The 128697-nt window shown below is 52.0% G+C and overlaps 2 protein-coding genes across 5 annotated transcripts; one reads left to right on the forward strand and one right to left on the reverse strand.

Moving 5' to 3' along the window:
* Positions 1 to 7779: 7779 nt before the first annotated feature.
* Positions 7780 to 88517, forward strand: ARRB1 (arrestin beta 1). Of its 4 annotated transcripts, none has more exons than XM_082627891.1 (15): positions 7780 to 7901; positions 61421 to 61451; positions 63203 to 63263; positions 66504 to 66548; positions 67304 to 67500; positions 68865 to 68924; positions 69718 to 69785; positions 71954 to 72089; positions 72957 to 73041; positions 73471 to 73543; positions 74540 to 74677; positions 75917 to 76000; positions 79960 to 80030; positions 80809 to 80860; positions 82213 to 88517. In XM_082627891.1, exons 1-15 carry the CDS (start codon positions 7882 to 7884, stop codon positions 82322 to 82324), a joined length of 1233 nt encoding a protein of 410 aa, XP_082484017.1. In that variant the 5' UTR covers positions 7780 to 7881; the 3' UTR covers positions 82325 to 88517. The 4 variants fall into 4 exon arrangements, with proteins under 4 accessions (XP_082484017.1, XP_082484018.1, XP_082484016.1 ...); XM_082627892.1 differs by lacking the exon at positions 7780 to 7901 and adding an exon at positions 45508 to 45841; XM_082627890.1 differs by lacking the exon at positions 7780 to 7901 and adding an exon at positions 57786 to 58214.
* Positions 88518 to 99571: 11054 nt separating this feature from the next.
* TPBGL (trophoblast glycoprotein like) lies at positions 99572 to 100866 on the reverse strand (the record flags this gene model as incomplete). The annotated part of the gene is made up of 1 exon (XM_082628192.1): positions 99572 to 100866. Exon 1 carries the CDS (start codon positions 100748 to 100750, stop codon positions 99572 to 99574), a length of 1179 nt encoding a protein of 392 aa, XP_082484318.1. The 5' UTR covers positions 100751 to 100866.
* Positions 100867 to 128697: the final 27831 nt, after the last annotated feature.

A 128697-nucleotide genomic window follows, 5' to 3' on the forward strand; every position in this document is an offset into this window, starting at 1 on the left:
GCAGACTCTGGGAGGGCTCACGCCAAGGAGTGCTTCCCAGAATTTCTGCTGCCAGTGTCCGTGTTCTGACAGTGAGACAGAGCCACCCCCCACTTCTGCAGGAGACCCTCCAACACTAGCAGGTAGGTCTGGTTCAGTCTCCCCTGGGGTCACTGCTCCTTCCCCTGGGTCCCGATGTGCACACTACTTTGTGTGTGCCCTCCAAGAGTGGAGTCTCTGTTTCCCCCAGTCCTTTCGAAGTCCTGCAATCAAATCCCACTAGGCTTCAAAGTCTGATTCTCTAGGAATTCCTCCTCCCATTGCCGGACCCCCAGGTTGGGAAGCCTGACGTGGGTCTCAGAACCTTCACTCCAGTGGGTGGACTTCTGTGGTATAAGTGTTCTCCAGTCTGTGAGTCACCCACCCAGCAGTTATGGGATTTGATTTTATTGTGGTTGCGCCCCTCCTACCTTCTCACTGAGGCTTCTCCTTTGTCTTTGGATGTGGGGTATCTGTTTTGGTGAGTTCCAGTGTCTTCCTGTTGATGATTGTTCAGCAGTTAGTTGTGATTCTGGTGTTCTCACAGGAGGGAGTGAGAGCACGTCCTTCTACTCTGCCATCTTTGTCTTTTTCTCTCCTGTTTTCTGATTGATTCTTTTTACTAGGAGCCCTTTCTTGTTGTATGGATCCAATATAATGTCAAATTAGAATTTATTTCTAATCATAAGGTTGTAAATTCTGTTTATTGGATTTAAATGATCAGAATTACTCTCTGAATAAACCACAAAAGACTTAATTACGGTTACAGAGTATATGTAAATATTAGAACTCTTGGCAATGTAAAAGTAACAGTATAGCTGTCAGAGTCAGAAGACGGGTGGAGGAGAGATGGAACAGAGTACAGGGGCTAAATTCTTCATTTTATACAGTAGAAATCACAAGATATTGCTAAAGTGGATGAAAGTGGAAATAAAGGTTCACTGAGCTTGAAGTAGTAATGAACAGAATAAGCTAACACTATAACTGCCACAATGTGGAAGAAATTGGAAGATGAGCAGTAGTGTAAGTGTGCAGATGTCTTCATTTTCTTCATGAGGGGAGTCACTAAATATTAATCCAGTTGATAAATCAAGAAATGGAGGTATATGCATATTAGCCAGATTTGATCAATCTGATGATGGTAAAAGCCATCACATCTCAAGTCAGAAAAGCTTACTGGCTTCCTTTAAAGAGGGGGCGTAGAGCAGGGTGGGATGGGGTGGGGTAAGACTGAATTTTTCCTTAGTAACATTCTGTATTAAAGCATTTAAAAATATATATTATGTTTTTAAGGTAATATTTTATAAAAATAATTTAAATGTATGTAAATGTTGAACACTGGTTCAAAAGCTAGTGCTTGATAGAATGTGCAAGGTGAGAATGGCAATGATGGGGCTGGATGAGGCTGAGGGTGTGTAAGCTTGTGGCTGCAGAACACAGCCCTGCTTGGGTAGAGGTGTTCCCAGTGGCAGGGCCCCTTCCCTCTGTTCCTTTTGCAAGTTCATTCATCCAACAGCTTACCTAGCACTTGCTGAGTTTCAGATTCTGTTTTGGAGCTGGGGATAGGGAGCCATCTTTGTCCTTGAAATTGAAATCAATCCCTTACAAAAGACTGCTCACCTTAGAGTTGGCACTCCCCACCATGGGAAGGGTCTAGTCCATTTGACTTTCCTTTTCAGGACAAAGGAGGTGGAGGTAGGATGCCTGGGAGGTATGGTGATCAACCCTCCTGGTTTGCCCACCATTATCCTGGTTTTATAACTGAAAGTCCTTTATCTCAGGAAACCCCTCTGTCCTGGGCAAACCTGGGCACTTGGTCACCCTTTCCAAGGGAACAATTGCTAGCTCCATCTGTCACTTCTCCTTAGTCTTTGTTCTGCTGGAGGAGATCAAGAAACCCACGGCTCGTGGGAGTCATCTCTAGAGTTGACAGCATGCTCTGCTTTCTGAATTTTGGAGGGTCTGCAGTAGTAGGGTAGGCAGGGAGAAGATCAGGGAGCTGGTGATTCTGATTTCATGCATGTCTTTCGTTAAATTTATTCCTAAGGATTTTATGTTTTTTGATGCTCTTGTAAACAGAATTTTTAATTTCATTTTCAGTTCTTTCCTGCTAGTATTATATATGGAAATGCAACTGATTTTTATATATTGACTTCATTTATTAATTCTAGTAGTTGTTTGTACATTCCTTAGTATTATCTGTGTTAACAATCATGTCATCTGCAAATATAGACAGCTCCACTTATTTTTTTCCAATCTTTGTGCCTTTTATTTCTTATTGCAATTTGTATCAAATTAAATATAAGTGGTGGGGCTTCCCTGGTGGCACAGTGGTTAGGAATCCACCTGCCATTGCAGGGGACACAGGTTCGATCCCTGGTCCGGGAAGATCCCACATGCCATGGAGCAACTAAGCCCATGTGCCACAGCTACTGAGCCTGCGCTCAAGAGCCTGCAAGCCACAACTACTGAGCCCGTGCTCAAGAGCCTGCAAGCCACAACTACTGAGCCCACGTGCCACAACTACTGAAGCCTGCGTGCCTAGAGCCCGTGCTCCGCAACAAGAGAAGCCACCGCAATGAGAAGCCCACGCACCGCAGTGAAGAGTAACCCCTGCTCACCGCAACTAGAGAAAGCCCACGCACAGCAACGATGACCCAACACAGCCAAAAAACAAAACAAATAAATAAATGTATTTAAAAAAATAAATAAAATAAATATAAGTGGTGAGGACTGAAAGCCTGGCCTTATTCCTGATCTTACGGGGAAATCACTCAGTACTTTAACTTTAAGTGTCATGTTAGCTGTAGTCTTTTTATAGTTTCTCTTTATTAAGTTGAGGAAGTTCCCTTCTACTGCATTTCACAGTAAAGGGTATATTTGCCTTTTTTTTTTTTTTTTTGCTACTCAGCCTTTAAACTCCTTACTCTTGTTTGGGGAATCCTCCACCCTTTGAGTCTTGGAGTAAGTTAAAGCCTGCCTTGCAGTATGGAATCACAAATGCCAACCACACAGATTCTCAGTGTCCTTGCAGCACAGGTAGGATCACATGACCTAGTGCAAGGGCACATGACTAGGGTCAGCCAATCAGATGCATAGGGGACTTTGACTGAAAGATGTAGGGCCAGCAAAGAATCCATTCTAGTGACAGAGGTGACAGTGGCCATATCTTGTTTCTGGGGCAGCAATAGGGCTAGGTTTGGTTCTGGCAATAGTGGGGGTATGAGTTGTGGTATCCATCGTTCAGCAGTAGTAGCTGCATGACTATCTTGCCAATACGTTCTTTGTATGATTAAGTCCGCCAGAATTGGTTTCTTTTGATTACAAATAAGAACCTTAAACTGTCCAAGTAGTTAAATACCAGTAAGCCCACCATAAAGAAATCTTGTTAGACAAACTGGAGATTTGTTAGATTTGTTTACATTCATTAGACAAATGTAAAACAGCCCCTGCCATACTGGGGAGCTGACCCATCTGTGAGCCTTCTTCCTCAGGATATGGCCCTCATCCTCCTTTCCAGCTCCTCCCCTCCCCTTTCTGTGCTTTGGCCACAGATCCATCTGAATCCTTCCAAAGTGTCATGCCCTTTCCTTCCTCCCTGGCTTTGCAGCTGTTGAGTATCTTCTCCCTGGAATGCAGTTATCATCTCTCCCTAAACTGCTGACACTGCCTCCTAATTGGTCTCCCCCTCCACATCCCCTCAGGCCCATGTCCAGTCCATATTTCATACAACGGCCAGAGCCATCTTCTCAAAACTTATGTCTGAGCATGTCACCACTCTGTTTAAAATCTTTCAAAGCTTCTTTATTGATCTTTGGATAAAGACTAAATTCCTTAACACGACCCTCTAGACTCAGCATGGTCTGGCTCCTACCTACCTCTCCAGCTTACTGGAAGACACTTAGAGGTAGAAGCAGGGGACTGGATTGATATGGAATGAGGGGGGCAAAGGAGGAGTCAAGGATGACACCCAGATTTCTGGTTGGGGCAGAGGTAGGGAAGCTCCTTAATTTATTCACCTTTAAGACCTCAAAGGTATGTACTAGTCAGCCTCACATCTTTTGCTGAACAGGGAGCTGAAAACCCATCCACCCACCCACCCACTCACTCAGACTTCAGTCTGACAGTCAACTACCTGACCAGCCAAGCAGAGGCTTTAGGAGTGAGCTGCAGCTCTTTTATTTTTCTGTCTTTGGCTTAGGCACTTTCCCTCCCAGTGTCTTCGTTTTCTCATCTATAAAGCAGGAATAATATCAATATTTTCTCTCTTCCTTTCCCTTCCCTTTTCTTCTCTCTCCCTCCCTCCCTGTCTCCTTGATAAAAAATTATTGTAAGTGGTAAATTGCAGGCATGTGACTGGCCCAAGTTGAGACATAGCTGGAGATGACCATCTCCTATGAGCCTCGGTAATAGAATCTATTTGCCTTTTAGAAAAATCACTCTGGTTTTCAGGTGGAGGATGTATTGCAAATAAGTTGAGACAGGAAAGAAGAGGTCTCCAGTCTTCTCAACCCCTGGAGAAATGTGTGGGGAGGTGGGCTACATGGAGGGTGGAACAAACAGACCTGCCCCCAAACTCAGGGTAATCCTGGATCCTCCACTGTCCACAGTCCGTCCCTCAGCACGTGCTGTTGACTCTACCTCCAAATATAGATGAACCCCTTTACTTGTTTTTTTTTTGTGGGGGGGCATGCTACATGGCTCGTGGGATCTTAGTTCCCCGACCAGGGATCGAACCTGGGCCTCCCGCAGTGGAAGTGTGGAATCCTAACCACTGGACCACCAGGGAAGTCCCACCCCTTTACTTCTCTTCATTTCTGCTGCCATCACCTTAGTCCAACCACCATCCGTTCTCTCTGACCTACTCCAATAACGGGATGCCCCGCCTTTGCTCCTGTCTCGCTCCAAAACATCTCCATCCAAAAGCCAGTGACCTCTAAAAATGTAAAGCAGGTACTGTTACTCATTTCCTAAGTCCTCCGCCGGCTCCCCAAACTCCTCAGCCCTAGCCACAAGCCTGCACGGTCTGCACCACTCCTTCCCTGTTCACCCAAACCCAGGCACCCAGTCCGTCCTTGCTCCTGTGCTTCAGGAAGGCCCAGCTTCTGTTCCTTGCCACCCCCTCTGCCTGGGGGGCTCTTCCCCTGGCTCTCCCCACACACCGCACATCGCTGAGTCCTCCCCTGCAGGTCTCTGCCCAGAGGTCGTCTCTTTGAAGAGCCTCTTTCTAAGTACACTTGCCCCCAGCACTCTTTGTTCCATCACTTTTATTTCCTTCATAACACTGCCTGAAATTAGACTTTTTATATTTATAGAGGTCTCCTCAACATTCCTACTTTTACTTTTTTATGAATTTTAATTCTACTAGGAATACATAACTATGTTGTCCAAAGAGCCTGACAGGTGAACTCCTCTTCTCCCAGTGAGATCCCTCACTGAAATGACAGCTCCGTTTGTCCTACTGACCATGATTTGTAAGTTCCCAGAACCATGCATGCATGGCACATTCCACAAACAGTTAATGAATGAAGAGTGAATCAAGGGCCACACTCTGGCTCTACCACATATTAGCTTCCCTTTGGGGAGGGCTGGAGGAGGAGGAATCAGAGGCCAAAGTCCAGAGGAGGCAACGGATTTGGGCAAACTACTTAGTTTCTCCAACTATCAGTTTGCTCATTTATTTTTAAAAAAAGGGAAAAGAGCATTTATCTCATAGAACTGTGAGCATCAAGTAGTGCCAGGCACACCATACACCCCCTCATGAAGTTTATAGTCTAGTGGGGGGGGCAGTGGGGATGTACTTGAAACGCTGCATGTTGATTCCATAGTTTACCAACCTGTTCAGTGGTCCTAGAATGTTAGAGCCACGCTTTCCAAACTGGGCTGGAAAGAGCTATGTGGGAAAAGGGGTTACCCTGAAACCATCCGATGCATCTTCCTGGACTGTTTGTTTTACCTGGAAGTAATTTTTAGCATTATGTTTTATAATAAAATAACACAAAGACTTATTGAGTCAAATGCAGAATTTGCCTGAATTTTAAAATCCAGGTGCTTTGGGCATCATCATGAGGAGAGGCGCTGGAGATCATGTGGGAGGGTTGAGGCCGTGTTTCCTAGGTGGGGAAATAGGTGCAGAGAGTGGCCAGACCTGGCCTCTCCATCCTGGTTAGGGTCTTCTCTGGCTCACTTGGTAAGCCTCCTGTCATCATGCAGGACTCTGGTGTGCTCCTCTCAAGTCCCTGACCTCAGCAGAAACAGCAGGTAGCTTCCTCTCCTTCCCCTGTGGGAGTGAGGGTGAAGCCCAGAGGCCAAGGCCAGGAGGAAGGTTCTAGGCCCTAATCCAACTCTCCTAATTCCTAACATTGCCCAGACCCTGGACCACCCTGCCTGCCCATCAACACTTCCTCTTCTCAACCATCCACCGATCTGGACATAATTATAGTAATTATACTGGGATATCCTTTCCCAATTATGTAAAACCAGCATAGGTAACTGCTTCTGAGCATAATTACAGGAGATGTTTACAGACTCACAATCACATCAGAGTAAATGATAGCTTCCTTTCCTCCCATTAATACACCAATATTAGGGCCCTATCAGGGCCAATTAGTCAAATCCCAGCAGTGAGGGGGTGGGAAAGACCTCACACTCTCCCACCACCTGCAAAGCAGGAAGGGATCTCAGGGTCCCAGCCAGGATTTTACAGGACACCCAGAAACCTGCAGAAGTATGGGCTAACATTCACTGGACACCTACTGTGTGTCAGGCACTCAGGGTAGGCCAGCAAACACCTAGGAACAATTCTGCACGCTGGTGTTAATATCCCACTTTACATGTTTGTAGACTGGTTCTGAGAGGGCTGGTGTCCAGGGTCACCCACAACAGACCATGAAGCTAGGAGGGGGCTTTTCCATTATGCAACTCAACCGGCCAGACTCCCAGGCCACAGCGCCGCCAGCTCTATGCCCTCTTCCTTATCTCCTCTTTTCAATGCTTCCTCTTCCGTGGCAGTCACCAAAGCTACCCCTGCTCGCCTCCGGTCCCCCTCCCACCCCCATCAGTTCCCCAGCGTTGACACTGCCTTCTCTGGCTCCCTCCGCCCCTTCTTCCTGTCCCCGTGGGGTTGTAGGGTGTTATCTCTCCAGAAGGGCGGGAGGTGGGGTGGGGATAGGGTGGGGCATAGGGCGAAAGCCACCGCAGGCACCCGAAGTTTCCCACCAACCCCCACCAGGGGCTCCGCCCGGAGCTCGGCCCTGGGGTCGCGGGCACACCTTCGGCGTCCACGCTCCCGCACACGCAAAGGCCGCCCCCCGGCGTGCGCAGGGGAGCGCGCCTGCACACACGCACACAGCACAAAGACGTGCACCCCGCTCCATCCAGGCAAACGCACCCCCAATCGGTAGAGCACGCATTGGTGCACACGCACCCGCACCCTCGCGTGCACACACGCGCACGTATACCCACCCCAGCGTGCGCCCTCACGTACACACACACGCACGCACACACACACACAAGCCGGACAGCATCCTTGTGGACCCCTAATGCCGACCTCAGGGCCCTGACGCGTCCGGGCCCTGCCCAGCGACTGGCTCGGCGGCGCGCACACACGCGCACACGGGCCCCCGCGCGCCCTCCCAGCTCGGCTGCTCGGCTCCCCAGCTCCCCGGCTCCCCGCCCCGGCCGCGGCGGTCGCTGTGCGGCGGGCGCTGTGCGGCGCGGCGGGACCGGGCGGGGGCGGCGGCCGGGAGCGCGGAGGAGGCGGAGCAGGAGCCGGGAACCGGCTGGCCTGCGCCCCTCCTGCCGGCCGGGGATTTTCCAGCCTGGGCGCTGACGCCGCGGACCTCCCTGCGGCTGCCGCGGACCATGGGCGACAAAGGGACGCGGTGAGTGCGGGCGGCGGCCGGTCCGGGGCGCGTGGGGCGACCCGGGCGAGGGCGCGGGCAGGGGTTCTAGTCCGTGTCCCGGCTGTGCGTTCGCAGCCACCCCGGCACCGCCGGCGCCTGCTCCGCGGCGGCTCTCGGCTCTCCTCCACCCGAGGTCTCCCGTGTGGTCGCCAGCAGGGCCAGGGGCGCGGGGACGGAGCGACGAGGACCTGGCCGCGGAGACACACTCATGCACTCACTCGCTGACACCCAGCACTGGCCAGCCGGCGCAGGGGGCAGGTTGACGCACAAAGGCACACGCTTATGTGGACACACGGGCACACTCATGCATGGGCGCGCTCATGCTGGCACACACACTGACATTCACTGCCACATGTCAGCACATCTAGTGACACACTGTCACACACTCACTGGTACACACTCATCAACACGTTCTTGCTGACAGTCATGTTGGCATACACAGGTCACACTTCAAGACATACCAATGCTAAGACACCTTCATGCTGGCGCACACATGTTGGCTGACCCTGATACATACACTATCACTTGCACTGACCTTAACAAACACTCTCACTGAGACACACACGTTCTTACCCTTACCAACAGGAACACTTATGTTGGCATGTCTCTCACCAACACAGTGTTCAACAGGCTACGCCAATGCTGACCCCCACAGACACACATCAGACTAATGCCCACACAGGCACCCCAGGTCACATGCCAACAGCCCCTGGCTGCTGATACACTCCAGGTCCCTGCAGGTGGAGAAGTGGAAACACACGCACCACACAGGATGGGAGGCCCCCTGGAGCCTGGGAAAATGCCTCCCATCCACATTTCCTTTCCCTCTGACCTCCCCAAGGCCTGCGGTGGTGGCCAGGATCTGCTTGAGCTGGGGGTGGGGAGGGCCCTCCTGTCTCCTTAGGAGCCTGCCCTGCTCAGAAAGGGAGAGGGATGCCTCTGAAATGGGAAACTGGGACAGAAAGGGGAGGGGGCTGGGGCCTAAGATGAGTCCCGGTCAGGCACTCAGCTTTGTCACCCTAGTTCTACTCCTTCCCTCAGCCAACTCCCCTTAAGTTCCGATACAAGCTTCTCCCTTAGCTGCTCTTACCCCTTCTGCAACCCCCTTATTCATTCTTTTCTTTCTTTACCTTCTTCTGTCCTGTGCCCCACTACTCCCTCCTCTCTCCCCTCTCTCCACCCTCCCTTACTCTCTCCTTGCTTCCAGTAATTATCTCTTGAGTGCCTGGGGTGTACAAGGTGTAATGTGGGGATCAAAGATGTCCAAAACCTGTTCCTTCCCCAAAGGAGCTAACAGACTAGAGAGAAATGGCCCCCGTGGTCATCATGTTTCGGGACCATTGACAAAGCAATGTACCACTCACTGCCATCTGACACTGTCTCTCAACAACCTGAGAGAAGTATTTTTTTAACACATTTAAAAAATGTATTTATTTATTTTTGGCTGCGTTGGGCTGTGTTGCTGCGTGCGGGCTTTCTTTAGTTGTGGCTAGTGGGGGCTACTCTTCGTTGCGGTGCGTGGGCTTCTCATGGCGGTGGCTTCTTTTGTTGCAGAACACGGGCTCTAGGCGCTTCAGTAGTTGTGGCACATGGGCTCAGTAGTTGTGGCTCATGGGCTCTAGAGTGCAGGCTCAGTAGTTGTGGCACGTGGGCTTAGTTGCTCCGCGGCATGTGGGATCTTCCCGGACCAGGGCTTGAACCCGTGTCCCCTGCATTGGCAGTGGATTCTTAGCCACTGTGCCACCAGGGAAGCCCCAAACTGAGAATAGTCTTTCGGAGATTATTTCCATTTTCCAGAAGAAGAAACTGAGACTCAGAGATAACTTGTGCTCCTAAGTTTTAGAAACTGCTTCCCAGCCATCCTCCTGACGGCCCTGCAAGGAGGTTAGCTTTCCTCTTCCTGTTTTCCAGAGGAGGAACCAGAGCTTAGAGAGGTTACCTGACTTGCTTAAGGTCAAGAGGGGTCAGAGACAGGACAGAGGCTGGAGTCTACTTGGTCCATTTCTCTGTGGCTCACCCCTGGGCACTGTCAAGCCCCTCGTGGGCCCTGGTTTGAGGCCCAGGAGGGATGGCCTGCTCTGTGTGTGGAGGCCCAGCTGGTGGTGGAGGCTGCAGAAGATCGTGAGGCATCTGCATTCACCTTGATGGCTAGTCCCCATTGCTGAACTGGTGACTCATGTCTCTGTCCTCAGCAGGAGCATGTGTGACCCTCTCCTCCACCACATCCATGTCCCCCATTTCCAAGATCCTCCTGACCGCTGAGGCCAGACTTTCCTCCCTGCAGGGGGTCAGGAGCCCTTCTTCCTCTCTCGTTCCTCATGTGCTACTTCACCATCAGGGTGACTCAGCCCCTCCTGGGCCTTGGTTAGCCTCACTGTGACTTGGGGGAAAGTGTCATTGTTCTCCTGCTGGCATAGGTTGTCAGCAGGATGGGAACACCATGAGCAACCAGGCACCTGTTGGAGACGCAATCTTTGGGGCCAAACATTTTCCACGACTCCCCCTTCTCTGCCTCTAACTCACTGGGGGAGCTTGAGGACCTTGGACAATGGTCCTTACCTCTCTGGACCTTAGTGTTCCTGTCTGTAAATTGTAGCTATCAATACCTAACATTTTCAGGGCTCTCCCTGTGTTTTCTGAATATACTGGACAGGGGAGGAGGTGCTGCCAGAAGCCTGGTGCCCAGGCCTGGCTATGGTCCATGTGACGGTGGCCCTGCTCTCTCTTCCGGTCTCCCCTGTAGTCCCAGGAGGCTTCCCTCTCCCTTCCAGACAGGTTTCCTGAGTAATTTGGAAGAGAAAGACAAAATCAATAATGGGCTGTACCTTGCCTTGTTCTGTAAACCACGGGATTCTACTTTATCTCTGACTTAGAAGAAGAGGCTTGCAAGTATCCAATACTCCAAGGATCAGAAGTCGTTGCATCCATCCTGCACCTGGATTTTCAACCCGCACGTGAAAGTGACAATGAGAATTAATCAGAAACTGTCACTGCCCTCTAGGGAGTCCCAGGGTCAAGGGGGAAAGAGGGCATGAGGCGAATACCTGGATATTTTTTTTACAGGTCGTGTGATGACTGCTCTAACAAGTGCTCTAGGAGCAATCATACAGCCATTCAACAAATGTTGACTGAGTGCCGGGGCTGGCAGTTCAGAGGTGAATGGCTCTACTCTGTTTCCAAAAGACTGAGAGCAGAACAGATGATTATAATGAGGGTGACATGTGCTGTGGGAGGCTGAAGGAGGAGTCCCCCGCCCAGTCTTGGCAGGGGGCATGGTGAGGGAAGCTTTCCTGGGAAGGAGGTAGCATTGGAGCAAGGGGGTGGGACTGGGGATGTCATTCCTGGCCGGGGATGCAGAATGTGACAAGGCTTGGAGGCATGAAGCAGCCTGCTGGTTGGGCTGGGATGAGGGGTGAGAGTGAACACGGGCCAGTTATCAACAGGCTGGGATGTCAAGCTAAGGAGAGGAGATTTTCTCCCGAAGTCCCTGGTGACTCAGAGAGGACTATGGGGAGGGGAGGGATGGGAGCAGATCTTTGTTTTAGATGGATGCCTTTGGCAGTGGCAAGGAGGGGCAGGCCTGGATGCAGGGAGACCGGTGAGGAGGCTGAGGAGGAGCCTGAGAGAAGGCGAGATCTGAACTAAGGCTTTGGCAAGGATGGAACTGAGAAAGCTGAACAAGGAGCTGGAGTCCATTAGCCTTACTGCCTGGATGCCTGGTATGTGTCAGGTTTACATGCATGATCTCATTTGGTTCTCCCTATGATCCTATTAGCGTAAGGACTGTTGTTCCCATTTTACAGACCAGGAAACAGACTAGGAGAGATTAAGTAATTTGTCCACTGCCATTCAGCCAACGAGCTTCTGAACCCAGGCCCCTCTGTCCTGCTGCTCCTTGCTTTCACCCAGAGGGACGGGGTTGTCTGGCTCATAGGTGGCCTGCCCCGTCTCCCTGGCGGCCTCATTCTCAAGTTGTGCATCCCTTCTGGTTCTTGCTGTTCCCACTAATTCAACTGGCAATATACAGGATCAAAGTTGAACAACAGGAGGGATTTCCTGAGAGGTGATGGGATGGAGTGGCATTTCGTTTCCCACAGATGTTTATGAACTCTTCTTTTTTGGCAGAGCAGGAGGGTGGGTGTGATGGGGACACGTAATCACCAGCTCTCTGTGAACCTTGGCTGTTGTCTCTCTTGGTGGTTAAGCTCTGTGTGATCCATCTTGGCTGGAACATGGGGGAAGTCCTGTGGCTTTGGCCAGGGGCACTTATGGGGCTGCTGGGAATGGAAGCATTGAGCTTGACCCATCTTCTCTGATCCTTGACTCCGGGCTGGCCTCTGGGCTTCACACGTCTCCCCAGCTCTCTTACTTCTGAGTTTGGGCCTCCGTGCCCAGGGTTGAAACCTCCCACTGGCATGGGTTCAGGGGTCCTGAGTCATGGGTGTGCCATACCTCGGGGCTGTGGCAATGGAAGAACAATAGCCTGGGAGTCAGCACGCCCCAAGTGGCCTCCTGGCCTCTGCCACAGTGGCCATGCTGACCATCTATTGAGGCCTGCAGGGGGTGGCAGCTTGACAGGGAGTCAGGCTGGAAGTTGAGGAAGATGTAGGGAGGCTTCTGCATAGATGGGTCCGGATCTTGGGGCAGGGATGGACGTGGGAGGCAGGGATTTGAAAGTCTTCGGGTTAGAGGTGGTGTTTGACTTGGGCATTATGGGCGACATGGTACAGGGAGAGGGAGAAGATAGAACGTATGAAGAGAGGATGGCTGGGGGCATTTGAGGCTTTGGAGAGCACCCATGCCTGGGGGTGGAGAGAGGAGGAGGGAGAGAGTAGGGGAGGCTGTGTCCTGGGAGCCAAAGGTCAGGGAAGGACCAACAGAGGATGAGCTTCAGAAAGACCCCTGGGATTTAGGCAGAAGGCAGTGGCTGGTGACTTGGTGAGAGGGGTTTTGATGGAGCCATGAGGGCAAAGCTGGGCTACAGCGGGCAGAGGAGAGAACAGAAGGACCTTGCTTTTCTCCGTGCCTGGAGCTGGTGGGGAGCCTCTCGGAAGAAGGGTATGAGGCCACGGGCGGGGGGTGATGGGGTTTCCAGGTGTGGGGACCTGGGAGGTGAGGCTCAGCTGGGGACTGGGGGGAACATTGCAGAGGTGTCAGCTGGTCACAGGGGGGCATGTCTGTGCTGGCTCCTGAAAGAGGGGCCACTGACTCAGGCAGGGGGTCTTGAGAAAGTCTTCCTGGAGAAGGTGACCCCCTGAGCTGGGTCCTGGGGCACAAGGAAGGCTTGTGTTCTAGACAGAAGGAAGAACCTAGACCAACGTGCAGGTGCGGGAGTGTGAGGGGTGAGGCTGCCGAGGGAGGTGGCAGCCCTGGCGAGCAGGCTTTGGGTGCTGGGGTGGGTGGGTTTCGAGGTACTTTCTACCCAGGTATTCACACCTCAGGTGTCTTTTTTCCCCAGGTGGTGAGCTCCTTGTGATTTGGGGCTCTTTCTGTTTCCTGTTTGCTGGTCCATTATCCAGCTCTGGGTCTGGTTCACAGGAGATGCCTGGCAGGGATTTGTTGACGGGACTGAACGCCTTCCTCCCTTCTTGCCTCTGCTGTCAGTCCAGGGGCCCCCTGAGTGCTGAAATTAGCTCTTTCCCATTAGGGAATCCTAAGGACGGAAGCCATGCCTCCCACATTAGACCGGCTGTTGGGGGGTCTCCTCCATCAGACTGGGAAATCGTGAGGGAGAAGATTACCACCCCTATCAGAACGGGCTTCCTGCAAGTGAAGCCTGTTTCTCCCCCATCAGATAGGCTTCTGCAGGTGGGAGCCATGTCTCCTACATCAGGCGGGGGGCTCCTGGGGGTGGGGCATGTCTCCAGGACAAGCCCTGGAATTAGAACAGGGCACCCTTATGGTTCCTGGGTACCCGTCTTCCCTCCTGTGTGCAGGATGGGTCCTGCCCCAGGGGTGGCTTGAGTCCTAGTAGGGGGATATAGATCGGAGGGAGTGGGACAGGACAGGGTGGCTGCTTTTGAGAGGGGAACAAAGGACACCGTTGTCCCAGCCCCCTCCCTCCCTCCCTCCCTCCCAAGGGGCCCTGGCAGGGTCATCTCTCTGGAGACACACCTCCTCCTTCCTGGTCCTGGCCCCATCTTTAGTCCCACTTGAGAGGAACTGCTTGTTCCTTCCCAAGAGACCCGGTGCCAGATGAGGCCCCCAGGAGGCCAGACCCCAGGGACCGGGCCAGGCAGGTCCCTGGAGTTCTGTGTGATTGAAGTCACCACAGCCACTGAGCTGCTTTCCCTCTGCCTGGGGCTGGGCCTGGCCTGGCTGAGACCATAGCCAGTGGGTCCTTCTGTAACTGGAGAGGGATCTGGAGGAGGTAGGGTGTGGTGGTCCATGTCAGGCCAGCGGGAGGCAGGACTCCTCACTCAAGGTCGGAGGGGTTCAGTGGCTGTGCAGGGTGCAGCCTGTCTCCAGGGTGTACTCAGAGGTCCAGAAGCTGAATGAGTATGGAACTGCACAAGACAGGGCCTTCCTCTCATCCTGGCCCTGGGCCTCTGGCGCCACAACTGGTCCTCCTGGTCCTTTTGCAGCCTTACCCCCTTCCCCGAGCCTGTGCAGTCAGTGGGCATGGATGCATTTTGGCAGAGGACCAGGGAGGGGGTGGGGAGTGGACTGCTGGGATGTGCCATCCCAGGAGAGTCCCAGAGATACGCTCTACTGCTTGCTCAGTGCTGGAGGGAAGAAATGGGGGATTGGGCAGCTCAGGCCTCTGCCACACACCAGTGGGACTGAGACTGCTGGGTGGCTGAGGGTTGTGTTCTTTGCTGTGAGACCAGGTCCTCGCCTGAGCAGCCTTCTGCCTCTCAAAGCACCTGCAGGAACCGGCAGGCAGGCAGGCAGGTCCTGGAAAGTTTCATTTTCTCTGCCCAGGCTGTGCCCCCCTTTAGGTGCTCACAGTCCCCTCTGTGATCTGATTAGCATGTATTAGAGGCTGATTAGTATGGTGGTTAGGCTCTAGGAAGAACCAGGTTTCCTGGTTTCAAATGCCAGTTCTGCCACTTACCAGCCTGGCAACCTCTGCTGATTATTTAACCCATTCTCTGCTGCAGCTCCCTCATCTGTAAAATGGGAGAGCAATAGTGCCTGCATGATACGTTGTTTTGAGGATTAAATGAGTTAAAATAGGTACAGCTCACGGACAAGTCCCAGGAACAAGTGCCGTGTTATATGCGGTTAGTTCACAGCACCCTTCCTGTCCTTCAAGGCCTGGATCACACATGGCCTCCTTCTCTGGGAAGCCCTCACTGATTTCCAAGTGCCTTGTGACTTTTTTTTTTTTTTTTTTTTTTTGCCATATATTCATTCTCTCTCTCTTCTCTTTCTGTTAGCACTCATCCCTCCGTCTCTTCGTGGGTCCTGGTTATTTGCACACTCGTGATGTCCTCTGTGTGAGGCCAAGGGCACCTGTCCTGTATCTGTTGTCCCTTTGCACCCGTGCAGACCTGGCACGGCACTGAGCTCCATAAATATTTGTTCAGTGAAGGAGGCTAATGTAGGTGTTTCACTGGGAAAAAATATACTTGGGGATGGGCAGCATGGTGGGTGAGGACAATGGGACACCATTGCTGATTCTGAAACGTCTAGAAGTGACCTGAGCCACAGGCATTAGATTATTCTCTGTGACCAAAGGGCGGAGGTCACAGGATGACTCGCTTTACCTTTGCTAGGAGAATGTGTTTTCAGACAACCAGAGCTACCTGGCTAGGGGCTTGGTGGTTCATTCCAGCCTCTGTGCCTTTGTTTTTCCTGCTCTCACCATCCAGAATGCCATCCTTTCTTCTCTCTGCTTGTCCAAATTCTACATCCTAAATACGTGCCCAGCCATGGTGCCATCACTTCCTGGCCCCCAGAGGGTGGGCTCCATTCATCCCGCCCATCCTCAGACATTTACTGAGCCTTTCCTGGGTCTGGGCGGTGACATGGGAAAGTAGGGAGTTCCCCTTTGGGATGGACATCTGGATCTGGCTATAGTATATCCAGTGTGGTTTGACCTGACCCGAGGAGGGGACCATGGCTTCTGATGATCCACCGGTGATCAGGGAGCCCTTTATGCAGCTGGAGAACCCTCCCTTGGCCTGCTGGCAGAGCACAGAACTCCCCAGTGGCTTCCCACTGGGCAAGTACTCAGAACCCACCTAATTACTGGGGACAGAGTTCTGGGCACTGGATCCAGCAGGCTGCGGTCCAGTAATAATCAGCTAATTAAACCACCCAAGAATTGCTCCTTGGCCCAGAGGAGTGGAGGGAAGGGGGTGGTGAGGCTCAGAAGAGTCGTGGGAAGGAGAGGGCTGCTCTGTGCAGGGAGAGTTCAGACACTGGGCCTGCTGAGCAGAGCTGGGAAAGGGAAGCAGGAAATGGGGAGGGGGGGCAGGGCAGGGAGAGAGACAGCTGGATGAGAGAGGGTGTTATCTGGGGACAGCACTCAAGTGAGATGAATCAGGGCAGGGATCTGGTCTGGGAGGCAGGGACCCCATTTGTTCACTGTCCCTGTGACATCATGGATGAACTGTTTTTCCTCTGTGGACCTCAGTTTCTCCACATGTCAAGCAGCACGGGGCAAAGGGGTTGGTCTGGGAGGTCTCTAGGACCCTTTGCTTTGGTTCAGCAGCTAGCAGGGGAGGGGGGCGTGAACAGCAGGCTGTGTTTCTGCCCGATAGCTTGGTGTCTAGCAGCCCTGTCTTCTGGAAGCGGCAGACGGTGCTCGGGTCTGATCCAGCCTGAGATTGAGCTGCCGTAGGTTAATCAGAGGGAAGACTGTAGGTGGCAGCAGACACGCCCTCGGCCTCTGGTGTGCCCTTAGCCCTGCCCTGTCCTCGTGACTGTCCTGTGGTTCCCAAACCAAGTGTCCTCAGCGAGAGTGACTGCTTAAGGCTCTGCAGTGTCTTTTCCACCAGTCTAGAAATTTCCCAAGTAGCACCCCCAGGTGTGTGGAGATGGGGTTCCCTGAAGGTAAAGCCACAAGGTTTGGAGTTTGGATTTCAGAATCACACAGACTCGGCTTTGCTGTCCAGCAATATTGCACACTAGCTCCATGCCCTTGGCTGAGGGTCTTAAACTCTCTGGGCATCAGTTTTTGCATTTATGAACTAAGGATAATAATATCCTCTATTGCGTGTGGTTGCTATGGGCAGAGAGGGTAGGGATTTTTTTTTTTCTTTTTTTTTTTGCGGTACACGGGCCTCTCACTGTTGTGGCCTCTCCCATTGCAGAGCACAGGTTCCGGACGCGCAGGAACAGCGGCCATGGCTCACGGGCCCAGCCGCTCCGTGGCATGTGGGGTCTTCCCGGACAAGGGCATGAACCCGTGTCCCCTGCATCGGCAGGCGGACTCTCAACCACTGCGCCACCAGGGAAGCCCGAGGGTAGGGATTTGATAACAGTCTTTGTTACTCTTCAGGACTGGCAGTGGACCTCAGCTTTTCTCTCTGCCCCCTCTCTCCTGCATCCCCTCCCTCCTCCCGTCCTGCCCAGGACCGTGTGCCCCGCTGGGTGTGTTGGGGTGGGAGCTGTGCTGGGCTGGAGGAGAAGGTCAGATGGTGGCTGGAAAGGGAAGTGAGATTGCCCGGGGAGGGGTGGGGCAGTTGGGGCTGGAGCAGCCGTGGCCCCCTCCCTTTGGGCCCCGCACTTATGGTGGGTTCTCTAGGAGGAAGTGGGGAGAGAGTGGGGGGCAGGAAGCTGGGGATGGGGTGGGCTTTATGGAGCGTCCCAGGCCTCTCTCCTTTAGCCCCCGCCCCCAGGTGCCAGGTGCGGAGCCCAGAGCCTGGTTTTCTGCCAGGGAAGCCAGCAGGCCGCTGTTTCACACACTCAGACAACAAACAGCCCTTCCTGGTTCTCAACCCCTACTGGGAGGTGCCTGCTTGAAGCTGGGGCACTTGGAAGGCAGCGCCTGCCTGCCGCGGAGGTTGGCCGAGGTCTGGAGGAGAGGCCGCAAAGGAGGGGACAAAAGCCGCCTCCCCCTCCCCCAGCCTCTCCCCGCAGTGCTGGGCTGTGGCATGCCAGGGCCTCTGACTCCAAGGAAGCTGATTACATAACGCAGCTGGACTCCCTGTTGGCTTCTTCCATTCCTCCCCAGAGCGGCCTCGAAGGAGGTGCCGCTGTGCTTTGATTCCCGGGCCCAAGAGGTCATTGTGACCATCCCCCTGTCTAGGGCGCTGGTATGTGCTGCCCACACCATCTCGGGAGGAGAGCTGCATGCCCTGCCCTGCCTTCGTGCAGGCACTGGGGTTGCCTCTGCGCCCTGCCTCCCTTCCCACGCTCCTGGGAGCAGGGCTTCAAAGGGGAGAAGCCTCATTAGAGGAAACAGGCTATGTCCTGAGATAATTTGCCTGCACAGTGCCCCAGAGGGAAGCTGGCCTCTCTGCAGCCAGAGGGATGGATAACCAGCATCTTCCAGTTTGTTCAACTCAGTTCCACAAACGTTTCTCGAGCACCTGCTGAGTGCCAGGCCCAGACCTCCACTCAAGGCACGTCGCCGAAGCCGGCTGGCTGACCCCCGTGGCATCTCTCTCCTGGTGGGAAGCTGACTTAAGGAGCAGCTCTGCGCCCCCGTCTCCCACCTAAGGCAATAGCCTTTCTCACAGGCCGGGGCCTGGCTGTCCTGTGTTCTGGGGTGGCAGGGACATCACGACAAGGAAGCATGGGGGTTCCTCTGGGCTAGGCTTTTTCAGGGTTGGCTTATACCCTTTCTATTCAGCCACCCTGCCCTCCCAAGGAGGTTCCCGTGAACAAACCCGTGAGTGTCTGCCCCATCGCAGGCCCTGGGCCGGGCACTTGAGGTATGAAGAGGAAACAGGCAAGTCTCGGCCCTCGTGCTGCTTGTATCTTCTGGGAGAGAGGAAACAGATCATCCCAACATGCTATAAGAAGGTGGGTAGTGGGAATTCATTTATACGGGGCACAGAGCAAGCCCAGTAGATAAGTGTCACAGGCACACCCCCAGAAGCGGGGGGCAGGGGGGTCATTGCAGCAAGCTTTGGAAGGTGAGTTTGACATGAACCAGAGGTGACGCTTGTCTTGGCGGTGCCTGTGACCGATGTTCTCAGCGGGGACTGACCTCCTTCATCAGATACTTGAGAACCCACTATGTGCCAGGCACAGAGTCAGACACTCACTTCATCTGCTGTGAGTAAGGTGTGTCCTGGGACTGTTGGAGGACATAAAATCTAGGGTGAAAAGTGAAGGCTCTGCCACCTGGCATCACAGTGAGTGTTTGGGCCTGAACAGAAGAAATGGAGCAGCAGGTATAAGAGGAAACACCGGGCTCAGCAGCCACTCCATGGAAACCAGGGGCTGCCTGGGTCTCCCCTGGTGGAGGGCAGCGGGAGCAAAGGCTTCCCTCCAGCCGGGAAGACCTTGCAGAGGTCTGATGACTGTTCCCAGAAAAGTGATGGACGTGAAAGAGCTGGGAAACCACATCTTACGAGAAACAGCTCTAGGCTTGGGGCCGTGGGGCGGGGGTGGGATGAGGGCACACGTCTGCAGCTCCGAGGGCTGGGAACACAGAGGCCAGGCAGTGGCGTGGTAGAAAGAGGGAGCTCATCTGGGGTTCTCACCTCCCCTCTATCAGTAGTTTTGTATCTGTGGGCTGAGTTTTTCAGCCTCTGGGCATAAAGTTTCCATCCTTTCTGTGTTGTATCTGTGCTAATGAAAGCACTCAGCACATTAGCAGGTTGATTTTATTATAGGACTCTATAGCTCCAGGGCAGTGGAAGAAACCTGGAAACATTTTTAAACTCAGTAAGGAGAACTTTCTTTTTTCGCAACAGATTTTAATATCCTAAAAAGGGCAAAGATGATCCCACGGCATAATGGAGTGGTTAATATGCACGTATTCATTTCTCATATTATTTAGAGCGATCACTTCAGCAGCAGCAAATCCCTATGCATACTCGAAACAATCCAGCCATCTCTGATGTTCGCAACTTTGCAGAGTCAGCTCTGCCAAAAAACTAAAAAGAAAGAAAGAAAGAAAAATTTTTTAGTAGAACTTTCAAACAAAAAACCACGACCCAGTCTTAGGCTGAGCCCTGACCCTGATCAGCTTCCGTCGGATTGTAGAGCTGGGATGGGGGTGGGAGAGGTCCCAAACTCCAGGGAGAAAAGAAACCCTCACCTAACACTCGGGAGGGGGGGCATTTAACCTGATGGTGATGGATACATGTCCCCATCACCAAAGTGCTTTTCTTCTCCCTATTCCACAGCCACCAGCTCAGTCCAGGCCCCACTTCTGGCCTGGACTTATTGCAGTAGTCTTCTGGCTGCTCAGTCTAAACCCCCCAAATCCTCCTCTTACTCTGAAATTCGCATCTGACCCTGTCCTTCTGCAGCTTAAAAGCTGATCAGTTTCCCCTGTTTCCTATGAGACAGTTCACATTCTTCTGGTGGCACTGGAGGCCCTTCCCTCCCATGCTCCTTTCCCAGTTCTCCCCACCACACAGCCAATATTCTGGCTCCACTGACTTTTTTGGATGTTCCTCCACAGTCTTTGTACTTTCCACATGTCTGTGTCTGTTCAAGCCGGTCTCTTTGTCTGGAATGCCTTCCTCCTCTGCCTGGTGAAATCTCCCTTGTATTTTAAGGTTGAACCTAAGCTCAGTGCAGTTCAACTGAACGCCATGCAATTGAACTGCATTAGGCACGTACTATGTGCTTGGCATGACGCCTTCCCTTGACTCTGTGTTTCCTGCCCAGGCAGAGTCGATGCCCTCCTCCATGCTCCCTTGGCGCCTTGCAGGCTTCCACGATGGCACGTTGTATCAGAATTGGCTGCTGTCATGTCAGTTTCCCGTGCTAGAGGGCAGGCTTGTGTTGGATCCCCAGTTCCTGATAGGGGCTGGCCGAGCTGGGCGAGGTCCAGGTTTGCAGAAGTGCACTGAAGCAGGAGTACAAGCAGCGCACACACACACACACACACACACACACACACACAGCTGTTGTACTCAAATAAGCGGGGGCCAGAATTGGGTATTGTGTTGGGGAGTAAGTCAGGGAAGGTTCTCTGGAGGAAGTGAGGCCTGAGCTGCTGACCCAAAGGAGAAGCACTCTTTCCTTCTTCTTACTTGCTTCCTGGCCCTGGCTGAAAGAAAACAGCTGAAACTGACTGTGAAAAGGGAAATGTATACATTTTGAACTGGGGGTTGAGATCTTCTAGCCTGGAGATGATTAAATAAGGCATATACGAGTCTGCCTGCCGATGCAGGGGACACAGGTTTGTGCCCCGGTCCGGGAAGATCCCACGTGCCATGGAGCGGCTAGGCCCGTGAGCCATGGCCGCTGAGCCTGCGCATCCGGAGCCTGTGCTCCTCAACGGGAGAGGCCACAGCAGTGAGAGGCCCGCGTACCGCAAAAAAATAAAAAATAAGGCGTATACCTCCTCCCTCCCTTCCTTCCACACACATTTTCTGGACCTCTAGGACATGCCAAACACTGGGGCTACAAAAATTGATTAAATAAAACAGGGCTTAACATATTTTTCTGTCTTAATGTTCATGCTGGAACCTGCCCTTTCCTTTCTTTGTCTCATTGGAGTCTAAGTCTTGGCATGTCACTTACAGCTCTGTGACTCGGGACGGGTCATATAGACCATGGAGGTGATAATATGCCCCTCATAAGTTTGTGCTTGATAATGTGTATGAGGTGCTGCGTAGGTGCCTTTGGCAGTGGGTCCCTCATGGAGTGAGAGCTCCTCTCAGACTACAAGCTTCCTGAGGGGGCGGGTGGGGACCGTGTTCAGTGTGTCCTCAGTGCCCAATGCAGGCCAGGCACACAGTACACTAGGGTGGTCAAGCATCCCAGTTTTCCTGGTCTATCTAAGTCCCACGTTTTGGGAGAACCCTCCGTCCTGGGTGAATGGGGACAGTTAGTTGGTCACCCTATACCATGTTCTCCATAAGGGTTTATAGAATGGATATATGGATGGATGAATCATGAGGGACAGACAGCAGTGGGACTTGGACGACCAAGAGCCAGCACTGGGCGGCTGGCTTGTGGGGTGAGAAGTGATCTTGTGAAGGGTCTGGAAGGCCCAGCAGGTAGAAGAGGCTGGAGGCAGGCATGGGGCCCTCTGCTCCTCAGCAGGGAAGACATGAGGCCCTGAGTCTTTAAGACTGTTGCTTTCAAGCAGATTTCAGCCTCCCAAGGCCCACGTGCTCTTCCTCAGACTCATCCAGAGAGAAGGCGCTCATTGAGGTCCACTTTTGCTGGGAGGGCCTGTAATGAGCCCCCAGTTGCTCCTCTGCCTTGGAAGTTGAAGGCCTCTGGCCCCTCCACCTGCTATGTTCCGGCAAGCCTGCCCACTGCCTTCTGAGCTGTCCACTCCAGATGTGGTGGAGGCCTGGGCCGCGAGGTGGGAGAGCAGGGCTGCAGCCCCATTCTTCAGCCCAGGCCCAGAGACTGAGTGGAGCCTGTGTTTCCCCACCTGTTCCGTGGGGATACGGCCCCTTCTGCCAGGGCGTCTGTGAGATGCCACTTGGGGAAGTCTCCTTGGCATGTCTAGCACGAGTATGTACATAACTAGTGTCACTTGTTGTCTGCTTCTATAAATGGGGACAATAAAACTTGCTCTGCATACCTCCAGGGGCTGTTGTATGGGCCCAATGGGGTGTGGGATGTGGGAACACATGGTCAGCCACGTCATAAGCCTTCAAATATTTGGGAACAGGGGCCTCAGAAGAGCAGCTCAGGCTGGCCCAGGGTTCCAGGCACAGGTAGGGGTGGACCCTGCCCACCAGGCGTGAAGGATCCTGTGGGGTGGGCTCCAGCACTACTGTCCGTGAGAGCACTCAGACCCTGTGAGCAGGCCTTGTGCTCAGATGAGCTCTGCTGCTTCTGAAACCATGGCAAGAGAGAGACGTGGGAGGGTTTAGTAGCAGCAGGACACGTGACAAGAAGAAGGAATGTTCCAGAGCCTCGTCTGTCTGTTGGGCCGGAGGCAGGGCCTTTGTGAAGGCGGGTTGTGCTCAGATCGCCTCTGGGCCCTTCCTCCAGCCCAGAGGCGGATTCACCTGGAGGCTGGTGCCGCTTCAGCTTCAGGCCTTCACACTCCAGGGCCGTTTCCAAGGCCTAGCAGTGTGTCCACTGGCTCAGGGGGTTTGTGAAACACGCAAAAGGAAGAAGATATTTTTGTACTCTTTTTTTTTTTTTTTAAAAGAGGGCTTCCAAACTACATGAGTTTCAGGCCATGCAAGCCTGGATCTGCCCCTGCTCTAACCAGGAATCCTTTGTGCCAAGAGGTTGGTGCCACGTCACTGCATGTCCTCAGGGAGTTCTCATCCCATCATGGATCTGGTCATCAGTTAGAACCCTCCCTCCTGAGGCAGGACCTGAAAGCCATCTAGGGGAGCGAGTTCTGGGCCAGGCCAAGCCCACAGTTCCTGCTTGCTGTGTCAGTAAGAGACTGGAAAGGCATCTCTGCCCTCAATTTTACTCATCCGTGAAAGGGACATAAAACCTACCTTAAAGGCTGTGGAAAGGTTTAAAAAATGTACCACTGCCTGGTGCTGCAGGTACCCAGTACCTGATGAAACTGCCTGGGAGAGCCCAAGGCTTGTCATGGGAGCTCAGTAAAGGGTGGTGGAAGCTGGATGGATGTGGCGCAGGGAGCCCACCCCTTCTTTTTCTTTTTTTAAAAATTAATTAATTAATTAATTTTGGGCTGTGTTGGGTCTTTGTTGCTGCGCGTGGGCTTTCTCTAGTTCCGGTGAGCCGGGGCTACTGTTCGTTGCGGTGCGTGGGCTTTTTATTGAGGCGGCTTCTCTTGTTGCAGAGCACGGGCTCTAGGCACGTGGGCTTCAGTAGTTGTGGCTCACAGGCTCTAGAGCGCAGGCTCAGTAGTTGTGGCGCACAGGCTTAGCTGCTCCGCGGCATGTGGGACCTTCCCAGACCAGGGCTCGATCCCGTGTCCCCTGCATTGGCAGGCAGATTCTTAACCACTGCGCCACCAGGGAAGTCCGGGGCCGCACCCCTTTTGTTGGGCTGGAGCCAGTTCTGCTGACTGTGCTTCACCTGCACTGTGCTGTCCCTGGTGCTGGGTGCTAGGGATGCGGGCTGCTGGGGTGGGGTGGTGGCGGTCGGATGAGCTAAGAGGGTGAAAGTGTTTATCAGCTGTCAGTTACAGCTCCCCGGGAAGGGGCTGTTGTCAACGGAGTAGCCCTTTTGTGAGGAGGGGCAGGGTGGAAGTCTGGACTGTCCTTTCCTGCTCGTGGAGGGGAGGTGGTGGTGGTGGTGAGGCGCCTGGCCGGCTTTGTGTCTGAGAAGAGCTCCCTGTGTGGGTTAGGCTGACCTTTCCTGCTCAGAAAGAAAGCCAGGCCGGCAGGCTGCGCTGCTTCCTCCTGCACCTTCGGGGAAGGGTGACTTAGTGGTGGTTGCCTCCTGTGCCTCCCAACTTCAAACCACAGTGCCCTCTTCAGGGAGGGGAGGGAGGAGGAGACTAGGGCGGGGGCTATGAGGAAAGAACATGGCTTTTGTGTCAGGTCAGGTTTCAGATCCCACCTCTATTGCTTGTTAATGTCTATGACCTTGAGGCAGTTATACCTAATCTATCTTTTGTTTTTTTTTTTTTGTTTGGTTTTTTTTTTTGGCCTCAGCAGTGAAAGCGCGGAGTCCTAACCACTGGACCTCCATGGAATTCCTTTTTTATATATATACATACATATACATTATATATATATGTGTGTATATATAGTCTCTCTGAACCTCAGTTTTCTCATCTTCAAAATGGGGGTTTATCCAGGGAATTCCCTGGAGGTCCAGTGGTTGGGACTCTGTACTTTCACTGCTGGGGGCCGGGTTCAATCCCTGATTGGCGAACTAAGATCCTGCAAGTGACGCGGTGCGGCCAAAAAAAGAAAATGGGGGTGATAATATCTTCCCCCAACACCCCAGTGTTGTGGTAAGGCTCAAATGAGATAAGGTAGGGCTTAGCATAGTTCCTGGCACACAGTAGGTGCTCAATAAATGCTGATTGTCCCTCTCTCGTGCCTCATGACCCTCATCAACCTGTCTTCCACTCCATCCTTTACCTATTTCTGAGTGCCCTCAGTGGGACTGCAAGCTCCCTGGCGGCAGGGGTTGTGTTTTGTTTGTCCATCGTTATACTCCAGCCCTGGCACAGTACTTTCAATACACCTTGAATTGGTTGGCGAGAAGTTGCACTGGTCCAAAGAAAAGGGCACTATGTTTTAGCCAGAAACTCACTGCAAACCTACTATGTGCTCCTGCCCGAGGCCTACTGTGTGGTCTCTGCCCTGCAGAGCTTGAGTAGCCACTTATAACTTGCTGGGACCCTCTGCACCAGCAGCTTTGTTTTCTTTTCTTCTGAGCACTTAGCACCCATGTAATCAAATCACTCTTTGCTCAGCCTTTAAGATCCACCTCTCCCCACTGGAACGCAAGAGCCCAGGTCCCAGTGCCTGGCACAGGGGACACGCATACATTTTTGTTGGCTGTCCTTTTTTTCCCCCTTCTCTGAGGTCAGGCCTTGTGTCCCTTCCAGCTCAGCCCCTTTCTAGCTGGGACAAATCACCCTGCCTCCGTCATGTTCAGTTTCCTCATCTTTAAAGTGGGCATAATGTTGGTCCCAAATAATCAAGTGCTTAGCTGTGCCTGGAGCAAGGTAAGCAGCCCATCATGTCAGCTCCTGTTTTTTAAATGATCTTCAGGGGTCCTTCTGGTTCTGACCTTCAGTTCCCTCACTGCCTCTGGCTGGGAGGAGACTGCGGAGAACATTCCATTCCTCGCAGACCCTCTCTGCTGGTCTCACAATGGATTTGGAGCTCTGTGCAAAGTGTTTATGTTTCCTGGCAGAGTTTATTACCCAACTGGGCCTTCTGCAATTAATTACAAGCAGAGCAAATAATTTGTCCCTGGGAGGCTGGGCTCAGGCATAAACATTTACATCCAGCCAGGGGCTGGCCCAGGGGCTAGGCTCTTTCCTCCAGACTTTGGAACAGAGAAGGATTAGAGGATTAGGGCTGGGAGAGGTGGGATGGGGTGGGGGCCCAAAGAGAGAACTTTGCTTCAACATCTTTTCCTGGACCCCTCCTTAGCCCCTGAGATGCTGGGCGTATCCTTTCTCTTTTACTCGTCCTTGGTACCCTGCCAGTAGAGTCCCTGTTTGCAGATGAGGAAATTGAGGCTCATCTAAATTAAGGAATTTGCCCAAGGACACACAGCTTGCAGGAGTGACAGGATCTTAGGGTTCACATGGCAGCTGTGTAGAACAATAGACTAGAAAAGAGAGGACAGACATTAAGAAATCACCGAGGGAGTGTTTGTTTGATCGTTCATTCATTCATCACGTATGTGTCAGGCCCCTGTTGTGTGAAGGGATGGTGAGGAGACAGTGATGACTGTTAGTGGCTGGGCTGAGACTGTTTGTCTCCACACTGAATGCTGGAAACTCCCTCAGGATAGTCCCATTTACAGGCTAACGCTGGCTGAAAGAAGTTTCCTGGAGGGTTAGGAAGGGGGCGGCTTTCTCTGGGTCTCTAGTGGTCATAACCATCTCATCTTACACAAAGAGATGGCTCCAGTGGAAGTAGTCTTCAACAGGAAGGGGCCTCTACGGTCAGCCTACTCATCCCAACCTAGAATCTGGAATTCTAGGTCCTCGGGCCCCTGCCTTTGCGCTGAGAAAGCCTCAGAGAAGGTTTGGCTCCAGGCTATGCAGCAGGAGGGCATAGGGGGGCCCCTGGCAAAGTGCTTCTTCTAATGCATTTATGTCTGAGAGGGAGACGACTGGCAGGGGGAACCCTCACTGCTGTCCTGATGCCCCACCCCTGCCCCACTGCGGGGCTGTGAGTTTTCTGAAGGCCCTTCCAGCCCAGCAGTTCCTGCTCCCCTCCACAGTCCCGCTGTGCAGATCTCTGGAGCCTTCTGCTGGGGGCCATCTTCTGTCTTTGCAGAGAGAAAAGCTGAGACCAGGGAGGAAAGGGTACCTGTTCTGGACATGGTGTGCCTGGATCCTGGAACACTTGGGCGAGGCAGGAGCTCAGGCTTGAAGCTTCAGACCTTCTGGCTTCAGGCCTCAGGAGACTGGGGCTCAGCCTGAGCTGTCCACTCTGTGTTGCCAGCTCCCAGCCCAGAGCCTGGAGTGTGATAACTGATGCCCGGGAGAAGTGTGACCTGGGGGGTAGAGTAACTGGCTGATGGGACACATAGAAAGGACACTATAGTCTGGGAGGCAGGGGGCTTCAGTCCAAGTCACTGTCTCTACCATGAGTGGACCTTAGTGTTGCCTTCTGGGAATCGAGACAGAACAGTAGTCCTCACCCACGGGGTCATGGTGAGGATCAAAAGGCAGCAAGTGACTATTCACAATGGACAAAAAGTGGAAACAAATGGCCCAAATGTCCATCAATGGATGCATGGGTAAACAAATTGTGGTCTCTCTATGCCATGGAGTATTATTCAGTCATAAAAAGGAATGAAGTACTGACGCATGCTATGACATGGATGAACCTTAGGAACATTGTGTTAAAGTGAAAGAAGCCAGACACACAGGTCATGTATTGTATGATTCCATTTATATGAAATGTCCAGAATAGATAACGTCCATAGACCCAGAAAGCTGACCCAGGTGGTTGCTGGGGGCTGGAAGGGAGGGGAGGGTGGGAGAAGAAACTGCTTAGGAGGGATGGATTTTATTTTATTTTATTATTTTTTAAATTTAAATTTTATTTATTTATTTATTTATTTGGTTGCGTTGGGTCTTCATTGCTACACGCGGGCTTTCTCTAGTTGCATCCAGCGGGGGCTACTCTTCGTTGTGGTGCGCAGGCTTCTCATTGCAGTTGTTTCTCTTGTTGCAGAGCTCAGGCTTTAGGCATGCGGGCTCAGTAGTTGTGGCTCGTGGGCTCTAGAGTGCAGGCTCAGTAGTTGTGGTGCACAGGCTTAGTTGCTCCGCGGCATGTGGGATCTTCCCAGACCAGGGCTTGAACCTGTGTCCCCTGCATTGGCAGGCGGATCCTTAACCATTGCGCCACCAGGGAAGTCCCGAGGGACAGATTTTACTGTGGAGGGAGTGATGGAACTGTTTCGGATCTAGATAGATGTGGTGGTTTTGCGCAACACTGTGAATGTAATAAATGCTAATTGTTCACTTTAAACTGGTAAATTTTATGCTATGTGAATTTCACCTCAATAAATTATTTTTTAATTGCTAACAAAAGAAGGCAGCATCATGAGGAGGAGGTACTGGAAATGAGATACAGGTGTTGGGGTGAGGCTACTGGAGAAAGAACGAGCGGAGCGAGCAGCTCTGACAGGGTAAAGGTGTCCAGTGGGTGGCACTTTGGGAGCCTGGTTAAGACCAGGGGTTCTAGAACAATAATGCCTAGGGAGCAAAGCTGTGTGGCCATGGGTAGATTATTCAACCCCTCTTTGTTTCAGTTTCCCCATCTGTAAAATGGGAACAGTAAAGTTTTTTATTATGGGAACCTAAATCTTTTGTGATGGAAATCTTAAAAGTTTTCTTGAGGATTAAGCGAGTTAATATTTGTAAAGGGCTTAGAATAGTGCTTGGCACAAAGTAAGTACTGCGTAAGTGTTAGCTACTGTTATTATCGCTCATTCACATTTTTATTTATTTGTTCATTTACTGAGCACCTCCGCTGAGCCAGGCCGCGGGCTGCATTCTGGGGACACAGCTGTGAGCGTGAGTCAGGGCCAGCTCTCAGGAGCTCCCTCACATCCTGGTACCCCCCTCCCCTTGCGGCCCCTGCAGCTTCAGCTGTTAATGAAAATTGTTCATTACCTCCTGCTTCTCCAGAGCTGCCGGAGCAGGCACCGTCTCCCTTGGGATCAGACAGGCCTCCTTTTGAAAACTCCCTGGGTTTGTGGGCTGGTGCCTTGGGCTTGGAGGGAGGGCATGCCTGGGTCTCAGTTTCCCTACCTGTCAAGGGAGAGGGCAGGCTGGCTGTGCCCTGGGATCCTTCTCAGCCTTTTCTGGCCTCCAGACCTCTGAGCCACATAGTTCACTAGCCTATGTTTGGGATGGGCCTGAGGAGTCACATCTGCTGAGATTTAATTTATAAAGAGTAGGCAGTTGGGCTTCCCTGGTGGCGCAGTGGTTAAGAATCCACCTGCCAATGCAGGGGACACGGGTTCGATCCCTGGCCCTGGAGGATCCCACATGCCGCGGAGCACCTAAGTCCATGCGCCACAACTACTGAGCCTATGCTCTAGATCCCACGAGCCACAGCTACTGAGCCTGCGCTCTAGAGCCCGTGTTCTGCAGCAAGAGAAGCCACCACAATGAGAAGCCTGCGTACGGCAACGAAGAGTAGCCCCCGTTCGCCACAACTAGAGAAAGCCCACACACGGCAATGAAGACCCAACACAGCAGGGGGAAAAAAAAGAAAGTAGGCAGTCTTTTGGGGGCTGGCATTTGGGACAGTAGGGGTTGGGGGGATCCTGCCTGGGCTCCAGCCTTCAAAGACTGGGCTTCTTCCCTCTTTCGAGCACGGCCCTCCCCTGTCAGTCTCCCCGCCGACCAATAATCATTCAGGCTGAGTCTGACCGCAGTTCTCCTAGACTGATACAGTCGGATTCTAGCTGCTGCCCCTGCCCACTCTGTAACCCCCTCCATGTGAGCACCTCTTCCACTGCCATCCTCAGTCCGTCACCTCTGCACGGTCATATGCCCCACCCTCTCACTGTGACAACCAGCACACACACACACTATCACCTGGCCACTTTCACTCCCATCCACACCCTAGCGAAGTCTTGCTGAGCTCTTGTATGCTCTTCCCACCCTCCAACACCTGCATTCCCCACGTCACACTCCAGCCACCTGCCCAGCCCCCTGCCCTGCTCCCCGACCCTGACACCCGCCCCCCATCCCAGCTCGGTCTCCACCTGCTGGCTTCCCTCCCAGGTGCTTGTCACAGAGGTTGTCCCAGGGCGAAAGGGCAGAAAAGTCCTTCCAGGAAGGAGCTTGCTCTCTCTCGTCTCCTTTTAAAAACAAACCTACGTCTTGAGTAGCTTGAGTCAGGCCTTCCAGAACTCCTCCCCAGTGGTGGTGGAAGGAGGGACCAAAGGGGCAGCTGAACAAGGAGGGCCTGAGGAGGCAGGGAGGGGCAGAGTCAGGCCAGGCCAGGCTCTCTGGGTTCTCAGAAAACCCCGCTATATTCACATCCCCCTTCTTTCTCACCTACACAGGCATCTCGTTCTCACAGACACGGAGGTTTCTTTGCCAGATATTCATTTATTCAGCCCTTCATTCATTCATCGGTCTTGGCTCTGTGCCAGGCCTTGTGCTGAACCCTGGGGACACAGAGTGGGGCAGGACCTGGTCCCTGCACGAGGACTGATGAGGGAGGTTGCTGTGTATTCACAGGGACGCAGTACATCTGATATGCGCCATTCATTCATTCCCTCGTTCAGCGCATGCTGGCTGAGCACCTGCCTTGTCCCAGACACCATTCTAGCATCGGGGCACTAGCTGTGACCAAAGCAGGTGACAAACCTTACCCTCGCCGGGCTGAATTCTAGTGCTGTCATCCTAGAGACGGGCGTGACCAAGGTTCTGAGGGGACATTTGAAAGAACTGACATTTATCGTTCAATAATTATTTTAAAAACACAAAACCCTTCACATTTGGACAGGAGAAGATAGCAATCATCCATAATCTTATCACTTAGAAAGAAAATTAAAAAAAATTTTTTTTTGGTCTTTGCGCTTCTTGCTATTTTGTGTGGCTGTGGATGTGTGTGCATGCATGTGCCTGTGTATTCAAACACAATTGTGCTTAAACTGTTCGTGACATTTGGTTAACTGCTTTTTTTCCTTCAGCATTTCCCATGTCATTAACTTATCCTAGTTTCCGTGTTTGTTAATGACACATAAGAGTTCCTCGTGTGACTGCTCGGCAGTTTATTGAACCATCCCCCTATTTGGCATTTACATTATTTCCAGTTTTTTGCTATTGTAAATAATGCTGGAATGATTAGCTTTGAAGCCATCTGATCACTTCTGGAGGGCAGAATCCCAGAGGTCGCAGAGGTCCCAGGCTCGTACACCCCCCACACACACACCCCTTTCTTGCCCCTCAGGGGCACCTTCTTCCCTGTGGAGGAGAGGAGATTCCCTCCAGGTAACTCTCAATATGAGCTGTTCCGGTTACCTTTTGGTGCATAACCAATCACCTGATAACTTAGTAGCTCAAAACAACAAACATTCATCTCCTTACCTCCCAGTTCCATGGGTCAGGAATGTGGGAAGAGGTCAGCTGGGCAGTTCTGGCTCAGGGCCTCTCCTGTGGTTGCAGCTGGCATGGGGCTGCAGCAGCTGGGTGCTTCCAACAAGCCCTGGTGATATCATCCCTGGCATCCCTCGTCCCTCTCTTTCTCTCTCATGGCTACCTCTCTAACCTGGACCACCTTCATTTCTCAACCTGGGTGAATAATATCAGCCAAGCACACCGCACTCTCCAGGGGCCAGGTATCGTCCCAGGCTCTTTACACACAAGACGTTGCTCATTTAATCCTCACAACAACCCAAGAAGGCAGGTGCCGTCATGATTTCTCTTCTAGCAAATAAATGGCAGATCCTGGATCTGAACCCCAGGCAGCCTTGTTGTTAATCCTGCCCCTAACTGGTCTCCCTGTGTCCGCTGTAGCCTCTCTGCCCACCCATTCTCCAGCCAGCGGCCGAAGTGAGCGTATTAAAGTACAGCTACAGGGCTTCCCTGGTGGCGCAGTGGTTAAGGGTCCGCCTGCCAATGCAGAGGACACGGGTTTGAGCCCTCGTCCGGGAAGATCCCACATGCCACGGAGCAACTAAGCCCGTGTGCCACAACTACTGAAGCCCGTGTGCCACAGCTACTGAAGCCCACGCGCCTAGAGCCCGTGCTCCGCAACAAGAGAAGCCACCGCAATGAGGAGCCCACGCACTGCAACAAAGAGCAGCCCCCGCTCGCCACAACTAGAGAAAATCCCACGTGCAGCAACGAAGACCCAATGCAGCCAAAAATTAAATAAATGAATAAGTAAATTTAAAAATTAAAAAAAATTAAAAATATATAAAGTACAGCAACATCTCATCCATTCCCCACCGTAACCCTGCCACCATCTCATCATGGCGACAGTAAAATCTCATCACAGTGACAGTAAAATCCAACTCCTGACCAAGGCTGCCTGGTGACCGGCCCCTGCTGGCCTCACCTACCCATCTCCCTCAGCACCTTCCTCCCCCAGAGCCTTCCCACTGCAGGTTTTGTTTCATTTTGCTTCAGTGCAGCATCCCCATCCCAGCCCCCTTCAGAGTCACATTACTACCTCTTCTTCAGCTCCTAGCTCAGATGTCACTTCCTGGGGAAGCCTTGACTTTCTCAGGCTGGTCAGTTACCCATCCTGTGCTCGTGGAGCACTGCCCTTGACAGCCTGTAGCCTGAGAGTCACTGGGTACTGTTTGCTCACTGTCTTGCAGGGCTGTTGTGTTGCACACGTGCAGGGGACATGGTGGTGCCAGTGGGCACTGTGGTCTGTGCCATGCACCTGCCAGAGTTGGGCAATGCAAGGCCCTGCTGTCTTCCCCGCCGGAAGGGAAACTTCAGACAGGCAGGGGCCATCGCATGGATCTGCTCTGGTCACCGTGTGTCCCTGGTGGCCAACAGCATCTGACACACGATAGGCACTTGATAAATATTTGTTGACTATGATAGAGCTAATATGTATTCCTGGGTGGCCAGCACCACACACATTTATCCCTCAGAACAACCCTTTGGGGTAGGCTCTATTGTGGTCCCCTCTTTTTAGAAAAGGAAACAGGCTGAGGGAGGGAGAGTCCCTTGACTGGTGTCCTCTAGCGAGTGGAGGTTTCATCTGAGGCAGACTGGTTCGCTGTGATAAAAAAAAAATGAATGAAAGAAGGACCCCTGTATTGCAGCAGCTTAGAGCCAATCATATGAGGGGAAGCTCAGACACAGGTCATCGCAGTGCTGGCAAGGATGTGTGTGGGGAGGGGGTTTTCCCTCCAGTCGGGAGAGAGCAAGGAGAGAAAAGGCCCCCAGACAGGAAGTGCATCTGCTCTAGGGCCACTCTCCCCCTTGGGTGCCAGGGCTGGCTGCCTTCTCTCCTGACTGCAGCTTCTGTCTCCCAGGCTCTGTACCGTGATGGAGGCCTGAGGAAAGAGGGTTCCTGCGGGGCAGGGATGGGGTGGGCATGGGAGTGGCGGTGAGATTCTCTTCTGTGTGCAGAAGTCATACCAGAGGACTCCGTTCTCACCTACTTGGAGGTCTGTCCTTCCTGTCATGCCTCCCCTGGGAGGAAGGTGGGTACAGGAGAGCCCCCACTGTACAGGTGAGGGAGTGGAGAAACCAGGAGACATCAAGGGATTTGTCCAAGTCCCAGAGCCCAGGTCCCTGGAAGCCCCTCAGCCCCCGGCGCTGAGTGTGTGTGTGTGTGTGTGTGTGTGTGTGTGTGTGTAATGGGGGTGGGGATGCCTCCAGGAGAAGATGCCTCCCTCTTCCTCAATCCTGACTCCTATCCCAGCAACATGTCCTGTTGAAACTGTGCACCTCAGATTGGGACTCGAACCCATGTGCCGGGACTCAAACCCGGCCAAAATCCACAGTCTTCCAACTGAGATCACACACCTAGTTTCAGGACTTATTGAAGCTCAGGTTCTTGATGTCTCATCTCAGAAAGAATTCAGAGAGAGACAAAGTGATAGATAAGAAGTGGAGTTCTTTAGAGACAAACACTCCACAGACAGAGTGTGGGCCATCTCAGAAGGTGAGAGTGGCCTTGGGAGAAACACACTCCACAGACAGAGTGTGGGCCATCTCAGAAGGTGAGAAAGGCACCAGGGTATGGGGTTGTCAGTTTTTATAGGGGTGGGTAATTTCATAGGCTGATGAGTGGGAGGAGTATTCCAGTTATTTGGGGGAGGGGTGGGGATTTCCAGGAATTGGGCCACTGCCCACTTTGTGATCCTTATGGTCGGTCTTGGAACTGTCATGGCGCCTGTAGGTATGTCATTTAGCTCGCTTATGTGTTACAGTGAGCATGTCCTGAGGCTCAAGGTCTAGTGGAAGTTGACTTGTCTGCCGTGTCTTGGACACGGTTGGTTCTAATCAGTTTATGTTGTGTCCTTGGGCTATGTCATTCTTTCAGAAGTTGTGACCTGCCCCCTTCCCTCCTGTTTCACTATCAGAGGAAAAGGCCTCCCATAAGGCTTTGTGGACTGGCCCCAAGTGCCTGCCAGTCCCTGGTTGTTGGGGAGTCCAGAGCCACCTCAGTGCCCGTGCTGCCTCCTTTGAATTCCTTGGGTTTCCCACCAGCCTGTGGGCTTTCTAAGGGCTAGGCCTGGACTCCCCCATCAGATCAGTTTTGCTGCACAGTGTTTTCTGAGTTTGTGCTAACTCTGGTGTTGGAGCCCAGCCCAGAGGTTGGGCCCAGCAGCTTAGGGAAGTGTTGGTACCTGAGTGGGTCTTGGAGGAGCTGTAGGAGTGACCATATGGAGTCCACATCCCCTTCCTCCCTGAGCCTCGAGCCCCATGGGACAGAGCTGGGCAGGCCCCAGTGATGGATGGGGCCTCCCCACCACCCCCATGCCTGGCAGGGCTACCCAGCTTCCAGAGGCTCCAGCCCTGGGCTCCTTCCCAGCCACCCGCCCCTCTGAGGCCCCGGCTTCGTTCCCTGTCTCCTTCCCCACAGGTCTTAGTCTGCTGGGGATTCTGTTTTGGTTGGAAAGAGGAGGCGGAGGTGTTTGCGTGTCTGGCTGTTTCCTCTTTTCTCATTCCTCCTCCCTGCCTCCCTCCTGCCTCTCAAGATGTTTCCTCTGCCAGCCTGGCTCCACTCCAGCCTCTCCCCTCCCAGGGCAGACAGCAGCCATCCTCTCCCGCCTGGGGCTTCTGCGGACTGTGGCTTTCCAGAGTGCGCTCTTAATGCCTTCCACCCCGAGGAGGGGTCCACAGGGCATGTACTTCAGGGTAGGGGCACACTGCCTCCTCCTTCCTCCACTGTTTAAATCTCCTGGGAGAGGAGGCCAAGGGCCCACTCCAGGGCTGCCTCTGCTTGGGGCTCATCCCTTTCCCCCTCTGGGCCTCAGTTTGCTGGGGAGCCTACAGCCAACATGGCCCCTTGGCACAGAGACACATAGCGTGTCTTGTGTTCATTTGGTAGTAGTTTTGTGTTGCTTTGCCAAAGGCATTGGGGGGCTGCTCCCCACAACTTGGCACAGCCCTGGTATGTAGAATTTGTACTACTCCTCCTCACATCCCCACCTTCTCAAATATCCAGCTGAGGTCTCATCACTTCCTGGGGACCCTCCCTGGCCCCCCTCTCTGTCTACCCTCCTGGCAGAGGCTCATAGGGTGAAGCAGACCCATACCCTGGCCTGATGGAGCTCGGTCTGAGCTTTGCCTCCCCATCACCTGCACTGTGCCTGCAGCAGGGCAGATGCTCAGTAAATATTTGTAGAATGAATGGCTGGAGAGCAGCTAGGGAAGCAGAGGTTGGCATGATGGAGCAGTGAGGACAGACAAGGTGCTGAGGGAGGACTTCTCAGAGGAGGTAGAGCTGACCTGAGGTTTTGAAGGATGGAAAAGAGTTGGACAAATAGGCAGGGTAGGAAGGGCATTCCAGGAAGGAGGAACAGCCTGTGCAAACCCTGAAACAGATGGTGTGTGATCTGGGGCTTAGGGTATGTGTGAGTAAGTGGCTGGAGGGGAGGCTGTAGAGAAGGGCCAGGATATGGGAGGAACCTCCATACCGGGTGGGCACCCTGGCCTGCTGGAATCATGCCAGCAGTTAGCCCCTTCAGTTGGGTCCCAGGTCTTTGTGCTGCAGGCCTGGCCTTGGAGGGCAGGCAGGCGGTGTGGGGAGGGCCCTGGAGGTTCGCCAAGGCTTGTCAGCGCTTGTCAGGGTTTGGGACTGTGTGAATCCAACCCAAGGCTATGTCTCTGCTCCCCTGGGCCGAGCAGGTCGTGGGATTAGAACCTATCAGGGCCAGCTGGTTGAAGCAGGCTTTGTGACAACACGTAAGATAGAACCAGGTTCCGTTGTGGTCTCCATAATTTCCTGGCTGTGATCCTGGGCAAATCATTGATTTTTTTATGCTGTGTTTTCCTTTACAGTAAAGATAGCAGAAGCTACCTCTCAAGATTGTTACAAAAATTAACAAGGTAACTTGTTGTAAAGTTGTCCTTTTTCCTCCTTGCTTCTTCTCCCTGTCCTCCCCCACCCTCCTTTCCTTCTTAGCAGAGCTGGCCTTTTGGACTGAGGCCTGAGTATGATTTGAAGAATGCTGGGCATCCTCAGCCCTGATAGCCCACCTGAAATCTCGCCTTCCTGGAGGCCCTGGATTCAGAATGCCCCTGTTACATCTGCGTTCCTTAGGGCAGTGGTTGTGAGTCTCAGCCCACAGCACCGGTGTCAGCATCACCTCTAGAAATGCAGCAGTTAGAAATGCAAATTCCCAGGCCCACCTCTCACCTACTGAGTGGGAATTCTGGGGGTGGGTGCCCAGCATGCTGGGTTTTAACAGGCCTCCCAGGTGATTCTGACCTAGGCTTAAGTGTGAAAACCACTGCCTGAGGGGACCGATGCTCAAGGGCCTCTCAGTGGGAGAAGCCTGGCTTTGGGCCTGGAGTCAGAGCACATGGGTGCCCAGGGGGCCGGCTTCAGGGGTGCGTAACCTGTGCAGTCACTCAGGGCCCCAAGTTCAGAAGGATCTGGTTTAATGCACGTCTGTCTCTGTCTTGAAATCTGAACAAGGGGCCCCACGTTTTCATTTTGCACTTGGGTGCACAGATTATTATAGCTGGTCCTGGGTGCTAGTCCCAGCGTGTTCCCGGTTAGCTGGGTATCCTTGGGGAAGTCGCTTTCTCCTTGAGTTTCACTGTCCTCATCTGTGCAGGGGATGATAATCCCCACCTCCTAGAGGGATCGTGAAGATTAAATGTGGTGAGTGAGTTCAGCAGTTGGAGTGGGGCCCGGCCCAGGCAAGTGTGTAATGGCTTCCAGAGGCCACGTGCCAGCACTGGGCACACCTCTGGGGATGCCATGGCAGCAAACAGACACTGTCCTTGGCTTAATGGAGCTTCTGGTCTGGAACAGGGACACAGCTGGCAAGAGATGCACACTGTGAGAAATGCTCTGAGGGTGCCTAATGGAGGGGTCTGCCCTAGTTGGGGGTCACCAAAGGCTTTCTGAGAAAGTGCCAAATGAGCAAAAATCTGAGCTTGAGTAGATGTGAACTTGGTGTGGGGCTGGACAGCATTGTCCAGGGGGAGGTAACAGCATTACGGGTGGTATTTTCATAGTTAGTTATTTATTTTTTTAAATAAATTTATTTATTTTATTTATTTATTTTATTTTTGGCTGTGTTGGGTCTTTGTTGTTGCGTGAGGGCTTTCTCTAGTTGCGGTGAGCAGGGGCTACTCTTCGTGGCAGTGCACAGGGTTCTCATTGTGGCTTCTCTTGTTGTGGAGCATTGGCTCTAGGCACGTGGGCTCAGTAGTTGTGGCTCACGGGCTCTAGAGCGCAGGCTCAGTAGTTGTGGCGCACGGGCTTAGTTGCTCCGTGGCCTGTGGGATCTTCCCAGACCAGGGCTCGAACCTATGTCCCCTGCATTGGCAAGCAGATTCTTAACCGCTGCACCACCAGGGAAGTCCCTTCATAGTTATTAATAACAGACCTCTGGGAAGGCTGAGGTGAGGTGAGGTGAGAGGGCCTGGAGGGAGGAAATGGGCCACAGTGGCCGCAGGCGGGTCAGGAGGCTGCGTTGGGGCCTCAGCGTCCAGTCTGGGTTCCTTCCCTTCAAAAAGGCCTTAGACCTCAATAATTTGGAATAGGAACGGACCCTTGCCCAGAGGCCTTCTGGAGCAGGATAGGAACATGGCTTTGCCAGCTGGTGCCACAGGCAAGTTCTTCACCCTCTGGAAACCTTGGACTTCTCTTCAGCAGATGGGCCTCCTAATCCCCTATGGGTGGGCCGTGGTGACGTTCAAGTGAGATGAGTGCACGGAAGCCTCAGCACAGCGCCACCTGCAGGAAGTGCTCGGTGCGAAGGGTCGATTCCTGTTTCCCTCTGTTGATGTGGAAGTGAGAGCTCAGGTTTTGATCAGGAGTCCCTCTAGCCCAGGCTAGCTCCCTTGGGGGAATCCTTTCTTTAACTGTAAGACAAATGAGGCTGAGAAGCCCTTTCCTAGAGATGATCAAGGACTGACCAGCATTGGGGGCCCAGAAGCAGTGGCTTTGGAGACAGCTGAGTGCCCACCTCTCCAGGGCTTCCCCAGGTTAAATTAAACCCACCAGCTATGTCACAGAGAGGGGGTGAACTCCCCCATGGGCGTCCTGAGTCCAGCCCCTGCTCTCTCAATGGTGAGAACAACTTTCAGTTATCGCAGGCCTCACTGTACCGGGTGCTTCTCATGCATTCATGGAGAAAGGCATTGTGATTCCCATTTTAGAGGTGACGATCAGAACAGCTCTCTCCTTGCCCAAGGTCACCCAGCCAGTGAGTGGCAGACCCCAAAGCCTTACCTACTACCCCAAATTGGCTCCCATAGTGACACACTGTGGAGCCAGGGGCAAGTCCAGACCTTTCTGGGCCTCAGTATCACCATGTGTGCCCTGAGGGGTGGGACCTGACATTCTTCAAGGCCCCTTCAGCTCCAGTGTCCTCGAGTCTGTGTATCTGGGAGGGCCCGTCCCCTGGGGAGTTCGGCCACCACACCTCCAGGCTGCTGTTGTCTTTACTGTGTAGAAAATGACCAGCTTACCCAGGCCCTCTCAGCTCCAGCCTCCCAGGCCTGCCATCTAGAGCTGACCCCTGGCCCTGCTCCCTCTCTCTTAACCCCCAAGTAGGAGCAGGAATGGCCAGGACCCATGGTTTCTGCACCACAAGTGGCCTGGGGCTGGGGTGGGGGGCAGTGGGGGCAGAGCCCTGTGGGAGATTCCAAAGTGGGAAAGAGTTTGATGGCTCCAGGGAACTGACCAAGGTCAGTGTGGCTGGAAGATATGGAGGTGCAGGAGGCTGTGGTGGAGGGGAGGTTGGAGGGGTGAGTAGGAGCCAGATTGCGAAGGGCTTGTGGGCAGCAGTTAAAGAGCTTGAGGCAGAGAAAGGACTTGATCGGGTCTGTCTAGAATGACTGAGAAAATGCCAGCGACGGTTGACACAGTGTCAGGCACGTAGCATTCAAAGCCGTTCACTATGGTTTGATGCTTTTCATTATATCGATCATTATGAATACCCAGATTCCACTCTTACCAGCTGTGAGAACTTGGGCCAGTCACTAACCCCTGGGACCTCATTTTTCGCACCAGTAATGCAGGAAGAAGGATAAGGAGCCTTCCTCCCAGGGATTTTATCAGGATCAAAGAGAGAGAATGGGGGGATTTCATCTCATCTCCTTTAATCCTGAAAACACTGAGCCCCATGAGCCCAGCTGTACAGCCAGTCAGTGCCCTTTCTCTGTGTCACATGCATCCCTGCTTCCCAGTTTTGGGCAGAATAGGACTCTGCCACTGGCTCCAGAAGCCCCCAGCCACAATACAGCCCCTTTCAGGCAGGACTTTACCTTCCCCAGATCCCTTCTCTGTCCTCGACCTCAGTCCTTCAAGCAGCAGACCTCTTCCTCCTCCTCAGACCCTCCCCTAGCCTTGAAGCCCTGGCCAAGGGGCTCCCAGCCTTAAGAGCTCGTGGAGATTCCCAGAAGGCCAGTGTGGTGTGGAGGGGAGTGTGCAGAACCTGAGAACATCACGTGCCTTCTCTGAGCCTCACTTTGCTCATCTGCAAAATGGGAATGGGAATACCTACTTTATTAGTCTCCTATTGCTCCTGTAACAAATTACCACAAATTTAGTGACCGAATACAACACACAATAAATTCTCTTATAGTTCAGGGTGTCAGAGTCTTAACATAGGTTGACAAGGCTGCATTCCTTCTGGAGGCTCTAAGGAAGAATCCGTTCCTTTGCCTTTTCTAGCTTCTGGAAGTTGCCTGCATTTCTTGGCTCCTGGCCCCATCCTCCATCTTAAAGCCGTCAGCACAGCATCTTCCAATTTCTCTCTCAGTGCTTCCGTCGTCCTCACATTGCCTTTTCTCTCTCTGACCCTCCTGCCTCCTGCTTATAAGGACCTTCGTGATTGCACTGGGTCCACCCAGATAATGCAGGGTTATCTCCCCATCTCCAGATCCTTAACTAACATCGCATCTGCAAAGTTCCTTTTACCACGTAACATAACAGATTCACCGTTCCAGGGATTAGGATGTGAGCATCTCAGGGGGTCGTGATTCAGCCTGTCACACACTCCTTGCAGGGTGGTTGTGAGGATTAAATGAGACAAGAAATGTGAAAGGCTCAGACAGTACCTGGGACGTGGCAGTCTGTCCCTCGGCACGTTTTCTTTTTGTCCTCTCTCTGGGCCTTTGTCTCCCCATCCATAAAAAGAGGCCTATTCTAGCTCTAGCAGTTGGATCCCACCTTATCTAGAGCGTGTCATATGGTCAGGCAGACCATGCCCTTAGCACGGAATTCATAGGAAGCAGCAGAATTAAGCCCAGGATGCCCCCAGCGGCCCTCGGAAAAGCCCCCCTTCTCCTCCTCCCTCTTGGGGGTAGGCCTCCTGTTAGTTCCTGGCCAGCCGAGCATTTCCCATCATTCCCAGGGATGGCTGATGGGAAAGGCTGAGCTCACTGCTCCCTGGGGAGGGCGAGGGGTGGAGGGAGGAGAGGGAGAGGCTGGCGGCAGCTGCTTCAAGAGACGAGAGGCAGGGAGAGGAGAGGCCAGGAGAGATTTACAGTGGGAGAGGTGGAGGTTATCAGCGCTCAGGATGAGTGGGAGAGGGTGGGGCAGGGCCTCTAAGCTGGGCCTTGGAGAATGGTCAGCTCTTCCTTGGCCTCCTCAGCCCAGCCCTGGCTGTGCTGCTCTGTCCCCCTGTCCCTCCTGAGAGGCCCTGGGGTCTGGAGGAGTGTGTATGTGTGCTGGGGATGGGAGGAGGGTGTCACAGGCCAGCAGGGGCTGGAAGTGAGAGATTGCTGCCAGAGAGGAATACCGTCCCCTCCGTGAGAAGAGGGTCATCTCAGCAAGCATACATGGCCTGCCCAGAAATCAGTCACCATGTGCCCTTTGGCTCATCATCTGCCTTCACTGTACCCTACTTTTCTTTGTTTTTTTTAGGTTTTTTTTTTTTTTTTTGCGGTATGCGGGCCTCTCACTGTTGTGGCCTTCCCGTTGCAGAGCACAGGCTCCGGACGCGCAGGCTCAGCGGCCATGGCTCACGGGCCCAGCCACTCCGCGGCATGTGGGATCTTCCCGGGCCGGGGCACGAACCTGTGTCCCCTGCATCGGCAGGCGGACTCTCAACCACTGAGCCACCAGGGAAGCCCTACCCTACTTTTCTTATTTGCATGTGTGGTGGGGGGAGGGAGGGGGAGGTAATAACACCATTACCAGATTTGAGAGAATCAAGTGAGAGAGTGACTTTGCAGTGTATACTCTGCTATATAAGGATGTCCATGCTTATGCACATCACTTTGACGTTCTCTCTTCTGCACCTTGACTACCTGGCAAACTTAATCACCCTTCAAGTCCCAGCTCAGATGTCGCCTGCTCTGTGTCACTTCCTCAGCAGCCCATTGTCCATCTGGGAAGAATGGAGCCACTCCTGTCCCCGAGTTATCCTCTTTATAACCCTCTCTCGGTGCCTTTTGCAGGATAGCGGTTGGTTTGTGCATCTGCCTCCCCAGCCAGATGTGGGCAGTGCATTCACCTCAGACTCCTCTGCATCTCAAGGTCCCAGTGATTGTGGTAGAACAGAGGCAGGATGATAAAGGCCTGGGAGAGCTGGCCTCCTGGCCTGGGCAAGGCCCCCACTTGGCAGTCCAGTCCTTAGAACCGAGCAGACCCCCATGATGGACGCAGTCAGATTCAGAGACCCCACTCAAAGCAGGTGGGCAGTCATCCAGGTACAAGAACCCTTCACTTTCTGTGATGCAAATGCTCATGCCCGCTGCCCAGGACCTCCTGGGCATAATCAGGACACCAAGGGGGACACGTTGGTAATGAGGTTTCCTGATGAGGGTGAAACCTGAGCCAAGGGACGGGGGGAGTGTTTTGGGAGAGGCTGTCTAGGCCCTAAAGAGTGTATTCCATAAGCTCATCCACCACACTCCAGGGACCACCAGGAGGCCCATATCCCAGTGCCTCAGGCCCACTAGATACACAGAGAGGGCCAAATAAATGTTGGGGGATTTGGCCTCCCGCTCCTCGCAGTGTGTTCTCACCTGTGATTATTTGTCTCTGCCGCATCTCTCCAGAGTCCTGTGTAGCCTTGTTCATCCTGGCACTTCCGGTGTCTCTCAGTGCCCTAATCCTACCGTATATTGAACTTGGATTATGTTCCAGGCCTAGGCAGACATCAGCCCATTCATTCCCCTCCACAGCCTGGAGGTGGTCATAGGATCCCACTATCCAGGTGAGGACAGGTGAGGTGAGCAGCCGCTAAGTGCCAGGGTAGAGATCTGGACCCTGTTCCCAGTTGCTCTTTTCCATTTCCTTCACCGTTTGCATGGTCTCCCTGAGCTTCGAGGAAAGATGGCCTGAGTGTCTAGGTTGGGGCAGGTGGAGCTGGTACTGAGTTGTCACTTCAGACGGTTTGGTAGCTAAGGCCCAGCGCTTGTGCCTCCTGGCAGGTTTCTCACACCCCACCCCCGCCCCCAAATCCGTGTGAGGAGCAGGTGGAAGGTAGATTGCCAAGCCCCAGGGTGTGCTCTGGCGAGAGGTTCAGAGATGCCCTGGAATGCCCTTCCCTGCTCGCTGTCTCACGGAAGGCAGCTGCTCTTGGCTGGCTTCCCTGTGCTCACCTCATCTGCCAGCCTGTATGTTTTTGGAAGTAATGGAAATACATTTCTTAAAAATGCTTGATAATTCAGCCTTGTGCTGATAACAAGACTTGGCCTCTGCCCAGCACTCTGGCCTCCCAGGAACTGCTCATACCCATCACCTCCTCTCAGCAGCCCAGGCCCGTACGAGGTGACGTGACCCTCACGGAACGCTGGTCAACCAGCTGAACCCTGTTCATCAGGGACCTGCCCAGGGCCACCCAGCGAGTCTGTTTCTTGTGGGGATGGTGGTGCTCGTTAGTATTTTCACCACTTACAGAGTTCTAACTGTGTGCCAGGGCCTCACTTAACACTCTAGAGGGCTGAAGTGCAGGCTGATGAAGCAGCAGGCCTGCCTCACCCCAGCCCTGAACTCCTTTATGTTGCACCTTGTCTGAGCCGGAGCACAGTCCCTGCCCTGAAGCAGCTCCCATCCTGGGGGGCAACCCCCCTCTGGATTACACCCACCAAAGGGGTGTATGAGATAGGTACCCTCAGCCTGGGGGCTCAGTAAAGGCCCCTGAGGGAATAATGCCTCTTTTTCCCCCTTCAGTTCTCAAGATTAAACAGGAGGAATAGGTCAAATACTTAGCATATGACAAATGATAAATCTTAAAATAATTGTTATTGTGGTTTGGGGGCTTTGTTTTCTAAAGTTTAATGAAACTACTCAAAGTTTCAGAAGAAAACTATGATTTTGAGGTGACTGACAAGCACATATTGTACATTTGTAATATTTCTCTTTCAGAGAACCTTTTACGTTGGAACTATACCACCGGATGTCCAATAACGAAAGTATTTGGTTTGGAACACACTTAGGATAAATTGTATCTTTCAACAGTATCTCATTCTTTTAAAACCCAGAAACGTTGTTACTATATTTTTACTTCCTAATTTATCAAGCGTTTGGTTTGAACTGCTTACGTTTCTTATTTCTACTCTGTGACTTTAATCAAGTTACTTAATTTCTCTGTGTTTCCTCATATATAGAGTGGCGATAATAAGAGTATCTACCTTACAGGGTTCTTGTGAGGATTAAATGAGTTAAATACAGTGTTTAGAATAATGCCTGACACTTAATAAACATCAGTTATAATAATAATAATTATTATTATTTCTTAATAAGGAAATACGCCCAGATTTAGTTACCAAATCCGGTCAGGTTGCCTTTCAGTGACCATGCATTCAGGTAACATTTACTGAGTGCTGGTCTTGGGCTTGTCTGGGTCTTGATCTTGGGGCTCAGCTGCCCCCTGGCTCTGCCCAGGGGCCTGGGCTTCCTGCTCGGTTTCTGCCTCTTGCGACTAGCCCCCAGGGCCCCGGGTGAGGCTGAGCTCATAAAAAGTGTTGGCAAAGCACTTTGTGGACCAATGCTAACTAATAGCAGCTCCCTGGAGCTGGCGCATATAGGGAAGACTATCGTGGAGGCAGCTTGAACCAGGCTCAGGGGCAGCCCCTGGGGAAGGCCAGTGATGTCCTCAAGGTGGGACCTGGGAAGGGCCCTGCCGTCCCTCCTCCCTGTTGCCTCCTGCCACTTTAACCAGCAGTGGGTGCTGACAAAGTTTGGAGATGGGTGGGGGGTGTTAGTGGCCACACGGGGAAGAGGTTTGCCCATTTAGTGACAGAGTCAGGAGCAGAGACCCATCTAGCCCACACACCTGGTCACTTCCAGGCCAGAGCTGGGTGCACGGCCTGTCCTGGGCATCCTCTTGTCAGGGATCTCCCAGTCATCCCCATTGCTGTCTCTCAAGAGGTCAACATTCCTGGCTGAAATAGACAGCTACTGGCCTTTGCCCAGACACATGTCTGTCTTAAGGATGGCAAAGCAGCTTCTGTTCAGTTGCGGGCATGAATGGGAAGTTGGCATGGGACCTTGTGCAAGGGAAGTTGTGGGCAAGACTTCCCCTGGTTCTGCCCCAGGGGGAAGTCCTTCTCTGAGTCTCAGACGGAACTGAAGTCTGTTTTGGGAACTGCTGAGGAGGCAGCTGACAGGAATGTGCCCTCTGGGAACTCATGGTCTGATGGAGGGGGCATGGTCCTGTTCTCCAGGAGAGAGACTCCAGTCTGCTGGTGGGGGCAGGGAGGGGGGATGTGGCTCCTGTTTCCTGGGACTTCCGATCCAATGGAGGGGACATAGCCTTCTTGTCCTCTAGTAGCTCCTTGTCTGAGGAAGGAAGCATGAACTTTGTCTGCAACAGCCTCCTATCTGTTGGAGGAGTCATGGCCACTTCCCTCAGGGGATTCTTATCTGATAGAGGAGATATGACCTCTGCCCTCAGGAAGGCCCCCTGTCTCCCTGTTTGATGGGGGAGGCTCATCTCTTTCTCTCACTTAAGAAGCCCCATTTGATGGCCTCTGCCTTTGCTCCCTGCCTCCCTGGCCTGATTCATGGGGAGCTCTGGTCTACAGGCAATAGCCACAGAGAGCTGGGCAGAGTAAGGGGCTAGGCTGCTGTGGGGCAGGGCGGAAGGGAAGAAGGGGGTGCTTTAGAGGGGCTCCCGTAGCGAGTAAGGGTGACAGGAAAGGCTTCCCAGTCGAGATGCCTTTATGGAACAGTCTGACGGAAGGAGGTGCCTGGCTGTGATGAGTACCCACTGGGGATCACGGGGTGCTCCTCCAGGCTGGGAAGGGTAACTTGAGGGTCACTCAGGAGCCTGTCTCCGCGCAGGCCAAACTGCTGGAGTGGAAAGGGCCCCTGGAGACGCTCACCTTCTGCCTGTCCGTGCACAGGCCGAGTACTGCCAGCCCAGAGACCTCCGCCCTCCAAGGCCTGAGAAGCCCAGAGGAGGAGAGGAAACAGGACACGTATCAGGAACGCCTTTTCCTTTTGTTTGTAACTAACCCCCTCACTCGGGGCTGGGGAGAGCTGATTCTGCAGGGCCTGCCCTGGCCTGACTCCTGCTGCCTGCAGCCCCCAGCACTGGGTCTTCCACGGCCTCCCTCCTTCCCACACAGCCCCCCCTTGCCTCAGCTACTGCTCCTGGGCTGGTCCCTTAATTTCACCGAGACTCAGGGCTCTCATCTGTAAAATGGGGTAAGACTTCCTATCTGCCTCATAAGGAAGTTTGTGTTTTCCTTTCTTTATAGGATTTACATAATTTATTCCTTTATCCATGAGATGTGCCTGGAGTATTTCCTGTGTGCTGACCTCTGGGGTGGGCAGGGGCAGAGAGTGTAGGCGAGGAACAGGTGCGGGCAGACAGGAAGTCTGTTTGGGACTTGTGTGAGGAGTCTGGGGACATCCGAGTACACATGTCCCAAGGCTAGTGGGTATGGGGTCAGAGAGGGTCTGGCTGGAGATGGAGGTTTGGCTTACCAGCATCTGGTGGCAGCTAAAGGGGCCAGGTGGGTGGGGTCACCAAGGGAACTGCTTGCCATGGGTCCTGGGAAGGGGTGGAGGCCAGGCCCTGGAGGCCACAGGCAGCCGGGCTCTGCTCTGAAGCCTACAGACAGCTGGGCACAGGGCAGGGATCGGGGACCACTGACTGAGTCAGGGCTCCAGTGGCTAAGAGGAATGGGCCTGGGATGGGGGTCACAGGATGGTGCTCCTGGGGGGGGTGTCGAGACCTTTGCTTTGGCAAGCTGGGTGCGGGGGTGTGTGGGAAGGATGGCCTTTGGGTTGAGGAGACAGTAAATTATGGCAGGGGTGGTCAGACATCAAAAGAAGGTGGTCAGGCAGATTGGCATTCTCTTTTTGTTTTGGCTGCACCGTGTGGCATGCAGGATCTTAGTTCCCCAACCAGGGACTGAACCTATGACCCCTGCGGTGGAAGCGTGGAGTCTTAACCACTGGACCGCCAGGGAAGTCCCGGATCAGCATTCTCTTATTCTCATGATTTCAGTTAGTCTTCTGCTGGCTAGAGGGCTGCTGTGGGAGCACGTGTGTTTACGTGGTGTGTGTATGGTGTACATCGGGGGAGTTGTAGGTGAGATGTGTGTGGGGTGTGTGATGCAGGTGTGTGCATGGAGTGTGCTTAGTATTTGTGTGTGTGGTCTGTGTATGTGGTGTGTATAAGTGTAAGTGGTATATATGTGGTGTGAGATGTGAAGCATATGTGGTATGTGTGTGGTGCAAGTGTGCACGATGTGTGTGGTGTGGTATGTCGTGTGTTTTGTACATGTGTGGTGTGCGTTGTGCCTGTAGGTACATGTGTAGGGCATGTAGGGTATGTGTGGTGTGTGGTGTTTGTGGGTATGTGTCTCTGTGTGTATGCATGGTGTGTGTGTGTGTGTGTGTGTGTGAGGTGTGTAGAGTTTGTGACTGCATACAGCAGGCTGGTGCTGAGCCATTTGCCTGGGCTGGAAACTTAGAAGCATCCACCAGGCTTCTGAATTTCCCTTCTCTATTTAGGGTCACATCCAATGGTCCACTGGTAACAGCTGGCTATCCAGAAAAAAAGGGGGGGTTGGGTTGTAGTATTTGCTGCTTTCTGTGGTGTGAATTCTTCCACCAAGGATTTCACCCTACTAATGTCATGTCATTGAACGTGGAGTTGGAAAGAGATGCACAGTAGGGCACCACCTTTATAGTGAAATTTAGTAAAAAAATAGTGACAAGTTTTGAGTATGTATTCCCTTTGTTTTTTTTTTAAATGAGTGTTGATAGTTTTTTTTAAATAAATTTATTTATTTATTTTATTTTTGACTGCATTGGGTCTTCGTTGCTGCACGCAGGCTTTCTCTAGTTGTGGCGAGTGGGAGCTACTCTTCGTTGCGGTGTGCGGGCTTCTCATTGCGGTGGCTTCTCTTGTTGCGGAGCATGGGCTGTAGGCACACAGGCTTCAGTAGTTGTGGCGCTGGGCTCAGTAGTTGTGGCTTGCGGGCTCTTGAGTATGGGCTCAGTAGTTGTGGTGCATGGGCTTAGTTGCTCCACGGCATGTGGGATTTTCCTGGACCAGGGCTCACACCCATGTCCCCTGCATTGGCAGGCGGATTCTTAACCACTGCACCACCAGGGAAGCCCTCCCTTTGTTGTCTTTTTTTTTAACTTAAAAAATTTATTTATTTATTTATTTATTTTTGGCTGCGTTGGGTCTTTTTTGCTACATGAGGGCTTTCTCTAGTTGCGGCGAGTGGTGGCTACTCTTTATTGCGGTGGCTTCTCTTGTTGCGGAGCACAAACTCTAGGCATGTGGGCTTCAGTAGTTGTGGCACGAGGGCTCAGTAGTTGTGGCTCTCAGGCTCTAGAGCACAGGCTCAGTAGTTGCGGCGCATGGGCTTAGTTGCTCCATGACATGTGGGATCTTCCTGGACCAGGGGTCGAACCTGTGTTCCCTGCATTGGCAGGTGGATTCTTGACCGCTGTGCCACCAGGGAAGTCTCTCTCCCTTTGTTTTTTTTTTTTTTTTTTTTTTTTTTTTTGCTGTACGCGGGCCTCTCACTGTTGTGGCCTCTCCCGTTGCGGAGCACAGGCTCCGGACGCACAGGCTCAGCGGCCATGGCTCACGGGCCCAGCCGCTCCGCGGCATATGGGATCCTCCCAGACCGGGGCACGAACCCGTATCCCCTGCATCGGCAGGCGGACTCTCAACCACTGCGCCACCAGGGAGGCCCTCTCCCTTTGTTTTTAATATAATTTATTTAATTGTAATTTTGGATCAGGATTTCTCACCATCAGCACTGTTAACATTTGGGCTCGAGGTTTTTTGTTAGGAGCAGGGAAGGGGCAGGCCTACACATTGTGCAGGCAGCACCCGTGACCTCCGCCTACTAGATGCCAGTAGCACCCCTCCCCCAAGTCGTGATCATCCAGATGTCTCTAGACATTGCCAAGTGTCCCCCAGGGGGCTGATTTACCCCAGTAGACAGCCATTTCACCCCCAGTAGAGAGACATTGGCAATGGCTGTGTTTAGCAACTAGCTCACAAAATTCCTACAAGTGTGACAGTCAGCTCTATGAGCCTGTACAAGCCAGCTCCAGCCCATCATGTGCACTGTATCTAGCTAAATATAAGATGTGGGTTTTTCTCCCCAAAATTCTTTCTCAAGAAAGAGCCATTACTGTAGGCCATACCTTTCAATCTGGACAGAGCTCCTGACCACAGAGGGCTCTCAGCCCCTGACTGGCCCCCAGAGTGGTTGAAGCAAAGTTGGAGATGCACTGCCCTACTGATCTGTTCTTATATTTTATGAAATGTGACAATGGAGAAAAAAGTAACACTTCTGAATTAATATCTTATTTTATTATATGTTCTTCTGTATCCCTAAAAGTTTATATGTGCAAATTGGCAAAAACAAAAACAAAAAAACCACACACACACACACACACACACACACACACACACACACACACACAAGCAAGTAGAACTTTAAATAAAGTCTTCCCACTGGGAAACCCATGGCTGCCGTGTGTCTGGGGCTGCCCTGTATGTAACATGCTCCTGCTGAGGCTACACACACCCGTGTCTTATCCTGGCGGCCAGGCAGCCCACCTCTGAATCGCCTCTTGGCCCAAGTCCTATTTTTCCCATCTTCAAGCTCAGGGTTTGGCCCTTGTTTATTCATTTATTCATTCATTCAAAATATTTACTAAGGGCCTCCCTGGTGGCGCAGTGGTTGAGAGTCCGCCTGCCGATGCAGGGGATACGGGTTCGTGCCCCGGTCTGGGAGGATCCCATATGCCGCGGAGCGGCTGGGCCCGTGAGCCATGGCCGCTGGGCCTGCGCATCCGGAGCCTGTGCTCCGCAACGGGAGAGGCCACAACAGTGAGAGGCCCGCATACCGCAAAAAGAAAAAAAAAAAAATTTACTAAGCACCCACTATATACCAAGGAAGATGACTGAAGGAAGACAGGGTTCCTGCTCTCTGGAGCTTGTCAGTATTTCACTCCATGCCATCCACTGGGGAGCAGAGATGTGCAGGCTCGTGTGGATGCTATGGGGACATGGGGCAGAATAGAGGTGAGGAAGGGAGAAGTGCATGTGTGGGTGGCTATTGTGTGCCTGAAGCTAAGCTGGGCACATCATACATCGTATCATCCCACCCTCCTGCTGTGCTTCTGAGGGAGGGTTTTGTTTATTTATGGAGTATCTCTCTCTCTCCCTGCTCCAGAGTGCAGGTGTCCTGGTGACAGGGCACAGGGGCCTGTATCTTCTGGAGGTAAGAACAGTGTCAAGCCCAGAGATTGGAAAAAAAGGAAGAAAAGCAAGGAGGGGAGTAGCAAAGATGGATGGAGAGAGGGAAGGAGGAAGGGGTCAGGGCAAGGACACTTTAAGCTGAAGCAGTCAGGGAAGGCTTCTTGGATGAGTTGACATTGGGAAGGAAGGATGGGAGGGATTGCAGTGGGAGAACCGATAGAAAGGCTATTACAGAAAGAGGGACTAACAGGGCATGTCCCTGGAGATTTCTGGAATGTGAGGGTCTAAACTAGGAAGAGAATATCATAAACTGCTGTTTTCTACCCAAGACTGAGAGAGAGACAGACAGCTAAAAAAACTTGTTTTTCTCCAGTGGAGTTAATATAACCATCCCCTCCCACCTGAGGGACAGCTGGGCAAGAACTCTCCCCTGGGCGCTGGAGGGAAGGCAGAGTGTTGGCTCAGGAAATGAGGTTAATAGCAATAATAATTACAGTACCAATGATGTCCGCTTCCCTTTGTCATTCCCTACTAGGTACCAAGGCTTTATATATGCCTTCACCTATGGGGTAGATATCAACCCCACTTTCCAGATGATGGAAAGTATGCCTCAGAGAGGAAGCAAAACTCAAGGTCACACAGGACTCAAGCGGGGTCTGCTTGCTTCAGCGTCTGCACTGTTTCCTCTGCCAGCACCCTTCCCTTCCTGCCTCTCAACCCTCGAGAAGGCTAGAGAGCATTCAGGTGCAGTCTGTGGGCTCTTTGGGATCCAGCTGCCAGCCTGCTTGGTGAAATGATAGCTTTCGATTTCAGATCTCCAGTTTTGTGGGTTACTAGAAAATGGGCCAGGCTCCTTTAAGAAACTCTCCCCTCTGTCCATGGCCACCTGGTGGCTCCCCTCTTCCCTCACTCTGCACCCCCTGGAAATCTTCACATATATGGATCATGGCTAGCAAAGTGAACACATGAATGTGGACAAGAGGCTGGAGCCATTGCTGTCTGCCTAGACGCCTGTGAGAAGTCTGCAGCCCTGCAGCTTGACTTGGCCAGACCCCCATCCACCACCCCTCACCCCTCAGGCCTGTGCCCAAGGAAGCCATGCAGGATTCTGAGCAGGGATGTGACAGGAGCACCAGAAGCCTGGGGCTCTCCTCCCAGTCTGTGACTGGACACACCCCAGAGTCTCTTTGGGCCTTAGTTTCCTGGCCCGGGTGCAAGATTCTTCTCTCCCTTGGGCGTTGATTTCTCTGTCTGGGAAATAAAGCAGGCTGCACTGTGATCCCTCGTGCTCCCCAAATCTGTGAAACAGGGGTGACATCTCCTGTCTTCTTGCCTCCTGCCCCTGTCCTGGGCTGTCCTGAGAAGCAGGTGCACCAATGGTGGGTAAACAGGCAGGCAATGTTCTGACACAGGGAGGGCCGTTCAGTTCTGGCAGAGCAGCCAAGCCTGCACACAAATAACTCTGCTACCAGGGAGGGTGTGATAAGGGCTCTAGAAACCTCTTTGCTGCCACAGCTACCTGCTCCTCACACCTCCCGGCTCCCTGATGGCTGTTCTCACACCCAGGAAAGTGGGTCAGAATGTAGGGCGGGTGTACCTGAGGGTGAATGCCCCCTTGCAGGTCCCCACCCTACGCAGCTGAGCTATGACTGCTATCAGGCGCAGGGATGGGGGAAAGGTATGGGGTGACAGCGTCTCTGTGTCCAAGGTACAGTCCTGGCCATCCTCCTTCCCCCTCAGTGCCTATGGCCCCCCATTGCCTTCTGGATATGGTCTGAGGTCCTAGTCTGGCATTCAAGACCCTTTAGACCTAGCCCAGGGCCTGGGGCATGGAGGTGCTCCGTGACTATCAGGGAAGTGAGTGGACCCTTCTCTGGCCCATCCTCCTCCCTGGTGCTCCTCCCAGGCACGTGGGACATACTGCAGATTGCCGACCGTGTCCCAGACGCACAGGGGACTCAGTTGTGAGGCCCCCACCTGCCGTGCTGTCACCTCTTCCGCACCTCTGTGTGTTCTTCAAGATCCCCCTCGTTGCTACTTCCTCCCTTGAAGCCTTTCCTGACCCCCTCAGACAGAACCGCACAATCCTACCTATAAGGTAATATTGTGAGTGGTGAAAAGTGTCATCCCTGCAGCTAGACTGCCTGGGTTCCAGTATCAAGCTGAGCACCTTACTAGCTGTGTGACCTTGGGCAAATGACTTAGACTCTCTGTGCCTCAGTTTCCTCATCTGCGAAAGTGGGATAGTAGTACCTCCTCATATGTTGTTGGAGGAACAAATGAGTTAATATTTATGACACACTTAGAGCAGTAACTGGCACCTGGTTTCTCTCCTGGATGAGTTTTCTGTTGTTGATTGAGCTTAACATCTGAAGGTCTCCCCACATTCACTGTATTCATGGCATTTTTATCTAACATGAATTTTCTGATGCTCACAAAGGATTGAATTGTCACCAGTGCTCTCTCAATTCACTGGTAGTGAATCTACGTTTGTGGACAAGCTCTACAAGATGAGTTTTCTGATGCTGAGTAAGACATGTTTGGCTAAATGATTTCCCATGGGCAGCCCATTCATGGGCTTCCTCTCCTATATGAGTTTTCTGATGCTGGCTTTGAGACTTTGATTAAGTTATTCACGGTCTCTGAATCTCAGGTTTCTCCTTTGAAAAATGGGAATGTTTAGATGGCATAATATACTATCTTAATGTGTGTGAAGTTCTTAGCACAGCACCTGGATTACAGGGAAAGCTTAATGCACAGTGGCCGACGTGATTGGTGGGTTTATCTCACTTGGCTATACCGTGTTTTTTTGTCAGCAGGAACTATGAATTATTCATCTTAGTGCCTGCAGAGCCTGGCAGTGGTAGGAGTGTGTGAATGTTCACTGGGTAAGTGAATGATAAATGAGAGAGTCATTGGTCAAAGCTGAGCAGAGACAGGCTTCCCTGGTGGCGCAGTGGTTGGGAGTCCGCCTGCCGATGCAGGGGACACGGGTTCATGCCCTGGTCCGGGAGGATCCCGCATGCCGTGGAGCGGCTGGGCCCGTGAGCCATGGCCGCTGAGCCTGCGCGTCCGGAGCCTGTGCTCCGCAACGGGAGAGGCCACAACAGTGAGAGGCCCGCGTACTGCAAAAAAAAAAAAAAAAGCTGAGCAGAGACCCGTGTGGGTGTATCAGTTTTATACCTGGCTCAGCCTGATGGTGTCTGGGACCCTGCCCCTATGAAGTATTTTCTAAGCCCAGTGCCTATTGATCCTGACAGCCGAAGAGAAGCATAGATAGAAGAAGAAATCCCTGGAGTCCACTCACCCAGAGCAAAGGACCATCCCCACCATCTTTTTAAATTTCATCCATCCTCACTATTGACTAATTCTCTCTTAGGGCATTCATTCAACAGCATTCCACCTGTTTTTATTTACTGAGCACCTACTGTGGCCCAGGTACTGTACTGTGCCCCAGGGATCCAGTGTCAAAAATACAAATAAGATCTCTACTCTCATATAAGTTATGAAAGAGAAGCAGAGGGTGAGTAAACAGACTTTTACAAAGTGTGGTAAATGTTGTGACGGAGACACACTGTGTGTGGGAGTTGGGGGGCATCTAATCCAGACTTTGGGGGAGTCAGGGAAAGCTTCCTGGAGAAAGAGAGTGCTGAGCAGAAGACACAGCACGCAGTTCTAGCAGTTGACACAGCAGGCTTGGGGAAGGGTCTGAGGAATCGCAGAGATGTGGACTCTGGATTGTAAAATTGCAGTATCAGAGATTCTAGCATCAGAGGATCCGAATGACAGGATCCATATTTTCTCTACTGTGCTTACAATGTTTTTTTCACTAAGACTTGAGACATACCTTGTTAGGGAAGCCCTGGCATCTTTATGAAGTAATTTGTGCTCATTGTACAACATGGAAAAATAAGGGATATAAAGGAATGAGTGGGTGGGTGGACGGAGTTTCCTTCAACCCCTGTTAACATTTAGGCACATTTCCTTTCCTTTCATTCATTTTTTGGGGTTGTTTTTAGTTTTAGTTTTTAAAACTGAGATATCTTTTACATACCATAATATTAGCAGTTTTAGTGTTTTTTAGTATTTTCACAAGGTTGTATAACCATCACCACTATCTAGTTCCAGAATATTTTCATCACCCCATTAGCAATCACTTCCCATTTCCCCCTCCCACCAGCCCCGGGCAACCACTGATCTGCTTTCTGTTTCTATGTAGTTGCCTATTCTGGACATTTCGTATAAGTGGAATCACACAATATATGGCTTTTTGTGTCTGGCTTCTTTCACTTAATATAATACTTTCGAGGTTCATCCATGTTGTAGCATGAATCAGTGCTTCATCCCTTTTTATGGTTGGATAATATTCCATTGAATGTATATGCCACATTTAAAAAAATAGATTCATCAATTGATGGACTTTTTTTCACTTTTTGTGACGGTTATGAATAATGCCTCTATGAACATTTATGTACAAGTTTTTGTGTGGACATCGTTTTCAGTTCTCTTGGGTATCTATCTAGGAATGGAATTGCTGGGTCATATGTTAACTCTATGTTTGATGTTTAGAGGGACAGCCAGACTGTTTGCCAAAGTGACTGCACTGCTTTACATTACCACCAGCAATGTACGAGGGTTCTTGTTTCTCCACATCCTTGATAACACTTGTTATTGTTCTTCTTTTTCTTTTTTAAAATTTTATTTACTTATTTGTTTATTTTTGGCTGTGTGGGATCTTTGTTGCTGCGCGTGGGCTTTCTCTAGTTGTGGCGAATGGGGGCTACTGTTCGTTGTGGCGCGCAGGCTTCTCATTGCGGTGGCTTCTCTTGTTGCGGAGCACGGGCTCTAGGCGCATGGGCTTCAGTAGTTGTGGCTCGCAGGCTCTAGAGTGCAGGCTCAGTAGCTGTGGCACGGGCTCCAGTTGTGGCTCGCGGGCTCTAGCGCGCAGGCGCAGTAGTTGTGGTGCACGGGCTTAGTTGCTCCAGGGCATGTGAGATCTTGTGGACCACAGCTCTAACCCGTGTCCTCTGCATTGGCAGGCAGATTCTTAACCACTGCGCCACCAGGGAAGTCCCTGTCCTTCTTTTTCACTATAGCTATCGTAGTGGGTATGAAATATCTCACTGTGGCTCCCCCCACCCCGCCACACCAAGTGGCTTGTGGGATCTTAGTTCCCCGACCAGGGATTGACCCCAGGCCCTTGGCAGTGAAGGCAGAGTCCTAACCACTGGACAGCCAGGAAATTACCCTCATTGTGGCTTTAATTTGCATTTCCCTCATGACTAGTGATCTTTTCATGTGCTTATTGGCCACTTGTGTATCTTCTTTGAAGAAATGGCTATTCAAATTCATTGCTTTTTTTTTTTAATTAATTAATTTATTTAGTTTTGGCTGTGTTGGGTCTTCATTTCTGTGCGAGGGCTTTCTCTAGTTGTGGCGAGAAGGGGCCACTCTTCATCGTGGTGCGCAGGCCTCTCACTGTCGCGGCCTCTCTTGTTGCGGAGCACAAGCTCCAGACACGCAGGCTCAGTAGTTGTGGCTCACAGGCCCAGTTGCTCCGCGGCATGTGGGATCTTCCCAGACCAGGGCTCGAACCCATGTCCCCTGCATTGGCAGACAGATTCTCAACTACTGCGCCACCAGGGAAGCCCCCATTGCTTGCTTTTAATTGAGTTATTTGCCTGTTGTTGAATCGTAATAGGGTCTTTATATATCCTGGATACTAGACTCTTATTAGATACATGATTTGAAAATATTTGCTCCATTTTGTAGATTGTCTTTTTACTTTCTTGATAGTGACTTTTGAAGCTCCAAAGTTTTTAATTTTGATAAAGTGCAATTTATCTACTTCTTCCTTTAGTTGCCTGTGCTTTTGGTGTCATATCTAAGAAACCATTGCCTTATCCAAGGTCATGTAGATTTACACTTATGTTTTCTTCCAAGAGTTTTATAGTTGTAGCTCTTACATTTAGATCTTTGGTACATTTTGAGTTAATTTTTGTATATGGTGTGAGGTGGAGGGGCTCTGACTTCATTCTTTTGCATATGGATATCCAGGTGTCCAAGATTCATTTGCTGAAAAGACTATTTCCAAAGACTTGTCTTGGTTCCCTTGCTAAAAATCAATTGACCGTAAATATATGAGTTTATTTCTGGACTCTCAATTTTGTTCCATTGATCTCTATGTCTATCTTTATGCCAAGATCACACATTCTTGATTACTGTAGCTTTGTAGTAAGTTTTGAATTTGGGAAGTCTGAGTCCTCCATCTTTGTTCCTTTTTTTTTTTTCAAGATTGTTTTGGCTGTTACATTTCCATATGAATTTTATGATCAGCCTGTCAATTAATGCAAAAAATTCAGTTGCGATTTTTGATAGGGATTGCATTGAATTCATAGATCAGTTTGAGGAGTATTGCCATATTAACAACCTTGTCTTCTCCTTCTTTCTTTTGGGTATTTATTGAGTATAAAGTTGAGCTCATGCCAAAAATACTGTTTTGATTCCTGATTTATTCTGCTTAATATTCTATCATAGGCATTTCCCTGTGTTATGAAAGATACAAGCATAATTTCAATGCTATGTAGTATTATTCCATTGTTTGGCTATACTATACAAAATTATAAACTCTTGATTGTTGGATAATCTATCTAGGAGGGTACTTTGTTCTGGGTCCCTCATGATATAGGCCTCTCCCTATAGGCACAAAGGGACATTGGGAGGACTGGTGGCACACAGAAAAGCAGCAGAATCAGAAAATAGGATCCAACAGGCTGCACAGACACTGATACAGCATGTTTGTTTTAGGCATGTTCTCTAGAACAGTGGATTTTAAACAGTTAAAAATTTGCAGCATGATATTCATTTTACATTGTAACTCAGTTCATCTGAAACAAAAGTTTTACTAAATAATATTTACTTTTCCTATTAGCCAGGAGAAGCTGGTCTGCTGCAGTTACAAACAACCCCCAAATCTCAGTGGCTCAAGAGCTTTCTTTCTCTCTCATGCTACATGTCTATCATCTAGCAGGAGAGCCCTGGGATTTCGATGTCTGAAGGCTTTCCCATCCAGATCATTGCTGGTTTCAGTGATAGAGGAAAGAGGGTGTGGTAGGCAGAAGAATGGCCCCCCAACAATGTCTACGTCCTAATCCTTGGAACCTTTGAATATGTTATATCACATAGCAAAGGGGAATTATAGTTGCAGATGGAATTAAGGTTCCTAAAATCAGTTGACCTTAAAATAGGGAGCTACATGTATTCATAAGGGTCTTTAAAAGTGGAAGAGGGAGGCAGAAGAGGAGGTCAGAGCGATGCAGTGTGATAAGAGCCCAACCTGATGTTGCTGGCTTTGAAGATGAAGAGGCCTTGAGACATGGAATGTGGGTGGAAAGGGCAAGGAAACAGATTTACCCCTAGAGCCTCTGGAAAGGAACTCAGCCCTGCTAACATCTTGATTTTAACCTAGTGAGGTACATTTTGAACTTCTGAACTACAGAACTGCCAGATAATACATTTATGTTGTTTTAAGCCACTAAGTTTGTACCCTTTGTTGTAGCCTCCATAGAAGACTAATATAAACAGCATGGGGAATCATACACCAGCCCTTAAATGCTTCTGCTCGGAAGTGACATATGGCACTTCTACTCATGTTTCCTTGGCCAGAGCAAGCTGCATGGGCACGACTAACTTCATAGAACTGGAGAAATTTGATCCACCCATATGCCCAGACTTAGAGGGCAATAGAATATTGGTAAATATAGTAGTATCTACTATACCTTTGCCATCTGCACCTGATGCTTGTATCTTTTATTCTATTGCATTAAAAAAAAAACAACAACAAAGTGCTGGTGGCAAGTCTGTAAGTTGATTTCATTGTCAACTAATGGGTTGTGACCCCTGGGTTGAAAAAAACTGCTCTACAGACCCTCCTCTGCCCATGCCTGATAGACCACATGACTCACCCTAAGCCTAGCTGATTGGCCCAGGCATCGGACACCTGACCAAAACTGACCAATGAAATTCCTCTCCTGGTGATTTGGAATTGGGCCATTCAGCCAGTTAACCATGGGAAGCTGAGCAGAGGCAGAGTAGACATAGGGTCGGAGTGAGAGCCACATGCAAGCCAAAATGATGGAGGGGCAGAAAAGCCCTGAGTAAGCAGAGAGTTGGTCCACAGAGGCAATGTAGCAGCCGCACAGAGAGCAGTGCAGCCGGGAGAACATGCAGCCCCAGGGAGAGAGGTGGAGAAAGAGAGCAGCCGCCTGAGAGGCTGATGGCTTCCTCGTTCCTGGCTCCAGCCCCCGTGCGTCCTGCCTGCATATCCTTCCCGTGAGATTTTTGCCTCCTTATCATACTCTCTCCTTTTCTTGAGCTCTGCTAGGTGGGTTTCTGTTCCTTATCTCCAGAGAGTCTTAAATCAGCTAGAACACCACCAGTATTTCTTGCATGGGACCCAGCTTTGGCTCTGAGGATCAGGCTTACGGGGTACAAACGGGACTTGGGGATGAACTAAACCCAGCCATCCCACAGTCTGGAAGTTTGGCTTTTACCTCAGTTTTGTGTGTTTGTGCTTGCTCTTCAAAGTGGACAGGCAGAAGCCATCTCTGAGGTCCTGCACCAGGTGGGGGTCCCGGTGAACTGGAAGCACCCCTGCAGGGGCCTTTTTTTCTGACAGCATTGTGGTCAGGAAGCCAGTGGAGTTGTTTCAGGGACCGTTTCGCTGTGGGACAGAGTGGAAAGGACATGGGCTCTGGAGACAGGCAGCCATAATTCACCTCTTTGAGCCTCAGTTTTCTCATCTCTGAAATGGGATTGTGGAAGGATCAACAACAGTGTTCTGGGAAAAATACTGAGACATGCTGAGGGCGTACGAGCCTGGAGGGCGCCTGCAGCTGTTGTTGTCTGAGGAAGCCATCAGCGTCCAGCTTCCTGAGGAGGTGGCCCGGCGGCTGGTTGAGTTAGCAGTGGGCCATCTCCCACTGCTGAGATGGCCGTGCTTCCTGCCCCTTGTCACGCTTACTCTCCATCTCGCTTCTTCCTCACCCTTTCATTTCTCCCCCCAACTCCTGTCCTCATTTCCCTCTTTTCTGTTATTCCTGATGTTGATTAAAACACCTGCTTTAGGAAAGCAGCAGGGTTGGACAGAAAGTAACCAGCCTCTGGAGGCAGACGGACAGAACTGGGTCTGAATCCTGACTTATTAGCCTCTTGCTTGCTGTACGTTTCTGGGAAAATTACTACATCTCTTTGAACCTCGAGTTCATTGTCTGTAAAATGAGGGTTATAATGCTCATTTCACAGTGCTGTTGTGAGAAATAATTAATTGGGCACTCAACAAATGCTAGCTCCTACTTTTTAAAAATGTTAATTGCGGGCTTCCCTGGTGGCGCAGTGGTTGAGAGTCCGCCTGCCAATGCGGGGGACATGGGTTCGTGCCCCGGTCCGGAAAGATCCCACATGCCGCGGAGCGGCTGAGCCCGCGAGCCATGGCCGCTGAGCCTGCGCGTCCGGAGCCTGTGCTCCGCAACGGGAGAGGCTGCGGCAGTGAGAGGCCTGCGTACCGCAAAAAAAAAAAAAAAAAAAAAAGAAAAAAAATGTTAGTTGCTTCTTCCTTCCTTCCCTCCCTCCCTCTCTCTCTGACTATCACTACTCCCAGCTGGCCCCCCACACAAGCTTCCTGTGGCCAGGGTCCCTCTCAGGGGTCACTGGGATGGCCTCAGGCATTTGTGGCCTCTCCTTTCCATCAGACCCAGGGCTCCTGAGGGGTGGACTGAGGCTTCTGGAAGCAGCTGGGACCTCTGTGGCCTGTCACTTCTCTGGTCTCCTCTGCAGGTCTGGCCTTACCTTGGGAGCTGCCAGTTGAAACTGTGTGATCTGTATTTTTTTCTCACTTTAGCAATTATTATACCCCAGCTGACTGTGGCATCTTCACACTCCAAACACTGATAAATATTTATGAGGAGGAGAAAAACCCAGAACTCCTAGGGGAGGTGGGGGAGGGATGTGCTAGGCTCTTACTTGCCAGCCAAGCTCAGACCCATCAGTGGTCCCTTGGGCCCCAAAAGTAAAGGGTGGGAGTGATGGGGGGTGGCTACAGAGGCAGCACAGAGCCACCACCCCACTCCCCTTCTGGGAGGACCTGCTGTTGCTGGGACACTGTGGGCCTCACCCCGCCTTGCCCTGGATGCCTGCTGGACCTCCTGCCCCTCCAGGATTGGGGCTGCCTGCATCGCTCTCAGCGCATGCAGGTCTGCTCTGTTGCTCTGTGTCTGCTCCATCTCTCTCTGTTTGTGACTGTCTGTCTCTCCCTCTCTTGTCTGTTTGTTTTATCATCTCTCATTCCATCCTTTATTGTCACATCTCCAGAGCCAGCATCCCCCTCCTCTCCCTCCCTCCCTCCCCTCCCTCCTCCAATACCTTCTCTGCCTCTGGGTCTCCGTCTCTACCTTTCTTCTCTCCCTCCCAACATTGCTCTGAGCTGTTCTGGGGCTGGATGATGGGGGATAGGTGAGGGGCCTCAGGCTCCCAGACCAGCTGCAGGGAGACAGCAGAGAGAGCTGCTGGGGCCCAGGGTGTGCTCTGGAAGGCAGAGGGAGCATTTTACGGGAGTCCGGGACCATGCCTCTGCCCGACCCCACATCCGCGCTCTTCTGCGTGGCCATGGGCACATCCCCTCCTTTCCTGGCCTCAGTTCCTCAGTTGATTCCTTCACGAATTCATTCATTCACCCTCTCAACTAATATTTATTAAGTACTGGCTGCCTACCATTCATTAACACAGATTTATTAAACACCTACTAGATGTGCCGTTCTAGGTGCTTGGGACGCATCAGTGGACGAGAGAGACAAAGATCCCTGCCCTCGTGGAGATGACGTTAGCAGAGTAGACAGGCATAAATGTAATCCGAGAGTCAGCTATGTAGTGGGTTAGGAAGTGGTGAGTGCTGTGGAAAAAGGGAAAGTACAGTGAGAGGACTGGGAACACTGGGTAGGTACAGGGCGAAGCTTCATTGTATAAAGCGCGGGGCTGGGCAAGCGTATCTGTGCGGGGAGAACGTCCCAGGGAAGGGACTGTTGAGGCAGGGACCACCCTGGTGTGTTGGAGGAAAGGCAAGCAGGCTTGCGGCTGGAGGATGGGGGAGAGTAGGGGGAGGTGAAGCTGGGAGGTAAAGGGGGAGGGCAAACCACACACACAAGGCCGTGCCTCTGCGTGAGCCGGGAGGACTTTGAGCAATGAGTGGCCAGGTCTGACCTATCTTGGAAGACTCCCTCTGCCTTCTGGGTGAGGGCCAGACCGAGGGGGCTGTCAAGGGAGCCCAGGGGACCTCTAAAGGCAAGCATGGCGTCTCAGGTGGGGATGGCAGTGGAAGAGAGTGAGATCTCATCATGCCAGGCACTGTTCCGGCTCCCAGCGCTTGGATGGTGCCTGCAAGTCACTCCAGGCCCCTTGTTCTGGTCCTGCCGAGGGACAGCCTGCAGCAACCTACCCCTGGGCGGGATATGCTAACCCGGCCTTCCCGCTCTTTCTCTCCCCAGGGTGTTCAAGAAGGCGAGCCCCAATGGAAAGGTGAGTCTGTAGCAGCCGCACCCCGGCTCCTCTCTGTCCTCAAACTCTCATCCTCTCTTCCGGCATCTTTACTGCCGCGAAGGACCTGCACACCCTGTCTGAGGGAGAGACACAGCCCTGTCCTTAGGAGCCCTCGACTACAAGGAGAGGGGCCCTGTCAGCAAACTTGCCATCTCAGGGGGACAAGACCACTCTCCTGGACTTTAGGGAGCCCCTGCCCTTGTGTGGGGAGGCACAGCTCATCACGGAGAGGCTGCAGTGTGGGTGCAGTAGTTAGAGCAAGTGCCAAGGGCCTCGGGGGAGGTGAGTCCTCTGGCATGAGCGGCCCCTGGAGCCTCTCTACTGAACCCTGTTATCCGGGGCAGCTCCCAGTGCCTGCCCTGTTCTCTTTCTTAATACGGCCCGAGGCTCCATCCTGCTTTCCTCTCAGTTCAGCACATATTACTGACATCATTCCATGTCAGGTATAGGCTGAGCCAGTGGGAATCGGGGTAGGGTGTACTGAGATAAATAAGGCACGACCCGTGCCGCTCACGGCCAGATGCGGGAGGTAGACAAAGAAACTGGTAATTTCAATATAAAGTGGCAAGTATAGCTGCAGACCCAGTCTGGGTGGTCAGGGATGGCTTCCGTGGGGAAAGATGCATTCCCAGGCAAGGCAGGGTGGAAAAGGGCATGCAAGGCGTGAACATAAGTTGTAGGGAGTCTGGGTGCCAAGAGGGAGGCAGAGGGAGCGGGAGCTGAGAGGGGGAGGTGGCCGGGCTTAGGAGCTCGGACTCCTGGCCTGGGCTGGCAGATAACACCACATGCACCCACGTCTCCCTTCTGAGCCCACAGCAGACGTCACCAATCACTGTTCACCTTTTCCTGCTGAGCCCATATTGCATCTTGGATTCTTCCCAACCCAGAGCCCCAGGCAGCCCCTACCAATCAATCAGAGTTGGCATTTGGAATGAAACTCATTTGTCATTTTACCTCTGAGCACTGAGGCACCATTAGAGGGTTTTCAGACCAGACTACCATGGTTAGATTTGCATCTTAGGATGACCAGTGTGGCTAAGGAGGGGAGAAAGGTCCGAAGTATGGGAGGCTCCAGGCAGCAGACCATCGAGGAGCTGGTGTGTAGTCCAGCCAAGGGTGGCTGTGAGGATGGAGAAATCTGGTGGAGGGAGACTCGTCAGGATTTAGGGATTGGGGAGGAGTAGGAAGCATCCAGGATGACACTCTGGATTCTAGCTCTGGGGTTCTTCCCTGAAGACAGGTTACCGAGTGGGGCACTCACTGCCTTGGAAAAACAGTCCTCCTTCGAGTGGATCTCTGCAGGCTGCACAGAGGCTGGGAGCAGTGAAGGGCACAGAGCTCAGTGTTCAGAGCACCCTCTCGGCGCTGCTGGCCCTGCTCTGGGTCCCCCCATCCTTTCAGAGATGCACCCAGCACCCCCTCTCAGCAGACTCCTTTGCTTCTGCCACTCCAGCCTCAGTGGTGCTTGGCATGAAGATCCCTGCAGGCCTCAGTGTCCTCATCTGCAAAATGGGAACAATAACAACTTCTTCACAGGGTTTTGGGATGAACGGGTGCTTTAAAAATTATACAAGGGCTAGTTCGTATTAGGACTGGGGCTCAGGTCCAAGTCCAGTTAGGATTTTGATGAGGGCTACGGTTGGGTCCAGGGCTTTCAGGGGCAGCTCCCAGGGTTTCCTCCAGGGCGGGGGCCCACAGCTGCTAACACCCTCTGTGCCTCTCCTCCCCAGCTCACCGTCTATCTGGGAAAGCGGGACTTTGTGGACCACATCGACCTCGTGGACCCCGTGGGTGAGTCCCTGGAGGCCAGAGAGGGAGGGGAGGGGGGAGGCGGGGCTGGCCTGGCTCGTTCCAGAGAAGAGCGTGTTGAAGCTGCCCAGGAATAGCCTTCAGGTCTCCAGAGAGGCCTGGTACCAAGAACAGGACGTGCGTTCAGTCAGCAAACGCTTACCAAGCAGCTACTTTCCTCTTCAACTGAGGGACCTGTGAGAGGAAATTGTGGGAAGGATTGAGGTAAGAAGCAGGGCCGGTGTCCTGATGAGGAGGAGGAGGATGACAACAGCCACCAGTTCTCGTGAGCCTTTATTATGTACCCAACACCGAGGGTAACTGCTATTATCATCCCTGCTTTACCGAGGAGAACAAGGCGCAGGGAGGCTAAGTGACTTCCTCCAGGTCACAGAGCTAGGAGATCGAGGAGCCTGGATTCACACCCAGGCCGTCTGGCCTCGCAGAACCCTTGTTCTGCTCCCTCCTGATGGCAAAGGGTGGGAGGTGGCAGGAAAAATGGAGGCTGTCCTCGCTGACATGGGGTTCTTACCGGAGGTTGGGCTGTGGCTGAAGGCACCTTCCAAGGACTTTTTCTTGTTCAGGGTTTCTCAGCCTCAGCACTCTTGACATTTTGGATTGGATAAGTCTTTGCTGGTGGGGGCCATCCTCTCTGTTGAAGGATGCTTAGCAGCATTCCTGGCCTCTACCCTTTAGACACTAGCAGTCCCCCCATCCCAGCATGACAATCAAAAATGTTGTTAGGGGCTTCCCTGGTGACACAGTGGCTGGGAGTCCGCCTGCTGATGCAGGGGACACGGGTTCGTGCCCTGGTCTGGGAGGGTTCCACGTGCCGTGGAGTGGCTGGGCCCGTGAGCCATGGCCACTGAGCCTGTGCATCCGGAGCCTGTGCTCCGCAACAGGAGAGGCCACAGCAGTGAGAGGCCCGCATATCGCAAAAAAAAAAAAAAAAAGAAAAGAAAAATGTTGTTAGACCTTGCGAATATCCCCTTGTGGGGCAGAATCACCCCCAGTTAGGATTCTGAGAACCAAAGCTCTCCTTAAAGAACCTCAATCTCATTGCCTCTTCCCACAGCTGTTTGAGGGAGGGAGGCCCAGGAGGACCCCTATTTTACAAATGTGGACAGTGAGGCCCAGAGAGGTTAAATGATTAAAGAGGGACATGGACAAACCCGAGTGAGGCCAAAGAAGGTGACAGTTTGGGAGGATGGGCCCTGGAAACTACATGAGGCCAAGTCCAGGTGAAGAAAGTAGGATGTGTTGCTTGGGGAAAAATTCACAGAGAACGTGGCCTGTCATCACATCCCTTCAGGCTTTGCTGGGGCCAAGAGGGCAGGAGTGACTTGTGATTCCAGAGCCCAGGTGGGAGCAGAGAGAGCAGAGTGGCAGGTTTCAGCTCGCTGAGAGGAAGGCCTTTGCGACGTTAGGGAATGAAACCTGGGGAGTCCCTGGGGTCCCTGAGCAGGCTGTGGGCTGCAGAGTCCAGCTGTACTCCAGGCCCCTCCCTTCCTGGCCTGGAGCACTACGACCCCACTCCACTTCTTCTCCCCGGCCCTGTCTGGTGTCCTCTGAAGCTCACTGCCCCCTCTGCCATTTCCATCTCCTCCCTGAACTTGGAGGCAGGGAGCCAGCATCCCTGTGTTCACCTGTGGCCTGCTCCAAGGCAAAGTTTCCTACGGGCTGTCTGAGGCCAGGGCTGTTCACACCCCTTGGCCTTTAAGGATAGCAGCAGGGTCACAGGGACTGGGGAGAGGGGCAGGAGGGATCTGGCTCCCCTAACACACACAGGCACCCTGAGAACTGTTTGACAGGTATTCATAGAGCACCTGCTTCATGCCAGGCCCTGTGCTGGGCCCTGCAGATCCCAGACAGTGCTGGGGCATTGTCCAGAGTTGCTCAAATGACCCACAGTGAGAAAATCTTTTTCCCTCACAACGTTGAACTGATTGTGTCTTCCCCATGTTTAACTATACCCCTGGTTACCCTGCAAACTCAGGGGCAAGTCCAAGCCCCCTGACCTCACAGACAGGACGTTTAAGGTCAGGCCAGGCCCTCCTTCCTCCTACGCCTCCGGGATCTGCTCTCCCAAGCCTCAGAGCCATGCTCTTCCCACTGCCCACCTTGGGCTGTCCCTTGGTCACCTAAGTGATGACCTTTACTTGTCCTTAAGACCTGGCTCCCGCTCCCCCTCCCCCAGGGAGCCTTCCCTGACACCCCTGGTTCGGGGAGTGCCCTTGCTGGGATGCCCTCTGCATTGAGTTTCCACTCAGCCCCTCGTACCCAGGCCCAGAGGAAACCCCACGGTAAAAGGAGGGAAGATGCACGTCAGGCTCTGGGCATGGGGTGGGCATCCCCTGACCAGCTGTCCCTTGGACCTGCCCAGCACTGGGAGAGGACCAGGAGCCCTCCGGGCACTCACTTTCTAATGTGGCCTCTGAGGGGTCAGCTCTGGGGGTCAGTGTGGTGTGGGGGGGCTGTGGGTTAGACTGGGGAGGGCAGGTGATGGAGTGACCCCTGAGCCGGTCTTTCTGGCCTCCTGGGCAGAGAAAACATCCTTTGTCTTCAGCTGGACTCTGTACTCCCAAGGCCAGGCCTTGGGACATTCTCCATGGTGTCACATGTGCCAGGCACTGTCTAACACTTTACACATACTGACTCATTTCGTCCTCACAGGAGCCCTATGAGGTAGATACTACAGGGTCTGTTAATTCCAAATCCAAAAGCTCTGCAAGCCCCAAACTGTTCATGAGTTTGACACAAAATTCAATTAGTGGCAAACCTGACCTGAACTGATGGGAGGCCACCGATACCTTAGTGACCCTCTTGGTGAAAATATTCACGTTTCCCTGCAGAGGTATTAATGAGTTTGACAAGGGGTGTTGCCCCAGAGCTGGCAGAAGACATTAGAGAACATGTGGAAGATGGACCATATGGCCTTTCTTCAATTCAAGACTTCTGAATTCCAGGGTATACCTGATATTGGGGTTTTGGACCCATCTTATTATTCTGACTAACAGATGAAGAAACAGAGTTAAATAATCTGCCCAAAGTTGTGAGCTGCATCTGTCAGGCCAGCCTGGGTGGGTGCGTAAGGGGGAACATGGTGGTACCATCGACCGGGCGCTGGCCTCCCCATTTCGCTCATGATGCTTTTGGACAGATGGTTGAGTTTAAATTTAACTTGGTGTTTGGGGCTCAGAAGTTGGAGTGGTCACGTCTACTCACCCTCTGTCCTTCCTCCAGATGGTGTGGTCCTGGTGGATCCTGAGTATCTCAAGGAGAGGAGAGGTGAGCTGTGGCCCTTACCCCCAGCCTGTCAAGGGGCCTCCTTTTCCTCCATGACCTCCAGCCGAGGGCCTTCCTGACTCGCAGGCAGAACGTCAGCAGTAAGAGAGGCAACAAGCCTGTCCCTGCCCCTCCCTGCTGGTACTTCCCTCGACAGCTCCAGTCAACGTCAGAGCAGGTGCCTTGGCCTCCCCCGGCCTGGGGCGGCCCTGCCCGTGCCCATTTTGGGAGAACCTTTTAATGCCCTGAGCCCTTTTACATCAATCCATCATGACTGTTGCAAGGCTGGGGATGCAAACAGAGCAGGAGTTAGGGTCTCACTGTACAGAAGAGAAGATTGATTCCTGGGGAGATCAAGGGATTGTCTAAGGTCAGCAGGAGGACAGGAGGCAGTGGGGGCGGGGAGTGGGACAAGACTCTGAGCCTTCCGGACACCACCCATCACTTGTTTCCCCTCCCACTGCTCTTTCCCACTGTGCTCCTTCCCAGCCCCTATCAACCCTGTCAGACCCTCTCCACACATGCCCTGGGCTGCAGTGGGGGTGGAGAAGAACAGAACCGATCCAGCAGTCAGCCCCACTTCCTCCCAGGGGCCAGGCACCTGACACCCCATCCCAAGGGCAGCGCAGCCCTCCCCGCAGGAGCTCTGGGACAGACCTGTGCCTCCAGTGGGGCCAGTCCCAGGGCTGCGGCTCACGCTCTGGGGGGCGTGTTTGCTGCCCTCCCAGGCCCCTCCTTAGTGCCCCCTGCTCCCACAGTCTATGTGACACTGACCTGCGCCTTCCGCTACGGCCGGGAGGACCTGGATGTCCTGGGCCTGACCTTTCGCAAGGACCTGTTTGTGGCCAACGTGCAGTCCTTCCCGCCAGCCCCTGAGGACAAGAAACCCCTGACTCGGCTGCAGGAGCGCCTCATCAAGAAGCTGGGCGAGCACGCCTACCCTTTCACCTTTGAGGTCAGGGACTGCCAGCCCCTGGGGCCCCATTCCAGAAGCATCGCCTCTAGCAAGCCCTCTGGGCAGGCATATGGGGGCAGCTGGGGCAGCAGCTCCATGCCACCCAGTTTCCCAGTGTACGCTGGGACCAGGGCATTGGCACTTATGTTGCCTGGTAAGTGTCTCTGGCCACTGCCGGGGCATCACCCTTACCTCTGCGCTACTCCCCAGACCCTCCTGAGTCCGGGTCATTGGTGGGAGAAAGGGGGGTCGAGGGGGCTGCTGCAGAGAAAGAAGGAGCCCTTTCTGGCCCCTGGGTCACCACAAGGCTGTCTCCTCCCTCAGACCGGCTGCCCGCTAGCCCTGCTTCAACCCAGCTCACAAACGAGGATGGCAAGTAGTGGATTTCCCTGCTCAGCCATCTTTCCACTCCAAGACCCCAAGATTCTGGATTTTCAAATTAACTGTTTCTCAGACTCTGATTCTGTGATTCAGTGAAATCCCCTGGCTTTCTGTGAGGATCAGAGAAGGGGAGAGGATACAGAGCCATTCTCTCTGTTATAGATGTATTAGCTTCTTGTGGCTGCTATAACAAATCATTGCAAACCTGGTAGTAAAATTAAACCTGCTAACTAAAACACGAATGTTATCTTACAGTTCTGGAGGTCAGGACTCAAAATCAGGTCTCACGGGGCTAAAATCAAGTGTCAGCAGGGCTGCATTCTTTCTGGAGGCTCTAGGAGGGAAACTGTTTCTTTGCCTTGCCTTTTCCTGCTTCTGGAAACCACTCACACTCTTTGGTCCCTAGCCTACCCCTCCTCCATCTTCAAAGCCAGCAATGGCTGGTCCAATCTTTCTCGAATCCCATCACTCTGACGCTCTCTTTTCTGCTTCCTGCTTTCACTGTTAAGGACCCTGTGATAAGGCCCATCTGGATAATCCAGGGTAATCTCCCCATCTCAGGATCCTTAACTGAATCACACTGTAAAGTTCCTTTTGCCATTTAAGGTAACATTATCACAGGTTTTGGAGATGAGGATGTGGACATCTTTGGGGGGCCATTATTCTGCCTACCACAGTGGACATGATGGAAAGACCTTTTCAACTCTTGTTCTGTGGGGACTATGCTGGGTTAAACCCTTAGATAAAGAAAAACACTGAAATCCTTGGCTTTACTGAAGGGGCCTCTGGTCTAACATGGGGCGTGGCTTGGCATGGTCTGATGGGGGAAACATGGTCTGTCCCCTGAATTCCCTAGTCTGATGGGAGGGACATGGCCTGTCCTCAGGGTCCCCTGGTCTGATGAATGTGTGTATGGGTGCCTGGGGTGGGAGACACAGAGAGGTCAGTTGTGAATGTGACAGGTCTGTCCGTCCTCTTAACAGATCGCTCCGAACCTCCCCTGTTCTGTGACGTTGCAGCCAGGGCCTGAAGACACAGGGAAGGTGAGTCACCCCCAAGGGAGCATCTCTCTGGGTCCAGGACACTGTGTCTCCAGTTCCCTGGCTTTCTCTCTGGGAGGGTGCTAGAACCCTCCCTGTAGAAGCCTCCTTGCCTCTAGGCCAGGCTGGTCCCACCTCAGATAAGCAGTCTTTTCAGACAGGGCAGCAGATATGGTATCACCCTGTTATGTGCCCAGGGTCACTCTCGCTGGCCTCGGTGTTGTCTGCAGAATGTTCTCTGGAAAACCAGCTGGCCTCGCAATCCTGTGCGCAGGTGCAGTCATCACTGTTTCACAGATGGGGAAACTGAGGCTCAGAGAGGAGTGACACCATGAGTGGCCCAGGCCTCAGATCTCTGAGCCCGTTTCCTCATCTGCGAAATGGAGGTGGTAGGATGTGCCTCATTGTGTGGTCGAGAGGGTGGAGTGAGACGCTGCAGGGACACGCCCAGTGCAGGGTCTGTGCACCGGAGGTCGGGGGGAGCTCTCTAAACAGGGCTGCTGAGGTGCCTGTTGTTGTTTCTGGGTGGCTGCCTTGCTGAGTGATGAGGACAGCCCCCCAGACAGGCAGGAGGCTGGAGGGGAGCCTGGTCAGGGAGCACCTCTGCAGGAAGGTCGGATGGGGGAGGCAGCCCCGCGGCTGGCTGAGCGCAGGGCTCCAAGTCAGACGAGGGGGGTCAGGCCATGGGAACGTGGTGCTCCCATCCAGTGGCCTTGTTAAATGAGAGGGTGGGCAGGCTGTGCTCACGGGAGCCGGTCCTCTCCAAGGCTCTGCGGTCAGTGACCCCTCCCCACAGGCCTGCGGTGTGGACTATGAAGTGAAAGCCTTCTGCGCCGAGAACCTGGAGGAGAAGATCCACAAGCGGTGAGAAGGGCGCAGCTTCCGCCTGCCTGGGCGTGGGCTGCCTGCTGGCAGGGGTAGGGAGACAGGATGGGCAAAGTCCGAAGAAGACAGAAGTCACAATGCCTGGAAGTGTGCGAGGAGGGGCCTCACGTTCCAGCCTTGGGAGCTCTGCGAAGGGCACTCGGGAAGGCTGGCAGGTTGTGAGGGCTTCCTGGGGGAGGTGGCTCAGTTGCCTTGGCTCAGGCCTCAGTGCTTTTTCCTTTGCTTTCCTTTGCACCACTGTACCCGCTTCCTTTATCTCCCTGCCTCTCATCTCTTCCTCTCCAGACGGCGTGTCCTTTAATTTTGTTTTGGAAAAAAAAACGAAAAACAAAAATCAGATTGTTTTAAACAGTGAGCAAGATGTTTCCCACCAGCTTAGACCCCCATCTCCCAGTTCTCCTGGGAGGCCATCAGCAGGAGGTTGTGGCGGAGGCTTCTAAACAAGGCAGTGAAGGGGAGAACGTGAACCCACCCAGGGCAGAGGGAGGAGGTCAGCCATGTGTCAGAGAGGGGAAACCTTTTCCTGGAGAGACACAGCCCTGGGCAGACAGAGAGCACAAGCTAGCAGCCAGAAATAGCTGGGCCTGACTTGTGGGGTGAGCTGCCCAGCCCCGCGCTTACACCTCCCCTTCCTGGGGTCGGGGTTCTGCTCTGGCTTCTGGCGAGGCTGGCCTCAGCCCCCAGCTCTGATGCACCCTGCCTCCTGAGGGCGCCGCAGCCTCTTAGGGAGCGGGCTGAGTTTGCCACCTGGTGGTCGCAGGATGCATTGCACATCTCTAACTCCAGCCTGGCAGCTTATGTGTGTGGGGAGAAGGGATCCTTCTCCCTTGCTTCTCTGTCCCCCTTTTCTTCTTAAGCCCTGAGATCAGAAGAAAGGAAGGGGGTTGTAGGTTGTAGTAGGTGGCCTAACCAGAGCAGGGAAGAGGAGGCAGCACTGAGAGCCAGCACTCTCAACCTACCACCAATGGGACATTTTAAGTCCACGCCAGAGTTACTAAAATGATATAGCAACTATCACTTATCAAGAGCTTATTAGACACCAGACACAGTTCAGAGTGACGGACATGTATGAACTAATTCAATCCTCACAGCAACCCTAAGAAGTGGGTCCTGCTGTTGTCACCATTTTACAGATGAGGAGACTGAGGCACGGAGGTTAATTTGCTCAAGGTCATATAGTTAGTATAGGGAGAGCTAGGACTTTAACCCTGGCTATCCAGCTCAGGGAATGGAGGTGGCTTATCTGAGAAAGAGGGATGCTGGGATACCTAGCACATCTGACAGGAGACTGCCTGACTGAGTCCCCATCCCCTCACCAAATCTTCGTGTCCTTGTTTCCTCCCTGAGCCCATCACCTTCATTGAGCCCCATCCCATCTCTGGGCCTCCATCCTCTCACTGAGTCTTTATCCTCTTTACTTCCCCTGACTGAATCCACACCTCCTCACTGAACTCCTTCACCTCTCTGGGCCCCGTTTCTTCATGGGCCCCTTGTCCCCTGTGTATATTTTTATTTAATAGATATTTAGCAGGTATTTATTATATGGCAGCAGGCACTGTCATAAATACTGAGAATACAGTAGTGAACAATGTAGACAAAAACTTCTGTCCTTAAAGAACTCACACTATTAGGTGACGTAAGAGATGCAGGAAGTGAAACAACAGTCCCTTTCTTAGCGTCCCACTGGCTACCAACACACAGATCCACATAAAGTGCTGCCATGGGATGGTTCGTCCTCTGATGTGGTGGGAATTCAGACCAGGAGAAGATCAGAGTGGGCGGATCTCGGGAGTTTCCTGGTAGAGCAGGTGTTTGGCTGGGCCTTGAGGAAGGAAGCAAATGAGGGCAGAAGCTGGAAGAGAGTGTTATAGGCTGGGACCCAGTATAAGCAGAGCTTCAGAAATAGGACTAGATAGACCATCGAGAATGATAGTGAAGAAGTGGAGGAGGCTGGGGACAAGATGGAGGAGGTTGGAGTGGGACCAGATGGTGACAAGGCCCTATGCCAAACTCTGCAGTTTGGACTGGAGTCCAAGGTCTTGGGAACCATGACAGTCTCTTGAGCAAGAGAAGGATGTGAGGGTCGCAAGGGAAGAGGATGGAGGCAGGTGACTCTGGTCATCATTTGCTCTACCCATCTCCACTAGGAATTCTGTGCGCCTGGTCATCCGGAAGGTGCAATATGCCCCAGAGAGGCCCGGCCCCCAGCCCACAGCCGAGACCACCAGGCAGTTCCTCATGTCGGATAAGCCCTTGCATCTGGAGGCCTCCCTGGATAAGGAGGTAGGAGGCTCGGGCTTGGCAGGGGGTGGGGGCCGCTCCCCCGGGGCTGGAGCCTCAGATCCCAGCTCTCTCATGCCCTCCGGGCCTCCTCGGCTGGGAGCTTCTGCCTCCAGCCCAAGGATCACAGGGCTCAGGGAATCGGAGACCTCCGCTGGAGGATTTGGAGAAGCCCCTTGGGGACTAAAGGCGTGACAGAGGTGGGGCATGAGCTCGAAGGATGCGATTGACTTCAGAAGTCAGAGTACCTCCTGAAGGGTCCTGGGTCCTGGCCATCTCCCTGCACCCCTGTCCCCCTTTGAAGTGTGAGCACCTCCTCTCCCGCTTGAGGGGCAGCTGAAGGCAAGTGCTTGGGCCAAGATGCAAGTTGAGGCTCTTCCATGAGGATTCAGAGCAGGTTCCCTCAGTGAGTCCATCAGCCCTTCCCCACCCTTCTCCTGCTTCTTCCAGACCCTCCTGGGTCTAAATTCCAGGCAGCCAGAGCCAGCAGGGACTTGATATATCACCTACTCCTGTCCCTCCATTGTACAGAGGGGGAAACTGAGGCTTAGAGAACCTGTCCAAGGTCACACCGCTCTCACCCTCATTACCGTTACTGTTACTGTTATCGTTACTTCTGGTGGCCAACCCCAGAGTGGAACACAGGAGTATCACCTTCTAACTTAATTATCTTTCAAGGTCCCACAAAAGAACTTAAGTTTAACATGCCCAGTGGCATCAGTGGGAAGTGGCTGATGAACTTGGGGCCAGTGTCAGAGTGACCAAGCCCTGGGGAACCCCAGGAGGTGTGTGTGGGGCCTCTTCTCCCTCCCCATCATCTAAAGCCTTGGAGTCTTCCCATCCACCCCTCTCCCTTCTTACACCTCCCAGATCTACTACCATGGAGAACCCATCAGTGTCAACGTCCACGTCACCAACAACACCAACAAGACAGTGAAGAAGATCAAGATCTCGGGTACTCGGGCAGAGGGCCGGCCCAGGGGGTGGCAAGGGGACTCCTTCCAGGGGTTGGGGTCGCTGAAGGCTCTCCCCTCACTAACAGCCTTGTAAATAACTACCGGCCCACGGAGAAGCCAAAGGCCTGCTAAGCCAAAGGGTAAGGCTTTTGAGGCTGGTAACACAGGCTGCTTATTGGCGGGGTAATGAGTTTACTATTGAAGCCTCCTCTTCTCTTAGGTTCCCTGGGTTCTGGCCAGGGCTGTCCTTCAGGGAGAGATTTTTGTTTATGGAAGGAGTGGGCATGTTTGAGCTGCCATGTAGAGGATGGGTCCATCTCCTGCAGAAGCTTCTGGTGGACTGGCTGTTGCCTGGGGCTGAACATCCCCAACTTGGGGAGCCTGGGACCCCTGGCTCACCCCCACCTTGTTTCCCTCTTCCTCCCCAGTGCGCCAGTATGCAGACATCTGCCTTTTCAACACAGCGCAGTACAAGTGCCCCGTGGCCATGGAAGAGGCTGAGTAAGTGAGCACAAGGCCAGCTTTGGATGTGTGGGATCCGGTGGGGAAAAGAGAAGCCCTAGGTCTGGTCACAGGTCCAGGTGGCTCTTCTCCACCTGGCAGAGGGCCTGGCCTCAGATTTCCTTGCCGCTCAATGTAAATGACCCTGAATGGCCTTTTAGAAACCATCCACTTGGTTTAGCTGTAAGGAAATGCATGCTACAGTCAGGGAAAAGACCCACTAAAACTAGAATGACAGTATAAGAGCTAGTGAATCTAAGTGGACTGGGGTTATGGAGGGAAGAGAATAATTACACTGTACTGGAAACCTAGATTGCACAAAGCCCTCTGAGTTGGGGTTGCTTCTGACCCCAGTACGTAGGGAAGGAAATGGGGCCAGAGAGATGTGACTTGCTCAGCTTCACGGGGTTGGCCAGCGGCAGAGCTGGGGCTCTTCTGACTCCGAGGCTTGCTGCACCCCAGCTCGCTCATTGTTGAGAAGGGGGATGGCGGATGGAGCAAAAGCAGGTCAAAACTGACCAATCCAAACACCTTACACGTGATGGATGGAGATGAGATAAAGCAAATAAGGTCTTCATTGTAGAACCTAGGGGGTGGGTATATGGGTGTTCACTGCACAATTCTTTCAGTTTTCCTGTATGTTTAAAATTCTTTCATAATAATATGTTAGGGAAAGAAAAAGTCCATGCTGTCTCCACTAAAAAATTATCCTAGCCAAACAGCACAGGGCCAAGCAGGACATTGAATTTTTAAAACCTTGCTGCTGTTTACAGACCAAGAATGAAGTTGTTGGATCACCCCAGAGTCATCGCTGTTTGCATGTGGAGTAGAGATGTGCCCCGTTTGTGTGGCAGTGGTCTCCCTGCCAGAGCTGGGCCTGGCCCATGTGGCCCCTTCATGGGGGAGGGGGACTTGGAGCAGGGCCGGGCTCTGTGACCTGGCTGGGCTGGGGTTGGCTCTGGGGGGCATCTCCACATCGGTCCCCCTTCTTCCCAGTGACACGGTGGCGCCCAGCTCGACATTCTGCAAGGTCTACACGCTGACCCCCTTCCTGGCCAACAACCGAGAGAAGCGGGGCCTTGCCCTGGACGGGAAGCTCAAACATGAGGACACGAACCTGGCCTCCAGCACCTTGTGAGGACCTACCCTCCCTAGTCCCAGGCTTTTGGATGTCCCCCCTCCCCCGGCTCCCCTACCCTTCCCCGAAACGGGTCCACACCCACCTTGGTCCCACCAGTGTCAGCGTGGGCTCAGGCTACCTTCTCCCCAAGCGTTGTCCAGGGCCTGTCCTCATGAGCTTGAACTGCCAGAGAAGCTGTCCCCCAATCCCACCCCTATCCAGGGGTGCCCCAGAGAGCAAGATGGACCACTCGACCAGCCTTTCGTAGTCAGTGCTGGGCTCTGCTGGCCTGCCTAGGGGAGGGCAACCTGGAAAGGCTTCGTGCAAGAGGCAGGAGCTTCTGACATCATGTCTTCTGTTGGATGGTGTGTGACCCTGAGGCAGAGCAAGCCTGGAAGGAAGGAAGGAAGGAAGGAAGGAAGGAAAGGAAGGAAGGAAGGAAGGAAGGAAGGAAGGGAGTGGCTTCTGGAAGGGGCCTAGCAGGAGAGGATGAATCAGGACAGGCCTGGGGAGTCTGGAGAGTTGAGGGTGGTGAGCTGGGCTAAACCACACGTGGGGGGGGTGTCCCCGGAGGGCAGAGATCCCAGGGCCATAACATAGGGTCACTCCTGTCCCATGGTCACCACTGACTCCCTGAGGCCACCCTCCTCTAGTGGAGACCTGGAGGTGTGGGGACCCGTCTTGCCCTGCCCGCTGAGGTCTGGCCCTTCCTGGGGGTTTGACCCACCTCTGCAGCACCGCTGCCCACCACTCCAGCCCAAACGCCGTCTCACCCGCCCCTTTGTATGCTACCATCTCCCCTCGGAGTGTTTGCTCTCTTCTTCCCTGGCTCAAATCCTACCTGCTTTCAAGACCTAATTAAAGCATCACTTCCTGCAGGGTCTTCCCTGGTACCCACTCCCCTCCTCTCCCCCGCCAACTGCCCTCTCCTCTCTGGCCCAGGAGTGAGACAGAGGGAATCCACCTGAGAGCGGGAAGAGCCGCTCCGCACAGCACTGCTGGGACTCAGGCCCCTGGAGGGAAGCAGGGGTTCCCAGGGCTGCAAAGCCAGACTCCAGACTCGGAAGCCAGGGCTCTGAGTTCCCGCTCCCTGAGAGCAGACCTCGCCTTTCTCACACACTGGGCTCTGCCTGTACCTGGCGGCTGAGTGGCCAGGAAAGGGACCGATGGCCGCTGCCCGCACCGCACCCCACCCTGCCGGGTCTTGCCCACCAGCAAGCCCTGTGAACCGACTTCCCTGTGTCACCTTGCAGGTTGAGGGAAGGGGCCAACCGGGAGATCCTGGGCATCATTGTTTCCTACAAAGTGAAGGTGAAGCTGGTGGTGTCTCGGGGCGGGTAAGTGCTTCAGCCCAGCCCAGACCCAGACCCCGAAGTGCAGCAGGGAGGTCCCTGATGGCCACACCCGCTGCCCCATCCTGCCTGTTTGCTGGACCTTTTAGCTGAATCCTGTTCTTTCTCTTTCTCCTCCTCCACCCCTTTCCCTCTTCTACTTCAGAGGCCTTTGGCCCCTCTCTTGCCCCTCCCCTCTTTCTCTCCTCCCCCTTTTTCCTCTTCTTCCTCTTTTTCCTCCTCCTGTTCCCCATCGCTAGTCTGGGCACGTGGGAGGTGGGGGGAAGCTTCCTCAGAGTCTGTGCTGTGGGGTCTACAAGGGGTGCCGTGTCCATCATCACATCTCAGGGCACAGCACCCACCCCGACTCATACCCAGGCTGATCTGCTGGGGAAATGGCTCAAGGAGCTCAGAATTCCAGAGTTGGACTGGGGATGCTCCGACTCTCCCATTTTACAGATGGGGAAACAGAGGCCCAGACAATTCCCCACACATTTCCTGAAATCTCCTCCCTTAATCTCAGGTCACAGGCTGGGTGCTGGGGTCATGGCAGTAGACCAAACGTATTCCCTTACCTGGAGCATAGTCTGGTGGAAGCTCAGAAAGAACTCCCACTTTTCTCCATATGTTGGGCCTACATGTTATTATAAACCTAGAATTAGGATTTCTAATTTGTCAGAGGGATTTTTTATAATTCATAAATTTCTATGAAAAGATTGGAAAGCTAATAGCATTAGACATCGAGTCTCCTTTATTCTTAGAATAATGCCTCGTGCAGGTGACAGTGTGTAATATGGACCATATATTATAGGACATCTCAGAATCACAAATCTCAAATCCCGTGTCCTGTGACTCTTGCAGGACCCACAGTCTGCCTCAGGCTCCTCCTTGAGGGACCCTTGGGGAATCCTAAGTGCTTCCTTCTGCCATTAGATAATCCCAGCCTCCCCAGGGCAGGCAGCACAGGGGTTAACTTTTATGTCTCCTTTACAGATAATGACCCTGGGGCTCCCCTCGCAGGGCGTTTGGCTTAGCCGGGCCTGGGTTCCAGTTCCCCACGCAGGGCTCACATCTCTGTATGTCCCTGAATGAGCAGTTACAACTGGGGTGGGTAGAGTGTGTCCCAGGATCTAATCTACCCCAAAGGGGAACAGAGGTGGTAAATGAACGTGCTTTCTGTTTTCTTCCTCTCTGAACTCTCTCCTGACCACTTCTCCCGCCTCCTCTGACCCACCCAGCCTGTTGGGAGATCTTGCATCCAGGTAAAGTCCCTTTCTTCGACCTGATCAACTCACCTTCCTAAAGGGCCCAGAGACCATTGTCCTGATTGTCCAGAATCACGGGCACTGGGTTGGAAGGAATCTTAGCAGTCACTTTTGATTGCCAGGCTCAGGCCTGTGCCAGGACTAGGACCCTCTCCAGAGGGACTGGGGAGGTGCAGTTTCTCCTTTCAAACCTCGCCCTGCTCTTCCATCCTACCCAAGTGACAAGGACCTTTGCAGACAGCAAAGTTGGCTCCATTTATCTGGGGAGTGGCCCCCAATCAGTCTGTTTTACACGATGTTTTGGAGAAATGCAGGCTTTGTGGCTTTCAAACTTCCACACTAATGAGAACTAACTGCTGTCTGAGGGTTGTTAAGGAGAGGTCCTGAGATCTGCCTTTGTAGACAAGGCTTCTTGGAGCCAACTGGATCCACGTGCATTCCAAAAATACCTGTGCCCCAAACCCAGTGCTTTTGCTTCCTCCTGTCACAAGATGCCACTATTGCTCATCCCAAGAAAACTTAGTCCATTTGGAGAGGTGAAATTCAATTCAATGTAATTCAGTAAGAATTTCCTGAACCCATACTTGAGCTCAGCCTTGTGAGGGGGACTGAGCTCCCAGAGAGGAATCAGATACACCCCCTGCCCTTGATTGCTCATAGCCTGGTGGAAGGTTAAGGTCCAGATTCTTCCATCTGTATTCTGGATGGCTTTAGTGAAGTTTGGCAGTCTTAGTCTTCTACCAGCTTCCATTTTGATAGCTCACTTTTCCAAGTGAACCTGGAGAAGCAATCCCCTTTGGAAGCAAGAAGCAAACAAACAAACAAAAAAAGCCAAATTGTTTCAATAGCCTTATGAAACCCCCATGTTCCTACTGAGGGGAAGTAATAATTCTGGCAGGCACAAGCTTCACAGCTTAACCAAGCCTTTTACCTACATCACCTCCTGGAAGTGGCTCTAGAAGGTAGGTATAGTTAGCCCCGTTTTCCAGATAAGCTCAGTGAGACTTAAAGATGTGAAGTGTTCCTCAGTGAGTGGTGGGGCTGGTGAAACAGCCCTTTCTGGTTGCGTAGTTTATACCCCTGACCCCTCCGTCCCCTTCCCCATCCTCCTCTCAACCGGCCCCTGGCAGCAAAGTCAGTAAGATGATGTGCCTGTAGGTGCTCACAGTTGACAGGGCCTTGTAGGGTGATACCACCTAAGTGGAGTGGAGGGGCTTTCAGGGCTGCTTTTGTCTGGAGTGGAGAAAGAGGGTGGGTGGAATCACCTTCTCAATTCTGAGGTGTTATCACACAGGGTTAAGGGTGTGAATTAGGGAGTCAGAATCCTCAGTCTGTAACTTTCTTTTTTTTTTAATTTCTTTATTTAATTAATTAATTTATTTAATTTTTGTTTGCGTTGGGTCTTTGTTGCTGCGCGCGGGCTTTTCTCTTGTTGCGGCAAGCAGGGGCCACTCTTCATTGCGGTGCGCAGGCTTCTCGTTGGCTAGCTTCTCTTGTTGCAGAGCACGGGCTCTAGGCACGTGGGCTTCAGTAGTTGTGGCACTCGGGCTCAGTAGTTGTGGCTCACGGGCTCTAGAAAACAGGCTCAGTAGTTGTGGCGCACGGGCTTAGTTGCTCCGCGGCATGTGGGATCTTCCCAGACCAGGGCTTGAACCGTATCCCCTGCATTGGCAGGTGGATTCTTAACCACTGCGCCACCAGGGAAGCCCTGTCACTTTCTTTTAATAGCCATACGGCCTTGGATAAGCTGCGTTTTCTCCTTGGTCTCAATTTCCCAGCCTGTACACTGGGTTGTTGTGAAGGTTAAATGAGTGACTCTAGACTACTCCTTGGCGGAATGCCCTGGTGGTCCAGTGGTTAGGACTCTGCGCTTCCACTGCAGGGAGCACAGGTTCGATCCCTGGTCAGGGAACTAAGATCCTGCAAGCTGAGCAGCAAGGCCGGAAAAAAAAAAAAAAGTAGACTCCTCCTTGGCACAGAGTCAGTACCATGTGAGTGTCTGCTCTTGTTATTATTCTGTCCATCAGGGCTAAGGGAAGAGAAGGCCCAGTCAGAAGCGTTAGCCAGTAGCAGCACCGCTCCCATCCTTCCATCCCCACACGGCTTCAAGGCTCTGTGCACAATGTAGACAGTGCTGGGGCCTGGGTCCCATTTAGCTTGAATTTGATTAAGCCGACCTCAGCAGTGCATCATCGAGATTGCAGGGGGCTAGGGCCACCTGAACACTTTCACAGGAGCCCCCTGGAGATGTTGGGAGATAAGACAGAGTGAGGGTGGGAGGAGTTCCAACCGGGAAGTTGGGAAGGGCAGTGTCAGGGGAGGCTGGGCTGGCTGTGGCCATTTGAGGCCAGCAGGGACTCAGGGCACCTCTGGAGCCACTCGGTGAGCAAGATGCACACTCACTGCCCTGAGCAATCCTTTTCCCACCCCTGTGCCTCCTCCCAGCTCGTGGGAATCCAGGGATCCTTCTCAGGAAAGGGGAAGTTTCCATGTTTTTTGGAGTCAGGAGAAGAAATCTCCCAGTTCAACTCCCAGATAGACTGGTGCTCAGAGAGTGGTGGAACTGGGTCTTGGGGCCAGATTTCCTGCCTCTTGGCCCAGAGCTACCGTAAAACCCTCCCCAGTCCTCAGAGTGACAGGGCATTGAGACTCACAGCCTGGGACTGGATTCAAGGCTCAACTGGTCTGGGTCTCTTTCAGTGACGTGGCTGTGGAGCTGCCCTTCACCCTAATGCATCCCAAGCCCAAAGAGGAACCCCCGCATCGGGAAGGTGAGCAGAATCTGGGGGTCACTGGGATGGGGTTTCCCTATCACCCCACCTACCTCTGGGTCAGCCTTCAGCCCAGGGTCACGCCTCTTCCCCAGCTCACAAGATCTTTTGTGAGGCCCACACTCCTATTTGCATCTGACTCTTCAGGAGACAGAGAGGTCTGGCTCTGTTCTCTCTGGGCTGGGGGTGGTGGTGGGAGCGGCACGGGCCATGCTTGGAGCTCTTGTCTGGCATCCAGGCATAGCGGAAGGGGCTGTATGGATAAGATGATCCCTGGACACACCACCCTCATAATTTTTCCAAGTGATACTGGATTAAACCTAAGACTGTTTCAGTTGAAAGAAACATTGTAGTATGTACCACAAAGAAAGAAAAGTGTTCCCACAATTAAACTTTGAAATGCCATTGATTGTAAACACACCCCAAGTTCAGAGATGTGAAAATGTGAATAAGTGGTTGTATTAGAGTTAGTGACAGTCGTGCATGCAACAAATGAATCTAAGTCGTGTTGGAGAAGTGCCAAAAGGAGCAGGGTCCAGAGATTTTTCTGTTCCCCTGGGCCAGCTGTGGGCCTCCCTGGCCCTCCCTGGCCCCTCCTCCCTGCATTTAAGGTTATTCGAGGTGTTTCCAAGACCAGGGACCAGCCCCCCCTTCTCCACTCCCCTTCCTCCTTTCCCTCCCCATCTTAGCTTAGTTGTCCCAGGGTGGGGACCTGTGCCCACCTGCCCGCTTGCCCACTCACCAATAACCCATGGGCGCTCGTCTGCCCTGTGTTTAGTTCCAGAGAACGAGGCTCCAGTAGATACCAATCTCATAGAACTTGACACCACGTAAGCCGAACCCTGCCTGCAGACATATGCGGAGGGGGGAAGGGGGCGGGCCATGGGAGGTGGGTGGGGCTACCTGGTTATTTGCATTTATGCTAATTAACCCCCTGAGGAGCAGCTGGTCTAACCCGTCTGCTGAGAGCTGCCTCTGCTCGCCTCTTCAGCAACCCGCTTGCCTGCATGTGACTTGAAGGACCCTCGGTGCCTGTTCCTCTTCTTCCTGCCTTGGTGGGGTCTGTCTTCCTCCCTCGTCCTTGCACGTCCGTCAGTCCGTCAGTCCGTCAGTCCGTTCGTCCATCCACAGCACCTGCTCGGCTGTCACAGGGCTGGTTTGTGGCCCTGAGCTGGGGCTCTCTTGCCTGGCCTTCACCCAACCAGTGGAATCAGGCCGTAGGGAGGGGAAGTTTCTGGGGATCTTGTTGCTTCTGACTCCCGAGGGCCAATGTGGATTCCCCTGCGGTCGAAGGCTGTCGTGTCACTGGACAGTGGCCAGAGGGGGAGGACCTGGGCGACCATCACGAAATACCTCCAGGGCCAAGCAGCTTTCTCGCTCCAGCTCCAAATCTACACTTCCTTTGTCCCCCAGGAGATATTTGGGATATGCGGTTTTAAGTCACCCCATTAGGACACCCCATGCAGCTGGCTGAATTCTGTGGGGCTGGGGCCTTGGGTGGGCCTATGTGGACATGTTTTATAGTAGAAGGGAACTTACTGTTCTTAGAAGCAGCCCTTAGCCCTGAAACCCCCTCAGGCACCCTCTTTTCCCACCCACATTTTCTCTGCCCCCCTATTTAGATTGGCCTACCCCCTTCCTGCCCCCCACAGACCCTGTCTTATCCAAGATCCCTCAGGGTAGAATGTGAGCTGGCACTTCCCTGGAGAAAAGGGGTTTTCTCTTCCAAGCCAAGCCCACTGCTTCCTGTGCAGAAAACAGGAGTGCTTTCTTTGGGTGGTTGAATGGGGTTTCTTGGGCCTGTTCTTGGGGGATTCAGAATATACTGTGAAACTATTGGTAGCCTGGCCTCTTTGTGGGAGTAACTTCCTCCTCTGGCCCTAACCCAGCCACACTGACCCCCCCCCAATTTTATGTGTCCCTTGACCCCAACTCCTCAAGAACCAGGTCAATTTCCAGCCCTGAGGCAAACTCGTGCCTCCCTCTGGTATTTCCACAACTGGCTGGTCCCACTGTCATTGATGGGCATCCAGCTGTGCCAGCCTGGCAGGCCTTTCTATCTGAGGCCAGTCCCAGAGGCCAGCCTCTGGGTCCCACCTGGCTGTGCAGGCTCTCCAGCCCCTGGATAAGCCTACTCTCCCTGCCCTGCAAACACACCCGTTTTCCTTGTCTTTCCCACCAGCGACGACGACATCGTGTTTGAGGACTTTGCTCGCCAGAGACTGAAAGGCATGAAGGATGACAAGGAGGAGGAGGAGGATGGTACCGGCTCTCCACAGCTCAACGACAGATAGACTGGGCCCGCCCTCCCTCCGGGCAGCTCCAGGTCCACTCTCATGCACTAGGATGCTTGTTTGTCTTCTTCCTGCCCTGGTTCCCCCTCCCCTTTGTTCTTCCAGCTTCTCCCGGGGGCCCCAGTGGCCTTTCAGGTCACGGTGGTGAACCTCTGGCCTCAGGATTGGCACCATCACCATGCCGACAGGGCCACGTGCACCACCCTCACCACTCTCGCTGCAGTCACCTCTCCATCTCCCCCCTCTTTTCCTGTTGACCCCCAGAAAGGCCAACATGGCTCTGGTCTTGGAATTTGACTTGGGATGGGGAGCAGAAAGGGGAAGATGGGGCACAAGGGCTTGGAGGGGTGGGAATGGGGGCTCAAGACACGTGAGAGGATGTCCACCATCCCAGGTGATTAACACAGTTCTGGCAGCGAAAACGTGACCGAATCGAAGGCCAACCTCTGGCTGGGAGGGGCAGACCAGTGGATAGATTCTCCATCCACAAGAACTGCAGTTCTTTTCGCAGTTTGGACCCACCAAGCACCTCTCCCCTTTCTCCCCCATCCCCCCATGTCCCTCTGTGACTGACAGTGACATTGGTGAAGGTTTGTGGACCCCAGGAATGGAGCAAAGTAGCTGGACTGACTTTCTTACCAGCAGTTACCTAGTCTAAGGCAAGTTGTGTGAAGTAGCCCAAGTCTATTTCAGTATCGTCAGGATGTAATATCCTAACTGCCTTGTATCTTGTGTGTGTGTCCTATCTACAAATATGCACAGAGAAAGAGAGAGAGAAGGGAGGGGTCTTCAGAAAGCACCAAGGTCCCGAGGAGGTTTCCTGAAGGGTGACTCTGAGAGATGGGGGCGGGGTGGAAAGATGAGAGTCTGCCTAGCTCCCTTCCTTTGTAGACCTAAGAGCGATCAGTGATCCCTGACGTGATCACTGGTGTGGGAAGTGAGGGCCACCGGTGTCCTCCTGCCCTTGCAGTTCCCCAGGGCCAGGCTGGGCTGCCCCTGCAGGCTAGGAGAGAGCACCTGAGGTCACTGTGCCCACAGTCAAAGAGGATCCTTCCCCAGAAAGTGGCAGGGTCCATCAGGATGCCCTCGCCTAAAAGGAAGAGGGTGACTCCTTTGTTTCCTTGGGGAGTTGATGAACCCCCCAGTAGTTGCCAGTGTCATGGGTACCCAGTACCCATTGGCTAGTGTTGGTGTGACTGGGACATGGGGCATTTCCAGGGCAACAGGGCAGGCAGACAATGAGGCAGAAAGTGTTCAAAGGTATCTGTTTTTGTCTGACCTTTGCTGCTCACTTACTGTGTGACCTTGGACAAATTCCTTTCCGTCTCTGGGCCTCAGTTCTTCACCTAGAAAACCAAGGGGTTTGACCAGATGATCACAAAGCGCCCTCCCAGCTCTGCCTCCAAGAATTCGTGAACATTAGAGCTTCTGGTCTGGTGGGTGGAGCCGGAGCCACTGACTCTGGTCTGTCTGCCACCAGCAAGGATTCATTGGACCCCAGAGGTGGCAGGGCCATGGAGAGCACCTAGCAGCACCACCCCACACCCACGCCAGGCCTGAGAAAGGCCCTTCTTGGGCTCCTGAGGGGTTGCGTGATGTCAAGCTGTGGCCATAGCTAGCATGAGCTGCTTGGCCCTAGGGCCCGAGTGTTACAGAAGGACAGAGCTTGTATTTGCTGAGGTGGGTGGGGAAGAGCTTGTGATGAGCCCTCCAGTACTCCACACCCCCTTTGGATGTCCTGAAGTTTACTTATACCCAAGCAAATATAGTGATTAGCAGGACAAGGGGATCTCTTGCTCCTTTCTATCCCTGTCCCATACTTGTGAAAAGGGAAATGGCAAAATTTTATTGTATAAGTTGCATCTCAACCCGTTTCAGTCCAGCCCCTCCTGGGGTGGACGGAGCAACCATTTTCCATGGTGAAATTACCCAGTTCATGTGCCTGGCACTATATCCCAGCCCTTCCCTTCTGAATCTCATGAAGACTCAACCCTAGGGACCCCTACTCCAGGTCAGAACCAAGTCAGCTTGGGGCAGTCACACACCCATGGCCAGTTCTGGGGTCCCAGCTGCATCCAGCCCCTCCCAGAACGTGCTGGGCAGTCTGTACCTCATTTGGGCAGCTGGAGAGTTAATGAGTTGTTGGAACAATGCATGGCAAGCATATGCTCTTCAGGGTTGTCTTCTGGAACCTCTGGGGCTGGTATAAGACCCTTTAGGATTTGGGGTGATCACTTGCCTACATATAGACCTCTTCCCCCATCCCTAACCCGGTCACACAAAAGCTTTGTCAGGCTGGTTTCTTGACCTCCTTCCACCTCAAAATCACACTCACCATTTTGGGTTTATCCCAGTGTTGAACTGAAATTTCTCCAGCTGCAAGAAGCATCATGGGCCCATTTAGCCTTTTATTTACTCTTTGGGCCCAGGGTTGCAGAAGGGCAGTGGTCAAGTTCATTTGAATTTGGCTTAACCATCCTTGGTTGACAACTTCTGCGCTTGGTGCTGAGCACTGGAGACACAGAGTTGGGTCAGTCCCAGCCCCTGTCCTCAGGAAGCTCATGATCAAGGGAAAGTTTTATGGGAAGTAGCGAGGGGGGCCATTGCATTCAGGGTTCCATGATGGCTGCTAGTCTGTATAGTGCCTTGATGTGAATTAGAAATGGTGTCACTTCCAGGTGGATTCAACCCACATTGGAATGCACAGCTTCTTGAGTGGTCACAGGCTGGAGTTTAGCCCCACTTGCCCCTGGGCTGGGCGCCCTCCTGCACAGACATGCACTGCAGCCCAGTGGGACACTCAGGCTTGTTCCTGAGAGAAAGAACATCCAGATCATCTTTCCAAGTTTCTGGTTGGCTCCAGACCCCGCTTCTCCTGCAGCCCCCAAGCATGACTGAGTTCTTCTCTGCAGGGCCCCTCTCCATCTGGAGTCAGCCTGTCCAGGGGAACCCTTGGAGTGAAACTGGGGGTGGGGGAGCCCCACTGGGCTCCAGGCACCAGCCCACAGTACTAGCTCTCTCTGTCCACACATTTGGAGCCTGTGCTGACCATGCCTCTCCACACCGAGACTTTGCAGTGGGCCATGCGGGTGGCATGTAGATAGCAGTCTGGGCAGGAAGGGAGAGCATGGCCCGGGGTGAAAGTCTGCAGGCAGAGGGCCAGCTGGACTTCCTCAGCCTTCCAACCGAGAGAAGAGTTCAGTCCCCGTGAAGATAAGGACAGAGTTCTTTGGCTGGACTCCGCGGGCCTTCTCAGTCTCAGAGCCCAGACAAACTGAGAGTGGGCTCACTTGGGGTCTTGGTTCAGCTGGGGGAGTGGCTGACAAGCTGGTCCCACATGGTGCAGTGAAGAGCACCCTGGCCTGCAAGTCTACAATGCCTCTCCGTGTTGGCTGTTACCACCCAGCTGAGGAGCTTGAACAACTCATTCAACCTCTTGGGATTGGTTTCCCTAACTGTAAAATGAGATAGCCATCCCTTTCCCGCCCAACTCAAGGAACCTGTGAGGCCCAGAGGAGATGAAAATCATCTCTGTAAGTTGCACAGGGCTGCCCAGGCTGTGGCCCTGCCGCTGCAGGGGAGTAGCCCAGGGTCACACAGGAAGTTTGCCGCTGGCTGAGCCCTCCCACCCATCTTCATCTCTTGCTCCCGTCTCACTTAGGCAGAGGTCAGCCAGGATGAGACGAGGCCAGTTTGGCTTTGGTGACCCAGCCGAGAGGGAAATTCAGATACTATTCAGGAATGCTGTGTCTCCAGGCAGTGGTCCCAGCAACCAAGACAGAGAGACTGAACATGGATTGTGTCAGTGATTAGGGGGGCGGGGGCACACCTTGGTGTCAAGAGGCCAGGAAGCGTTGGATCTGATCCCAGGTTAGGGAGAGCCTCGTCCCCCAGGCCCAGGGGTGCTAACCCCCCACCCCCACTACCCCACTAGAGAACCCCAAGGGTGAAGTGGAATAGAAATTGCCTGCCCCTTCCCTTCAAAGTGTAAGACCCCCTCCAGGATCAATCAGAGCTGCCAATTGTCGCTTCTTGGTGACGCTTGAGGAGGGATTTGGGTCCGGGGAAAACCCAGGCCTCTTACGCTGAGATCTGAGCCCCAGCTGACGCATCCCCGGTGGTTTCAGCAGCCCACAAAGGCAGCTTCCCTCCTGCCAGCGACTGGGGGCTGGACATCCTCCACCCATCCCAGAGGAAGGCATTAGGCCCCAATCTTGAACTCTTACAGGGTCTCATGGACATAGGCCTATACCTGTTCTGGTTTTTAAAGTCAACAAGGACCAAAACAGACTCCCCCGACTCTCGTGCATAAGCCTGCATTGGGCCTGGCATTTTGCTTTCCTGGCCCAGGCAGCTCCATCACTTTTGTTCTCCTTCCAGGACTGGAATGGCCTACCCATGGGGCAGGATCCCCACCTCTACCACTCCCCTGCAGGCTCACTGCACAGTGGCTTAAAAGAGAGGCCAGTTGAAGGGGGAGCATCCTCCCCCCATCACTCTCCCAACTCTCACCCCGAAAGGGAAGTCAAAGCACAGATCCCCAGGACCCATGACCCATAGACTCTGACACACTGGTTTTCAAACCAGGTGCTGTGGAACCCCTGGTGTGCCGTAGAGCTTTGTCAGGGGCTGCTAAGGTGGGAGAATGGGGGTGGAGGCAAAGAATAGGTCTCCAGCCCTCCCCCCCCATTCCCACTTCCACCAGAACAACTCTGCTTTTATCTGTCATGCCTATTGAGGTTTCACCTTTAAACTTTCTTTTAAAGAAAAACTTCTTCAAACCACCGTTCTGAGGTTTGATCTTAGACCAGCAAGCCCAGCTTCTATTCTTGCTTTTCCTGTTGGAATGACTCTAGCATTCCAATACAAAGTATCACTGTATTGGAACTTGGGTCACAGACCCAGCCCCAAGCATTTGCTTATTCACACACACGCGCACACACACACGCACACACACACACACACACACGCTTGATGGTTTTGTAGCCCACCCCCACTGAAGCTCCGGCCTGGGTTTCATTTGGGTGGGGGCCTGGTGCTGTGAGGATGGGTCTTGGCCCTGATATTGGCCCAGGCATTGTGGGGGACCATGGAGGAAGCAAAGAGGCCCAGCCCCACCCCAGGACTTGTGTCTGTGCCCCAGTGTGACACCCCACTTCCCTGGTCCAGGCCCATGAGATGGCAGAGGGACAGCGTGGTGGGAAGGGAAACTAGAGTTAGGTTCCTCTTTATATACAGCCAGCTTTAGTAAAAGAAATGCTAAGGGAGGACTTTATGACAGAAGTCCCTCGTATGAAGGCAGGATTCCTCCAGAGACCCTTTAAGCAGCAAATTTCCCTAGAGCAATTCTAATAGGATTCCATTCCCACATCTGCGGTCAACTGAATGTATGGGCAACAGGCGGGTGTCTGAAGAGAGGCTGGTTCCCTACCTCCAGTCCCCCAAATTCTCTTCCTGCTGGTCTGCCCCTCTGCCCAGGTCCCTCATTGGGACTGACTAAGAGGTGGGCACTTTGGGGAGACCTGGACCAGCCCTTGGCACAGCATCCTGCCTGGCCCGCACCCAGGGCATCCAGGTGTAAATGTGAGACTTGGGGCACAACAAGCCATGTGGCATGGGAGAAAGAGCGCCCAATGCTATTCTGTGTTCAGTCCAAGTGTGCCCTTGGGAAGCTGACCTCAGTTTCCCCTTGTGTAAGATGGAGATAGTACCCGGCTCTGCCCACCTCAAAGGGATTACTGCAAGGGTCATGGGAGAGGTGGGTATGAAGGGGGGCTCACAAATTCGGGTTGTGGTCATGGCCTGCCCTGGAGATCCAGGAGCACTCGGGAGATGATGGTTGGATGGACCGTCTTCCTGGGACATCTCTGCTCAGTGTTAGGGTCTAGCCACAGATGCTGGGGGAGGGGGCTGCGTCTTCTTTTCCAATGGGAGCCAGCACTTAACTTGGTACTGTGTGTGGATCCTGGGTGTGAGGAGTGACAGGTGGCGGAGACTGGTCTCCAGGTCTGTGGCCCTTTTGTTAAGTGATTCTTTTGTGACACCCTTATTCCTGGGCCACCTGCCAGGTTTATCTGTTGTACCTGTGGCATTCCTTATTATGTCAGATAAGTTATTACAGTTTATTCAACTCTAACAGGACAAATGAAAAAAAGAACCATAAATAGGAGACCATTAAAGGTCTTTTATGACAGATGCTGGCTGTGCTTTTATTTCTGTCTCATAAGCCCATGGCAGGACATAGACCAGCAGAAGCTGTCCCTGCTGCCCTGGACTAGCTGGGTCAGGTGGTGGCCCCACCTCCAACCTGGCTGCTCACCCCCTCTCCTCCCCTCGCTGCCATTTACCAGCCTTTGGTCCTGGGGAAGTTGCCAAACCTCTGATCCCTCTCAGACGCCACTGGATCCCATGACCCCTGGTTTGCTCCTGGGGTGAAGCCATCCCATCTTCTCTTTGGCACCACTGACCACTTCAGCTGGAGTCCTGTCCCAGTCCCAGCCCTGGTTCTTACTCAGTTCTCATCTCCTGCTCTGCTGGCTCTCCCCGAAGTCACTTCAGTTTTCCATGACTTACCCTGTTCCAAAAGAATACATGGGAGGGGTGGGGATATAGGTGAGGAAGATTCAGAGTCCTAAATGACAGTGTATCATATTAACATGAAAGGAAAATGCTGCTGAATGTAAGATGGCTTTCCTAGAAAATCGGTCATATGTGTGAAACCATTTTTTTTTTTTTTTACATTCCTGTAGAATACTGTGCAACTTAGATCAGTGCATTGCCCTCCTGGTCAGCCAGAAGGTGGTCTCTTTCCTCTGATGCTCCCAGCCAGAGAAGGGTAATGGGCAGACACTGACATTTGAATCAGGAGACATGAGCTAGACTTTGATTCTGCCCTCCCACGTGGACTATATCATGTGTCAGTCCAAGTCCAGATAAACAGAGCCTATGCCAGTATATCAGTAGCAGGAATTTAATCAAAGAAACTGGTTATGAAAATGTTGCAAGAGTTGAAAGGGCAAATGGGATGTAAGGCAACCCAGGTACAATAGGAAATCACTACCATCTGTAGGGTGGAAGGACAAGGGAGAGGAGGTGGTGTTACGGAGCTTGGGACCAGGGAAGCCCAGTAGGGCTGTTGAGGGAGAGAGTAGCTGAAGAATCCAGACCATAGAAGAAAAGCCTCTGCTCCTGGGATGCTTCCCAAAGCAAGAGGGTGGGGGAAATACTCTGATTTCTCCTTTCCTTCTGCCCTCCTAATGGCAGACTCGAACTAAAAGTTAATTTTCAAGGACTCTTGGGGAATGTAGTTTGCAATGGTGAATGCCCTGCAATACAGAGCAGGAGAAGGTCAGGGGATTATATCTGAGACCAAATAGGCAAGTCACCAGTTCTTCCTTAATCTTCTCATCCAAAAAACAGAAATAATCCTATTGGCCTGGATACCACAATTTAGAAGGAGTACCCTGACACCTAAACAAGGCTCTAAACATGGAAGAGGTCTTTGCGGTTACCTTTTAGCTTTGAGCTTTTCTCCTGTCACTGTCTTCATGGTGTCCTGAGACTTCATTTGTCTTAGCTTTTAAAATTTTCAGCAAATCAAAATTGTGTAGGAGTTTCAAATTCTGGCCAAAACAGAGTAAGTCCACTACAGCCTATCTCTCCTACTGATTTCATAAAAACCCTGGACAAAAATACAAAACACAACTACCTAATGACTCTGAAAATTAAACAAAAGCAGGCAAATGGTCCTGGGAGTAAACATTTGGAGAAGTAACCTGCATGGGGTAGATTTCCCTTTTATTTCTCTTTTCTCTTGTGGATTTGTGCTGCGATTAGAACCACCCACCACCCAACAGACAACTTTGGGTCTGAAACTAAATCAGTTGGTAACCTCTTGAAAAAACGATGACAACAACTACAAAATCAACGTTCTATCAAGGATTATAACAGGACCCAGAGTCTACACAACATAACATTCACAGTGTCCAGGATACAATCTAAAATAACATACCAAGAACCAGAAGAAGAGGATGATCAATGAGGATGCATGATCAGTATACAAAAATCAATTATACTTCTGTATAGTAACATCAAACAACTGGATCTTGAAATTTAAAAGACAATGCCAAATAAAAAGATAACACCACCTACAAAAGCACAAAAATGGAAATATACTTAGGTATAAATAGCAAAATCTGTGCATAATCTCTATGTACATCTCTAAAGCACAAAATACTGATGAAAGAAATCAAAGAAGACCTAAACAAATTGAGACATGTGCTATGTTCATGGATTGGAAGATTCAATATTGAATATGGATTCAATATGGATTAGAAGATGTCAATTCTCTACAAACTATAGATTCAGTGCAGTCCAAATCAAGATCTCTGCAGGATTTTTTCTTTTCTTTTGTATGTGTAGACAAGCTGATCCTAAACATTATATGGAAAGGTAAAGGAACTAGAATAGCCAAGCAATTTTTAAAAGGAAGAACAACATTGGAGTTGCCTACTAACTGATCTCAAGACTTACTATGAAGCTACTGTAATGAAGACAGTGTGGTAGTGGTGAAAGAATAGACACCCATATCAATGGAATGAACTCCAGAATCCAGAAATAGACCTGTATATAACAACTGATTTTCCAAAAAGGTGCAAAGGCTATCCAATTGTTCTTCCCAATAAATAGTGCTGGCGAGGGTGTGGAGGAACTGGAACACTCACATACTGCTGGTGGGCATACCAAATGGTACAGACACTTTGGAAAACAGTTTGGCAGTTTCTTATAAGTTTAAAGATACTTACTATAAGACTTAGAAGTTCCACTCCCAAAATAAATGAAAAGTTATGTCCCCACAAAAACCTGTATGTGAACGTTAATAATGGATGCATTCATAACTCAAAAACTGGAAACAACACAAATGCTTTTCAACTAGTGTGAATGGATAAACTATTGTACAGCCATACAATGGAATACTACTCAGCAATAAAAATGAACAAACTAGTGGTACCTACAACAACAAGGATGAATCTCAAATGCCTCATGCTAAGTGAAAGAAGCTAGACTTAAAAGGATAAATACATATGCATCTATTTATAGGACATTCTGGAAAAGGCAAAACTATGGGGACGGAAAACAGACCACTAGTTGCCAGTGGCTGGAGTTGAGGAAGGGTTGGCTACAGAGGGGCAGCAGGAGGTATTTTGGGGGTGATGGAACTCTTCCATATCTTGATTGTCAAAATAAAACTGTATGCCAAAAAAGAGTGGGTTTTTACTCTATGCAAATATGTATCTCAATAAAAAGCAAAAAAAAAAAAGGTAAAAAAGAAACAACAATCTATAACTCACAAACTGCAAACTATTTATTGGGCATGTACCATTTGCTGGGGCTTATGCTGGGCCTTGAAGACACAAATATTAATAAGACAATCCCTTCCTTCAAGGAGCTCACGAATTCACAGGAATGTAAGGCATGATGAAAAAGATTTGGACTTCATGTTGAGGGATATTGGAGATGGGGGCTGACACATACTCATGGCGTGCCATGGGAGCACTAAAGAGGGGCGGGTGGGATAGGAAATAAGGCAAGCTTCCTAGAAAGGGGATTGCTTCAACTGAGTTTTGAAGGACAAGAAGCCGTTAATCAGGTGAGGAGAGGCTATGGGCATTCCAGATAGAAGGGGTGGCCCATGGGAAGCCCCAGGTGAGTGAGACAACCTGGGACCTTCAAGGAATTGTAAGGACTTCGGTTTGGCTAGAATGAACGGAACCAGAAGAGCTAACAGGAGATGGGAGCAGACCATAGCCATGGGGAGGAAGGTTAACTATAATCAGTCCGAAGAGCTTTTTATCCAGAAGACGGTGGGACAGGTTTTAAGCAGGGCAGTGAGATGGATCAGCTTCATGCACTTTTAGGATCACTCTGGCTGCATGGCAGAGGGTGGACCAGAGGGGAAGGCTGGAGGCAAAGGGATCAAGAAGGAAGCTGGGACAGGGATCCAGCTGAGAGATGTAGAAGTTGGGACCAGGTGGGGAAGCAGAAGGATTGATTGGAGAGGTATTTAGGGGTAAAATGGTCATAACTGGCCTCCTACTCAATATTTGAATATTCAGTCTCAGAACCTTTACACTCGCTGTTTCTTCTGCCTGGATTGATCTTTCCTAGGCGGTTTGCAGAGCTCCTTCCTTCCCATTCTTCAGGGTAAGCCACCTTCTCAGAGGAGCCTGCCTGACTACCCCATTCAAAGGACAACCTTTCCCATCACTCTTACAACACCCTGTTTATTTCCCTCATAAGAGGTATCTTACTTGTTTATTTACTTGTTCTTGGTACAAGCACATGGGCTCTGAGTTCTAACCCCAACTTGACCCCTTTATTAGCAGTGAGCAAATTATTCATTTTTGTCTTAGTTTGTTCGTTTGTAAAGTAGGAATAATAACACCTACTTCATAGAATTGTCATGAGGCTAAAATCGGTTAATATATGTAAAGTGCCTAGAACAGCTGCCAGCTTCTTCCTAGCATAGCGCTTGGCGCATAGTAGGCACTTTATAAAATATTTGCTGAATGGATTTGACTAAATGAAAGAAGGAACATTCCCATGTTCACCAGCAGATGGCGCATGTATGAAAAAAGTTAAAACTGGTTCCACTCTCACAAATTGGCCAATAGATGTCACTATAGCTCCCTGGGTCAAGGAACCAAGGCTGAGGCAGGCTGAGCCAGTGGCAGATGTTGCCCAGATAGGACGCTGGACAAGAATCCCAAATGGAGGGCCAGAAAGCTATAATTGTATTAAAAAGTCAAAGTCTAAAAGCTAAAGCTAAATTATGTTTTACATGATTACATATTCTAAAGCTGCTTTTTCTTTCTGTTCTCTCACTTTACTGAACAGTAACAAGGAGCTGACCATGCAGGCATCTTCTATAACTGCAGCCTCAGTTCAACAAGGTGAGAGGTTGTGGGACTTAAAGAGAGTGGGCATCAGACATGCAGCAGAGGGAGGCCACGAGCCCTGCGTGATGCCTCTTCCTCTGTGCTTTGGACTTCTGTGCAGTGCGGTGCTCAGAAATCTCTGTGCACCAGGGTCAGGCACCCAAAAGGGAACTGGGCCCAGCCCCTGCAGGGAGTGTCTGGTCTGGTGCAGACAATGGGCCAGAAAACAAATCAGTCCAAATGAAGGTCTTGGGGGGGGGGGCTCCTGAGACAGGAGGAAGAGGGTGAGGTCAGGAAAGCAGAGGGGACCATTGAGCTGTCCTGCTGCTCTCTGTTGGGGGTAAGGCATCCCAGGCAGAGGGTACTGTGTGAGCAAAGGTATGGGGCCTGGAATAGCTAGCTGAGCTCTGTTACTAAAATCTGAGTAGTCTGGTGTGGCTAGAGAATAGCATTCAGGAAGTTGTTTAGCATGGCTGGAGGACAGGGGCAAGGACAGGGAGTGTATTAGTTATCTAGAGCTGGAAGACTAGCTAGTCTAGCAGTCTGGCACTTTTTCTTTTCCTCTCCAAGTCTTGTCAGAAGTCACTGTAGGGCTTCCCTGGTGGCGCAGTGGTTGAGAGTCTGCCTGCCGATGCAGGGGACATGGGTTCGTGCCCCGGTCCAGGAGGATCCCACATGCCACAGAGCGGCTGGGCCCGTGAGCCATGGCCGCTGAGCCTGTGCATCCGGAGCCTGTGCTCCATGACGGGAGAGGCCACAACAGTGAGAGGCCTGCGTACGGAAAAAAAAAAAAAAAGTCATTGTAGCCCAGGGCCCAACAGCCTGGTACAGTCCTAGTTTACTCTTGTCCCAGTGTAATTATTAATAGAGGTCCCTTTCACACTCCAAAGTTTCCTAGTTTGGATGGTCACCTTAGTTTGGAGCCCCCATGCCTTCATTATCACAGTGGCCCCATCTTTACTGAGCACAGGAGCCGGGTATGGTCCATCTCAGCAGGTGCTCGGCAGAGAGGAGAGGCTCAGGAAGGATGAGTTTCATGCAGGGGGACCTCAGAGCCTGCGGGTCCAGAACAAGCCCCTTTCTCCTCTCGGAGAGGGGTAGAGATGCCCCTTCCCTTGAGAAGGAGCCCGCATCAGAGTTTCTGCCTGCAAGAGGCTGGAGCAGGTTTCTAAGGCCTCCTGGAAGCTGCTGATGGAGGCTGAAGAGAGCTCTCCACCCCTTCCTTGCTGGCTTTTTGCTTATCTCCAGGTCACCACAGGCCTGGCCGCAGGAGGCAATGACCACAGGGGTGGAGATACAGAGTTTGGAGCTGGGGCAGCACTGCCAGATACTCAGACCCAGAGCAGGGCAGGGATGGCCCCAAGGGGCACCCTGAGCTCTGGATTGGCTCTGCTCCTGACATCCTGGGTGGCCTGGATGGGCTCCTGCACTCGCTGGGCCGCAACTTCCCCACCAGTACACTGAAGGGTTAGTCGAGGGGGTCTCCATGGGACTGGCCATCCCCGGGCAAATCGCTGTGAGGCAGGGCTGAGGGAAGAGGGTGGAGGTGGAGAGGGAGGGGTGGGGGGCAAAGGCGGGGACTCTGAAGGCAGCCAAGTTCATTACCACAGGAATATTAACTGCCCCTGTCACTTCTACCAGTCCGGGAAAGGCCATGCCCGTAAATTAGGGCCGTGAGTCTGCCAGACAGAGACTTAATGAAGAAGGAGATGGACTTCAGTGAGAGCAGGCAGTGCCTCTGGAGGTCACAAGTCCAGCCCTGGCCTGACAGAAGGAACCTGGAGCCAGGGAGGGGCAGGGGGTGTCCACAGTCGGGGTCGGACTGAACCAGAAAGGCATGAGCCGGCTCTGCTGTGTTCACTGCTGAATCCCCAGCACCCAGCACACAGTAGGGCCTAACCAACGTTTCCGACTAGCTAGGGTCCAGGCGACGTGGCAAGTCACGCTGAGCTCAGACTGAAACCCAGTCCTCTGGACTCCAGCTGGGCCCTCACTTATTCCCACCCCAGACCTGAGGGGCCTGGGTAGGAAAGGGGTCGCAGAAGTAAAAGGCTTCTCAAGGAGATGGTGATCGTGGCTTCCCTTTGTGTTTGAGAGGAAATTTCAGTTTTTACAGGGTCACAGAACCCCAGGAAGGCTGACGTGTTTCTTGGTGCAGAGCTGCCTTGATATGTATCACATTTCTGACAGTCACACACCTTTTCTCTCCTTCTCTACCTGCTCTCTATCCCACCTGCTCTTTAAGGGCACATCCTGGATGGAGCTTTTCCCCCTGGCACTTGGCCCCTGCAGTCACCTGCCCATCTCAAACTTCCAGTAGCATTCACAGAATCTGATTAGAGGGGAAGGTTAACCGTTCGGTGGGTCCCTGGCACTGCTGAGAGAGGGTCTGCAGTGAGTGGGTGATGTCAGGGTGTCAGGGGAGGGCCAGCCAGACCCCTCCATCTCACCTTTTCCTGCAAGACCTCTTTGTGGCCCCTTCCCTTACCCCCCTGCCCCTCTGGCTTCCCATGGGCACGGCTTAGCTGACTCCTCTCTCTGTCTCCTGTGCCCAGCATGAGGCCTGGCACAAAAAGGATGGGCAGAAGGAAGGAACAAGTAAGAGAACCACGCAGTTTTCCTGGCCCACATAGCACACCTTCCCACTTCCCTGACTTCTCCTCTGAGGGCAGAAGTCCCTCTAGTTCCTCCCAGTGGAGAATGAAGGGAACGCAGAACCATCTTACCCACACACATCATCCTAGCTACCCCCAGCCATTAATGGTCTTCTTGAATTATCAGACTAACAGATCTTCCTGCATCTAGACCTTTGTACAAGCTGATACTTCTGATCTTTCTCTGTCCTGCAAACTCCTACTCATCCCTCAAAACCCTGCTTAAATGTGACTTTAAGAAATTTCCCTAGGCTGGGTACAGGGGCCCTTACTCTTGAGTTCTCATGGTTTCCTGGGACTTCTTTTCTCTAGAACTTGACTGAATAGAATTTCTCCTCTAGGTCATTAGCTTTTCTAGAACTGGCAAAGTTGTATTTAGTAGAGACTAAGAAAATGGCTGGATTTGCAGAGAAGGCTGGGGCCCTGGGGCCCTGCTGATAGGTCCATAAAGCCAAAGGCCACTGACAGGCTACAAGAAGGGAAGCTGCTCAGAGACAACATTTAATGGGAGTCAGTGAATGGCACTAAGGTTAAATGCCAGTTGGCATACATTAGGTACTCAATTAGTTGATTTTTGACAACTATTGATTTGATATTTAGCTTAGCATCATCTCTCACCTAAAACCCTCAAAGATTTTTGCTGACAGTGTACCACAGCTAGCTGCATGTTTTATTTGCCAGGACTTACTGTAGTCTTAGGCTACATTACATTATGTCTTTGGAACTGGGCAGCGGGGGCAGGGGGTGGGGTGGGGTGGTGGGCAGGATGACCTGTTAAAGACACAGTTCTCTAACCTGTGTTAGAACATCACCATTTTCCCCTATGGGACTGGCAAAGCACCCTTTGAAGGTCACTGATGGATGAGAATGCTTCAAGAGAATTTAACCCCTTCTCACGAGGAATGACTGGGAGAAGGGGTAGGGAATTTGCTGGGAGAAGATGAGGAGGCTCGTGCACTGCCAACCACTCTGTGAAGAGCTGTCCTGGGGTGAGGTGTGCTCCTGGCCTCGGGGCAAAGTTGGGACTGTCAGGGAGTCCCAGGCAGATTTCTCTGGCACTGAAAGGGATGCTCCCAGGAGGGGAGGGAGTAAGCTCCTCGAGAGAGGGTGCTCCTCCTTGACACAGTTTATGAGACTTCCCGCGTTACCTCTAAGGTTCCTTTCAATGTTTAGAAGACACAAATTCTAGAATTAGGGCTTCCCTGGTGGCGCAGTGGTTGAGAGTCCGCCTGCCGATGTAGGGGACACGGGTTCGTGCCCCGGTCCGGGAAGGTCCCACATGTCGCGGAGCGGCTGGGCCCGTGAGCCATGGCCGCTGAGCCTGCGCGTCCGGAGCCTGTGCTCCGCAACGGGAGAGGCCACAACAGTGAGAGGCCTCTCACTGCTCTGAGACCCTGAATGTAAAATAATCCAGCCTGGGGACCTTGAGGTAGGAGACAGCCTCTTATCCTGGCCCTACTGGCCCAGAACCCACCTGTCTCCTTGTCCCACATATCTCAAGGGGCTATTTTATCCACGTCCCCCACTGCTAGGCTACCTCTCTTCTCAGCCTCTCACATATCCAAGGTGCAGGTCTTAACCCTCTAGCCAGGAGAGCGTGGCATGACACAGGACATAAGGGAGTACCAGGTAGTTCAACAGAGGGGATGATGCCAAAGCAGCAGATAATGATCCTCCTCTTTTCTGTCTGAATTAACTGCCTCTGATCCTCTGCAGCTGGATTTTTTCCCTGATAGCCTCGTCTGATGCTAGTGTTTGTCAGTCCAACTACATCTCCCCCGTGACCCTCCACCCCACCACAGTGATGAGGAACCGAAGGGTAAGAGGATGTAGAGGAAGTGCAGGACCCTACCCTGGCTGCGGATAACACTGTCTCAGCATAAAAAGCGAACTGGTTTGGAGAGTAATGCCATCCCAATGGGAAGTCCCTCCACGTGTGTAGCCTCAAGCTTACTATGTACAGTCAGAGCCCTTTTCTTCTCCCACAGTCCAGGAGAAGACATCAAGAGTCACTGCTTCACCTCAGGAAGGTCTAAACTGCTCTAAGTGTCCCCTCCCACCCCCTTTAATGACCCAAGGTCAGCAGGAATGACATGGCACCGTTTACAAGAGCAGAGTATCTGAGATTATTGCAGACTTTATAGAAAACTGCCCAAGGGAGATCCAGATTTCCAGGGTGGGGTGGGAAGGCAGGCCTCAAGGCAATATGTTGAAGGAGGGTGACTTCCTGTGTGCAGAGGCAGCACAGGCCAGCCATTCTGCCTGACCCAGGGGGTGGGAGTCCGGGAGAGGCGGGCCCCTCCCACTCACCAGTTGTGCTTTGGGATCATACAGAAGGCAGGGCGCTGAGGCTCCGACCCTGGACCGGAGGGTTTTTCCCTTCCTCTTCCAGAAGGCATACGGGGGGACAGGGGTGGGGAGGTGGCAGAGAGGACTCTCCAAGGGAGAAGAGTCACATGGGTGGGAAAGAGCATGTGGCCAGCAGCTCCCAGCCCTTCAGAGCCCTTCACCCACCCCTCTCTGTGGCACAATGGTCAGGTGACCCTGGTTGTGAGGCCAGACCATCTACTTTGCACCCCCAGGACTCTCTCCTCCAGGATCTCCCATGGGGATCTGCTAGTATGGCTGCGGGGTGCTTCGCATCTGCGCCTGTTTTGCAGGGTTTGGCAGGGCTAGAGAGCTCATCCTAAGAGGAGAGGGGGCTGAGCATATCCCAGGGATGGATTCCTCACTGGACCCTGAGCCAGTGAGTGGCAGTGTGGGTACTGAGTGCAAGCGATGGAGGTAGGAGGAATTGAGAGCCTAAGACTTGGGCAGGGGGAAGAAACTCAGATCGGGGTGAAGAGCTGAGAGTTTGAGACTGGGGACAAGGACTGAGTATTAGGGTATCAGAGCCAAAAGGGGGAAAGGCTGAGGATCAGCTCCACGCTAAGGCTATAAAGGGGTGTGCCTGTCCCTCGGATGGGAGAGATAGAGCTGAACCCCAAGCCTGGGCCAAGGAAGGGAGGGGCCTGAGCAAGAGCTGGGGTGGTGGGTGGTATGAAATACATCCTCAGATTGGGGGAGGGTGCCCAACCCTCAGACTCCCGGGATGTAGGTCTCTATGCAGGATGAAGAGTTAAGAGCTCCCAAACGAGAAAAAAGGCTCAAAGTCCCCAGAAACCTCCTGGTGGGGTTGCTCTGCTTCTGAGACCAGAATGGGATGTGAGGGTCCCCGAGCCCTCGAAGGGAGCTGAGGGCTGCAAGCTGGAATGTAGTCTAGGGGGATGTTTCCTGCTGAGAGGTCTGGGTTCAAAGCACAGGGTAGTGGAAGCAGTCCCAGGGCCTTTGGATTGAAGGACAGGGTCTCTGGGTGAGTGCTGAAAGGGGGAGGGGGCTTCTGGTGGTTCAGGAGGGCTGTCAGAGCTTGGGATGGGTGGACGGGGTTTCTGGAATCAGAAAAGAGTGTCTCTGGGTCTTTGATGGTGACAGCTCTCAGAGGCTGGGGAGGGGGGTACAGCTTGGGGCCTCCAGGTGGGGGAGATGCCATAATCCAAAGGTCTCAGATCGGTCCGGGGTAGGTCTCAGAGCCCCAAGCTCGCAGGTGTCTCATACCCACGGCCTCGGGACACGTCATCAGCTGGCAGGGGTAGCCCCCAAGTCCCAACAAGCGAAGCTCAGAGGCCCGAACCGGGGGAAGTGGCCCCAGAACCGGCGGGGGCGGCCGAGGCGGGCGCGCGGCGCGGGTCTGCGTCCTGCTCGTAGCGGTAGTGGTAGCCCTCCATCTGGTCCCGGCACGCCTCGCGCAAGTTGCGCATCCAGCGCTGGATGCCACGGCGGTTTAGGTAGAGCACCATTAGGAAGATGAGGCCGATGAGCGCCAGAACCAGCCCGAAGAAGACGTAGGAGGCTTCCAGCTCCGGGCCGGCAAGTTCCACTTCTTCCCCGCGACCGTCGGCGTCGCCTTCGGCGCAGCGCAGCACCGCCTCGTCCAGGTCCAGGAAAGGCCGGTCGTACAGCGCCCGCGGGGAGGCGCAGCGCAGGCGCCGCGCGTCGGGTACGCGCTCCGTGGCGTTGCGCAGCCAGGCCAGCAGGGGGCGCGCAGCGCAGCCGCAACGCAGGGGGTTGTCGGCGAGCAGCAGGCGCGGCGCGGGGAGGCCGCCATCGCGCTCGAGCGCGCGCAGCTCGTCGGGGTCCAGGCCGGCCAGCGCGTTGAGGCGCGCGTCCAGCTGCTCCAGGCGCGGCCGGCGCAGCGCGGCGGACGGCAAGCGGCTAAGCGCGTTGCCCGACAGGCCCAGGAGGCGCAGCTCGTCGAGCGGGGCGAGCGCGGCGTCCAGCGCGGCCAGCAGCCCGGGGCCGCCCCGTGCCAGCGCGTGGTTGAGCTGCAGGGAGCGCAGCGCGGGCAGCCCGCGGAAGGCGTCGCCACCCAGGGCGCGCAGCGGGTTGTGGCTCAGGTCGAGCGCCGCCAGGCTGGGCAGCCCGTCGAAGGCGCCGTCCTCCACCATCTCGATGTTGTTGTGCGTGAGGCGCAGAGCGGTCAGGAGCGGCAGGCGCACGCCGCCCGCCGCCTCCGCCTCTGCCTCCTCCCCGTCCGCGTCCCCGCCGGCGAAGGCGGCCGCGCGCAGCACAGTCAGGTTGGCGCCCACGATGGTGAGGTTGCGCGCGTCGGGTGGCACGTCCCGCGGCGGCTGCCGGAGCTCGGCGCCCGACGCGCAGCGCAACATCAGCTTAGGGCCGCCGAAGCAGTAGCACTGGAAGGGACAGGGCGCGGCGGGTCGGCTCAGCGCCGCCGCCAGGAGCAGCAGCCCCGGCAGCAGCGGGCCCCTGTGCTCCGGCTGTCCCGCGCGCGGGGCCATCACGGCTGCCCCCGCATCCAGCGCCCGGGCCGCCGCGCTCACCAGTGAGTTCGGAGACCCGTGGGGGCGGGGAGGGGGGCGGGTGGGGCAAGTCTTCGATCGGGAGCGCCCGGCGGTTGTGGTCGGTCCTTCCGCTGGCTCTATAGTCCGAGGAGCCTTCACTTTCCTGGCTGGGGCGAGAGGGGTCAGGCGGGGAGCGGAGCCCCCCGCCCCCGGTGCCCTCTTCGCCCTGCGCACCGGCCTCCGACTTCCGCGGCCGTTCTGGGCTCGGAGCCGAGTGGGCAGGGTTTGCCTCCCCCCTCCCCGCCTCCCGGCCTCCTCCTCCGCCCCCGGCGGTGTCTCCGCGCCCTCCTTGCGGAGAGGCGGGGTGGGAGGCTCCCGAGAACCAGGGCTTTCGTCTGCTGCTCTTTCTCTTTCCCCCTTAGGGCTCTCGGACTGCTGAGAAGTTTGGCTCTCCGAGGTTCTGACTTTTTTCCCCCTCATCTCCCCCTAGCCCCCGCGTTTAGGCTGGTACCTTCCCCCTCCCTTTCTGGGGTGTGTGGGGTGGGGTGGGGCCGGGCTAGGGAGAGCAAGCAGGTGGGTCAGCATCACCGGCCGAGAATTTGGGGGGAGGACTTTAGGGCTCCTCCTACCAGCACAGGCAGGGATGAGGGGTGGGCTGGGAAAGTTCCTCATTTTTCAGCCTCTACCTTATCCTTGTGATCAAGGAGAGGGCTGTGCTAGGAGTGAGGGAAATCCCCAGCCTCATCCCCCCTCCTCTGCCACCCCAGTTACATCAGGCCTGGCTCGGTCAACAAACCCTGCGAGTCCCGGGAGACCAACGTCTTCTCCACCCCACCCCATCCACCCCGAGGAAGTCAGCGACATCCCCTCCTCCTTCCACCCCTCCTCCCCCCAAGTCACTGGCTGCTCTGCCGGGAGTTCTTCCATCTGATTTCCTCCACCAGGCTGGACTCTTCCCCCAAGCACTCTCCTAGGCCCGGGGACCCGGTGGGTGTGGTGATTCAGCTCTTTGCTGTCCCCTCCCTGCCCCAGCACCTTTGTACCCCCGCTAGGCTGTTCTGGGTCTCAGGACCTTAGGGTTGTTGGATACCATCAGCTGCCCCTCCTCTCCTCCAGGGTATCTCACCTGTAAATGTTGAATGGGTAGGAGGGTTTGTGAGACCGGGAGCAGATTTTGCAGCAGGGAGTGGGGGTCTCAGAAGGGGCCAGGGCTGAGCTGTTTATAGGTTTGTTTTGTTCTGGATTTTTTTTTTTTTTTCCAGAACTGGACAGCTCCAGACCTGATTTAAAGGGACAGACTCCTGAGAAGGGAGCACTCCTTGCCTTGGCATGAATTATTCAGGCTGGAGAGGCTGACACTTGATCCGAAAGCCCTTCTGGTATCAGCAGAGCTGGTTGGGATAGAGGCTCCCCCCAACCTAAGAGTCATTCTCTTTCACCTGAATTAGGGATTGTTGGGTTGACTCCTTTCCTGAGGTTATATTTAACTGATCAACCAACAGATCGACACCACTTAAGGAGAAGAGGTAGGAGAAGACGTAGACCCTGCAGTGACCTGGGTCTCAGACAAGGGCCATTGTTAAGGCCCAGGGCTGTTGATGCTGGGGGTGGGCGGGTGGCCTCCCCTTCCCCTTCCTCTTTCTCTCCCCTGTCCCATTGTCACTCCCAAGTATTGGCAGATGAGAATAGTAACTTGCACAAGCATGTTGGACATGTCCGTACAGATGTACATGTGTGATTGTACATGTACGTGTACACATAGAAGCAATCTTAGCACGTAAACAGACCTAGGTGTGTTCACGTGTAAGCACACACACTCATGCTCACTTGGGTGTGCATACACATGCATAGGAAGGCTTGCATAAGCTTGTGCACAGTTCCAGGCAGCCTCAGATGTACCTCTTGCAAGTACATGCAGGCTCATTTGTACGTGTGCACATATAAACATAGATTTGAATGCATCCTGGCATGTGTCCGTAGATTCATAAGCACATACATATTTGAACATTCCTACCTCTGGGGCCATGCAAGTGCCTGGGTGTGTTCTCAGAGGGGCAAGCTTACAGACTCATGCGTGCAAGCACATGTATCCAGAGGTCAGCCAACACACCCTGAGCCCACGCCTGCCCTCCACCATGCCCTCGGTCTGTGGAATTAACAGGGTGTGGTTTCTTTTCTCATATGGGCACGAGCTCAAACAGATGCCACTGAGGCTGGGCCCTCAGCTCTTGCACTCACCTCAGTCCTGGTCCACGTCAGCTCCAAGCCCCAGCCATGACATCTCCCCCAGTGGGAGACACTGGCTCTTCTTCACTATTGTGTTTCCGGTACAGGGACTAGCACAGGAGACTGTGCAGTAAATGTTTGTAAATGAATGAATGAATGAAAAGGTCTTTGCTTTTCTGTCCTGCTGCATAGAGCCCCTTCTGCCTCCAGCCACTAAGAAATCACAGACCAACTGCCAAGGCCAGATCTCCCTCTCCAGGTCCCATGGTGGCTGGTTTCTGATGGGCTGATGCCTGCTGAGTAGCAGGCAGCTTTGGTGGTAGGGGGTTGGGGTGTGTATGCAGGTGCTAGACACCTCAGTTGGGGAAAGGAGGACCAGAGGGAACCTAGGACCATCAGGTGGCAGAGAACAAGGCAATGACTGTGTTTTATAAATGGGGAGGTGAGACCAGAGGGCCAGGGACTTGCCACAAAGCCTGTGGTCCTCAGGGCTTTGCCTAGAAACCTGGCCCCAGGGTCCTTGCCCAGGGCTTTGTCCAAGGTAGTAGCTGCATCTGAGAGGGGCCAGCACCACAGGGAAATTTCATCCTGACCCCAGGAATCTGAGGCCAAGAACAGATGCCAGGGTGGGTCTGGTGTCACCTTGGACCTCTCTCCACCTCTGGGCTGTCAGCTTCTACTTCTGCAAAGTAGGTGGGCTTTTGAATTCCTGTCATTCCTGGTCCTTTCAGAGCTATTGTGATAACGTGAAGGGAAAAGGTTTTGAAACAAGAAAAGCCATATCATTAGGGTCTGGGCACGTAGCATCCGTGTGACTCTAGATGAGGCATTGCCCTTTTCTGGGACTAATTAGTTCCCATGTCGTTTTGTTCTGTTCCATGTTCCTTCATCTCCCAATACCTCAAATTCATGGTAGCTAGTAAAAGGAGTGAGTCTCCACTTGCTGTCTCCGTATATGCCTCTACCCTGCCTTCTCCCCACCCTCCTCTTTGTACAGGTGTTCCTTTTCTCTGTCCAGGTTCCCCCAGAACCAAGTCTGTGAGCCAGTTGGGGGTCTCTGTTCTCTGGAGGAACAGCCCTCTCCATCTTGGGGTTGTCAGTGTTCAGTATGCAGTAGGTGTTCAATAAATGTATGTCCAGTTGTGTCTGAGGCTGTGTGTGTGTTTATTCTCTGATGCATCGAGTGGATTGCTCACTGTTTGCCCCACATGAGGTGCTCTCTCCCCTTGATTCTATTTCTCCAGTCCAGCCTACGGTCCCTCAGGGCTCAGCTTGAGTTCTGTCCCCTCCAGGAAGCCTTCATGGCTTCCTTCTCTCTCCTTTGAACTTCACTGAGTGATCAGAGGGCTAGAGCTCTCCTGAGCCCCCTGACTGTCAGCAATTGGGGCTCAGAACTGTCTGATTTCTTGTGTTGTCGGCACACAGCTCAGAGTTTCAGCATGGAGAAGGCACCAGGGAACATTTACTAAATGAAATAATGATTTAAAAATCTCTGGCTCGATCCACCCTTGTGAAGCAAGCTAGGTGAAGATCCTCCATCTACACTTTACACCAGGAGACAGCTTCCCAGAAAGGTCAAGTGCTTTCCTCAAGGTTGCACAGCTAACTGGGACCCGCCTGACAGGAGCTCAGGTTTCCTGCTCATCTCCTTTGCCGCAGCCCTCCCCATCCTAGGTTCTCTCTCTAGGGAGTGTGACTGGGTCAGATCCCAGGGGAGCCTGTGGGCAAAGAGTGCAGGCACTCAGGGTTTCCTTAGGACTCAGCAAATGACTCACCCCAGCCCCACCCAGGCAGAATGATCCTGTCTGCCCTGTGCCAGGTTGAGAATCCCCCGTGTCAGCCACGCTAGACCCCAATTCTTGAGTTTATTACCCCACTAGGTCCCAGAGCCCCTCTCAGCCTTTCAAGGAGCTGTTCCCTCCCCTAAACCCCAGCTCCTATACCCTTTTCTCCCCTGAAAAGGTCCTACCCTTTAAGCTCCTCTATAAGCTCCACTAAGCCTTGGTAGGGAGCCTGGAGAGGTTTTCAACTTCCCTGAGGTCACCCAGCAGGTAGCCCTTCCCCATCTGCCTCCAGCTCCATTCTGTCCATTAGGGGCAACTCAATGTTACTGGAGCCTGTAGACAAGTCTGCCTTTCCAGCTCTGTTTCCCTCTCTTCAAAGGTGTGTGTGTGCACGGGCTGATCTCGGAGGACTTTTGAATCCTGTGCCCCTTGGCCTTTTAGGGATGAGGGTCATGGAGGGGAAGGTAATGCTGTGACTTGCCCAAGCTGGTGCCCCCACCTTCTTAACATGTGACCTTGAACTTGCCCCCCCAATTATAAAGCAGTGGTAGGATAGTCTGGGGGTCCTCCTAAGTCTGATGCTGTAGCAGCCTGCAATCCAGGCTCCCTTTATCCTGGCGGCCCTCATGCTGGCCTCCCTTTCCCTCTGACCCCCCTTTCTCTGAGACAAGTGGAGGAGCAGCCCGGCAGGCCTGACAGGATGAAGCTCAGTCATTAGGTAGTGGGGGAGGCCCCAGGTTCTCTCGTGTAGCGTCTGCGCTGGTGGGGAGGGGAAAACTCCACTGCAGGCTTTGCTGTTCCCATTTCTCATTCCCCCCTCCCCCCACTGCCATGAGACACAGGAAAATCCATAGACCCAAGATTCATTTTCTCCATTGAGTCAGCAGAGGCCACACTCTGCTTCTGAGGGGCGGGCAACCAGCTTTTAAATAACTCTCCGATATTTAATACCCTCCTCCTCCACTCTGTGGCCTGGGCCTCTGGGGAAAGGCTAGAATAAATGAGTTGGATGAATCCTCTGAAAGTCGTAAGTGCTCCTGCCTGCGCCTCAACCCACCCTCCTCCACACAGACTTCCAGGCCATGGGGAAAAATACCAATTTCTTATTACCTTTGCACTGTGCTTTACAGTTCCTAAGTGATGCCCCAGGTTGGGTTTGTTATCCCCAGTTTAGAATTGGAAACTGAAGTTTAGAAAAGAAGATGACCCCATCTGGCTTTTGGTCTTTGTCTGCTGCTGGCTGGCTGTGAGACTTTGATCAGGTCCCTATCCCTCTCTGGGCTTCTATTTCCTCACCTGTGCTACAAGGTGGTTCAGCCTGTGGGTTGCCACTAGTCCCTCTAGCTGTTACATTTCATGAGCTGCTGCCCTGGTCTAGGTCTAAGTCTCCTCTCATGGAGCTACTTTTTGCCTCCATCCTCTTCTTGGGGAAGCTAACGGGCAGAGCAGACTGAGGCTCAAGGCCAGGCAGGGTCTGGCCCCAGGATTCCAGTGTAAGTCAGGGACAGGAGTGGGTGGGGGAAAGGGAAAGAAGCAGAGCTGGATTCTTTTTTCCCCTCCTCCCCAGCCCTCTTCCTTTCTTTTGCAGGTAGAGGTTAGGACAGACAAAGGGCAATAACATATTTAAAGCTTGGCTTCCTTAAAACTCAGGGTCTCAGCAGCTGCAGATATAATTTGAGAAGTTGGGAGCAAAGCCCTCTTCCTAAGCTGTGTCAGGGTCAGGCTCCTGATAATGGAAGTTAGTGGGCCCAGTTCTCCTGGCTTCACCACTGTTTTGTGTCATTTGGAAGACAGGGATTGATATCTCCATTGGTTATATGAGAACACTGGGAGGTTAAGAGCTGTGCTTGGGGTCACCTCAGACTAATGATGGAACAAGGTCTATAATCTAGGATTTCGGATTCCCAGCTCATCCCACTGCCTGCTCTAGCAGGAAATTGGGGGCTGAGGGACGGGAATGGAAGAGGCATGTGGGTTCCTGCTTAGTCTGGGAGTGACCTTACTTTGCTCGACTTCCCTAGGATCCTCTTGGGTCCTCATGAGCCTCCTGAGCTGTACCAAGCCTTCTACTTCTAAAATTACAGAATCTTAGAATCAAAACATTGAATTCTAAGAACCACAGACTCCGAGAGCCATAGAGCCATGGTCTGTTTGAATCAGAACATAAGACATGGTGTTGGTAATATGAATGGTGGTGAAGCACTTAGAGCCTGCGGTAGGTTGTTATATTAATGTTCCCCAATGAAACCTGCCTATCTGTATCCATACTTTTATGCTGTCCCTTCCCACACTGACTTTGGTTTGGCCATGTGAATTCCTTTGGCTATGGAGACATCAGTAAATGTAATGCAAGCAGAGGGTTAAAAAGTGATTGTGCCTGGGGGCTCCCCTCTTCCTGCTCCCCTGAGATGTCCATGTATAGAAACCAAAGTAAGCCTCTTAGAGGAAGAGACCAGCAATGAGCCATCCTGCTGAAGCCCTCTAGACCAACCAGCTCCCAGATGATCTTCCAGCTGATCCCAGCTGCCTGAGTGACCCTAGATAGGACCAAGAGAACTAGCTGGCCCAAGCCCAAATTGCTGACTCACAGAATTGTGAACAGATAAAGTGGTTGCTGTTTTAAGCCATTAAGTTTTGGGGGGTGGTTTGTTACACAGCAGTAGATAACTGACTCAGAGCCTTAGAATTAGAATTGTAGAATCTTAATCATAGATTCCACATACCCCTCAATCACAGTGTCATAGATTTCTCAGACCAGAAACTGGAATCTTTGATGCAGTACCTGAGGAATCGAAGGGTCCTGAGAACTCACTTCTTTAACTCTCACCCAATGCTGAACTCTCCTTTAATTCACAGAACAATTGACCCACTCACTCTCTTCCAACCTGGAACCCCCTGCTCGAGGGTCCCCGATCCTTCAGTATCTGTCCATCCTGTCATGCAGTCTTGTTCCACCCCTCAACTGGTTTCTCAGCTCTTCCTTCTTTAGCAAGCCTTCCCGTGTTGATTTACTTGCTCTGGTCTGGGGAGCTAAATGTGGCCTTGGTGGAAATTTGTCCTGGAACAGTTCCTGGCCCAGTGCCTGGTGCAGAGTGGGTGTTAATGAACATACCTTGAGGGAAAACAACCATTACCACCACCACAAAACTCTTCTCATCTTTTCCTGCTCTGTCCCCTCATTACTGAGTTCCGTGATCTGTCCATGGTGCTGAATGCCTATCCTTGCTACTGTCTGCCTCAGAATGGCTACTTCCCAAGGGTAGGAATCACTCCCATGTCCGGGAATTCAGTCAGTCTCCCTCCCTCCCTCCCTCCCTCCTTCCCTCTCTTCCTCCTCTCTCCCTCTTTCTTCCTTTCTCCTTCTCTCTCTTTGCCCCACCCCTCAGGGCCTAGCTCCCTCACCCCCCACCCCATCCTCCATATACAGATCATTGGCCTGAACTATTTAATGCAAACTGATATGAGGTGATGTGTACTAATTAGGATTAGGTTTAGCTGTATGCATCAGAATGCCCAAAACAATAATCTCTTAAGTGATACAGAAGTAGAAGTTCATTTTTTTTCTTTCATAAAAGAAAGTCCAGACATAGCTGTCCAGAGTCTGAATGGTTCCTCCACAGTTATAGAAAACCAACACTCCTTCCAGCCTCCCACATTGCCTTCCCCAGGGTGTAGTCCTCATTCTTGTGGTACAAAATAGCTGCTAGGGTACCAGCCATCACATCAGGTAGCAGATGGAGGCAAAAGATAAATAAGGGTGCCCCTTCCTTTTATGGGCACTTCCCATAATTTCATCCAACACGTTCACTTGCATGGCCACATCTAACTAGCTTCAAGGGGCCTGGGAACTATAGTCTTTTAACTGGGGGACAATTTTTCCAACAAAATTTGTGGTCCTTACTGCTGAGGAAGAAGGAGAAATAGTTATTGAAATGTAACTAGAAATCTCTGACATTAGTAATGGAACAGTGTTGTTGATGGTGACAGTGACTGTGGTATACTACTTGTGTGGATGATAACAGCAATGGTAATGGTGGTTGGTGTTGATAGTAGTGGTGGTGATGAAGAAGGAGGTAATGGTGAGGAGGGTGATGATAAAGCTGGTGGTCAATATCAGCTCTGGTCCAGGAGCACAGACTCACTCAAGCATCAGCCTGGACCAGGAGAATACTAGAAGATAGACCCAGTGACTACAATGTGTCTGGAGCTTGGGGCCTGCTCCAAGCCACAGGGGAGTGATTTCTGGCACCCTTGCTGCTTTGCAGTTCATCAGTCATGAGCCTCTTACCTTCCTGTGTCCAAATAACCCCCAGAAGAGCATGAATCAGATTTTTCCCCACACCCCATTTAGGCTGGAAATAACTTTGGAATGAAGATTTAAGGCCTTAGGGAGGTGAAGCAGGAAGGACGATATTGGACTTCCATTTATTAGACAATAAACGTTGATGAAATTTACTTCACTCAAGGAAATCTTTGCTGTGAAATACACAGAGAAACACACAGACACAGCCTCAGACATAGAGACAAATGGTTACAAAGACAGACATGCAAAGAGAGTTACAGATGTGCAGAAACAGGCCCATAGCCATGGAGACCCATAGGCACAGACACAGTTAGTCTCACAAGGAGGCACCAGCCCAACCCCTCTCCCCAAAGAGATTCAGCCCATGCAGCCATCTTATTCCATAGGACCACTTTCATGTTACCCCTGGGTCCCATGCACTGAAGGCACCAAGGAGCCAGAAGTGACAATGAAGAGAGGGGCTCAGAAATCAGTAGCCAATCAGAGAAGGAGGCAGTCTGACCTTTGATACCCCTCCCACCTGGGGTGAGATTGCACCAATGCACCGTGGCCTGCCCCAGGCCAGCCCAGGTTCTGTGGCTGAAGGTGACCAGAGGGGTGGGAATTGGGTAGGAGGGGGTGTGTCCTCCATGATGTCTCCCCCCCAGGGGCCCAAGGACACACCTGGAGGCCATTAGCAGAGGAGCCATCAGGCAGCAGGCTCCGGCTCTAGGTGAGAAGGCGTGATGAGAACATGTGGCAGCCTCCACCAGCTGGAGCATGGAGGACACCTTGGTCTGGGCGGCTCCAGCATCACTCCCCCAGCACCCACTTGGAATGCAGAGGTAACCACAGCACAGGCTCTGACACTCTAGATTGTTGGTGAGCCCACCTCCAGTTTACCTCCCAGACTTTTTTGACATCAGATTTCCTGACCTTCATAGTGACCTTCTTCTTCTAGGAAACCTTCCTGATGACTCCACTGCCCCCCTTACCCATCACCCCACCCCTGTCTCTTTCTTTCTCTGCTTCTGCTCAGAGCTCCTATATGGCATTGTCCTGACCTGCCTACCCTTTCCATTGATCTGTGCTTCTTGGTAAGTGACAGCCCTTCCTGGCTCCAGCCCCTGCCGCCCTCCTCCTCTCTAACCAGCTGGAGCAGGTTTATTTCACTGTAGTTTCAGTTCTTTCTTAGTGACTGAAGATGCTTGGGTCCCACCTTGGCTCTCAGTCCCCTTTGCTGCTGGTCCTCGGCCCTGGGACTCATGGCTGACTCATTTCTCACCACTGGAGTTCTGGAGCTCCCAGCTCACGAAGGAGCCCCCAGAGAGCGCCGCTCTTTGCCGACAGATCATCAGTTGCCACACCAGCCTAGGCCTGGTGGTTTCCTGCTGCCCCAGAGCCTCTGCTACCTTTCCAGCTTCATGTTGGCCATTTATCAAGAGGACTTAGTGCTAGTTTCCCCCAGTGGGTCACATTCAATGTCCTTAGACTTCCCCAACGGTATCCCAAAATGGTAGAGAAAGCATTCAGCCTCAGGTGTGGTTGTGGTAGTTTTCCCCAACCCTAATAAAGGCCTGATTTCCCTGGGGATCTCTATGAGCTCATCACTTTATGGAAGGCTGCAGGTGGGCAGGAAGACCTTGAAGACTGGCCAGAAAATAGATAATTGGCTGCCCCACATGTACCTGGACTTAGGACAGGAACCTCGGGACAATGGACAGCAGCCCGAGCAGTCAAGAAGCTGTTCCCTGTTGAGGCAACCCCGCACTCTGTACCTCGGCAGCCCCCACGGCACACCCACGGTAGACATCTCTCCCCCCTCCTTAGCACAGGGCCCGGCTGTGGCGGGGATTCAGCTTGGCCTTGCCAGTGTGTCTCCAGCCCTGACCTGGGGAAGGAAAAAAGAAGCCATTTGGAAGTTCAGAAAAAGAAAGGCTAAAAAGGAGCCCACAATCGGCCCTAATTAGCCACTGGGAGAGAGAAAAAGAGGTCAGAGGACTGAGTCTACTTCTGAAAGAAAGCACCTGGCAGGCAGAGCTCTGGCTGGTCTGTGCTCCACACCACCCAGCACGGGGCTGGGCCCTGCATGCAGGGGCCCATCTGACCCTGAAGTCTTCGGCTCCCCAGCTGGGGAAGGGCTCCACATCTACGCACAGGCTCCATCATGGCCCTCTCCTCTGGAAGAGGCAGCTGGGTTGAGGGAGGGAGGGAGGGAGGGAAGGCAGGCTGACTTGACTGAGGGCCCGCTGTACCCAGTGCACTAAGTTGAGAGCTTTACATACATGGTTGTATTTAATTCTCACAGTGGCCCTGAAATGAGGTACTTTGGCCCCAATTGTTAAATAAAGAAGTGGACACTCAGGTTAAGTAGTTGACCCAAGATCACACAACTTAAAAGGGGCCGAGTGGAGAGTCCAGCTCAGGCTGTGGGCTCTGCAGCCTGTGCTCTGGGTGCTATAAAATGAGCACCCAGAGGGCAGAGCCCTGGTCTGCGTCATCTCTGTGCCCCCAGCGCCCAGCCTGGGCAGGGGCAGGCAAGTGGCAAGTGCTGAGAAGAGCTGTTGAACTCAACAGGCAGGACAGGCTGAACCAGGGAAGGACATAAAAAGGGAGGGACAGATGGAGGGATGGCGGAGGCGCTGCAGAGACAGAGAGGCAGATGGCTTCCGTGCCCTGGGCTACCATGCAGGGGACCCTCGGAGTGGGGGGCTTTCCTGGGGCTGAGGACAGTGCTGGACTGAGCACAGCTTGTACTCTGCCAAGGGGGAGACGGGGAGGAAGAAGTGCATTTCTTCTCCCCACTTCGCCACTCCTCCTACCCCACAGCCCACCCCAGATGGTTAAGCTGAAGCAGGAAACAAAATGAGGAACCTTTAGCCCTTGTTGAAGCCAAGCCACCCCTGCTTAGCCTGGGCAGATCACCAGCAGGCCAACTGGGCCAGGACCAGGCCGTGGTCCAGAGTGGGGGGTAGGGGGAGCATTGGGCCTTGGGGCAGGGCCACCATGGGCACGGTGCCCCTCCGTGCAGGCTGCTTCTTCTGGCAGGGGCCGAGAGAGACGGCAGGATGGGGAAGGGGATGGGCATCCTCCTTTGGCACTGCCTCTGAGCACCCCAGCAGCAACTGAGGAATAGGAGAGATATATTTTGGGTCAGGCTGACTTCACATAGAAGCTGGTTCAGTCTTCACAACCACCACCCTGAAAGGTAGTGATTCTCAATCATGATTTTAAAGATGAGGAGTTGAGGCAAAGAGAGGGCAAGTAACTTGCCTAAGGTCACAGAATGAGTAGGAGAAGGGCTGGGATTCCACCCCAGGCTCTTTGGCTCCAGGCCTGCTCTTAAAAGCCATGATCTCCTGAGAGGAGCAGCAAGAAGCTTGTCTGCACCCACCAGCAATTAGGGGCCCCTCGATATTGTGGAAAGTGTCAGTGGAGTGTGTCTGATTAGCCTCATCAGTGCCCAGCATGGGACACATGTGTTTTCTAGATGGATCACCATTATCCTTGGCTGAAGAATTGCGTGGGGTTTTCTAATTACAAATTATTCCTGCTGGATTTCATTATGCTCCCTCTTGTACTGGCTTTTTGTGTTCTCAATAATCTTACAAAACTTTGAAAACCATAGTCAGCCCAGCTTTTTTTCTAGGGCTTAAAATATACAGCTAAGCTTTTATTAAGGCATAATGTTGTTACAGTTTTAACAAGTGAATGTTTGACTCGCTATTACAAGAAGACGGTGATTATTTGAATTTTACCATTCCACATTTATAATGAGTCAGAAGAGCAGGACGGAAATCTACCTTCCTATAGAAAACCTTCATTCATTCAGAAAGCAAATTTCCCGTGGTAGAGGGAAGTTCTCATTTAAGGGTTTTGAGCTGTTTTCAGCCAATAGTCCACTACTGTAGGCAAGTAGCCTGGGTTAATTTGATCATTTCTAAGTGAGACTTTTCACTGAGGACTGAAAATTCTTCAGATTTAACAACACTAACAGAGACAGCAGAAAAAGAATACTTTATGTCATTAAAAAATGAAGAAGAAAATGCAGTGGTCCTCAGGACCCAGCACAGGTTTACTTAAAGGAAGTCAGGCTAATCTCCTATCTCCTCCTTTGGGAGAACCTGAGATCAGGGGTCAGTCAGAGTCTTGAAAATCTTGATTTCAAAAAGGCATTTGGGGCCTCCCTGGTGGCACAATGGTTGAGAGTCTGCCTGCTGATGCAGGGGACGCGGGTTCGTGCCCCGGTCCAGGAAGATCCCACATGCCGCGGAGCGGCTGGGCCCATGAGCCATGGCCGCTGAGCCTGCGCGTCCGGAGACTGTGCTCCGCAACCGGAGAGGCCACAACAGTGAGAGGCCCGCGTACCGCAAAAAAAAAAAAAAAAAAAAAAGGCATTTGACTATATGATTTCACTTATATGTGGAGTCTAAAATGTGACACAAATGAACCTACCTATGAAACAGAAAGAGAATCACGGACATAGAGAACAGACTGGTGGTTGCCAAAGGGGAGGGGTTTGGGGGAGGGATGGAGTGGGAGGTTGGGGTCAGCAGATGTGAGCTTTTATATATAGAGTGGATAAACAACAAGGTCCTACTGTATAGTACAGAGAACTAGATTCAATACCCTATGATAAAACATATAGAAAAGAGTATATAAAAAAGCATGTATATATATACGCATAACTGAATTACTTTGCTGTACAGCAGAAATTGACACAACTTTGTAAATCAGCTAGACTTCAATAAAAAAATATTAAAACTGAAAAAACAAAACAAAACAAAAAAACCCCAAAAGGCATTTGGAACATCTCCCAAGGTATTTTTATGGCAAGATGAGGGGCAGGATCAAATAGTGATCCTCTAGGGGAATGCCTAGCTGCCTGGCTAGCTGGTGGAGGAGAATGGATTAGTGGATGAATGGCAGCCTGCAGGGCAGACTAGAGCTCTGCTCAGGCTCTGTCCTTCATGCTGACTTGTGGGTCTGATATATTTTTGGAAGGACTTGGACGAGGCCAAGTAAAATGTGTATCTAATCTGGGGTGGGAGAGTGACTGTGTCAGATGGCTAGACTGGGTTTCAAAATGATCTGAATTGACTTGACCTGTCGGTGACAACCATAGGTTCAAGTTCATCCAGGTAAACGCCAAGTCCCTATCAGGGAAAAGTTTGGGTGAGGGAGAGGGGAAGGAATTATTGAGCACATGTTATCTGCCATACCCTCTGCATAAGGTCACTCACTTAATTATGAACCCCCTAAGAGGGGGATGTTGCTCTCATTTTATAGGGGAAGAAGCTGAGGCCCTGAGAAGCTAAGCACTTGCTCTAGGTCACGGCTAGAAACAGGTGGAGCTGGCATCAAAACCAAGGCTGGTCAGACGCCTAGGTCCACCTTTTCACAAAGTGTTTAGGATGAAGGACAGCTTAACAGCAGCTTATGTGAGAAGAAGACAAAAACACACATTTATGTGATGTGAGTCCCAAAATCGAAAGCTGAGGCTTTTCTGAGCCTCTCCTTTGAGACCACCCTGGAGTTAGGCTCAGGGTGCAGAGATGAAAACACCCAGCCCCTGAGCAAGCTGAGCACCTGGTCTGGGCAGAGAAACCAACACAACCACAGGCAAATTGACAGTCCTGGGCGTACTGAGTGCTGCGGGAGCCCAGTGAAGACAGGCCCCCTGCCTTGGGAAGTCCTGGCCAACCGCACAGGAGGCAGTACGTGGCCTGAGGCCTGAGTACGTCTGGCTGATCTGAGAGCCCAGAGAGCACATGGGGTGCAGGTCCAGGCAGAGGGCACCAACCCAGGCACTTCATTTCTACCCCTCTGGGCTCACTATAAGGCCCAGGAAGTGTCTGGGCTGAGGGGATGGGGAGGTTTGCCAACCTTCCACTCCCAACCCCCAGCACAGAAATGAAAGAAGAGAGCAGGGGCAGAGTAGGGGTTCTGGAAGGCATCTGGGAGCCAGAGTCAGGGCTGCGCTTCTGGGAATGCTGTGAGGTTCTGAGACCTTGGGCTCCAAGTCTGCCGGTTACTTTGTAACCATCGGCTATGTCCTGAAGCTGTTCTTTCAAGTGAGAAGGGCCAGAGACTGGTGTTCAGGGGCAGTGAACATGCAAAGAACAGACATCCTGGGAGTCAATTTGGAAGAAGAAAGGAGGGCAGACCACGTCTTTGTGCTCAGCGGGGAGACAATGTGAATAACGTGTACAGAGGTCTCTGTGGTGCAGGGATAAGCTAGGTGGGCCAGAGACAAGAGGTCAAGAGATAGAGGAGGGTGTTGCTGAGACACAATTGGCGAGGTCTGCAAAGGCCAGGCCAGGTGGGCCTTGCGGGCCTTGTTCAAGGTCTTAAACTTTAGCCCAAAGACAAGGAGAAGCCACTGAAGGCTTTTAAGCAGAGAGCTGACAATCTTATGTGCTTTTTGGAAAGATCGCTGTCACTGCAGGATTGATGGGGGCTGAGTGCAAGAAGACAACTGAGGAGATGCTGGAAGGAGGAGTGCAGGTAGAAGAGGCCAACACTTGGGCTGGGTGGTGGCGTGGAGGTGGGGAGAAATGGTGAGTTTGTCACTCGGGGCCTGCTGACAGACTGCATATGGGGTGACGGGGAGGGATGGCTCTGGGGTGTCTGGCTTGTGAATCATGGGATCATTCATTGAGAGAGGGAAGACGAGGTCTGGGGTGGGCAGAGAAGTCTGCCTCGATCCTAGTGAGTTTGAGATGCCAAGACATCCAAGTGGAGAGGCTGAATGGGCAGTTGGATATTTAAGTGTGGAATTCAGGAGCCGTGTCAAGGCTGGAGCTGCAGAGCTGGGACTTGTTGGCATTTAGGTGATAATTGAAGCTGCTTATTCAAGGCCCCCTGGGATCCATTGCCTGCCCTGGGAAGCAGTTCCTGACCCCCACCCTGCCCTGACGCTGGCTCTGGGCTGCCTCTGGGCTCCCTCAGCTCCCCCATCACTGTGTGTGGTCAGTGTCCCCCACATATGGAGAATCCTTGAAGGCAGGGACCACATTCATGTCTGCATCCTCACGGTCCAGCTCAGGTCCTGGCACAGAGGAGTCACTGGTGGCAGTTTGATAACTGAGCATGAACCAACTCTCAGTGGAATGGGCTGCCGTAGAAGGGAGTGAGCTTCCCGCCCCAGAAGGCTCGCTGGTAGGGCTCTACAGCCCATCAGGGAGTAGAGGAGATTCCTATACCCAGCAGGTGTCCTCCGGGGACCCTCTCAGCCCTGGATTCTAGATTTCCAGGACCTAAGTCACATTCCCTAGGGAGGAGGAAGTGTCATTTCCCCTCATCCCTGAGTCCAGAGTTTGGGCTGGGACTCTCTGTGGCCTCAGTTATCCTCTGGAGAGGTTTCTGGAGGCTGTGCCGACCTCAGCAGATGCTCCCCTCCCCCACAAGCCTCTCAGCTCTGGGGTTGCCACCCAAGCGTAGATGCCTTGCTAGAGTTTAGCTGAAGCTGCTGAGTTAGCTTTGGCCTGGGTTGCTAGGGCTGGCTGCCTGCCCTGCCCAGCCTCTTTGACCTCAGCCTTGGCCTGGGCCCTTCTCTCTCCCAGCCACCTCCACTCCACCCCACTGCATCCCTTACTGCAGCAGCCAAAGTGGGCCTCCACCTGGAGATTCTGGGGACTTGGCAGGAAAGGGGTGTACATGGACGGAGGAGGAGAGGGAGCAGACTGGTGAAGAAGCTGAGAAGGAAGAAGGAATGGGGGGGTCTGGGAAGGGGCAATGAGATACAGAATGTCCCCACTGAGATGGAGGACCTGTAAGGTTATCTAGCTCCCTTGCTTTGCCTGGGGAGAAACTGAGGAGCAGGAAGGGAGAAGTGGGAGTGGAGGGGAGTGGTGGGGGGTGGAGGATGCCAGAGGATGCACTGGGCACAAGAAACCTCCCTGTGCTTGGGGAGGTGGAGGAGGGGAGGGACCAGAGGGCCCAGGAGGCTATGACCGTGACTGTCCCACCTGGAGGAGTGGGTAGGGAGGTAGCGGTGTCCTAGGGCAGAAGCTTTAGGAGTCAGGGTTGGCTGAAATGGATGTCTTCCCATATGACTCAACCCCTGCTCTCTCCTGTCTTGTCGCCGTGTTGCACTGGGAACTCCTGGAAAATAGGAACTGCATCTTCCATCTGATTGGGACATTCCTAAGGCAGTGAATAATCTAGAGTGTCCCTGAGATTGGAAGACTGACTCCTCCACCAGACAGGACCAAACCTCCAACCTCTGTCCATCCACAGCACTTGGCATTGGGCAGGGCAGGGAGAAGAGGTGGTAGGGGACCTGCAGCTTGGACAAGAAGACACAGAAGGCACCTCAGAGGGGCCTAAACTTCACAGGACTGAGCAGCCCTGCCCCATTTGTAGGCGGGAAGGCAAACCTTGAAGCCTGGGAAATGAGAGATAAAACCAGCAGAGAGGAAGATTCCAGCCCCCGGAGCTGAATCCTCACAGTTTAGCAAGATTCCAGCCCCCGGAGCTGAATCCTCACAGTTTAGCAGAGCCTGATAACATGTACATTGTTACAAGACGTGGGAATGCTGGGTTATTCCCACCCTGGCTCAGAGTGTTCAGCCTGAGATAACTGGTGACTGTGATGCACACCAGCTATGCCAGCCCTGGTAGCAAACACTGCAAGGGACAGCCAGGCTGCCCCAGAGAACCCAGAACCACCTTGGTTTCCAAACCACTATAGGACGTGACTATGGGAACTTAAAAGGACTAAGACATACGTCTCTTTGTTAATATCATTTTTAGGCTTGGTTTTAAAAATAAAACTTATTTTACATTTGTTTCAGAGTGCTCACGATAGAAAATTTGGAAAGTAGAAGTTGAAAAAAAATAAGCAGACCCATAATTCCACTATCCAGAGACTTTTTGGACAAATTTCCTTCCAGCCTTTTTTCTATGCATATTTTCTCCATGATTGGGTTAACACTGTCATAATCTTTAAAACTGTTTTTTATTTTATTTTTTCTTATAATTATTAAGGTAAAGCATACTCTTTTTTAAAAGGAAAGTGCAGAAGAACATAAAAAAGCAGGAAAAGGGTTTCCCTGGTGGTGCAGTGGTTGAGAGTCCGCCTGCCGATGCAGGGGACACAGGTTCGTGCCCTGGTCTGGGAAGATCCCACATGCCGTGGAGCGGCTGGGCCCGTGAGCCATGGCCGCTGAGCCTGCGCGTCCGGAGCCTGTGCTCCGCAGTGGGAGAGGCCACAACAGTGAGAGGCCCGCGTACTGCAAAAAAAAAAAAAAAAAAAAAAAAAAAGCAGGAAAAAATTACTCATAATCCTATTACCCCATCGATCATCGTGTGAAGTGTGAAGATATTGGAGCATTTACTTCTAGCCATTTTTCTGTGCCCCACACTTTAAATAAAATGTTAGCAATGGTAAGTACAAATTCTCTGTGTTTACAATTTGGGAGACAGCATAATGTATTTGTAACAACAAAACCACCCACCTGGGGGCTTCCCTGGTGGCGCAGTGGTTGGGAGTCCGCCTGCCAATGCAGGGGACACGGGTTCGTGCCCCGGTCCGGGAGGATCCCACGTGCCGCGGAGCGGCTGGGCCCGTGAGCCATGGCCGCTGAGCCTGCGCGTCTGGAGCCTGTGCCCCACAACGGGAGAGGCCACAACAGTGAGAGACCCGCGTACCGCCAAAAAAAAAAAAAAAAAAACCACCCACCTGTATTGGAATCCTGGCTCCATCACTTACCAGCTGAGTGACTTTGGGAAACTTACTTCACCTCTGGAATCTTAATTTCCTCAGCTATAAAATGGGATCAACCATTATCCAGTTAAAAAAGAGTCTGCTTTGCTGATTTGTTTGTATAAAACTCCTGGAATGCATCCAGCATTTAGTGACTCCTCAGTAAAGGTGTAGAGGACATTTGTCACAGTTTTTGCTGCCTAAAACCAGCCTGTTGCTTTGTATTTTGAGTAAATCCCCCACTAGGTGAGTCCTTATGGAAACGAGGACCCAATCTTCCATTTCAAAGCCAAAAGGGGCCAGATACTCTACCACTACCACCGCCTGCCAATTTGGCCAGTTGTACCTGGCTCAGGACCTTGATGTGACAATTAGTGAGGAGGCTGGGAAGAAGATTCGTTAGTATTCATTTGTGCTTACATCATGTAGCAGTGCCATGTCTGGGTGGGCAGTATGGTGGAGATGTTCAAAGGTCGGGCTAGTGGAGGCATTGGGGCCAGCTGTTCCATGGTATGACCTTGGCTGTGAATCCAGCTGCCCACTCAGTTGGTTCTCCAGCTTTCCCATCCATCCCGAGCTGCCCAGTGGAACTGCTAATAATTTTTTTTTCCATTTTGCTTAGTCTGTGTCAGTTTCTGTTGCTTGCAATCACAAAGGTTACTTCCTAAATCTTTCCAACAGTGGAATACATTTCAGGCCCTAGCTTCAATTCCCAGCCAACATTTTAATGCAGACAAGTCCAGGATATGCTAGAATGTTGTGCTTAATGCTGTCCTTTGGACAAAGAACAGGGTGACCCTAGATCTGTGCCTCGTTGCTCAGCCCAGAGCCTGCTTGGATAGAAGAGGTACTGAGAGCTGCTGAAGGAAAGTATGAAGGAAGGGAGAGAACAGGTGAGGGAGGGCTTTCCACATGCCTGCTTCCTACAGGCAGCTTGTGTGTGGTCCACTTGAATTCCTAAGTTTCCATGGGCCTCCACCTGACCAATCCTATAACTTGAGGAGCCTGAAACCATTGCAACTCCTCTTGTTCTCCTCCTGACCTTACATCCTCCTGTTTCCCATAGGATGGCACGACAAGAGATAACAACCCTGAGTGTCTCCCAAGACCCTTCCAGTACAACTCCTAAGCATTTCTCGACCCATACCTTGCCTCCCTTGCTAACATACCAGCTCAGGGCGTTACTTTCTCCCATCTATCTGGATTTGCTCATGGGGACCTTGCTTGCCACAGGACTGGTCTTCAGGAGTTAGGTGGCAGGAGCAGGCCCCCAGAGGCCAGGTCATTTTTTTTTTTTAATTTTTATATATTTATTTAGGCTGCACTGGGTCTTTGTTGTGGCACACGGGGTCTCTAGTTGCCATATGTGGGATCTTCGTTCCTGATCAGGGATTGAACCTGGTAACCCTGCATTGGGAGCACGGAGTCTTAACCTCTGGACCACCAGGGAAGTCCCAAGGCCAAGTCACATTTGACCAGCAAGACTGCTTGCCTGGGCATCTCAGTCCTTAGGCAAGGGGCTGCGGGTAGACCCAGCCAATAAGCAGAGCTCCAGAGACACCAGCCAGGCCCGAATCCCACCTGGAGCCAAGCTGGGACTATCAGCTTGGTAACGGAAGATATTTGTGTGTCCTTCTAGAACTCCTGGAGGACAGGGCCTGAGTCTCATCCATCTCTTTATCCCCCACTTCCATCCGCCCCCAGTCCCAGCACAGGGCCTGGCATATTGTCAGTGCTCAGGAAGCATAGATTGATCAGAGACTCTGGGGTCATTGCCTCAGTGCCTTCTTGGCACGCCATCAGAAGCGAGACCTGGACTGGCTACCTCTCCTGCTCATTTCCCCCATTCCTAACTCATGCTCTAAGCTCCAGCCACATCAACTAGTTCCCTGAATGTGTGCCAAGCTGTTTTACTGCCATGCCTTTGTACATGCTGTTCCCTCCACCCAAGGCCCTCCCTCAACCAGGTCAGCCCAATGAACTCCCACTAATCCATCCTTCCTTTAAGGCTCAGTGAGACTGCCTTTCCTGGAGAGACTTCTGGAACTGGCCCCAGGAGGCCTTCCTTATTTGTGACCCCTCTGGGTCCTACCCATGCAGGCCTCTTTTTTACCACTTGGCACACAGCATTGTGGGTATGTGTCCCCCCACTAGGCCATGCTTCTGAGGGAACTAGGTCTGTTTCTCTCTGTACTTCCAGTGCCTAGCCAGGACCTGGCACAGAGAGAAAACCAGGAGGTGTTTGTTGCCTCTCTACCCACCCGCACCCCTTGGAGGCAGGAGATGCCCCAGGAAAGTTTGCAGGGCCTTGAATGCCAGGCTAAGGAGAGAGGCTTGGTCAGATTTTCATTTGTGAATAATCTTGGTGGCTGGGACCCCCTCACTTGGGGGAAGGAAGAGTGATTTTTCAATTTGTCCCTCTCTCAGCCCAGAGAACAGGGGATTTGTTCTCAGCAAGAAGATGGAATATGGGCCTCTGCCTGGGGTCATGGCTGTCCCTTCCCCTGGACCCCCTTTATTTCCCTCTGCCTTTACTCCAGACTCCTGAAGTCTCTTCCCAAAAGCTGGGATCTGGGACCCACTGCCACTACTCAAAGGCCAAGTCCAAACCTCAATACTCTGTTATGTAAATGAATTATCCACTGTTCCCAACCAGCGCCAGCCAGATCTCCTCCTCCTCCTAATTGATTTAATCTTCTCATACCAGAGAGCTGGGCGGGGTTGGGGAGACAGTGTTGATCAGAAGCCAACACATCAGTGACGTAGGCTTGTTAATTACAGAGAATCTAGGTCACGGATTGGCTCTGGGTGGCTCTGACTCTCTCCCTCCTCTGTCATTTGGGCCTCTGAAAGGACATTTTCAGTTTCTGTTCATTCCTCAACCCCAGACCTCCACAGAAAGTTGAGGGTCCCATTAGACCCCATTTCTGTCTCCCAAATCTCTCCAAATCCTCAGCTCTGGATGGAAATTCCCTACATTCCAATATGAACTCAGGGCACAGCTGAACCTAACTGTTGAGGATTGAAGAGATGAACAGATGTTTTAATTTGGGGGTGGGAAGAGATTTCAGAGTTGCCCTTATTTACTTTCCACATCAAGCAAGTCTCCACTTTGTAGCTTCTCTCATAGAAGATGTCCAGATCTTACTTGTGCAGCCCCAGAGATGGGAAGCTCACTCCCCCAAGAAAGTCCTTCTCTTGTATGATGGCCTTTCTCACATGAGGCTGAGACCTCAGCCTTGTGACTTCCTCTGGGAGCTAGATTTGCCTCTGGGGCCACAGGGCATGCCCCAGGATAGCCAGCCAGATCCTGAGCCATGATGATTATCACCCCTGACTTTTCTCTTCTCCAGGCTGAACACTCCTGGTTCTTTCACCAGTTCCTCATTTGGTAGGCTTTACAGATTACTCCTCGCCGTATCGCCTATGTGGACAAGCCATGGCTGTCATCATCCCTCCAGATGCACAGAGCAGAACACAGGCTCCAGGGCAGTGTGAACAGCTCAGGTCAAGGCAGGACTACTACTTTTTTTTATTGTGATATTAGATTTTCATTGATACCAGGCTGAGATCTTTTGCAACCTTAGCACACTTTTGACTCAGCTTAAGCACAGAGCCAGCTCACCCCCATAGTCATTTTTCTGACATTAGCATTGGAAAGTCTCCATGAAAGTGATCTTTGTGATATTAGGAATACCTCCATGTTTCCTCTAATTCTTCTTTCTACATATCCTGACATTTACCTTTCCATATAATCATGTAATTATACATCCACTCATTCACCCACACAACTATCTAACTATATATTAATCCATCCATTCACCAATCACATTATCCACCTACATACACTTGCATTCCGCTGTCCATAGAATCATTCTTGTACTCGTTCACCTCTCCATCTTCCCACCTACCTACCAACCCAGTTGCCCATTTATCCATTTTCTTCCCACCTATATGGTCATATACTTATCTGTCCATTCATACATTCACCCACCATCCACCCGTATACCCACTCACCCATCCACACATCCATCCCTTCATCTTCTCTCTCTCTGAGTCACCCATACATCTATATTCATCATCCATCCATCTATCTATTCAGCCATCCAATACTTACTGAGATTCTATTACATTTCAAATCTTGTGTTGAGTATACTGAGTGATTCAAAGCTGAATAAAATGCAGGCTCTCTCTCTCTCTTCACTCATTATGGGAGAGGATGGGAGCAGATAAGGCAGACGATGCTGAGTACTATAAAACAGGAACAAAGAAAATGCTTTGGGGATTCAGAGGAGAAAGAAGTGGCATCTGGATAAGGTTATGGATGCTTTCCCACCGGGGAGACTTTTGGTTTGAGCCTTGATGGAACAGCAGTACTTGGACATACATAGATGCATTGGAAGTAATTCCAAGTAGAAGAAGCAGCACATCAAAGATGGAGAAAGCAGAATTCATGTCTTATTCTGTATGTTCCTGCCAAGGTGTTTAGTGCAGATCTGGGCACACTTTAGTACCTAATACCTATTTCCTGATTTATATTTTTTCTTCTCTTCTCTGACATGAGCACCTCCCAACACTTGATCAAGATAAGAGTTCACTCTTTCTCTTTAAGAGGATTCTACAGTTGCCTTGCTGGATGGCCTTGGGCAAGTCACAAAACCTTTCCAGGGTTTCTCTGAGTTTAGGGTTGAATTTCTGTCTCTATGAGGTGGTCCTTTCCCCCTAATCTTAGTTATTCCTACTATGCTCTCTGCATAGAGATCAGCATTTCCACATATCTTAAAATTTTATTTCCTTTTGTTGGCACCAATGAACTCTCTCCCACCTGTCTTCAACTTCTTCAGCTCTGTCCCCAGGCAAAAAGTCTGCAACATGAACTAAGGGGAAAGTACTGTGCAAGTGAAGTAACACTGAAGTAGAAACCAGGAGCCATGAATTCAGACCCACATTTGCCATGAGCTTGCCATATGACCTTGGGCAAATCTCTTTCCTTATCTGTTTTAAATGTTCCTGTAGAATTTTAGCACTGAACACAACATTTGAGATTGTCTAATCCAACATCCTCATCTTACAAATGGAAAAACAGGCTCATAAAGGGCGTGCCACTTGCCCTAGATCATATCTAGATTAGTGGCAAAGCTTATCCAGAACTAAGCTTCAAATTTCCTGAGTTTCAGTTCAGGATTTTCTTTACCCAAACACATTTCACGTCCATTCACAGCCCCTATACATCTCAGGGAGAACTTCCTCTCCCACCTCCATTCTCCAGGAAAAAACGTGTGAGTCTTCCAAGTGTTTTGGCAGTGTGTCCCTGATTCACACCTAGGCCGAGGCTGGGTAGGTAGTATTTAAGAGCAAGTATTCCCAGCCTGATGGAGTTGATTATGTTCATCAGGAAGAGAAAAGAGAAAGGAACAAGGGGCTCTGGTTATCTACTGGGCTTTAATCAAATTGAGAAACAAGGAAATTCATCACCCAGAGGTTAAGGGAGTTGGAGAGCTTGGCTTCCGCTGGCTCCAAGTCCTGTAATGGGTTGGGCACTGTCCAAGGTGCTGACATCTTCACTTGCTGCTCAAGTGGCTGGGAGGGGCCCAGTTTGGGCAGAGGGATGGCAGCTGTTAGGAGATGGCCCAGGATAGAGCAAGAAAGGACTTTCTGGGGGAGAGGCTTGAGTTCTTAATCTTCTCTTTTTCATTTGTCTATCTGATTTAGAGAAAATATCTCTTCTTCAGGCTAGAGTCCTGAGCTAGGGTTAAAGAAATAGAAAGAGAAGGGAGAACCCTAGACCCTTTGATCTCAGGGAGATGCCCCCAGCATGAGTGGAAGCTCAGCCCTTGGCCTTTGGAGATTCCCCATATTAAGGGGAGATGTAGCTTCTGCTTTTATAAAATCCTCAGTCCATTGGCAGAGAAATGAACTTACCATTGGGTATTTATTAATCTGGTGGAGAAACATCACCCTGCTTTTAACTCTAGCTCAAGTATGATATGAGGGAGGCATGGACCATGTCTCCATGGAGCTTCCAGTCTGATGGGGAAGACATGGTCTTCCTCTATAAAACTCTCAGTTTGGTTGAAGAGACATGCTCTTAATTTATGGGGGAATCTCAGTTATAATCTGGAGAACATGATAAACAGATAAATTAAAATGTGCACTATAATCAACCAAAGAAGTCAGATCTTCACATTTGTGATTAAGGTTATTGGTGTTAGATATTTAGTGTCAGTCAAGGAAGGTTTCCTGGTAGAGGTAAGTTTGAGTTGAACTTAAACAAAAGCAAGGGACTTGAGTCCTTAGATCCTGGGCCCCCTGAGAATTACAACCATACCTTCTCATTCTCTAATATCCCTTTTGGAATAAGCACAAGCCTGGACACAGAGAAGGTTCTTAGTTAATGAAAAATCACCAGCAGATAGAGAGTGAATATACCTACGTTGTAGGTGTGGAGTGAAGACGGGGTAGGAATCAGGGAGGAGGGTTTTTTGGTATGAAGAGCCTGAGGCTGGGGTGAGGGAAGGCAGTGGAATGATAACATGAGCAGAGGTAGTAGCCCAATGTGTGTCCAGGCCAGTGAAGCACAGCATAGAGCCACTCCCTCATATTTCTAGAGCTGGTGAGAGACACTTTATTGAATCTTGGATTGTTAAAGCTAGAGACTATTAAATTACAAAATCATAGACTGCTCAGCTTCCAGAGCCACACAATCATGGAAAGTTGGAGTATTAAAATCATAGCATCTTAGCAGGGCAGAATTACAATGTGTTGAAATTATAGAACTGTGGCATATTAGAGCCAAAGGGCCAAAAATCCATATTAGAGAATCTTAAAATCCAAGAATCTCAGTGTCAAAAAAGAAAAGAAACAGCAATTTATTGACTCCCTCTATTTGTATCAGTTATGGTGCTAGGAGTATTAGAATGTACTAGAGTATATTATCCTCTTTAATTCCTACCACAAGTTTTAAGCTGTTCAATCCTGTTCCTACTTAATGCAGTACTTCTGACAAATGTTTATCTAACACAGGCTTGTGTAAATGTCATGACAGGAGAGCCATTGCCTTTGTGCATACCCCTACCCCTGCTGAATGGAAGCTAGAAAGTTCTCCCTTATATAAGCTGCATTCTATCTCCCGGTAGTGGCCCCGCACTGGTCCAGTTCATGTCCTCTGAGCTACACTGAGTATGTCTAATCTCCCACTCAACGACAGCTTTTCAGATGGCTAAAGACAGTCCTTATTTCTTTCTTCTCTAGGATAAGCTGGTTTGTTCATCATGTAGCTAGAAATGGGACAGCAAGTCAAAGAATATTTGAGCTGGAAAGGCCCTTAGAGGTCATTTTGTCCAGAGACATCCTTTTACCACCAAGCAGTATAGCACTATGGTCAGGAGCCTGGGCTTTAGAGAAAGATGAGCATGAATTCAGAATCCAGAGATCCAGCACTAACTTGCTATGTAATCTTGGGCAAATTACCTCATATCTCTGGGCCTCAGTCTCCTTATCTATAAAATAAAGAGAATAATAATATTGACATAGCAGGGTTGATGTGAGGATTGAATGAGATAATGCAAGGGAAGCTCTTAGCAGACTGCTTGGCACACAGCAAGCAGTCAATAAATATTACCTATGATTATTGGAGGCCCAGAGAGGCAGGGAGTTGCTCAAGATCAAGATCACAGAGCAAATCAGAGGCAGAGCTGGGGTTAGACCAAGGACTCCTGCCTCCCAGCCAAGGGCCCTTTCCTGTTCCACAGTTTCACTCTACCTTCCTGCGGAAAAGGAAAAAACCCCAGAGGGAACTGGAATGCTTTGCTCACTGAATCAGTTAGAATGCAAGTAAGAAAAAACCTGATGGCTTAAACCTTTTATTTCCTTAACAAGGAAGCCAGAGGAAGGTGGAGCCAGGGTTGGTCTGTTGATTCAACCAGAATATGTCTGGTTATGTCTACGATGACCCAGGTTTTTCCCATTCTAAGCCTTGAGAGAGACTCCCCTTGTGATCACAAAATGGCTGATGTGGCACCAAGTACCATGTCCTCCCAAGCAGAAAGAAAGGGCATGGGAGACAAAGGATCTTCTCTCATGCCTCTCTTATCCAAGAGAGGAGCTTTCCAAGAAGACCATTCCTTTATATCTCACTGACCAAAATAAAGTCACATGTCTGCTCTTAGACTATTCACTGGCAAAGAGGAAGGCTTTTCCATGAAAGGCTTGGATCATCCTTGTGGCTGGGCACCTTGCTACTGGAAAGAGGAAAAGGAGATTGGCTGCGGGAAGGCAACAAATAGTGTGTGCCACACTCACCCTCTGTCTCCTCACTGAATTGGCCTCCACTCTCAGCTCCACCTCTGCCAGGCGGCCTTCCCTTATTTCCACCCCTTGGTCCGGCAGACCCTCTTCCATCATGTGATTGAGCATTGGCCAATTCAAGTTGCAGTCTACTTTGCCAAGCTCTCTCTTTTTGTGTCCAGATCTTGTCTTCCCAGCTAGTCTGTGAGCACAGGGAGAATAATAGCAGCTACAAATGAATGAGTACCTATTGGGTGCCAGGCACTGTTCTGGACACTTGTGGTAGCCTGCTTCCAAATGGCTCCCAAAGATCCACACCTCCTGGTATCCACACCCTTTTGTGTTCCTGCCCCACATTGTACCAAGGTTCGTCTGTGTGACCAAAAGAATATGGTAAAAATAAAGGTTTGTCACTTCCAAGGTTAGATTATAAAAGATACTGTGGCTTCCATTTTGGTAGATTCTCTTTCTTGGATCATTCATTTAGGGAAAGTTAGCCACCATGTCATGAGCAGTCTTGTGGAGAAGTTAGTGTAAAAAGGAACTGAAACTTTTGACCAACTGCCAGCAAAGAATGGAAGCCCGACAGCAACCACAGAGGGAGCTTGGAGGTGGATCCTCCAGCCCCAGTTGAGCCTTCTGATGACTGCAGCCCTGGCTGAGACTTGACCGCAACCTCATGAGACATCCTGAGCCAGAATCTCTCCGTTAGCCCAATTCTGTGTTCTTGATCCTCAGAAATTGTGTGAGATAATAAATATTTGTTGTTTTAAGCTGCTAAGTTTTGGAGTAATTTGTTACTCAGCAATAGTTAACTACTATAGTCTTACATTATCACATTAAGTCCTCATAACAACTCTATGAAAGATAGGATTTGTTTCTCCCATTTTTCAGATGAGAAAATTAAGGCTGAGATGAATGCAGTTGACTTCTCACAGCTGGAAAGTGACAGAGCTGCGATTTGTCCTCATGTCTATTGGATTCCAAAGCAGAGGGAACCTGGTTTTCTCAGCTGGAATGTCCCCAGCTCCAGGGTGAAGGTTGAGGAATTGAGGACAGGAGGAGATCTCTTACTCTGATGTGTTTTTTTAATGCTTTTTCCCATTCCAACCACATTAGTTAGTAGCTACTACATCTATTGTGTGTATGTGATTCAGGAACAAGTAAGTTTATTAGAAAAAACACTGGAGCTTTAAAAGGGGGATACCTGAGCTCTTGAGCAACGTTGGACAAGTTCCTGTAGTTTTCTAGGCTTCGGTTTATTTATCCACTATATGGGGCCAATAGTCCTTGTTCTACATTCCTCGTCAGGAAGCCATGGAGATCAAGTGTGAAGGGACTTTGTAAAATGTAGTGCTGTGATCATGGAAAGCCTCTCTCAGTCTTCAGGGGAGGCAGCTCCACACTGTCACCTCTGTACAAGTGGCCAGTGCTCCCTCTCCTCTCCCACCTGAGCCTAGGTTCAGGAGACAGAGAATACTGAGAGAAACTGAGGGCCCTGACCCATTTCTTCAGCTACGTCCCTCACCATGACCTTTCTCTTAGACCACACTGTAGTCCTGCCGAACTAGTGGAAAATTCCCAAGCTTGCCAGGAGCTCTCTGTATGCTGAGTTTTTATCTATGTAGTTTCTTCTCCCTGGACACTGTTCCCAACT

This window comes from Mesoplodon mirus (genome assembly GCF_964341445.2).
Source record: "Mesoplodon mirus genome assembly, chromosome: 7".
In the NCBI taxonomy this organism is placed as follows: Eukaryota; Metazoa; Chordata; class Mammalia; order Artiodactyla; family Ziphiidae; genus Mesoplodon; species Mesoplodon mirus.

Coding starts and splice junctions, on each gene's coding strand:
- ARRB1 (XM_082627890.1), top strand. CDS start 58,159: ATGGCTTCCTCGTTCCTGGCTCCAGCCCCCGTGCGTCCTGCCTGCATA. Junction 58,215..61,420: donor CCTGCCTGCATATCCTTCCC/GTGAGATTTTTG, acceptor TTCTCTCCCCAG/GGTGTTCAAGAAGGCGAGCC. Junction 80,031..80,808: donor GGAACCCCCGCATCGGGAAG/GTGAGCAGAATC, acceptor CCCTGTGTTTAG/TTCCAGAGAACGAGGCTCCA.